Consider the following 143,151-nt stretch of genomic DNA (forward strand, 5'->3'; position numbering starts at 1 on the left):
AAGTTGACCATTCCCTTCCCCTTAAGTTTCACCCACAGCCTGCACTCAAAGCAGTAACTTCACTCCTTTCCTCCCAAAACAGCTACAGCATTGCACGTGGTTGTGGTACTGAGCCTTTAGAGTTTCAGGGAACAACAAGGTTGCCGTTTCCTTTAGTTCTTGCAAGAAACAAGAGCACAGCACTGTCCTACGGACACTAGGACCTGCTGCAGCAAGAGCTAGGATTTAAAGCTGGAAGTAACTCTTTTTCAAGAGACAAATCTAATTAATCTGGATTTCAGCGTTTTATTACTGGGTCTTGAGAATAACTGGATTATTTGTTCCAATTTTCTAACTGCAATTTCACTTCACTTGAAATTCATCCTGTTCATCATGCCCACAATGCTTATTTCCAGAGGGTTTCCAACCTTCACGCCCCCCATCCCAGTCTTACAGCTTCCCCTACCCTCTAGCCCTGGAGTAAGGCTCTCCCACAGCCCCACTGCCCTAGAGCCTCCAGGGATCAGCCTCCCACATTAGAAGGAAAGGAGCAGAACTACCAAGTCAGCCCCATCTCCCTGCAGAGGCAGGACAAAACAGCACCCACAACACAGCACGCCTCCAGCCCAGCACCCCTGTCTGGTGGGGAGAGATCTCCATCTTCCCCACCTCAGACAGCCCTCCACTGCCCCCCAGAAATTAAGGACTAGAATTCCCCCTCTGCTCCAGGCTCAGGGCACAGACAGCTCTGGCACCTCATGTTTCGGTTCAGAGCATGAATGTCCTGAGCCTGGGCAGAGGAACCAGCTGGGCCAGGACACAACAGCTAACACCACCTAGAAAAGCAATGAAGAAATACGCCCAGGGCTGGGGCAGAAATTCCTGACATGTCGCAGAAACCCAGACGTAGCAGAGCAGGGTGCCAAGCTGAAGATCACCAAGGACATCCAAGCTTCAGCCTCCTCCCCAAGGCTCCCCTTACTCCAGTATCTACAGCTCAGCTAAAGTCTCTACCACCCCTGCAAGCTACACAGCAATTTTACAAGGCATTAAAAGCCCTTCTACCTCCCCAGACCTGCTCTTAGACCAGGTACATAGTTAAATCCTGCCGAGTATCACAGAGCTGCTGCCTCTCGGCTCTTGGCCCTCCTGCCAAAAAAACTGCCTCCATCTTGCCCAGTGGCCACACACCACCTCAGGACACGTAATTCGTGCTTCTCTGGGAGGAGCCACTACACAATGTGTAGCGCCCAGCATTGCTTCCTGAACCCCCAGGGGCTATTTGGTGGCTGTGAACAGCCAGGAGGGACAGGAGCAGGCCAGGGAACTACGGGTGTGACCGTGCACCCACCAGTGCAGCAATAACTGTCACTGGGCTGGCAGCCGGGGAAGAAGCTGATACGAGCACTTGGATATGGCCCTAAAGCGTCCCAACCCCTTTGTGCACATGTCCAACAGCTTCCTTCTCTAAAATACAACTGAGCAGCTCTCTGAGGACACTGGGCTGAAAAAGACAGGAAATTAAGAATATACAGCAAATTTCTTAACAGACATTAATTAAAAAAGGGAATTCCATGTAAAGGCACAGCTTTGTGTCTACACAGATCCTGTGGCTGGCACTATGCCACGTGCCAGTGCCCTCATTTCAAGGGATCCCACGTCTCTTGGGCTCAAGCAGCAGCACCAGCCTTAGAGCTACTCTGATACCAACCGACTGCCCTCCGAACTTAAAGGCTGGGCGTGTATCGGCACACTCTGCACCACAGTACACTCTACTCAGCTTTTCTGTAGGAGCACAGACTGGTGGCTGAATCTTGCCTCAGTGTACACCATAAACCCTCTTTCTTCTTCCTTCTGCAAAGACAAACCATCTCTCTCTGGAGTAATTGGTTAATTTGCCTTTCTAGTACACTTTGCTGGAAGACTAAGACAGGAGATCTGTTAAACCTGAGAACCAGGGTGCTATTTGAACAATTTTCTTCAGGTAAATCATTTTGCCCTGTTCAGGGTTAAGTAGCAAGATCACATTTCTTGCCTAGAAATCACCTCCTTAGCTACAATCATCATAGAAAGAGCATCTCAAGGAAGCCAGGAATGGAAAAGCAGAATTTCCAGGACTAATCTCTTGCCCCTCCAGCCCACTGCTAAGTGGCTGAGGGCTTTCTAAATCAACTCTTGCTACCCAGGAAGTCCCACCTGCCATCTTACCTTTATATTCCAGTCCTTCTGTATTTTATCACTTAGGTACTGTCATCCTGCACTGTAATACAAAAGCTCTACCATAGCTGAGAAAATTAATAGGAGCCTGGTGTTACACCTTCCTGATATTTCTTTTCATGAACATCAGCTGTCAGCTGACAGCGAGATGGACCAAGCTCCCCTCCCAAGGGTCTGATGGAGCTTCCCCACTTCTACACACTGTAATTTACAACTGTGGCTCCCGCCTTAAGCATTTACAGTTTACTATTACTACTTTCCCTTTCCCAGCTGCCTCCCCCAGCATCTGCTCTCTGCTATCCTGGCTTTGCAACTTTGCAACTCCTTTTTTATTTACTCTGGGTCTCCCCAGTGCCCCCCTCCTTTCCCAGTCCGCCCGGGCACACTCACACTGGGCCCTGCAGCCAGCCAGGCCGCTGCCCCCGTTCCCACGGCAACAGGGCCGGCCCAAACACTGCCATGGCGACGGGGGACAGGGCTGCTCCGGCCCGCAGAGGAGCGGGGGCTGCCGGCGGAGCCCAGGCTGCCCAACGGCCCCCGACAGCCTCAGCAGGGAGCTCCTGCCCCCTCGGGGCTGCCCCGGGCCCCCCAACCAGCTGCCCCCCCCGGCTGTCGGGGCACGGGCACTGCGGACGCCCGCCCAGCAGGGCCTCCCCTCCCAGCACTCCCAGCAGCGCGGGGGAAGCGCCCAGCGAGGACACTGCCTCCAACACACCCTGCGGCTGCAGCCCAGCCACAGCCCTGCCCGGGGCAGCCCGACACCGAGCAGCGGCGGAGAAACTCCCGGCAGAACCCGCAGGGGGTCTCCCAGCTCCCAGAAAGCGAGCCAGCACCCTGGACTGGTCAGGAAAGACCCGCACACCGCCGGGAAACACCCACTATGTCCACGGAACCTAAAAATCGAGTCACACACAACCCACAGGTGCCAGCGCTGCCCTCAAACGGACTGTCTGCTTTCCTCTCCTGCACACTTTGCCATAACCTGGAGCCCCGTTCAACCAGCTCACCTGCTTTGCTGGCACCCCCCACCTCCCAGCCTGCCCCTGGCAGGGCTCCCAGCACAGGCTCACACCGATGCACAAACCAGCACAACCGACCTTGTCATTCTCAGGGAAGCACTGCAATAAATAAACCCTGATCAGCACAGCCCAGCAGACACAGCTCTAACCTCTTCCCTGAGCCCAGACTCCCCCTCCTGCCCTCACTGAGGAGCTCCCGATGGCCTCTCAGCTCCAGCCACCTCTGCTCTGCTCACCCAGATGGATTCCACCGGACTGCCTCTGCCCAGGGCTCTTGTGCAGGGTCTGACACTAAAGAGAAGTCAGTGCTTGCTGAGGTTTGCTCAGATCCCTCATGTTCATTTCAAGGCCAGAGATGCTGCTGCAAGGAGGAAAACAGCCAGCAGTTTCCACCACAGGGGAAAAATGAAGTTGCCTAAGATGGCAAACAAGAGCACTTCCAAATGAGATTATCTGGAGATTAATTCCTGCTTCGCAGTGAGCATCACCAGCATTTCACTAAGAATCAGTCCAGGACACCTCCAACCCTTGGGCAAATGCCATGGGACTGCAAAATGTGACCTAATGATCTAAAAGAACATGTCCTCTGTTCATCTTCCCCACAAGTCCTCTCCAACAAAAAGGCTCCTGCCTAAACAACCAGACCTGAGAAGACCCACAGTCACTAACGCACTTCACTTGGGAGGGCGGCATTGTGTTCCCGGGCAAGAGCAAGCCTTCGGGCAAGGCTCACCCTGTTCAGGACACCCTGCAGGATGCAGAGGACTGCAGCCGCCACTTTCTGACCCAGTGCTGGGCTTCACCCTGCTTGGAGATGGAAAAGTCCTAAGACAGACCGTCCCTCTCACAGACCTTGCTGCCCAGCTACACAGGTGTAGCTGAGACAGGGAAGTGGAGAGAAGACCAAGCCTCTTCCAGGCTTCTTCCTCGGGACAGGGCTGATCAGTCCCAAGGCAGCTTGCAAGCCAGCCACAAAAGGAAGCGTCAGCCACCGCCCCAGGGGAGACCCACACTTTCCAAAAGCGAGCCCAGAAGCTGAATTTCACACCGTCACACATGCTCAGGACCATGGGCTCAGGGGAGGTACAGGGTTCACATCACTGCCCCCTCTCCATTCCTGGGGCTGTGCATACCCACCCCCGCACCCTCCTCAGGGACCAACAAGTTCCCTCGCCAACACCCTCTCTGCCCCAAGAGCCCCCCTCTGGTTTCCTTCACCACATCCAACGGTCACCATCAAGCCCAGCTCGGAGCCATCACGCCCCATCACACCCGCTCTCACCTGGCTGCCTGCACTTCTGACTCCAAGGACACATTCCAAGCAGCACAGCCTGCGGCCAGGCCCCGGGAAGCGCAGAGGGGACCACACTTGCACACAGCCCAGGCAGAAGCCAGCCAGCCACCGCAGCACTTCAGACAAGCCACCCTTCTCCACCCGAGCAGGGTCTGACCAACCCAGGCTGTTGGCCCTGCTCTCTTCAGAGGCACAGGTACTGCTAGTTCATGCAGGGAGCTGCTCTTCGGGGCTGAAAATCCCTCCCCCTTCCCCTGGGAAAGGCAGTTTACCCAGCTCCCATCCCCCTGCAGACCCCAAGGAGCATACAGCCCAGGGCAGCAGGCAGGCACGTTGCATTATTAACCCCTCCTTTGCTGCAGTGCTAGAAGGACACAGAGCACTATCAGCCAGCGTCCTCAGAAGCCCTGCTGCAGGCTCTGAGGTGAGACCTGACAGCACAGGCACTGTCTCCTTCTGAACACCAGAACCAGAGCCCCCGGGGGCATTGAAACAAGCCCATCACAAACATCTTTCCTGTCATCATTGCTGCACTCACCAGATCAAACCCACACAGTAACTGGACTCACTGGGTCTTGCACAGGACACGGAGCTGCAGCAAAGGCAGAGACAAGGGCTGCAGTCAGGATCCAGGGAGAGGAGGGAAGCGCTGGCACAGGCAGCTTACACGAGCAGATGGGAGCATTCACTACTCCCAGGTTAACCCAGCGCTCGGTTAAAGAAGGGACTGACAGCAACACTCCAATCACTTGAGCTGCTATCAGAACATTTCCTACCGAGCGACTGCGGCGAGATCACTCACCCAGCTGCAACTTCATGAAGTCACAATCATGACGTCACAATAGGCAGCCCATAGTCCTCTTTAATCCAAGCAGGGTTCGTATTGGTTTTCATCTGAGAAAGAAGGAAAATAAAGTTGGCTCATTAAACCATGTTTCCCCTGCCTTCCTCTGAGCAATGCAATCCCATATTGCAGGGGGGAACACTGACAGTTTTGGATACCATAGACCTCAATAAACAGCCCTGCGTTTGCTTTCTCCCTTTTTATTCCCATGTCAGGAACCAATTTTATTTCCTCACTTTTTGCTTATTTTATAGCTCACTTCCAAATCCTGAACTGCTTCGCTACTCCTTTTCTAAATCAAGACAATATTTCAAATGCCCACATTCTGGAGACCCTGACATTAACTGTGCAGCCATGAAATCCAAAAAGCGTAAACTGGGGTTTCCCCACTGCCTTTTAAAACAAAGCAAAGTCCTTGGCCCCAGCAAGTGTAACACCTCCTAGGTTTTCTTTTTCCTTAATACTATGAAACCATTTAATCCAGCTGTCTTTGTGTAACTACAGAAGAAAATTTATAAGCCTCCAGAAGTTAATCACAGTTCTAGGGGAATCTCTGACATGGAGGTTAGCAAGGCAGTAACTGAGGCTGTGATTGCCAGGAGACAATGCCACAGGAAGACAGGTAGATTTTGGATGGAGGTTCAGCTCTCATCCCCTCTCCTGCAGGGGACTTCCAAACACCAACATCTGGGTCTGTCATTTGAAGCCTGGCAGAGGAAGATTAGAAAAAACAATGGTTGTCAGTGGGACACAGGGAAGGGACAAACCCAGCCCATGACACGGGTTCCAACACAAGCCCACAGGAGCCCCTGTCACAATCCCAGCAGCTACGAAGCACCGCAGGGTGTTCAGCAGCAGTGCTGGGAAAGGAGTAGCTGGTTTTATTTATCACTTGGGAAGCACCAAAGGGACAAGCTGGTCTCCTTGCCACTGCCAGGCCAGCTGGGGCAGCTCCCTGCAGCATACAGGGCTGTGCTGAGAGGTGCTGGGACAGCCTGCAGGCACCAGCCCTGCTGTGCAAGAAGTGACAACCCGAAGCAGGCACTAAGACAAAAAATGTCAAAGCTGAACGTGGCTTTACCTGCTCTGGGCAGTTGCCTTCACAGGCCAAATCCAACCATGCAACAGCCACAGTGGCTGAGTTTGAACTCAAGCAAAATCCTGAAGCGATTCCCGAGTTGCTCAAGGAGAGACTGCTGGATCCCCTTTTGCTTAGGCAAGTATTGGGCTGCATTTGTGTCCAAGTCTTTTGCCAAAAAGACTGGGAGTTTTGTCAAAGAGTAGCTACGCAGAGGCTGTCCTGGGCTGGAACCTGAGCCAGGGCTTTCTGGTTTTTAAACAGGGCACCTACTGCATCCCTTAAAAGAGCCTCTGCTCTCTGCCATGCAGGTACCACCAGACTCTACAGCTTTTACGCGATCCAGGCCTCCATGCCGACCCCCAGCACATCACATTTTGGCAGTGAGGTGAGAGGGGCAGGTTTTCATTTTCCACATCGAGATTGTCCAAGCTGAACTGTTAAATGAGTTCCTCGGGTTCTGCCTTTGAACTGATTCCCATCCTTCACATGTCCCAAGAACTACCAGGAATCAAAGAGCCAGCAACAAAACCAGCCCCAAGCATCTCCTGAAGATTGTCCTTGAGAGAAACCGTCACACTCACGAAAGCCCAGCTTTGGAATAAATATATGGACTCAAAAGCAGAGGGGAAAATCCTTCCAAACACAAAGCAGGAGTGGAGCCACTCAGGAAATTAAGCATGGTGGATCAGAAAAGCCAACAGGTCTGTGCAGAGAGCACCAAAGGCCGAAAAAATGAACCTGTCAAGTCGCTGATGTCATTTAAAACAGCTGGGATTGCAGAAGACAAGACAGTAGCCACATGGAAAAAACAAAGATGAGGATAAGAACATTAAAAGACGGGCACCCCAGTGGGCCCAGGAACAGCCAGATTTGCATCTCTGTGACCATCAGCACAAGCACCTCTGAGTTTCAAGGCTCGGACTTGCAGGACAGACCCACCCGATGCAGAGCTGCCAGCCTCACTGCAGAGTTCTTGTTTCCCCTTACCAGGTCTGTTACAGGAGCAGCTCCAGCGGGTGCAGGTTAGATCTGAGCAAGCTCTCTCTGCCAAGGATGAAAGCAAGAGCCCGAGTAACCCATTTGTGACTTCCTCTCACATTAAAAAATCTTCCTAGTGCACTCTGGCACCCGATCCCATTAAAAGGGAAGAGAGGGAACCGATGGAAACATGAAAAGAAGCTGACAGCTGCCAACCACTGACCCCATCTGACTCCATCCCTCTCCCCGCTGCAGCAGGAGCACGACTGGCTGCTCTTGGAAGGACAACAAGGCCAGCAGGAGACAAGGAAGATTTCAGGCAGGCAACAAACAGCAGGAGCAGATGAAATCTCGGTGAGTAAGAGCTCCTTTTATCAGGAAGAAATTCACCTGCAATCAGGAAAGACAACACATGAGGACTGTGTCATGTCTGGGAACCCTCCTGTCCCTGCAAACAGTGAGGAGCGCGGTGCTGGCTGGAACCGCCGTGGTCCCTGAGGCCATTCCAGCATGCCTCTGCTCCAGGCACCAGCAAAGCCAGCATCAGAGTCCCAGCACACAACCTGGGATCCCCAGCAGGGCCTGCAGGAATCTCACACTCCTGTCTCTCAGCCTGTAGTTCAGGCAATCACGCGTGCTAGGAAGCCTCAGCAGACCCAGCTGAGGTCCTGTACCCAAGACCATAAGAGAAGGTACTTCTATCCACCACCCTTCCTTTCAAGGGGTTTGCTTCATTCCTGTCCCCAGAGCATCCCCCTTGGGCTCCTCCAGAGACAGCCCTGCAACTTTCCCTTACCAAGCAGCACAGGGACTCCCAGGGCACCCAGGCCACAGAGAAGCCTTCCCCATTTCCTTACCCAACCCAAAACCTTTCTCTCTTTCCCATAGGCAGGAAAAATCCCCCCTCTCATGCCAGAGGTAGCACATAACATAAACTAAGGAGAACACTGAAGGTCACCAATTTGCACTCATCTAGTACAGCTCTGCCAGGGACCAGGCAACACGTTTGATCTCACAGGGACTCAACTTTCCTACCTGCGAGGCAAGTCCAGCAATACCGATTGGGAAAACGCAAAGTCACAGGGACTAGCAAAGAGCTCACATTCACCACCGTGCTGTGAATATATGGAGAGGCTGATCTGTCCTCCCTCTCTGTAATCAGCCTCTCTCTAATGCCTGAGCAGCCCAACATTTTTAGCAACATAGAATAAGCTTGCTTGGTAGAAAATAGTATCTTTTACCAGACTGACTTGATGGGAACAAAAAGCATTCCTGACAAACCTTACCTTACCCATCTCCTGACAGCACCCTGGCTAGAGCGACAGAGCTAAAACACGCGCCTGCAGCAGCTCTGAAAGACGGGGGGAAAAGCAGCTCAGCTTTGTGGCTGGAACTGCAATGACACTGCACAGGAAAATTAAGGTCTAAGTTTATTATACATCAGCTTTTCTCCAGCATCTGCCTACAAGCAGGGTCCTGTCCCACAGAAGACGCAAGGTGTCACACTCCACATGTGCTGTGGGCGTAGATGCCCACCACATCTGCAGTCAGGTTACAGCTGCCTGCCTCCTGCCTTGGTCACCCACCTCAAAACCTCGAAGCGGGAAACTGAAGGGCACCGAGCATCCACCTGGTGCCTTCAGCACTCAGCATCCTCTCTCTCTCTAAAGAAAAACAGAACAGGGCAAGTCAAATTATGCCCAGGCACCAGGACCTTCCAGAGGCATCCATCAGCTGAATGTCTGACCAAGAGACAAAGATCTACAATTCCTCTGTAACACAGCCTCAAAGCAGATACCTTCTTCTAACCCTCCCCGGCTGCTGCTCCCACCTTTTTAACTAGGAGCCTGTTTGTCTCCCACAAAAGCCACGAGAGAGCACAACTCTCCCACACACCCTCTCTCCCTGGGAACTAAGCCTGTGCTTGTCCTCCTTGCCTTAACTGTCCATTTGAGCCCACAGCAAAATTTCAAGGCCTAGAAACACCCAGCATGGAACGAAAACAAAGGTCAGACACCAAGCGCAACCTCTCCTGGGGATGTATGCCCAGCACAAACCCCTCTCTCGTTATGGGGGTAATCCAGGTGAGCCTGAAACAGCTGCTCTGCAAGGGAGAAGCAACACAAGGAACTCCTCAGCACATCCCTCCCAAAGCCCTGCTCAGTCCCCTGGCAGAGCAGGGGCTGCTGCCAGCAGGGGCTCCCTGCCTTCCCAAATTCCCCCCTTGACATTCCCCCTTGCCCCAAGCCTACACACAGGCCCATCTGGCAACTTCACACCAACAGCAGCTGTCTTTCCAGGAAAATAACTTCATCTAAGAGAGAAAAAGGCAGCTAGCATCCGCTCCCTGCCAGAGCTTGCAGCAGACAGGAATATTGCTACGTTTCTACGTGGTTTAGAACGCTTTTTTCTCTTCCTCTCACTCCTCATAAAGCAGACCACACAGGTCATCAGTGGGAGCAAGCACAGACCCATGGAAAAATTTAGGCGGAAAAGACTTTGGATAACTCTGGTCCAACCCCTCCACACAAAATGGATAATTTCAAAGTTAAAGCAGATTGTGCAGGGATGCATCCAGCACCGTTAAATATCTCCCAGGGTGGAGATTCCCCACCTCTGGGTCACATAAGCCTTTACCTGCCTTTAAACTTACCAGACACACACGTTTGTCCTCAGCTACAGCACAGGCTCCAAGAGATAGTGTGTGTTGTGATCATCCTGCAGCCCTTGTTCCGGAAGCTGACCTCAGCACACGCCTTCGAAGTCCTCGGCTCCTTCAAAAGAAGAAAGTCTCCTGTTTTGCATGGGTTTTGTTTTTAAGCAGCCATCTGCTGAACTGCCATCTGAGCCCAAAAGGCCAGCTGCTTTGTCCCAAAGGGGAAAGCCACTGTACAGCAGAAAGGCACTGAGGTTTTCCGCCTCGCACACACAAGTGCCAGAGACGTGCGATGGACCAATAACCCCACGGAAATAAAAGCCACCTTTTTTAGCAGCCTTTATCTTTGGTCCTGCAAACGTACTAAGGTACCTACCGCTTCTTCGTGGTCTCCTGCAATCCAACAGCGCCAAGAGGGCCGGTCATCACGGCCAGGGCAAACACTAGCCCACTGCTCTGTACAGGGGTGCCGCCAGAGAAGCCCCTGGTCCCACACCTGTCAGAAGAGCTGAGCGCTAAGGGGGAAGAACCACCAGGGCTCTCAAAACTAAGACAACGCAGAGTTGGTAACAGACTAGGAAGTGCCACTGCCAGATCTTTAACTGGCAGCAGGAGCCATAGTCCAGGCTGGGTTATCCAACAGACTCCCAGGATGAGCCTTCGCACCTTGCTCTGAAAAAGCTGGTTGCACCCAGCCCATGGGGACCCTTGCGTGTCCGGGGACCTTTGCAGTAAGAAGCACAGGCAGACACAGGCCTCCAGACTCGTGCCAGAGAGAAGGGGAAGGGTCAGCATGTCGGTGATTCCTGCTGAGCTGGCTCTGGTAACCAGTTAGGAGGAAGAGTTTGATTGTTTGGTATGTTGTGCTGCATCTCTTTGTGCTGCCTTCCTGGCAAAACTGAAGGTGATCGTTGGAGCGGTAACGCAGAAAGGGCACATCCCAGCCTCAGTCCTGGTGACAGGAATGGTAAGGGCTGGTCTCCCAAAGCCACCCGGAGCTCCCTGCAGCGGCAGTGCTAACTGTGAAGCACTGCTGTCTGTTCTACTTCCTGCTCTGTCAGCTGAACACACACATAGCAAGGCAGAGATACGCAGAAATCACCAAATTTAGGATGTTACAAGTGTGTGTGTGTGTTTTGAGGCTCATAACCACAGAAACCTCACCAGGTGGTTACAGTTTAAAAACTAGAGAAACTGGAAACCTGCCATGCACCAGTGATACTGCCTGGAAATCCCCTCACTTTTCCCATCTTGATTTGAATATCAAGAATTCTAATCAGTGGATATCAGTAGGAGAAACTAATGATTATTTCGGGAAAATAAGTCTCAAATGGAATAAATGATCAAATATAAACTAAAATCTGTATTGCCAAGGGTGCTAGCATATCCCTGCAAAGTCCCAGACCTAAGGTATTTATTAACCAATAATCTATTAGAGGTTAAAAACAAGGATAATGTGTTATTGTCCAAGATGTCTGCTGGACAGGATTTATTATGGCGCCCATTGTGTATAATCTTTGAATTGTGACCAAAGCAGGTATGAGCCAAGCGCCTGCGAGCCAAGGACATGTTCCTTGACCACACACGGTCCATTCGAGGAGTGGTCGAGACCTCCGACTCACGGACCACCTACCCAAATTATACCCCCTACTCACAAGGGAACAATGGAAGACTACGACAGAGGCTGCACGCTCATTTGCATCAGAAGCGAGAGAAGAAGAACCAATCAAGAGGACGATGCTGAATGTGCATTGTATAGACTGAATATGGATGAATTTAATGTATAAATCTCTGTTGACTGCAATGTGCAGGCAGACATCTTGGGGAAGGATCCCACATCCCCGGGGCGCATCGTTAATAAAGGACGTCTCTGCTGATCTCACTGTGTGCAGAGGAGTTTTCCTTACCAGTGCAGACTGGCAACAGGGACGGGCCACAGGGCAGAGAGGGAGGATTTAAGAAAGGGCCCAGTAAGGGGGGCAGAGAGAGACTCAGAAAGATCAGAAAGCCTCGATGAGCTCAAGGGGGGAGACAGAGCAATTAAAGACCAGGGACAGGGAGCCAGGCAGAGACCAGCGAAGGCAAGAACGGGCTGTGGGACAGAGGGGGAAGAATGAAAACACAGGGACAGGAACCCGGAACGAGAGAACGTCAGGGGCTTCTGGAGACACTGTCCACGTCCCTCTTGCCGCCGGCAAAACGGGGCCGGGGGCGGCCTGGGGCTACGGGACAGGCTGCGGGGGAGGTGCCGGCGCTGGGGGCAGCTGCTCGGGGCGAGCGGGGCCGGGGAGGCTCAGGGGCGGCTCTGGCGCCCGGGGGCTGCGCCCGCCTCCTTCCCCTCCTCCCCGCTCTCGGCAGCTCCCCGGGGCTGCCCTGGCCCGGCTCGCCTCCCGCGGACCGGCAGCCCGCCGCACCGGGGGGTCGGCGCTTCCCGTGCCGCCAGCGCCGGGCGCCCCGCGGGCAGCACACACCCCCGCGCCCGCCGAAGGGGTTCGCTCGCCTCACCGCTGGCCTCGGCCCTCACCTGCCGCCGCCGCCGCCGCCGGGACCCGCGCCCGCCGCTTCGCCCACGCTGCCTCTGCGCACCGCGCATGCGCCGGTCCCGACGGCGCGCCGCAGGGGCCAGAGCCGGCGCGCGACCGCCGGGCTGCAGGACCGCGCTTCGGCCACGCGGCAGCGGCGCGGCCCGAGCGGGAGGGGGCGGTGAGCGCGAGGGACCGCCCCGCGGCACAGCGCTGCCACGGCGCATGCGCGGCGGCCGCGCTGCAGCCGCGGCCGTCGGCGCTTTGGTGTCCGGGCGGCAGCGTCGCCTTAATGACTCTTTCTCCTTAATGACTCTTTCTCCGTGATGAATGACCCCATCCGAGCGCCCGGCCGGGCGGGAACGGCCGCTGCCTCAGCCCCGCCGGAGCCGCCGAGTCCCGGTCCCGCTCGCAGCCCGGGCAGCGGCGGTCCTGGCCCTGCCCCGCACGGCCCCGCGGGGCCGGAGCGCTCCGGCCCTTCGCCTTCGGCCGCTGGGAGACCTGAGGCTCGCTCCTGCCCATGCCCCCGCCCCGCTCCCTGGGGAGGAGCAGCCGCGCAGGGAACCCCTCACACGGGTTTGTTCCCCCCGGAGCGAGCCCCAGGGGTCGCTGTGTCGGTCTGCAGGCGGCATCGGGGCTGGGGGAGGGAGAGCAGCGGCTCAGCACACGCTGGGGGGGGAAGGCAGCCCCGGCGGCGTGCTGAAGGCGGGAGAGGAGGGGCTGCTTTCTGGGAGGGGGGCCGCGGTGTTGAGCAGGAACCAGCGCCCCCAGGCCGGCCAGACGCGAGGGGCTGACCCGCCGCGGGGCGAGACGCCGGTGACTCTCGGGCTCTGTGGGGGCGGCTGCGCCTTCCCTCGCCTCTGCGCCGCCTGTGCTCTGCTCTGCCGCCCTGCGCGCACACGAGGCTGCACTCGCACAGGGGACACTGCGCCACGGCACTCACCCCACCGGGGGGCAAAGGGATGAGCCGTGAAGCAGGGAAGGGAAAGAGGCGGCTGGTAGATGAGGTGTCCTCAGCTGGTGCCCGCAGAGCCCTGGAGGCTTCATGTCAGCTCTGTGCCCCTGCTCTCCTTGCCCCTCCTGCCAGCAAGCGTCGCAGTTGCACTTTGCTGCCTGCAACACGCAATACTTGGTGGGCTGGACGGGCTGCCCTGCCCATGTGTCGGGTGAGCAGCTCGCTTCCCTTGGCTGCCTGATGCACCTCCTTAAAACAATCGCTTCAACGCTCAGTTTCTTTATTTCAGACCCCTCTGAGTATCCCCTGGCCTGCAAGCCGTTTTCAGCAAGCAACACAGCTGAAACACAGCGCCGGTGTGCGGAAAAATCCTTGCACCAGCGGTCAGTGTTCACAAAGGAGACAGAGGAGTCCTGTAAAATAAACTTTATTCGAATAAAGGGAGAGTCCACTGGGCAGATCCCGTGGGCTCTCTCAAAGTTGCTGGGGTCGAAGCCCCCTTTCTATCCTAATTTCCCGGCCACATAGGACCCTCTCCCGTTCCCCATTGGCTAAGGTACTAGGAAGGCACAGACTTCCCGACCCGCCTACTACATATACTACATTTTTACCCCTTAACGTGTACCCCCCCTTTGCATCATGCATCGTATGTTTCATTATCATGTCATTATGCATCTCCTGGGTGGAGAAGATAATATTAATAAGTCTATTAAGCCTGCGCACTGTTTCCTAAAGTTGAAAAGTTCCAACTTCCCTTGAAATTTTTGAGGAAATTTTTTTTTTTTTAATGATTTTTCTCTTGCAAGTTGTTTTATCTAACAGAGCTTTGTAGTCTGGTGAGTTCTCCTGATTGTCTCTTGCAAGTTGTCTTATCTAACAGAGCTTTGTAGTCTGGTTCTTGGTTTCCGTTGAGATTCACTAATTGCTGAGATATATGGCACCTTTTGTTTTAGGAGGCCTGCTGATTACTTCATAAACACATGGCTCCTCTGGATAAACAGTGCCATGTACTTGCAAAAACACTCTCCTCCTTATCTATTCATTGTTTAGGTCTGTGGTATCTTGTACCAGCCCGGGTAAATGGTACTATATTTTTGTAAAGACACTCTCATAATCCTACCACTGGTAAAAATCTGTCATCTTGCTCTGATGTCAAAAGACTTTTCTAAGTTGAACCCCTAACCGTTTCAGCATCAAGACTACGAGGCGAGAAATACGCTTCTTCTCGAAGCAGCAGGACACCTGCCAAGTCGCTGGGCACAGTGACACGTGGCTGCTGGTGACAGACACCTTCTTCTCGTGCAGAGCCCTGGGCAGTGCAGAACGGACCTCAGCGTCCCCTGCACCAGGTGCCCAGGGACCAGCGTCTCGGTCTGACGTCTCTGCAGCAGCCTGTGCTCCCAGCCCCTTGCCCTGGAGAAGGCGGCTGCCTGTAGCAGCAGCAGAACCGCTGCTGCCCAAAGGGGAAGGGAATGGCTTGGGGTAAAGCTCCCCAGGCTGTCTGGCCCCCGGGCAGTCGATGGCCTCGGCAGCCCGTACGCAGGGCAAAGCTACAGCCTGAGAAGGAGTCACAGGGTGTAGCAGTTTCTGCAACAGCCACACTGCCCTGCCCAGCTGGGCAGAGCCAGAGGCGAGAGAAAGAGGCTGCCGGGTGCCTCGAGGGGCAGAATTGCAGCAGACTGTGCCGTGGCTGTTCTGCTCTTTGTCTTTGGCAGAGTTACCTTCCCAGAGGCTGGCAGACAGGTATGCTTGCACGGCACGAGTACTGCTCTTAGGGCACAGAAGGCACGATAAAGCAGCGATGAAGAACAAGGCTGGGCTGTCGGGATGGTGGGAATAACATGGAGAGCCTAAAGCGTGAACCAGGCAGGGCTTGCGAGTAACCTGGTGTTGGGGTTTAACCCCAGCCGGCAACTAAGCACCACACAACCGCTCACTCACTGCCCCTCACCCAGGTAGGGTGGAGGCAGGAATCAGAAGGGCAAAAGTGAGAAAACTCATGGGTTAAGATAAAAACAGTTTAATAATTAAAAAGAAATAATGACAGCAACAATAATAACTCGTAAGGAAAAGAAGAAAAAAAAAACAGAGAAAAATAAAGCCCAAGACAGACAAGCGATACAGATGGAAACAACTGCTCAGCACCAACTGACCGATGCCCGGCCAGTCCCCAAGCAGCAGCCCCCTGCCAACCTCCCCCCTAGTTTTACCACCAAACGGCCTGGAACCCCTTGGGTCATGCGGGGTCAGCTGTCCCCACCTTCGGTGCACCCCCAGCGGTGATCCCCGTGGCTCTCTCCAAGCACCGTCTGGCAGGAGCAGGGATGGAGCCCGCAGCCCACTGCGCCCCAACCCCGACAGAGCCCAGCACCGCCCAGGGGTGCCCACAGAGCCCCGCACGGGACACCCTCGCACACACAAGGCAACGTGGAAAGACACATCGAGCAGCTCCAGGCAGAGACTCACAGTTCAACAGCCCGTTGACCCCTGATGAGCACCAAAGCAGCAGCGATCAGCGCTTTGGGGAAGGAAGCTCTGGTCATTTTTAACCCATACATGATGACAAGATTCAGCTCCCTGCTGGGCTGCAGGTATTCCCTGGTTGCAGAACAGCACCTCTAACTGCACCTCGAGCTAAAAGGGCAGCAGCTCTGCTGAAATAAGGTTATAGCCCACGTGGCACTTGCCGATGGTGTGATTCCCTCCCCAGCAGTTTCTAAAGACAAACCATTTGGGGACCAACGTGGCAAATGATTCAAGCAAAGCAGTCCAAACCCAGCTCTGTTCCTTCCTAAAACAAGCTGTTCATAGTCTGACCAACATCTGTCAGTAAAAAGTAAATGGTTTCACATTTTCAAACATTCCCAGGTGACTCAGGTTACATTCCCTGGTGTAAATCACAGCAGGCACTCACAGTAACTCTGTTTGTATTCCTCAAGCACATGGATGGACACACTCCAACCGTGCCTGCCTGGCACCGTGCCTATTTGCAAGTGTTCCCCCCACAGTCAAACAAGGCAGATGTTTTACAGCAACCTGGCTGCTTCATTCCCAGCTGGGAAGTTGGTGCCTTCAATGACGTGCTCCCAAATCAATATTTCTCTTTAGCTTTGGAGCTAATTATTTAAGGCTGGTTTTCCTATCTGGATTAGAGGCCCTGCTCTTCCTAACCTGAGAAGTCCCACCTGAGTTGTCCTTCCTGCAGCTGCACACAAGAACAAGGCTTGGCCCCGGTGAGGGACCGGGAGTACATTACTGCTTAATTAACAGGCAGAGCAGAAGAGGGAGCTCTCGTAACATGCACAGCGCTAACGAGCCAGCAAAGGGGCTCTGCCAAACCCTCTGGAGCAGAGGCTCCTCTCCTGCCAGGTGCTCAGGACCCTCAACTGCTACTCTCTGCAGCAGAGTCAGGTGACTCAGCCTCCGCTGGAAGAACGAGCACCTGCAGGCTCAGGTCCAGCAAAGCCAATTTAGGTGGAGCTGGGTAATTAAAAACTGAAAACTGATTCGGCATTCACGGTTCCAAAAACCTGAATTGGTTCCAAACAAAGAAATAAGAGTAAAGTAAACAGGCAGCTGGAAAACAAGTGGAATTTTCCCCAGAGGAAATGAATTCCACACAGGCTTCGCTGTAATGTCCTTGTTTCTCTGTTATTACAATTATATGCATTGTTAGATTTTCCCTTTAGTTTGGAATTAAACCCTCATCTAATTTACCAGGAGATGACAGCAGCCTCCAAACAGAGCTTACAGCCCTGCTCCTCCTTCCCTGCCCATCTCCCTCCACCTGCTTTTGCAGACCTTCCTCTGCATTTCAGGGGCTGTTCTTGAAGGTGCCATGCATCAAGGGCCACACTAAAGCCTGCTTGTTACTTGGTAAGACCCAGCTGTGCATGGGCTACCCCAGGTCTTCTCCCCCAAGCCCTCCTCGTAGCCACAGCTAATCTCCAGCTCCCAACAGGTCGTCTCCTCTGAGCCAAATCCCAATTCCCTAAACAAAACTCTTTATTGATGATCTCTGTTATTTGTAATAGCAGCACCTCAATGCACAATAGTTAACTTTGCTGGGTTTCCTGGGGCATTATGGAAAAACCATTTGCTACTGTAATTAAAACTGCCCAGACTAGACTTTCGTACTATGGAGAGAGGCCACAGTGGGAGGAACTGCTAGAAATGTGTTTATAGATGTGCCCCAGCACGACTGCCAGATTGCTCTTGGGCTTGGAAACCACAGAGCAGCTCTGGATGGCCCTGGGGATTCCCAGGAATGTTCAGACAAGTGCTCCCACCAACATCTACAGCTGTACCTACAGCCGCAGCAGAACCTGCCCTTTCGCTGTCAAACACTAAGTAGCAGCTTTGTGAACGTGGTGTGCAGTTCGACAGACAAAAACTCACTTCACCGAGGTGGTGTTTGCCTCAGGCCACAAAGGTCTGAGAAAGCAGCTTTCCACACCAGCTTTCCTTCCCAGGGAACCAGCACAGAGGCTACAGCAAAGCAGCAGCACGAGACTGGGACAGCAGCACATCATTCTGGTGGCAGTGCCTGTGTAGGCTCTTAGCATGAGGTGACAACACACAGGGTTGGTAGGGAAGGACACGAGGTCATGTTCTACATCTGCATGTCCAAGTGCCTAAGCACAGCTTTGTAGCTCCAGAGACTGAGCAGGACTCTGGGTTATGGGCTACGTGAGAAGTGTTGGCAGTGTTTCACAGTCCCAGCTTGGCTGGAGAACGTTGTCTCCTTCTGAGAGTCACACCCGTGGAGATCACCTCTCCCCCGAGCACCTAGCCTGACCACAGCCCGTAGGTATTATTTCCTCAAGGGAGAGCTGAAGGTGATGTGTCACACCGCAGGCAAACAGCCTTGGGCTTTGCAAGTTACAAACACGAGATCGGGAAGGAGAAGAGCTTCAAGGAGAGGGCAAAGGTGCACGTACCTCATCTGGCTCACGTGGCCGTCTGTCAGGAACAACCAGCGGTACCGGACGAGAAGCGGGCTGCAGTTGGTCATCTCGACGTAACGCACATCTTCAGTGTCATTCAAGATGCAGCCAAAGTCCAGGGCCGTGGTCTGGATACGGAGATTCGGGAAGCAGACTTCTCCCCGAACGGTGACCAGCTCCTCATGAGGATGCTCAAGGAACTTGATCTTCAGAACCTTCTCTACTACCCGGCTACTCAAGTCTTCTTCATAAGCAGGGTTAAACCTGATAGAGAGATGAAGTTCCTCCCCTATCTCCAGCTTGATGGGCTGCAAGGAGATGAAGAGTATTAATCACCAGGGTGATGAAGTCTCAGGGTCTGATAGCACAAAACATGCCAATGTTCAAAGGGTGACCCCCAGCTCAGGTTTCTCAGTTCATCCCTCATTTTCTTCCCAGAGTGCGCCTGACTGCAAGCACCACGAGACTCTGGTCTGAGACTCTCTCAGGCTCACGTCACTGTGCTCTGCACCAATACAAGAGGGAAATAAATATTGTTCTCCTGAATTCTGGACCCACAGAAGCTACACACTAAATACACAACCAGATCAGCGCTCTGGCACGCCAGGGCCTTTTGCCCGGCCTCTAGAGGAACTCCTTCACCTCACAGCACAAATGACACAGCGTCGCTGCCTCGCCCTTGCAGAGGCTACTCACTGGCACGGCACAGAAGTGGCGGCCATGCCTACAACAACCCGTGTTTAGCAGAGTCCATGTCCAACAGCTTCTACCAACCACGGGGCAGGTGCCAGGCAGCAGCTGGAGAAGCGTCCTCAGCCTCCTGGAAAGCAGGGCTGCCCTTGGAGAGCAAGCTGCTCTGGAGGTTATCTGAGACGGCTGCTGCAGAGCTGGGATGGTTTCCAGCAGACACCTTTACTACATGCCTTGCCCAGACCTCGCTGTCTCTTCCCTTCTCCTCGTGTCTCAGAGCCAGGACGTCTCTTCCCAAGTCAGGTATATTCTGTTTCCTTCGCTGGCTCATTTCAAACCTGATTTAGTTCAGGCCAGTCTACTGCTGACTCTAAGGAATAAATTTGTCTGCTAGAGGACCTCCCCACACAAACGCACCACCACCTTCCTCCCTCTGCAACCCGCCCCCAGCAGGAAGGTCTGTGGCTGCTCACCTGAACGTCTGCAGGGAGGGGCTGCTGGTCCACATCGCAGATTAAGAAGGGTTGCCCTAAGGCCAGGACAATGCTGACTGGCAGGGAGCAGACGTTTTTTAAAGAGAGAGGCTTGTACTGAAGAGTCAGGACATCACTGGGTTGCTACAGAAACAGAAGACAAGGAAAAAATAACCTGAAGTGCCCACGGATCTCCTTCCCCTTCCAATGCATTTCAAATTTTTCAACCCCCAAAGTGCATACATCTCTATTTACTATTTTTATTAGTTTCTACCCTTCAAGAAAGTTCTTCTCTAAGTATATCGGATGTTTTTCATATTCAGAAACCACAGCATCCCCCAGGGGACAGGGAAACAGTCTTGGGTACGGATGAGGGAACAGGACCCTGAGAGGCGGCAGCTGCCTGAACAAGATCAAAACCAGAAAGTGAACCCAGACCCTTTGTCTCCAGTTTTGTATGCTCTCTTGGGCAGAAAGGCACAAGATGATCTTCACTCACAGACAGTCATTTCTTACAACCTTATCGGTTCCAGTAGCCTCATAAAAGCAGTGATGCCAGTCAGAGGAGAAAAGCAAGCAGGATTTGGCCCGTAGCAGAGAGCCTGCAGTAGCCCAAGGTTGGCTTTGAACACTTCAAGGCACATACAGCCAGCTAGAAACCTCAACAGTCCGCTTGCAACGTGTCTCCTGCTGCCCCTGCTACAGCGACAAGGTGTCTGTAGCCTCAAAGCTACCTCAGCCTAAGCTATTTCTTCCTGTTTATGCATTGCTCTGGGCTTCCTGCACGGTTTATATAAACTAAACTGTGTTTGGGAAACCAGTTCTGGATGTCCTGATATCAAACAGCTGCAGTGTCATAGCACTTGAAAAATCGGAGCGTGTGGCATCAAGCAGACCACAGGCAGACATTAGGGGGTGCTGAAAAGCTTCTAACTAAAATCTGAACTGCCTGCTCACAGGAATTTGTGCTTCTCTGGAAGCCTGGGAACCAGAGGACAGACCTGAAAACACAGAAACTAAATAATGAAATATCTTCTCTTTTTTGACACCTCATGGGAGAGGAAAAGATGATGCAGGAGTCAGGATCAGAAGAACAAAGGGCATCTGCTTTGCATTGGTGTCATCATCACTGCAGCTGAAGGACATCTGCAGGTCCTTTGAAGAAAGTAAGGCTTGGGGAAACGCAGAGCCAGCATCCATACCAACAGCAGAGAAGGCAAAGAGGGACAAGAGATGACAGTTTTTCCTCATCAGACTGAGGCGTTGACAGGAATCTCAGTCTGTCTCAGCTTCCCTACAGGATCGGTGTTAAGACATCACCGTGCCTCCGAGGATCCTCAAAAACCTCCCTTTTATACTGAGTACAGAAACTGGTGGCTCTCTAGAAGTGGCCCTGATCCCCCCCATGATCCCTGAGCAGCTGTCATCTCAGTTTTACTTTGGTGAAGTCAAAAAAAACAGTCCCATCTCTGAAAACAACCTCACTTACTTTACAAAGCACCTCAGAAAGGGCAGGAGGGGGTTGAGCATCGCGCAGCTGCAGCGATCTGCTCTCCCACCTGCAGCCCCAGCATTCGAGGTAGCTGTGCAAAGCCCACGCTGTTCTCCTGGGTCCCCACACCTCACCTGGGTCCCTCACCCCGTGCCCTTGGCTCAGCAGCTCAATTCTGTTTCCACATCAAGAAGGGCAGAATAGAGCTACTGAGACTGTCCCTGACCCCAGAGGAGCAAAAGGATGATCTCAGACCAACAGCCAAAGCCCCGCGGACTTGGAGAAGCTGCTTAACTCCCTCCTTTGAACACCAGCACACACGCCCCACCGGCTTCCAGTCCTCAGCCACGCTACTGAATGCCAGGATGCAACCCAGAGACTTACCTTCTCCATCCGGAAAGTGATTTCTCTGGAGGACAGTTGCAGAACGGGAGCAACAAACTCACACGTGACATCCACTTGCATTATCTGTGCCTTCCCTGCCTCGCTCCCCACGACGGTGTGACACAGCAGCCGCTCCTTCACCACCTGCATGCAAGAGTCACACGTCACCCAGAGGGTCCAGAAAACACCCTGCATTTGCTGGCCACCCAACCACGGGCCGTGCTCCTGCCACACAGTTACAGTCCCTGGTCTCCTCAATCGCCCCCTTTTCTCTCCGTGCCGCGTCCTGTTTATTCTGACCCCAAAGGCCCGCAATGCTACACCCCAACAGCCACAAACGGCACTCGCGAGTCACGTGCTGCCTACAGCTGTAATAACCCCTGCCCCAAAGGATTATTGGTTTGGTTTGTCCTGTTGCCAAGCATAAGGCTTACAGAAAGCTGTAGGAACTAGTTAGAAAAAAGTATGGAACTATATTAAGAGAAAGAAGTGATAGAAGGGCCAACGGCAGCAAACGCTCCTTGGAAGCCAAGTGGAAAGCATCCTTGGGAAAAAAAAATAAATCAAATAGCCAGCCAGCCTTTAGGTAAAGGGATCGCTCATTCCTAGGATGAGCTGTGCCCTCCTAGAGCTGGTTTTAAAAGAAATCTCCCCAGGAAAGACATGCCTTGCACTTCACGTGAAAACCCTCTGCTTAAGTGGCATGCTTCAAGACTTTTTCCTGAGTTCGCATGGTTTCACTGCCTCAAAATTCCTCCCTTCATTTCTCACTCTTCCCTCTGGTACAACACCACAACCCAACTCCTCCTCAGAGCCTACAGACTTGAAAATCATCACGTGCAATGCAGGGGGCTGGGCTTCTGGCCAACCTGAAGAGTATTAAGTTCTCAAGACCTCAGGAAGGTGGAAAGCCTGCTCCCATGGTCTTGGCTTTGACTGCAGGAGCCAGGTAGCCACAGCTGAGCTCACAGATCCCCTTTTGGCCTTCCAGGCAAGACACCCTCACCAGTGCCCTCATCACTAGTTTCTTTCTGGAACCTTTTTCCCCTCTTCAGCAAAACCTCTGGGCTCAGAACTGCACAGGGACAGTCCCGCTGCAGGCACCCAGGGGAGTAATCAAGTCTGCCTCAAGCTACTGCTGAGGGAACCCTTTAAGACACCTTTCAAAACACCAGAATCAGCAGGAGCTTAACGCAGATTTATTCTGCATTTGCTTAAAACACCTGTGCCCAGCGGTCCTGAAGCCAGGGAACGCACACCAGGGTCAGCTGGCAGCTTCTGCGCAGAGCTGGGTTTCCCCTGGGAAGAAGGGCATCCAGGGACCCTGCTGAAATGTTCCCCCCTGAGCTGCCACCCGAGGGTGCTGCAAGACCCGACTGCCCTTGGGACACTGGGGCAGGCTCTTACGGAAATATTGACCAAAGTCAAACTCTCAGTTATAATGATCCCTGGGAACAGTTTCCCACGTGGACGAACGTCACTCCGATCACGAGAGCTGACACCCTGTGTTCGTTTTTCTCCTCCAGGACTCAGCGCTAGACAAGCCCTCTGCCCATGTTTGTCTACAGAGGAAAAATGATGCTGCTCCCAGACACTCCCTCCCTTCGCAGGTGCTTTTACTCACTGCTCCCCCAGTCACATTACTTGGCAGTTTTTCATTTACTTTCTGCCTGTATTCATCATCTCAGTGAACTTATTTTCTCTGCCCTCCCTTCCTGCCTCAGCACACGACACCTTGTAACCCCCCATTTGCCCCTGAAGCAGCAACACTTCCTTCGGCCTATATTTTGGTATCAGCAAATTTGGTTTATGGTAGCTATGGCAACACGAAAAAGCCTTAGCAACTGACAGTGGCCAGCAAGGAAAGCCACTGGGGCTGCCACGGTAACTTGTGGCCTTAAAACAGTTTCTTGAAAGCACCTGCTCATTTTCGCAGGCAAATGTCAAGGTGCTGCAGAAGAAGTCCCAGGGGAGGTGATCTGACGGGGAAGGGACAGCCCTCGTGGGGGACCTCACCTGGGGAGTGCTGGAGGAGCCTTCCAGCATCATCTCCACACTCTTGCCCAGCCTCAGCTCTGCCCTCAGTGGTCGAAGCTTAAACACAGGGCAGGCAGGCTGGGGCCTCTGGGAGGAGCTGCTGCCCTTGGCCTTACTGCTGGCAGGGGGGCGATCACGCTGCCGAAACGGGGCAAAACCTTCCGTTGTCCAGTAGAGCAGGTGGGTGCGTCGCCCTTTGTTCGTTACCTTGAAGCGGTAACGGCAGGGATCCAGGCTAGGAGAGAAGCAGAGATGGAAAACGTCACAGGAGCTGCTGTCTCCCAGCGGTCGCCCCGCTGCAGCGCCCCGACAGCGTTCTCTGACGGCACACTCAGCAATAAAACCACCTCCGAAAAGGCTGACCCAGATCAAAGCTTCAGCAAACGTCAGACCTTGGCTGCCCCTAAGTTTATCACCATCCAGCAGCTGGTGTCTCTGCATACAGCAAGAAAAAGCTTCCTCAAGATCACCACCTCAGTTGCTGTGGACAGAGCATCACCAGCCTTTGCTGCTCAATTATCAGAGCATTTCTCCAAGGTGCTTCCTGCAGCTCTCACTGCATCGGATGCTCAGCTGGCCTTGTCCTGGCTGCAAGGAGATGGAGCAACAGCTTCACTGCCATCTCACCTTCCCCTGGGGAGCTGCTGCCTCAGGTGGCTTCCTCTGAAGATGCTATTGGGAAGCTGCAGGGTGTATGGACTCATCTGGTGACCTGGGCACCACTGGCCTCGCTGGTGAGGCCCCTGCCCTGGCACCCATGTTAGCCCCCTCATCCCCCCACCCCTTAGGGAGCACCCAGCTCTCATCGCCCCCAACACAGCACCCTTTGCCTGAACGGTGCAGCTGTTTTTGTGTTTTAGGAAGACAAACGCACTGTGAGAACACACGATCAACAGAAGCTTCCCCAACACGAACACAGCAGCAGGACCGGGTCTAGCTGCTGAGGGGGAATGGAGTGACAACAAGGGATGAATAACTGGAGCCGATGTAAGCCAAAATGGATATTCAATGGAAATTGATTCCTTAAGGTAGAGAAACACTAACTGCAGGCTAGTCTGGAGCAATTCTTTTACCTTCCATAAATCTGAGCATGGCCAGGAAATGTTCCTGCAACAGTGACTGTTTTTTTTCGAAAGGTACGGAATATGTGGCTGACAAAACGCATGTCTGCCACAAGCAGCTAAATACAAACACAGAAGTGACAGCATAGAACAAACTTATCCTTGAAACAGACTGGTGAAAATGATGTGCACCAGCTCAGTATGAAATGGTTTATGTTGCGGGCAGCAACAGCTAAAAGCTTGGAGAAGCTTTGGGTAGATGCAGAATTGGTGGCTCTGGGAAAGCCCAACTCGTCCGAGGTGTTACCTGGGTCCCATCTCAGCTCACCCAGTGGCAGCTCCACAGCCAACAGCGATGGCAACAGCTCCAAACCAAGTATGCAGGCGAAGACATGAAGGGTGGCAGAAGACAATGGCACCGATCCCATTGACATTGTCCCCTCTGTTGTGTAGCCAATTTGTGGCTGCACAGAGCACAAGCACCACCCTCCCTGCAACGTCCCTGCTTATGTGGATGGCTTGTGGGTGCACATTTATCCCCCCCGCCCCAAATCTATCCTAAATGCTTAAGGTAGGATTAACCTCCCCTTTCTACCCCAAAATTTCAGTATCAGAGCACTGTGGACCCTCTTTGCAGCCAGGGAAAGGAACAGACACTGACAAGACCATTCTTCTCATCCCAACAGGTCTCCAACACAAGGCAAACAGCACTTTGAAAAGCCTTATTTTTCTCTCATTTATAAGAACGTGCCCACCTTCAGACACAGGCATTAAGAGCAGGGAATCCCCTCCTTCGAGCTAAGCTCTTTCAATTAACACTCCCAATTTATCCCACCCAACCTCAGCGGGCTTCTCCCCCTCTCCCTTTCAGAGCTGCTCCTGCAGCCGCCTCGCCTGCCCGTGCCTCGGGCTGCTGCTGCGGAGCAGACGGCCAGGAAAGCCAGCAGGAGAAAGGAGGGAAGAGCGACTACGTCTGATAAAGAGCAGCCTGGCAGGGGAGCTGGGAAAGAGGAGTGAACTGAAGCATAATGCAGGGCAAAGAAATTCTGCTGCTCCTCCAGGACTGCTGGGCAGAAGGGAAACAAAACAGCACCATTCATTTAGCTGAGGGGTTGCTAACAAGCTACCGCCAAGGTTTGCTGTTGTGGCGAGACGATACTGCATAGCGAACGGAAAAGCAAGCAATGCTATTGCAAAGGGAAAGAGGTTTATACTTGTAATGTAGCATTTTCCAGCCGGAGGCTTCTGGGACCTGCTGTTTTCCTCCAAATTTTTGTTTGGTAGAGTGAGAAAATAAATGGTTTATAACTGAAAACAATTCAGTGACAATTGAGCAACTGCTTTCCATTTGGATGGCTTTTGAGGGTATCTAAGAACTTTCAAGTGGCCATAAAATGTCTCTAAAGGAATCCCTGGGGCTTCAGTGAAACAGAGCCAGGACCTTGAGCACTAAAGAACCAGCCTGAAGGACCACAGCCAAACTCCTCCTTGCTGAGCCCACGGGAGGAGTGGGAGCTGAGAGATACCCTACCTGAAGTGAGGTCCCAAGTTGAGCTCCGGAGCAAATCGTTCGTCGGTGACGATCGTGGTGCCGATGCCAACAGCCCGGACAGGGATGACGTAGGTACAGCTGTTCTCGATGTACACGTTCACCTCGTCCTCGAACTTCTCAGTGTTGCCCAAGTTTCCTATGACAGCCACAGACACCTCGGCCTCGGGGGGGGATCACTCCTTTACTGGGCTCAATCCTCCAGCACGAGTATTTGCCAGACTGTAAGACAGGGCAAACACTAACTTAGGATGGAACCCAGGAAGCCTGGGGGAGGGCAGGAAAAGGAAAGACTAAAGATTCGAAGGTAAAAACCACAACGGCTTAATTTCCCTAAATCTAAGCTACGGTGTCTGGAAACAGCAGCTATGCAGGAGCTTATACAACCTCTACTTTACCCTCCTTTAACAGACTCACTTCGCTGACCCAGTTTTGCCCAAGCCAAGGGATGCTCATCCTCCAAGAAAGTTATTCCCCCTCCAGTCTCTCTTTTGGAGAGTGGGCCAAGAGAAGCTGCTTTCTCTCTCCTGGCTTCCCGACAACAGTGGCCGCATTTGGAAAATTCAGCTCTAAGTGGTTACAGCAGGGCAGTAAAGCCATAAGCACAAAGAAAACTGCAAGACATGTTCTGTGGACATGACCCCAGCTTCCCAAGCCCTCTCCTCCTCTGGTTTCTCTTGCACCTCCCTCTGTAAATGGGGCAATAAGGGTGCTGGACCCCCAGACCATCTAAAACCACAGTCACAGGGAGCAAGCTTGCTCGCAGAAGAGAAGCTGCATGTAACGCTCCTTGTCCAGCACGAAACACACTGGGGTGTAGATGTACGCCTTCCAAGTGTCCATCACTGTGTTGGTGGTACCTGCACCCCACAGTTCAGTGCTGGGTTTGGGACGACAGGCACTACTCACCCACAACTCTGCAGTATTGTAACAGAAGGGGTTTTTCCTTTTTTTTTTTTTTTTTTACTAGAAACCAACGCTGTGCTTGGAGGCCTGACACAAGCCAAGCAAGGCTAGATCCAGGTGAAGTCCGCTCGAGTTTCCATCTGTCAGGCTGGCAGCACTGAGCTTTAACAGGCCACCAGCCAGCCCGGGGGAGAGAAGCATCAGAAAACCAAGCAGCACTCCAACGTCACGGGAAGCATTTTAAATAACCCCCTCAGAACGACCTCTGCTAACAAGGGTAAGACGAGCTGGAGGCCAGGGAAGCAACAACCTGGTGAGCACTCAGGGTCCCCGCAGTGTGTGTAGGTGCCTGAGCTACGGCATCTCCTTAGGCTGGCTGTGCCCAGCACGGAGAGCAGGTCAGGCCTGCACGCCTGCATCCCAGGATGGAGCACGCCAAAGGCATCAAAAGGATTCAGGCGCTGGCCAAACTAATAAACTCAGCTCCGTTTAATTTGTCCTCTAGAGCTGCAAAAGAAAGTCTTAGGTAAGAATGGGATGGAGGAAGGCAGTTGGCACAGGGTGAACACTCACTGACCACACAGGATCCCACCAACCCTCTTCTGCTGTCGCTGCATCCCGCCCGTAGCTGATCGCCAGGCCTCGGAGGCAGCCACTGCGCTGCCATCGGCCCAGGGCCACCCAGCCAACACGTTCCTACCGAGCCGCTGGGCGGGAGGTTCTCACTGACATCAATGTACAACTCTTCCTCTGATTCAGGCGGGCACAGGGTAGCTCGCTTGAAAAGGAGACCTGGCAGCTCTGCTCCAGAGGTGAAGCGGCAAGTCTGCTCTCTGACAAAGCTCATTTATCAAAGCTTGGCCACAAGCTGGGCAGTAAGTTGTACCCAAGAAGCTATTACTGAGGAATAATGACAGGCTGTCTCGATGGAGCCAGACTCTGAACCTCCCAGAGTGGCCCAGCGCAGACCCAGCAGGCCCTGCCAGGCCAACAGCCCGCTCCGGAGGAGCACCATTTGCATCATGTCCTCATTCTTTCAGGTAGCATTTGGTGTGGGTCCAAGGGGCAGCACAGGGCATCGCTGAACAGGAGACCTGACAGGACAAAAGGCTCTGCCGGGCTAGATTCACTCGGGTTTCTAGGTCAGCTTCTGCCTACACCCATCCAGGCTGTGTCCCAGAGACAAGAAATCTCTCAGGGTCACACTAAAAAAATTCCTCCACTTTGAAGACCACGCTCTAACTTCTGATAACATCCCTGCTACTTGCTTAGCCTTGAATGCTCTGGAAAATGATGCAATAGCTGTAGGCACTGGATAGACAAAGACGGTGGCTATTTTTGCCCCTGTAGGGGCTTGCACTACTGGACATCAGAGTCCCTGAGTTCTAGGCAAGCGTTGGGATCAATCACTCAATCAAGAAGTTCAATGCTGAGATCATTAGCTTCTCCCAGGCCAGATTTCCAGTGTGAAGAAGAGCTGCCAACATTTGGTTATAACCAGCGTGCATCTGAGAGATGGCTGGATGGCTGCCCTGAGGGATGACTGAGGAGCCACCGCACTCCGTTCTCCTGACGATACTGCAGCCCAGTTCATTAAAGGGATCCGGTCATTCTGGCCTTGCGCAAGTGAACGAGGAAGCAGAACTCAATATCAAAAATGCAGCTGTGCTGTACCAAGGCCCAGCTCTAGCAAGACAGCATTCACACCTCGTCAGGCTGACCCATCGCTCCTCGCAGAGGTTGCACACGAAGGGGAAATAAAGCCCTCTCCTACCTCAGCTGTGCACAGAGCCTTGTCCCAGCTGTCCCAGCAGGCCCAAGGTGGGGGACCTCGTGTTCTTCCTTTCAAAGCTACTCTTTACCACACAGGCTGCCAGTGACAGAAGACAGCCCAAAAGTACCCTAAGCCCCAGGAGGAGGTGGAGATCAGAGCCTGAGGCTGGCTAGATGCTCCCACCAACAACCAGCCTCCTCCTGGCACCTCAGCACCAGCATCTCCCTGGCAAAAGCACAGGCACCACTTTGGTTTAGCCTCTGCCCCAGAGCACCAGCAAGGGGATGTTCTACTGAAATCAAGAGACATGGCCTCTAAAGCCAGCAGAAAAGACAAAAATTGAAGTGTGGCACTCGCTGCCACTGACAGTGGAGCCTAATTTGTCACGCTTGGTTCAGCTAAGAGACCGCCGAGTGAGGGGACGAGGCTTGTCTCCATTTGCGTCCCCTGTCCATAGCTCCAGATCCCACCTGCTCTCCCCATTGGGCTGGGGAGACCAGTGCCACCGCTCTGCACATCGGGGTTCTCCAGCCAGGACACAGCTTGGCCGGCTGTGGCCAAGCACAACAGTTAATAACCAAACTCCTCCTGCTTTTCCCCCGGGAAAAGCACTTAGCGGAGTCACTCTTGCTTGCAGGAGCCTAATTGCCTTCAAGACTTCCACCCTTCTTCAGTTCAGCTGGCCAGTGGGTGCAGCACAGTACGACAAGTTCAGTTGCCCTAGACAAGCAGAATAACAATTTCTTTGATTACTGAAATACAGCAATTTTGAAAGGGCATGAACAGCTCCTTCGTGTTGACCTACTCCTCCAGACTTTTCTACCCAAGAAAAAACCAAATCCTCCCCTTGCTGGATCCAGACGATTCTCTAATGGGGCTGCCTGGCAGCTGGGAAAGCAACCTGACAAGCACATCAGACACAGGATTCAGAGGATGACATGGGATGACACACTGGTCCCAAGGGTCGCAGACCCGCAGACACCCTGGCAAGCAGGGATAAGCCAACACAGGCCTCAGGTATCAAGTCCTTCAAACTCCTCTTCAAACCCAAAAAGCCCCATCTCAGCACACAGCTTTGGAGGTTCCTTACTTATTTCCTTCTGGTGGCAGAGATGCTCAGTGCTGCTCCCTGCAACTCGTCCAACGGAGAGGACAGGGGGATGGGAAAGCCTGTGCACGAGGGGTACTCCAGGTAATCCCATGTCGCTATCCCAAACTGAAGTTATCCACCAAAACCATCTCTGCTTGCTCAGATAATGCTCTTTTCTCCCATAAAGCAAGAAGAAAGCTTGACTTGACAGGAACAGCAATTTGCACACGACAGTTAAGGATATCACCGAGGTGGCAGCGTGGCCATCTGCATTCCAGCATTTGCCTTTGGACAAGACACCAGCCCTTTACTTGCCCTGTTGCTGCCCCTTCATTTAATCTCACTCAGTTTGTCAAGCTGCCAGTCAGTGTGCTGTAACATTGCTGATCCAACACCACTGTGAAAATTTCAGTCAACAGCTCTATCTTTCAAGTGGGGACCGTGATCTCTAAGCCTGACTGCAAACAGTCACAGTTTCCAGATGAGCCATCAAACGGGAGCTGGGGAAATCCCACCTCACCATCCTGCAGGGATCTCCAAGCAGGAAATCAAAGCAGAGGCTTTGGCATCTTAGAGAGCACAAGACTTGGGTTCAGGGGCACAAGTGAATGAAGGATGCCCAAGCCACCCACCAGCTAGGCTAAGGGGCAGCCGGAGCCAGTTCTGCTCTCGGATGTACGTGTGCAAGTCACCCTGACACCCCACTGCATCTCAAATTTGAGTTCTAAAATTATCCAGTCCTCTCTTCTTTCCATCAATAATCTGCCAGGCAGCCTAAGGCAGCAGCAAAAGGGCAAAACTTCAACTGAGGCACCAAAACAGCACCAAAGCAGGCAGCTGCTGAGGGCAGGGGAGCAGCTGGAGCACACTTCACCTCCACAGTGCTGCTCCCGCCCGGCAGGCTCAGCGTCACCGTGTTGAGGCGTCTGAAGAGCCCTCGTTGAAACAACTGATCGAGCAGCTTCTTGGGACCTGCCTGCTTGAACATCTCCATGACAGCAGCAGCTGTCCTGAGAAGCGGAGATGCTCACCAGGAGGTAACTCAACCCTGGGGAGTCAGCAGCAGGGACTATGGAGCAGCAGAGCCCATCTTACTGCAGGGAGAGAAACCATCCCCGAACCACTCATATTATTGTTCTGCTTGTCGATTAGGCACAATATTGGCGGAGCTTGCAGTGAAGTAGGACAGGATTTATTGCTCAATCCCATACAATAGGGCCCTGAGGCAATGGAGAGGCACACCTACTCCTGCCAGCCCCCCCGGGTACACTGCAAGCTGCCCAGGGGAGGGAGGGAAGGCATCACCCCAGGACAGCAGTACCTCAACAGCTCTGCCTGTCAGTGCCTGGTACAAGCATGCAAAACTCAGCATTTATACACCAGCACCACCCATCCGAGGTGGCCTGCTCTCTGCAGAGATGGAAAGTGCATTTTCATTGTGGAGTCAAAGAAAGCTGCCCTGGGAATCCCCCACTTGGAGGTTACATTTATCCCCCAAACAGCTGGAAAAGCAGCAAGAGGGAAATTCAGCCCCTTCCTCCTTGGCCCAGGAGGCTGAGCCCGGACTCTCACACACTGCCTGATGCTTTATCCACAGACACAGCCAAGCCTGCCGTGCCAGGGCTGGGTTTACCAGCTCCACAAGTCCAACCCACCTAGCACGGAGAACAAATCTCTCCCGAGCCCTGTTTGCAAGCCCCTCACAGCAGGGAGCACATCCCACCCAGCCTCAGCACACGAGCCGTTCCTGGCTGCAGCAGCCTTGCTCTCCCTGCCAGGGGAGCAACCCAAGCTCTTTCTGCTAGGCAGCTTGGCACACGAGGCAGCCTCCAGGAATTAAACAGCCTTTTTCTGCAGCCGGTCTCCAGAGAGGCTCTGCCACACGACGGAGTCCGCAGGCTGAAAGTACACAACCTTGAAAGTGTATTTTTCTGCAACAACCCAGCTGGTTTGACCCCCAGTAGGTGTGAAACTCGCCTCGCCAGGAGCAGTTTGAGGACAGACCTCACACCCTCGTTTCTACCATTAACAGCAGTTTGACACAAAGTGAATGCAGATGCAAGAGGCAAACCGTAGGGAAATCCGTGCTCTTTCAGGAGCAAAGGGGCACAGGGTTCTCCTGAGCTCAGAGCTCCAAACCCCACGACTCTCACAGCTAAATACCTTCCACAAAATAAAGGGAGAACTTGTAAAAATGATCCGGACTCTTTTCTGCTCAAAAATCTACGCAAACTCTACTTAACTGAGGGGTGCCCCAGCTAAAACTGCCCCAGAGCCAGGCTCCTCGTGCCGCATTGCGACGGAATAGCTTGCCTTCTCTCTCAGACAGCAATATGGAAATGTTGCATGTAAAAATCAAGTCACAGGCTGCTACAGACCAGTCATTTTCATCGGAAAACAGCCCCACAGCTACTTACCATCTCTGCCCGGAAGGACGCAGGGATGACAGTCTGATTGGAGAGGCGGAGAGTTCGAGAAGCATCTTGTAGAACTTGGATACTGCCGAAATTTATCTTACTCGGATGCATGTAGACAACCGGTCCTTCTCCAATGCTCACTAGATGGATTTTCTGCTCCAAGAAGCAGGTAGCAAAGATAAAAAAAAACAACAGCAAACGTTTAAAAAGACTAGACAGCTCTAAGGGTACTCCTAGGCTGGGGATAACTACATCTGTTTGGAGTTTTCAGTGTTGTAAGACTGAAACAGAAGGCCTGGAGCAAGTGTGGAAACTGGAGTGATCCCATCCGAAAGTCACAAGCTCCCGTTCCCAGAGGATAAAGAAACCCTGTTCCCCACGCTGCCTTCTTCACACCTCTCCCACACTGTTACCTTCAGGAAAGCTCAAATCCAGCCTTGCACAAAACATCCCCTCAGCATGGTTTCTTACACAGCGCTTGCTTTAGCGGCGTTCAGGGAGGTCCCTGGGTGCTCCTGAACAAAAGCCCCAACGAAGCAGCAGTCGCTCTTCATCTAATGACACAGCAGAGTACGAGACCCAGGGACTGTGCTGGGTTTCACACTGGGCTTCTTATGGCATCTCCCATATCCACCATTACATGCTGTGTCGGACACTTAGATCACCACCGAAGAGGACACCATCCTTCCTCTTCTCTAGGCATTAGCTGTTGCTTACGCCATGAATCCCTCCTCCTCTCACTCACACCAGCCATATCAAGTTCTTGTTTTCCCTGGAGGAAGCCCTCTACACTTCATGCCCCACCAAGATGAGTCACACAAAGGCACACTTTTCCCCTCGCACTCACCAGTGGGGATCCTTCACTCCCAAACACCGCGATACGAGCGATGGTGTTCTGCTTCCCCCTCACCTGGGCTTCCAGTGTGAACGGGACCTCCACCAAGCTGTGAGGCTGGATGATCCCACACGGCACAGGGCTGCAGTACCGCACAGCAGCGTCCTCCTTGCGTTTCTGCAAGGGACAGAAGCAAATGCAACTTCAGAGGGACTTCTGAGGAAACTTTAGACTCCTTAACATCTACCACATTGGCAACTCACACACATTTTTAAAAATCCCTAGGAGAAACGCAGAAAGGCACAGCCCAACACAACATGCAAGACTTGCATGGGCTTAGCACCCTCAGGGCGTTCAAAAGCTGCTGCATCCACAACCACCCACTCCTGTGCTGGCAGCCTCCTTGCAGCAGCTTTTCACAACCCTCTAAGTTCTCCTGCATGAAAGCATCCCAAAGACCAGAATATCAACTGCTTCCTGAAGTTTATATTCAGGTAGGCTCCTATTTAACTGCTTCCTAAAGATTATACTCAGGTAGGTTCCTGTTCTCAGCAAACCTTTAGGTTTGAATATAAACTAGCAAGGTCTTATCCAAACCACTTTTTTTCCTTAATAAACCCCTCGATAACCTTTGAGGGCAGGAGGCGGACGCGATGCCAAACCTGAGGAAGAACCCTGTAGCAGCCTGGAAGATCGCTGTCGTTCACAAGGGTCAGCGTCTGCTGGCAAGGGACTTTCAGTAGGCACTGTTCAAACGTCACGACGGGGATGAGCGCTCGCAGCAGAGGCACCATGCATCTAGGCAAAGAGATGGCCGAAAGGGAATTGGGCACACTGAGAGAATGTAGAATGTTCACTCCCCAGATAGCGTGAAACGGAGCCTAACACATTTGTCACTGTCAAATAGACCTTTAATACCCCTACAGTGATAAATCACCTTTGACTTCGTTTTACTCAACAACCTCTTGTAAAGGAGGGGCAAACCCTGAGACTCAGCATCACAGAGGCTGCCAAGGGCCCAGGCAGAGCACGGTGCCCTGTCCCACAGCTGTCCGACCAGCTCTGCCCCTCCTCTGCCCTAGGAGGCTTGCAAGGACCCTCCCAAGGGTCCCAGCAAGGCACGACCTCTGGAGAAGCCTTCCCACCGAGGACCAGGGCTCGCCAAGACTCAAGGACACAAGACTCCAGTAAAAAGACTCCCTCCTCTCCCACACCACTGTTGCCCTGCCTGAAAACTCAGCCATTTGCCCCAGCGATGGAGGGCACAGGCCACCACCTGCCTCATGCAGCGGGTGATCATCCTCTCCCAGCTCCTACAGCTACCTTGGCCCTTCACCCCCATGGGTCCGTGCGCTGTCTGTGCCCACTTGCTCTTCTTCTACAAAACTGCAGCCCAGGCGCTGACTGGATGACTCTGCCTGGGCGAGGGAACAGCACCAGGGAACTGCACCCCTCTTGTCATTAAACTGACACCCACTGCAGCCCAACAGGACTGAGTCTGGCTGCAGCAAGAACAACTTCTGGCTGAAGTCTGAGAACATTGATGCTCAAAAGAAACTTGAGCTCACTCACCTTCCACATCAAGGACTGCTTTCCCCTTCATAAGATCTTGCCTTTGTTTTTCCCTCACCAGTCCTGCCATAAGCCCCTTTCCCATTTGCATGTGTCTTCACCAACCGAACCAGACACCAACTTTCAGCAGGCTGCTCGCTGCGTCCCAAACAAATGTTGTATTTCGGTCGCAGCCCAGCACAAGCCCACCACTTGCAGAGAGGAGAGGTGGCCCTTTGGAAATTTGTTACACCTCAAGCACCAAAACCAAGGCCAATAATGAGTATAATTACTGTTCCCTCTCAAAAAAGGCTCAGGGCCGTGCCTGTCCGCTGAGCACGGGTGCTTCTCCACACGGGCTGCTTTCAAAGCCCTGCTGTTCTCGTACCCAGCTGGGCAGAACTCGCTCATTGAGCAACACTTCTCATTTGGAGCTGGAGCCAACAAACCAGGTGCGAGGCAACGTGCTGGTGATGGATGCACAAGGAGAGACGAGGAGCTGCAAGGAAAGCGCTGATACCTGGCTGTGAGGAGCAGCGCCGACACCTCCTTGCCCACACCATCCACGTCCACCACCAGTGCCAGCTCGTAGCTCCTCACGGTGTTGGAACACAGGGTGACCTGGTGGAAGAGAAGAGCATCAAACACTTCATGACTCCCAAAAGCCATTATCCAAGGGTGGTGCCCTCCGGTTCTCGTTCCATGGTAAGGAAAGGGACAATTTTGCCTTAATTCTGCTGCTGGCCCACGGGTAGAACACTGCCTCTGGGAGGAACAAAAGGCTTCTGACAACATCTTCTGTGTTAAATACACCTTGCAGTTAGCAGGACACATGCAAGCCAAATTAAAGCACAGTTAGACTAATGCTCTACCCACCACCGTATTAAAATCAAGGGATGAGTTTTTAATCTCAACTCCAACAGCAAAAAACCAGAGGAAATCTGTTGACTTCAACAGAATGAGTTCAGCTTTACAGTGGGAAGCAGAGGGCAAAATGGGGCCCAGCAAAAGTCCACAAACAGCAGGAAAACACAGAAGATGTGCCACTCATGGCTGCCAGAGCTTTTGTAGTCCCCGTTGGAGATCGCCACAGTGAACACAACTCATTCTGCACAACAGGAGAGGAGAAATAAGACCGGGAAGAAAAGCAAACTGCTTTATACAATGACATCTCTTTTTTTTAACAGCCACCTTCTGTCCTCATCCTTCCTCTGCCCACTCTAAATCAAAGAAATTGCTCCAAGCAGCTCTCAAACACATGAATGGCTTCTGTACTCGATCACAGGGTGCACGGTCTTCAGCTTATGATTTTGGAAACAAAACGTTTCTCCTTCAGAAAAGCCCCACAGTAACCCAGCTAACAAAAGCCCAACGCTACTGCAGGGATCTCACGCGTGTTATGCTCCAAGCCAGCATCACCAAAGCCCTCCCATACATCCATGAAGCTTCAGCTCCACCTGCTGAAGCACGTACGGCCGGACTCTTCCCCTACCTGGATATCCAGGTGTCCCTGGGAGCGGAGGGTCCCTCTGCAGGACGTTATGGTAAATTCCGTCGGCTTGACGTGACTTTGGGCTCCTCTTCTCCAGGATGACCGAGTGTTGTCCACCACTTGAACAAAACTGCTGACACTGGGCTCTCCTGAGCCATCCCCAGGAATGCGAAGGTTGAAGGTCACGGGTACCGAGGACGTGTTAGTGAGGCGACATGACAAGGTACAAGGAAAACCTGGGAAAATAACACAAATATGAATTTATCCGCCAGTTATCCCATGATTCCTGGTGTCAATATTCTGTTATGATCAAACTGCAGTTGGAGTTCAGCTCTTTTGGATCTGAATTACAGCTGATGGAGAAGCTAAGCGAGGAACTGGTCGTCACTTAAGTTCCCTTTTACGCTGATCACGGATTGCTTCCTTGGAAATGCCCTCTCTTAGCGACGTTGAACACCAGTTTTTCTCTCTCTGACTGTGAGGAGCACTCTCACCAAAACTAGCACTAGTTATTTCTCATGTAGGAGTCTGCACCCAGACAGACTATTTCTTCTGAAAATTCAACCCATAACATTCCCTATTAACTCCACAAACACTCCTCCCACAGTTTTCAACGTATAAAAGGAGTGTATTGTCATCGAGGAGAAGCTACAGTAAGAGAAAGGAAAGATGAAATTGGGAACTACAGCATGATGCAAAGCAATCTGAGGCAGCTTCTCTAGGCAGGATCCTTAAGGCACCTCCTGGTGTAATAAGTAACATATTGTGCTTTGTTCATTAAACCTGTATGGGAAGGTATGGATGGAAGATTTCTGTGCCCACAAGGCTTGATAGCCCAACCGAAGGACATTCTTGCATAAGTCAACAGGACCCATAGCTGAGGGGGTTGAGTAGTCACATTCTTGCATAAGTCCACCCACAGGGCAACGAGGAAGACCTTCAGCCTTCATCCTTACGACCACCAGGAGGCAGAGAAAGACCCCCCAGCAACAGAAGGAACATGCGCAGAGTATCGACCTGATTGCGACATCGCGAATGCAGGAAATGAGACTGTATATAATGTGCTTACACGAGGCGGGAAGGCGCGAGCCGTTGGCGGAGCGCAGACTCCCCGGCCGCCCAGCGCTGCCTTTGCTCTTGTTCGCTTGCTAATATAATAAAATTCGCATTGGATTTTGACACTTTAAATTGTCCGTGTCTCTACCTATCACAATTTGGTGCCGTGACTCGGATCGCGACTAGATTGTGGCCTGCAGCTGCACTGGGGAGGCGCCCCGCCAGCCGGCGGCCCCTGCAGCCCTCAGGTCGCTTCTGTCTCGACCGACGAACCTAAATTGAACACTGAGCAAAGGAGAACCGGTAACCCTGTAATCTTTGTGCACGAAGCTCCGAACGAAGACGCAGGACGCATGAGTATAGGCCGGGAATCCGTTCGGTTTGGGTTGGGTATCCTGGGGCACGGTGTATGAGACGTCCTGCCAGGGCGAAGTGAGTGCGGACCCTCTAGTAGTGCGTTTCTCGTAGCCCGCGAGGGAGCGAGCCCCAAACGAGGGGAGCGGTTGGTGTGTGTGTGTGAGTGCCTCAGAAGATGGGACAAAGGAAAAGCAAGCCCTTTGAGCCCATGGGAGAGGGGCCCCATGTGAAATTGCCCCAAATACCGCCCGATAGTCCCCTAGGGCTGATGTTGAAACACTGGGATAACTTTCCCTCTAGGCAGGGAAAGGATAAGGTAAAAATGATCCATTATTGCATAGAGGTCTGGGGCGGAAAACAGATTCGAGGAGACCATCTGTATTGGCCTGGTTTTGGATCATTTGAGGATTGGATATGTCAGGCGCTAAACACTTATGTTAACTCAAAGGAACCATTTAATTTGGAAGAAAGTGAATATGCCAGTCTGTGGATGGTGGCCGACACTAGGGTAAATTTATACCCTTTAAAAGAAAAGGGGGGTGGCTACCGAGGGAGGAAGAATAGAGAGGAAGAATTAATAAAGCTTTCAAGGAATATCAAGAAGCAGATGAGTCGCCCACTAAATGGTTAGAGAGACTACGAAAGAGTCTCCAAATGTATTCCAGTCTGAATGTAGACACTCAGGAGGGGCAGGCCCTGCTGAAAATGCAATTTGTAGCAAACGCATGGGAAGATAGTAAAAGAAAAATTGAGAAGATAGATGATTGGCAGAACAGAGGTTTGGACAGGCTGTTGAGGGAGGCACAGAAGGTGTTTGTCAGAAGGAAAGACGAGAGGTTTAAGAAGCAGGCAAAGGTGATGGTAGCAGTGGCTCGGGAAGGACAACGTGGAGGTGGGATTAGATCGACTCACAAAACGGACCCAAGACCCGGGGTGGAAGGAACAAGGAGAAAGGACGTAGGGTGTTATTATTGTGGGAGGAAGGGTCATATGAGAAGGGAATGCAGAAAACGGCTGCAGGATGAGAAAATATTCAAGGAGGATTAGGGGTGTCAGGGGCTCTATTTGCTGGGGGCTAGACGTAAGACCGAGCCCTTGATAAAAATTAAAGTAAGTCCCCAGCAACAGGAAATCGAGTTCCTTGTGGACTCCGGGGCCGAAAGGTCCACAGTACAAGAATTACCCCGGGGATGTCACTTGTCCCCGGAGACAATGCAAGTAATTGGAGCAAAAGGAGAGCCTTTCGGGGTTCCAGTAATAAAAGACGTTCTTTTTGAAATGGAATCTAAATTTGGGGTGGGATCCCTATTGTTGGTCCCAGAAGCAGATTATAACCTATTGGGACGAGATATGATCATCACACTGGGCATTAATTTGGAAGTTAAAAATAATGAGATGCAAGTAAAATTACGTCCCCTTAGGAGTGAGGATGAAGTAAAAATTAACCCCGAGGTTTGGTACACTCCGGAGACAGTGGGCAAATTAGATATCCCACCCTTCACTGTAACTATCAAGGATCCGGAAATTCCAATAAAAATAAAACAATACCCAATCTCAATACCCTCAGAAGGCAGGATGGGGTTGAAACCAGAGATTGAAAGATTAATTAAACCAAGGCTACTGGAACCATGCATGTCTCCCTTCAATACACCCATCTTACCCGTAAAGAAAACTGATGGGTCCTATAGATTAGTCCATGACCTATGGGAAATTAACAAAAGAACACTTGCAAGGTTCCCAGTTGTGGCAAATCCGTATATTTTACTCAGCCAGCTGGGACCTGAAAGTAAAGAGACCTTACTAACCCCATAGTGGGAAGGGCCTTATCCTGTTTTACTTACTACAGAAACCTCCATACGAACAGCTGAAAGAGGGTGGACTCACGCCAGCCGAATCAAAGGACCCGTAAAGAATCAACAGTGGCAAGTGACCACTGTACCCGGGGACCTAAAAATAAAATTTCAAAGGACCTGAATGAACACCTTTAAAATTGAATATAGTGAGAATCCAATTCTGACTGAAGATGGGCATGTAGATGCTGAAATCAAGTGTGGTATATTAACTGTTACCCATTCGTGTGCTTTGTGTGTAAGGTGTGTCGGGAACGGTGGTGGGCCCATTGCCGAAACGGAAGACCCCAAAGAGTGTCTGCCGGATCTGCTGGGAGTGGGAAAGGGAACTCACAGAATTGGCATTAAAATTAAAAGAATCACAGGGAGAGATTATTCTTGAATCAGAGGAATGGTGGGAGATATTTGCTAAAGGAATTCGGCCCGAAAATTATTGTTACCATTCGAATGAACCGATTCCTTTTGTCGCTGAAATAGTAAGAGGGCAGTGCCGGAAGTTCCTGAAAGGGGTGAAGTGCAACGCACCCCAAGTTAAAGATACCAACTGGAGTTCATACATCCTGAGGCAAATGGCTAAAGTAAGCACGAGTCCTCCTGAAGAATACCCCTGCTGCCGAGAAGATGGTACCCCTCGTGGCTCGAAGCAACCGAGTCGACGAGCGAGGCAGAGGAGTAAAAAACTGTGGAGGAATGAACCCAACGATTGGGACCGTAAAGCAGTGCTTGAGATCCTGCCTCAAGGATGGTAGCGAAAAGGCGAAGCCCTGGAGTGCAAACGACAAAAATCGGGGACGGGTATCAAATCGGGGTAGGAATAAGCAATTGGTATATTACAAAAACCACCACTTTTCCCGATACGTATTTATAGGGGCAATCTGGGTAGTATTATGCATCCCTGTTTGTGAGCCGTACGCGCGTGAACCTTTTAAATGGACCCTGTTTAGATGGGAAGACCAAGCTGTAGTACAGACAAAAATAGTCTCTGGACCTCGCAGTTTTACTCCCACATTGTGCCAACTCGTGCCAATACAACCATGCTTAAACCTAAAAGGGTTTTATTTTTGCCCTAGTTCAAATCCAGGAAGGACCTATTGTAATTCACCAGGACATTATTATTGCACATACTGGGGTTGTGAAGCCATAGCATCGGACTGGGCTCCCGGGGGAGGGAATGACAAGTTTATTACAGTAACATGGGGACCAGTGGGATGTGCACCCCCTCAGCGTGATAGTTCTGGTGGTATACTATAGTCTGGAAATTGCCAGTTTGTATACATGAATATTTCTCAAGACCAGAACCCTACATGGTTTGTGGGAAAAACTTGGGGAATGCGTTATTGGGAACCGGGAACTGATAGAGGAGGACTGATACTAATAAAAAAAGAGACCATTCCAAATGATCCGGAACCAATTGGACCAAATCCCGTGCTAACACATGAACAAACTCTGGGACCCGCGAATGATACTGAAACTAGCAATGATACCCAGTTTACTGGTAATAATACTCACTCTGGTATAAGCAATGATACTTAGTTTACTGGTAATAATACTCACTCTGGTATAACTATCTCAGAAGAAGAAAACTTAGAAGGAAATACCCTATGGAAAGTGATGCAAGCTAGCTACCGAATACTAAATAAGACTAACCCGCAAATAACCAGCTCCTGCTGGCTATGCTATAGCATTAAACCGCCCTTTTACGAGGCTGTAGGAATTACATCCAAGGCTAGGCAGGTAAATGGGACAAACCCTGCACAATGTTTATGGAGAAAAAGGAAAGGATCAGGTCCAAGGTCTCACCTTGGAACAAGTAACGGGAAAAGGACGGTGCGTTGGGACAATTCCACCCACAAAACAACATTTGTGTAATGTAAGTATTTCACTCACCAAGGAAGCTCCTGCGGATTGGTTAATACCAGCGGCAAACACAAAATGGGTGTGCTCAAGCATCGGAGTAACACCTTGCTTGAGCCTCCAAAATGTTAATAAAAGCAAAGATTATTGCATACAAGTAGCAATAATTCCAAAAATTGTATATCACTCAAATGAGTTTGTCTACAATTATCAAACCACCCCCGAGCACCATCTTGCTAGGAGGGAACCGTTTACAGCTCTGACCATAGCCGCCCTCCTTACAATTGGAGGAACCGGAGCGACCACAGGGATGACCTCTCTATTAATCAACAAGCTGAATTTAAGTCACTTAGAGTAGCAGTGGATGAGGATTTGAGCAGAATAGAAAAATCGATAGACGCATTGGAAAAATCACTAAGATCACTATCAGAAGTGGTGCTTCAGAATAGACGCGGCTTGGATTTATTATTCTTGCAGCAAGGGGGATTGTGTGCAGCTTTAAAGGAAGAGTGCTGTGTGTATGCAGATCATACCGGAATAGTACGGGACACAATGGCAGAGCTAAGAAAGGGGTTGGAACAACGAAGGAGAGAGCGAGAATCCCAACAAAGTTGGTACGAATCATGGTTTAACCATTCTCCTTGGCCTACTACTTTATTGTCAACATTGGCGGGACCATTAATACTGCTCACTTTAACGCTTGCATTTGGACCTTGTATTTTTAATAAAGTTATCGCCATAGTTAAGAACCGTTTAGAAGCCGCTCACCTGATGCTTGTTTGAGCGAAGTACGAATTGGTATCCGATGAGCCTGATTTGGCAGAAACCCTTATTTTGAGTGCTCAAGAGCTACAACGGTTCAATGAACAAAATAATGGACAAAAGAAAAAGGGGGGATTGTAATAAGTAACATATTGTGCTTTGTTCATTAAACCTGTATGGGAAGGTATGGATGGAAGATTTATGTGCCCGCAAGGCTTGATAGCCCAACCGAAGGACATTCTTGCATAAGTCAACAGGACCCGTAGCTGAGGGGGTTGAGTAGTCACATTCTTGCATAAGTTCACCCACAGGGCAACAAGGAAGACCTTCAGCCTTCATCCTTACGACCACCAGGAGGCAGAGAAAGACCCCCCAGCAACAGAAGGAACATGCGCAGAGTATCGCCCTGATTGCGACATCGTGAATGCAGGAAATGAGACTGTATATAATGTGCTTACACGAGACGGGAAGGCGCGAGCCGTTGGCGGAGCGCAGACTCCCCGGCCGCCCAGCGCTGCCTTTGCTCTTGTTCGCTTGCTAATATAATAAAATTCGCACTGGATTTTGACACTTTAAATTGTCCGTGTCTCTACTTATCACAAACAGAATGAGTTAAAAAATTTCAACAAAACAAGGAACAAAGTCTGAAATACAAATTACTGGGATAAACCTATGTTAAGGCAGGTTTATTAAATGCAGTTATTCTGTCACAGAACAGATTGACAGAACAGTCGAGGTTGGAAGGAACTTCTGGAGACCATCTAGTCCAACCTCCCTGCTCAAAGCCTATGACCTCGTCTAGTCTTTCAGTTGGCTTTGGATTTTTTTATTTGACTTCAGTTTCTACACAAAGGTATTCTGACAAGTGTTCAAGCCATCCAATCACAGTTAACCTTAAGCCCAACAACAAAGAAGCAAAAGAAAAGGTAAGTGAAGGTAGTTTTTCTTCAAGGCAATAAATATTATTAAACATCACCAATTAACATGTGTACGCCCTGCAACTGAAGCATCCTGAATTGACAATAATTATAGCAGTGAGTCTAAAGTTTTACAATACTTACTTCAGAAAAAGCAATTCCAAACCTAAGACTTTGCAGCTGTTTAGTTTAATATCCACCTACACCTGTTCTTTTACTCATTTTATTGACTCTATCAGCCTGTCAGGGCTCTACATTTTTCAGAATGCAAGATGTATATAGATATGGTCCTACTTTCTATCTCAATGAACAGTGACACAGTAAAGTACTCGGACATTTCCGATCATCACTCCAAGCTGGGCTAAAAACTGGCTGGATGGCCAAGCACAGAGAGTGGTGGTGAAGGGAGTTCAATCCAGCTGGCGGCCGGTCACGAGGGGTGTCCCCCAGGGCTCAGCATTGGGACCGCTCTGGTGTCACATCTTGATGGATGAGCTGGATGAGGGGATCGAGTGCTCCCGCAGGGAGCTTGCAGATGACACCACGTTGGGTGGGAGCGTCGATCTGCTCGAGGGCAGGGAAGCTCTACAGAGGGATCTGGACAGGCTGGATCGCTGGGCCAAGGCCAGTTCCACGAGTTGCAACAAGGTCAAGTGCCGGGTCCTGCACTTCGGCCACAACAACCCCCAGCAGCGCTACAGGCTGGGGAGGAGTGGCTGGGAAGCTGCCCGGCAGAGAGGGACCTGGGGGTGCTGGTCGACAGGCGGCTGAACGTGAGCCGGCAGTGTGCCCAGGTGGGCAAGGCGGCCAACAGCATCCTGGCCTGTGTCAGCCATGGGGTGGCCAGCAGGAGCAGGGAGGTGATCGTGCCCCTGTACTGGGCACTGGTGAGGCCGCCCCTCGAATGCTGGGTGCGGTTTTGGGCCCCTCAGGACAAGACAGACACGGAGGTGCTGGAGCGTGTCCAGAGAAGGGCAGCGAAGCTGGTGAGGGCTCTGGAGAGCAGGTCTGATGGGGAGCAGCTGAGGGAGCTGGGGTGGTTTAGTCTGGAGAAGAGGAGGCTGAGGGGAGACCTTACTGCTCTCTGCAACTGCCTGAAAGGAGGGTGGAGTGAGGTGAGGTCGGTCTCTTGTCCCAAGTGACAAGCCATAGGACAAGAGGAAATGTCCTCAAGTTGTGCCAGGGGAGGTTTAGATTGGACATGAGGAAAATTTTCTTTACTGAAAGAGTGGTCAGACATTGGAACAGGCTGCCCAGGGAGGTGGCGGAGTCACCATCCCTGGAGGTGTTCAAAGACGCACCCATGTGGTGCTCAGGGTCCTGGTTTAGTGGTGGGCTTGGTAGTGTTAGGATAACGGTTGGACCTGATGATCTTAAAGGTCTTTTCCAACCAAAATGATTCTTCTATGTTGCGCCAGGGAGGTTTAGATTGGACATCAGGATAAATTTCTTTACCGAAAGGGTTATCCAGCATTGGGACAGGCTGTCGAGGGAAGTGGTGGAGTCACCAGCCTTGGAGGTGTTCAAAAAACGTGTTGATGTAGTGCTTCTAGACATGGTTTCGTGCGCATGGTGGTGTTAGGTCAACGGTTGGACTTGATGATCTTAGAGGTCTACTCCAGCCTAATGATTCCATCATTCTATGATCACTACTGGCACAGTTTTAAGAATGGGTCAGTTCATACCTCAGAGCTATTGTTTTAAGCTCTCTGACAGCTCAAGCAGACAGTGTGTTACTGGATTGACTTGGTTTTGGTGTTGAATGTTTCCTGGCAACTACAACTACAGAACTGGTTCTCATTTGAAAACAAAATCAAAAACACAGGTCTACCTCTGTTCCCAAGATACTTTCTTTTATGTCCCCTGGGATTGCTGCTATTATTCTAAGAAGTTTGGCTTTACACAAAATCCTGCTTAAATTGAAGATGGCAAGGAACAGCATGTATTACACAAATCTGCACACAAAGTTCCACCAACAGAACTTCATTGATTCAAGTTATGAAAATTTATGGCTACTGATCACCATGTTCAGAAAAAGGAATCAAATAGCTACACAAGTTCACTACAAATATTTCAAATCTTACTGTATTAAGCCTTTGAGTGGAATGGATCATCAAAAGCAACAGGACTGCTTAAAGAATGGAAGAGAACTTGCATTTCCAATGCACTGAGAAAAAAAATAATAACCACCATCATCATCATTTAGTCGGATCAAAGTAAGTCCTCGCTTTTTATCTGTTATCTGTTTAAAGGCTCCATATTTAATAACAGAGCTTTAATAAAGAACAGAAGACTTCCCACATTTAAGATACCCAGAGGACTTCCTTAAGCTCCTCAGTACAACCTGACACCTGAAATAACAACATCCAAACAAAACATAGACATCTCACTGTGTTACTCAAAGGTCCATGGGGACTAAGGGTTTCTGTACAAAAGCCGGGGTAGTACAGATCTGGAAAAAACCAAAACCCATAAAGCACACTGGAGACTTTCTGGACTAAACAGTCGCCAAAAGAAGGTGCAATGGAGAGGGGATAAAACTAAACAAAATACAATCCGTTTAACTCCCAGGACACTCTACACTTTGTAAGTGAACAGGACAAAGTCTCCTTATCACAGTAACAGGTAAAACTTGGGGATAACACTATAGATTAGCCATGAGAGGTAGTTTTATGCATTTTATGCATATGAATATAACTTTTGATGAAGCTATTACAAAGTAAACATTTGAAGCCAGTTTATTCCCTACTAGTTGGTTTTCTGTAGTGGTTTTATTGCTTTTTACCCAAGGGCTTACAGAAATAATCATTAATTAGGTCTTTTTTTTCCGCTGATGGCAGAATACACACATGGTAATCTGCCCAAACCATTGTTTTCCCATGCTACAGCTACTGGCATAGTAGAAGCTAGCCCTAAAAGAAAAAAAGAGAGGACTAGAAGCTACTGAATATATTTTCCTGTTCATTGTCAGAGAAGCGATTGTCTCGATCTCTTTCAAAACAGACTTTGCTTTATATCCATGTGTTTAGATACCCTTGCAGCTGGTTACCCTATGGAGAACTCCAAAGATTAACAACCAAATCTGAAGACCCAGGTGAACCTTGTAAAACACCATTCAGTGATTCTGCACCTTCCATACTGGTTTTGTTCAGCCATGTGCCTCTAGTGGTATATTCTACTTTTTGTAGTGAGATGCTCTAAGAGCTTTTACCGGCACATTATGTCAGCTTACGTGCCCCGTCATGACAAGCTTGAGTAAGGAATGCACTTGAACGCCAAGCTATGACTTTTCCTAAAGTCACTGGACATGACCAGATCCGAAAGCACGCAGGGTGTTAACGTCAATGGTGTGATACACTTTGCAACAGCCCTACTGCTCATTGCTTAGTGAAGACACACCTCAAAAGAGCACTTAAGTCTTCCTCAGAAACTATCACTGACATTTCCAAGAACTGAAAAGACAGGCTGTCTTTCTGAAGCCGTGCAACAACTTCATGCTAATCATCCAGTGTCAGGAGACAGATCAAGAAGTTGTACAAGTTCAGAAGTACACTGACAAATCATACCTCCAAGTTTTTTGTCCCCGAGGTCGGTTGGAGAGTTATCGCTGCAGTGAACTCACAGTCCACAAAGATCACTAACTAGTAAAATGTTTTGGGGCTGTTGAACTATAAAGTTGCAACTGTCTCTCACTCAAAATAAAAAGGTTGTCAGGACGCACTCAGTTTTGTAAAGCAGTCAGAGTACTACTTAACTAGAGGCTCTAGTTTGAGACTGGAAAACTCTCTGTGAACACCAGTATCACAGAACACAACTATTCCCGTTCTCGTGTTTCAGATTTGGAAGTATTTGCATTTTATTTCCAGTACTAATGGCATCACTTTTGTTCTAGACAATTTTATTATTTTGCTGTCCTGGCTCCCGGTCCTTTTGAGAGAAAGGTTTCATTCAATCCTTTGAACAATAACGATGAGGTTACTAACAATGAGTTTAAGAAAGAACTGACACACACAAACTTGTTCAGGCATCCAGAACAAAAGAACCTGGAAGTGTTGAGAGTAAAGTTCAGGACGATGAAGAAAAGGATCTATTTTTCATTTGTAATTAGACCAAGAAGGGAAAATGCTATAAAGTAGATTCAAATCATTCAGATCAGATCACCAGTGCAGCACTGTGCCAAATTATAAATTAGGACTTTACTTCATTTGACATTTTTATCGATATTAGAAGCATTTTCCAAAGCCTCAGTAGAAATTGATGGAAAAACCAAAATCTGAACTCTCACACCCTAACCATCAGACTGCTCTTCAGTCAACACTTACTCTTCCAGTGGTCATTCCAACACTTGGGACAACTGAAATAAACAGACTGTAACCAGGAATAAAAATCTGTGCTTTAAAAGTATTTTGCATAGTTAAGGCCAACACTTGACTGATTATTGCAAGTCCTGGCCAATTAACTTGAGTATATCAAAAGTAAAATAAACACAAAGTGCATTGAGAGCAAAGCACAAACCAACGGGAACTTCTCACACAGGTGACCGCCACAGCATAGTATTAATAGCGATGGCTGGGGCTGGGACAACCACCTGAAAACCTCCTATTGACAGAAAGTAAGACTAAGGCTTGTGCAACTCTACAGAGAAGCTGGCCATTCAAATCCCTGGGGCTCTAGCCCTTTAAGAGACAAAGAATTCCTTTATTTCTAGGAAAAGCAGAAAAGAATTGCCATCGAAACCACCAGAAGACCTTGAGATCTAAAATCACAGGTCAGGCTATTTATTTTGTCGTGGCTTTGGTCAGAAACTCATTCATCAGTGTCACCGGGGTGTTTCTGCACTGTCCTGTTCTAAAATGAATGCTCCAGCAAACTTCATATTCATTTCTTCAGAAAAAAAAACCAAACCAAAACAAAAACCAACCTTTAAGAGAAAAACCCACTATATTTCTAGCTCTTTGATGACAAAGGCAGACTTCCAAATAAGAATCATTTCAACCCTGTGCCTGTAGAAAAATTGTTCCTCTGCCTCCTCTGTTGCTATTCAGAGATTTCTAAGCAGCTACGAGTCCCGACCAGACAAACGTAACAACTTCAAACACTCCTGGCAGAGGCCTGTTTATTGTTTTCCAGTATGACTGTCTGCCAAGTTTCCCTGTCCAGGGTTTGGCTTGGCTTTGTTTGGCTCTTTTTTTTTAAAAAAAAAAAAAAGAAAGGAACTGTGTGAGCTAAGCTGTGTCAGGGACCCTCCTTCCAACAGTTCTTGCAGAAAGTGGAAGTGCACCAGCACGTATGCAGACTTGTATCTGAATACGGTTCAAAACCATTACAAGACACAGCACAGTCAAAACTTTAGTCTTCAAAAACCAAAATGCTATGCTGTGAGTCTTGGAAATCATTTACCAGTACAGAATACTCAAAGTTGTTCTTAACACATGATGAAAAAAGCATCAACTTTAATGAAATCAAGCTGAAATTGATGAACACAGACATCTTTGGCTCCCCTCAAAATACAACCTTTTAATAACACCTTTGGTTTGATGACTTTTCAATGCAATTCTACAGCGCCTGTTTCCAGTCTATTGCCCATCAGTTTAGCTGTACAAATCTGCACACAGCGTTACAGCACAAAGGCACAGATCTGGTGAGGGTTTCTTAGAAGCACTGCTGCACACTGTTATCTTAAATGATGGTCTTGTGATTAAGGCACCTAAAGGCAAGAAAAGGAGGACGAACCCCCCTTCAAATCCCTCGCGACCCTGTACAGGTCATCCAATCCCTCGCTCTATATTCCACATCTAAAATACCAAATTAAGAATTGCTCAAATATTTTAAATTTTTAAAAATCATTTGCTAACTGCATACGTGGCACTCAGACACAAAGGCAGTCAGGCAGTCTGTATGTGCGATAAACACTGAAAACAATTTCTTTGCAGGAGTAGAATTAAAAGCAAGAAAAAAATCAAGAGCCTTTGCAAAGGTTCTGCACACAATCCTCAGCTTTCAATCTGAACACAGTCTGGAAAGGCCAACGTGAAGGAATCATCCTCTGGTGAGAGTTTAATCCAATTTCAAATAACTCCAGTAAAAGCACCCAACAACAGAGATATTGCTTAAAAGGGCAGTGGTTTGACACGGCAAGCCTTTTGATTACTCTTGCTATTAGGAGGTTTTCAGGTCTTGAGGTACAAAACTCTGTTCAGGACATGAACTGGGGAGTTGTGGGGGAGACAAAACCCTGAAGTTATGACTGCATGAACAACAGCAATCACTTCAAAGTTACCATCCTGAAGAACTAAAAACTTAAGCCCATACACGACTCACAAATGAGACCGTGGGTTCTGCTGCTTCTCTCCTACAAATAAGTAACTCTCCTTGACAATTATGCATTAGAAAAATGCAGGGCTCCAATTATTGTTTCTAACTAAAAACATTTGTAGCGTATTTCTAGGAAAAAAGGATTAAGGGTGGAACTCCTGGAGGCAGCCAGACATACACTGATTTTATAGGAATTGTGATCATTCTATACTTTTGAAAAACCACGTTCTCGATGTTATGGAGCCAGACCAGGCAGATCATCTCCTGACAAACTTCCTTGCACCCAACGGAAGGATTGCCCCTTGAAATTTTAATCACGTCTCAACTATTAAGAAACTGTCTTAAAACAAAAAGATAGATCTAATACATGATTTCCCACAACAACGGCAAGCTAACAAAAATATTTAAATGTGACATTTTTGACACATTCATCCTGTTATTGTGGCTGCTACTGGTCAATAGCCAGGGATCAAGGTCTCTGTTAACACAGACAACTCCAGAACATAATCCTCACATGAATACACTACCTCTAGTGCTAGCAGTACCCTGGTTTGAGGAGCTGAAACAGCAGAATTCCTCTGCAGAGCTTCAGTGTGTGCAGCATTTCAGGACACACAACTGGTAGAAAATCCCCTGCCCTTCTTTAGTTACTCATCGCAGCATCCACAGGCAGCTCACAAAATGCTCTGAAACAGTAAACTACTTTCAGCTCCAGAACAGCTCAAACCTCCATTAGTGCTAACAAAGAACTCAGTCATTTGAGGACAACAGACTGAGTCGACCTCCAGAAGAAAAAACCCGAACCAAAACACCCCCCAGCCCTCCTCAGCTCAGCAAATAAATCGCATCAGGCTTTCCCCTCTGCTTCCCCCTGCCCCACAATTCTAAGTGACTTTCTAGTCTAAAGGCACTCACAAATAGCCACACCGTGCCTTTGTCCAAACAAGCCCAATGAAATCAGACGGCTTCAGAAAGCAACATTTACGCCGTGTGACGGCTGCTGCATCAAACCCTCGCACTAGGAAACTCCTGTTCACTATTGCACACCACGAAACATCTAGGATTATTAACGAAACATAAAAGAAAAATAATGCAAGCTACTGGATTTGAAAACTCAGCCATCCACCTTCGAGGAAGGTGCAGATTCAACTGTATGACCAAGCTTCCAGTTTCAACTGATGGCTGCTGCAAAGCAGCTGTAAAAACGGCCAAAGTTTTGTACTACTCAGTTTGAAGCATTACTTGTGCTTCTCCTGACCCTTCTACACCAAATTATCTATCTTCAGATAAATAAAAGCATTACGCTGCAATCTTAGTCGCCAAGGTTTCTCCTAAACCAACTTCTTACTAAAGGGTCTTTGGCCAACGCCACTCTGATCTACTGTTACTTTTCCATCACCATTTTATCTCCACAACTTCATTGTCAAATGTATAAGCTTCAGCCCCTCGCCGTCAATGTTCTGCTATCAAAATACCAAGTCCCTGGTCATGAGGGTACTACAAGTAAAAAAATGGAACCGCTCAACCTTTAAAAACTACAGAATTCAAACATCCAGTGAAATTAAATGGTTTACTACGAGACAGATGACTATTGACAGAAACCAGATTATTAATAAAATTAAAATATCGCATTGCTAGTGGTTTCCACAAGAGAATGACATTCTGAAAAAGCCAAAGACTATCTTGGAAAGAATCAGATGTTGCTAAGGTTTTCTTTCAACAACTCAAGCTCCCACAAAACAAGTAAGGTATTTATGGAAGCAACTGAAGAACATTACAAACAAACAGGCTACAGAAAGCCTCCTGAGCCTAAAGAAGAGATGATCAGTTGAAGTGACCTGTTTCTCACTGTGTTTGTGTTTTGTTCTGTTTTTTAAATCTGCCACATAGGCACCTAGATTAGGCAGCTCCACCAAGCTTTCTCCGCCAGCAAAAGTATTTTCTTGTGCACGCATCACCCTGCAGTCAGGCTTGAAGTCTGGCTGGTTTTAGTTTATTTCTGCTGATAGACGGGCAAGATGAACACTAGATATCTGGAATCCATTTTATTTACATTTTCACATCCCTTAACCTAAATATAACCACCCAAATTTTCACGAAAGCAGGCAACACAAAACGTGCTCACAAACTGCACAGTGCTCACGAGAACACTGTAGTTCTCCACTATGTTCAACACCTCTTGGACACTTCTCAGCCAGGGGGACTTTGTTCTCCTTCTCTCCCACTGCACAGAGCAATCAACCTCACCTAACACTTCACCTACTTCCAGCCACAAGTCTGGAGATAAGAAATTCCAGGGGATGAGTCAGCCCCGTGAACCAAAGCAAGCGAAACCAAAAGGGAGCACCTTGGATCACTGGTCCCTGTTGTTGCAACTCCCACGTCAGCATTTTCTGCAGCCCTGGCTCTCAGCACTCTCTTCCTCCAGCCACCCCCACCCTCCCCCCCACCTCACCTCACATGCTCTGCATCTCCCTTTCCGCTCCCAGCCTTCCTTTCAACACATCCTCCCCTCCTCCTGTTTGTCCACTCGGGCAATCCCTCCTACAAAACCCCACTTCAAAACGACGACTAACAATATTGCCATGCCATCTGTTTTCGTAACATATCACTCTTCCTACACCTTTTAATTCCTCCTTTTATAGAGAACAGAATTCTTTTGGAGTGAGGACTATCCACCATTACACTGTCTAAACCAACTCGTTTCTGTTCTTAAGTCTTTCATCTTTAATATAGCTGTGGTTAAAAACGACTATTTATTTCCTTGATTAGGTTTCCAACTGCTGGCATAAGAACACAAGCTCACCAAAACCTGACATGCTGGCACAACCTCTAAATCCTTAGCAGAGCTTTAGTCTGTTCTTCCCACCTATCCTATGGTGGGCGGTTTTGTTGGTGGGTTTTGGGGATGTTTCAAGCACCAGACTGAAACCAGAAATCTAGACTGTAAAGGTACTAAATCCATCTCTGCACGGGCATTGCAGGTTCACAAACATACATGTGAATGCACAAATTCCTTAAGAAGCATCCATTAAAAAAAAACATAATAAAGAATGACCTGAATTACCATGGCAAGTTAAATTACTTTATGCACAACATATGCCACTCTTCTGAAGTAAAGAAAACATGGGACAATTTAAAACTGTATTTCTGGTACAGAACACCTTCTTAGTCAAATAACGACTTATATTCAGTTATTTTAGGTCACTCCTGTGTTTTCTGTTCAGGTAATACATACCATCAAAAATCAGAAAATACAGACTCAGGATTTGTCACTATTACTTTAGTCATACCATACCCAAGATATCTACATAAAAGTTTTCTAAAAGCTACAAAACAAGCCTTGCTGTAATCAGAAATGAAATGCAGCGCATACACGTTCACCCCAGGGGACAGCATGTTAAAAAAAGGAAGAGGTAACAACAAAACACACCCTGGAGAGCTCTAAAACAGATTTGGCTGTTATGCAGCGGAGAGAGAAATGAAACTGAAGTGAGGAGAAGCAGCCTTGCGGTAATGCAACACAGAGGCCAGTCACTAGTGGTGCTCCAGAGGTCAACACTGAGGCCAGTATTGCTGAACACCTTCATTAACGGCCTGGACAGCGAACAGGTGTACCCTCAGCAGGTCTGCAGATGATAACATTTGGAGGAGTGCCTTACACACCAGAGGGTGGTGCTGACATTCAGCAGGACCTCGGCAGGCCGGAGAAACGGGCAGAGAGGAATCTCCTGAAGCCCTACAAGGGGAAATGCAAAGTCCTCACGCGGGGAGGAATAACCCCGTCCCTCACTGCGGGCTGGAGGCAGACTGTCTGGAAAGCAGCTCTGCAGAACAGGACCCGGGGTCCTGGGTGAAGCAGCCAGCAACGCGCCTCGGCCACAAAGGCGGCCAACAGTGTCCCGGGCTGCATTAGGAAGAGCACCAGCAGGTCGAGGGACGTGACCCTTTCCCCCTGCTCAGCACTGGTGAGACACATCTGGAGTGCTGGGCCCAGGTCTAGGCTCCCCAGTACAAGGCAAACACGGACATACTGGAGCCCGATGAAGGGCTTGGAGCATCGGGCATACAAGGGAAGGCTGTGTGAGCCAGGATTTTGTAGCCTCAAGAAGGACGGGGGGTGGCGGGAAAGAATCTTATCGATGCGTATAAAAACCCGATGGGAAGCAGTAAAAAAGAGTGGGACTGACTCACCCAAGTGGTGCCCAGTGAACGGACAAGAGGCAACAGGCACAACTGGAAACACAAGAAACTTAAAAAGGAAGTTTTGGGTGGGTTTGGTTTCTTTCTTGCCCCCCGCTCCTTGCTGTTTGTTTTGTTTTTCTATGAGGGTGGTCAAACACTGGAACTTACCCAGACAGGTTGTGGCGTTTCCATCCCTGGAGCTGGTCTAGGTGACCCTGATGGGAGCAGGGCGCCTGGACCAACTAAACGATCTCTAGAGGTCCCTTCCAACCTGAACATTAATCTGAGGGTAAAAAACCCACTTCTGTGGTAGGAAACAGAGGAACAGATAATACTCGCAGCAGAACTGGGTTAGTTTTCCTGCTGCTGTTTACACCTAACAGTAAAGATGATTAAGCCTCAGTACTACAAAGCTAATTCAAACAGCTCAAAAATCCAAATATTTGATACCAAGTATTTATAAAACCAGCTTCATTTTACCTCAATGTAAGAAACTGCCTGTAATCTCTCTCAGTTTCCCACAGACAGCACACCAGGTTTCACTGCTTACAAATGTGAATGCCACAAAACCGTTTGCTTAACGGTCGATGGATAAAACCACACAAGAACATGAAGGAAGATTCACCTGTGATGAAAGTCTTTTGTAACATTTTAGCTAGGTTAAACATACAGCTTTTTAAAAGGAAATACAAAAGCTGCTGTATCGAGAACTCCAGAAAACAACCTCCTCCACTGGATGACAAATATAATAGGGGTGGCAGCAATAAAAACGTGTTCATTACTGATCTGAAGGCAGGACCCGCAGAAGTGAGGCCCGAATCAGTTTCCAGTTCCCACTGCTTAACCAGAACTGTGCTACACAGAAACCCACCTCGGCAGTTTCAAAGACAAAAGGAAAGACTCATTGTACATCTCATCATACACAACTCAGAAAACTTGTATTGCAAACCTCCCCTGAGGAGCAATGCCAAGCATTATGGATTAGCTGCAACATCCCACAGCCCTTTCAACATTCCCACTGGGTACCACGTACTGATATTGCACCTGAAACAGGACATACAGCCTTGCTGTAGCACACACTGGTTTAGGCAGCAAACAGCACAGAGGCACAACTGGGATGGAAATAAGCAGGGTCTGCTCCTACTTTCTCTGCAAGTTTCAGGAAAAGAACCTGTCACTGAGGAACAAACACAAGCTGACATGGGCTCTGGAGTTAATCTCTTTCTTTTCTTCTGCTTTTCAAATCTAAATCAGTTTTCACTAACAGCGCCAAAACCTGCCAGTAACTTTTACAGCTGCAGGGTCATCAACTTCAAGACAGCTACTTGGCAACCTTTCCACACCATTTGGATGCGACTGTGTTCACCCGGACACACAAACAGGCTGTACAGAGAGAGACAACATAAGACAGACAACTGTTTTCAGGCCAGCATGTTATTTTGAGGAGGTTCACTTTACACCCTGAAAAAGAAGATGTTTCAACAAGCAGCCAAAGAGCACCCTTAAGAAGTATGTGACAGAACTGGAAGTTGTAGCTGAGAGACATAAGCTGTTAGCCTGCTTCTAGGGGCACTGATCATAAACATCAGTCCCAAGTTATATGTTAGACCCAGTATAGATGCAGCTACTTTGTGAAACGCTTTGAAGTCTGCAGCTGATGGAGTTCTAAGCATGCAGTGTCAGTTATACATGTGTTTTTTTGGTTCAATTACAAAAGCACAACTATATTCAGTGACTTGATCAAGAGGTGACCCACAGTGGCAAACCGAAGAACGGTTATGAAAGCAATATCTGCATTCTAGAACATCGATTTTCTCACAGTATTTTAAGGTTTATTCAAGAAACAGAACTAAAGCAAGCTGTATATACGGTACCACAGATGGGTACTAAATTTGCTACTGAACGAGTTTCATGCCAGCAGAGCTGAATCTCGCAGTCTATTCAGGCAGCCTCTCATTGCTCAAACAACTCAGCAGGCAATCTATACAAAGTATGGAACAAACGCCTCAAAAAAGGAGAAGGTTCTCCAAAAAACACCCCCACGACACACCAGACAACACATCCTTTTAAGAACCAGGGAAGGTAGAGGCTAATGACCTCCCATCTCATCACTGACAAAATTCCAACACTGAAAACAATCTCAGAATAACTACACGGTCTCCAATTCCTCAGTCCTACTCCAGCCCTATTCACAGCTCACAGAAGCTATAAACCTCTGGAGGAAAAAAAAAGAAACAAAAGGACAGGAGGCTATTTTCCAAAGAGCTCTTCAGAAGCACGAGAAGCCTGCCCGTGCGAGGCGCAGAAATGGTGTGCTGGAAGCGGAGCTACACTGCACGATGCCGACAATCTGCGAGGCCACGCTGCAGCCCGCAGAATAACCCCCGGTCAGGAGCTGGACGCTGGGGTAGTTTGGGAGAGGGTGTGAGAAAGGAAGGCAGAGGCATAAGCCGCACCACAATGCCTGTATCCGCTTTGCAGCCTCAGCCCCTCCCTATGAAACCGCAGAAGGGACTGGAAGGCTGTGGACAAGAAGTGCCCACTTCTGAAAAACGGAACACGGGAAGTGACAGCAACTGGAACGATGCTGGGCCGTGAGCACTGGGACAGTGAACCAAGGAGGCTACGGGGCAGGAGCACTGTGGGAAACGAAAAGTTACTCCCGCGCTGAGTGTAAAAAGCAGCGAGTTCCTGCCATGAGCTCATTCCTTCTCAAGTGAGCAGCAGTAGAGGAGAGACAGACACTTGGATGGCATCAGATACACAGCCCAGGGGAGGGAAGGGAAGAACAGAGGAAAGAAGAGAAGCAGGCCCCCTCACTGAACCAGACCAGAGCTACTGCTGCTAGAAGGGAGCCAGATTAGAGCTGGAGCACTTGCCTCTGCTTTTTTCCCCTCTCAGAAAACCAAGGAGAAGCCACCAAACTTAGACCCCTACCTGAAATGCATTCAGATTTTGCTGACTGCAAACCCCTACTCTGAATCACACCTAGCCTCAGAAAAACTCGCCATCAAAAGCACGCAAGAGTGACTTCAGAACATCCTCCTCTTTGGCTGAGTGTTTGTGCTGCCCTGAAGTAAGATTCATTCTTGGATCAGTGATTTCATAATGTAAAATACAAAACCCTTCAAAAAGAGACAAATACATAAGGTGGCAGTTAAGGACAGCAGTTATAATATTCCTCAAATTACACGTTGCTTTGTTTTAGGTAACTTCCTAATCTGCCTTCTCCAAAGGCCCTCCTGTCAACTGAACACACATTTCTCAGGCTAACACCCTTCAAATGCAATTTTAAAATGTGTACCTATTTCTGTAAAGTTTGTCATGTAGCAGCCTCAAATCAGAATTCTGATTTTTAAAAACACTTCACCTATCTGTTTTACAACACTCATCACACCCCAACAGGTATCTTGTATGCTGTTTACTCTCAGTGTCCTCAGCTGCTTTGCACTCAGGCTTGTTAAGCAAAGCAGTAATTTAGCAACGTCGGCTCGTTTGTTAATGTCTCCCCTAACATGACATCTAGTCTCCCCCTGATTTCTTTACGGCTGGATTTACAGCTTGGTTCTGTCTTCCTGCAGCTGAATAAGCACCTGACAGAAACGCCCAACTGAACAGTCACATACTCATTTTGAAGCAGTCACGGAAATCTTGAGGAAAGACTCAAGAGCTTGAAATGGCCAAGAGCTGGCAGGAAATAAATCAAAACTTTGATACCTCCATACACCCCAAGTTAGCAACAAGAACAATTCAAGAATCACTAATTAAACAAAAGGCCGTATGTAAACAGAAAACCCCATTTTCATTATGATTTTACTCTAATAAACAGGCCTTGCAATTTCTCAAAGGGTTTTTTTTGTGTGTTGAAAGGAAATACTGCCTTAGAAGGTAACGAAATTTTGTTTCATACTTCAGCATTGTCTAGTGAATTACAAGCTATTGTTTCTATATATAAGCAGCAACATTGTGAGACTCCTTTAGAGATACAAAGACTACCGCATCAAATAATACCGACAACCTTACACCTCAAAGCATGAATTTAACTCTGCTTTCATTGTATTACCACCACGGCAGCGTTACAGCATTTCTGAAATTACACTTTTGTCCAAGTCACTGTGTCAACAGACAAGCCAGTCTGCTCCAAGCACCGAAGGGCTAAAATGGAATAAAAGGGCTCAACCAGCTAAGATGCATTCAAACATGAATTCTAGTGGTGCTTCACTTCACTTTGCTACTGTAGTCAAAATTTTACTCTCTGTATTTTACAGAACAACAGAAAATCGTAGGCGGATTTTTGGGTTCAAACAAAAGTTTGATGCCTTGCCTTTCAAGCTCTTACTACGTAAAGATGCAGGACATCAAGAGATGACGCCCATAGTCTTGCCAAATGCAACGAGATTTCTCCTTCAGAAGACCTACAGAAGTTGTCAAACCTTAGTGCCAGCACAGTCCATTCGAGGAGCTGATCCTTCCACCATTTTCAATTAAAAGTCAGGGTTTCACTTCCCCCAACCACCACAGCACAAACCACTTTAACTTCCTAGATTGTACCAGCAAACCTTTACAAACCGATGGCTGAGCACAGGAGCACACAAAAGCCCTCAGAGAGAAGAACACTGGCAGGCCTTGTTCATACACCTCGCTGAGCACAACCCCTCCAGAAGAAGAGGCAGAAAGACTAGGTAGGCAGCTTCAGAGCCAGCGCCCACAGCTGGCACTAGCCACGAGCTGCAGCGCTGCTGGACGTTCGGCTTCTGAACATCCGCATCAGCCGCTTCCACGTGCCCATCCGCCCCTTCACTGCGCAGGTGGAACGAGGAGCCTGGGCTGACCCTGACTCCCCAGCAGCTGCCCAGCCTGGACACCCAGCCTGACACAGACGGAGGCTGGTGCAGAGCTCCCCACGCCACAGGAGCAGCAGCCTGTACAGGCAGGGTGGGTGGCTGGCAGGCAGGCAGCCCGGCAGCTGAGCGCCTTCCTGCAGGCAAGACACGCACGTCAGACCCCGTGAGAAAGGGTCGTTCTGATCCCTACCAACTCCAGGGAAGACAAGCATCGCGCTGCCTGCGAGCCAAACAGGAAGGACACTCCGCTCTCTTGTACAGCAGGTTAGAAGTTGTTTCTGCTATTTCTTTCTCCTCAAAGAAAATGTCAGTGTGGACACAGGCGATTACACTTGATTTCATTCTGTATTTCAACTCTCAAGCAAATAATTGGATAGGTGCCTCTCTGAAGTCACCTACAGGACTTCTGACAATGACTGCGTGGGTCCAACACCTCTGAAAAGAGACAGAATTACATTTATCTCCTTTTTTTTTTAAAAAAAAAAAAAAAAACAAACCACAGATGTAATAAGAAGTTCTTGAAGCTTATTAGCAATCATCACTAAAGGTATAGAAAGCAAAAAAAGCCATTAAAAAGTTTCACATGGAAACAGATAGAAAATGGCCAAATCACACTTCCTTTGCAGACTATAGTGAAGTGTCTTCTCTAACCAAGACAAATTAGAAACGCCTGTATTATGCAAACTCATATCACAGTTTACGGCTTGAGAAGCCAGGGATTTCCTACTGTGTTTCTAACAGCTGGACAACTAAACTACTTCACTGTTTACTTCGTGATGCCGCATTCGTGATATGGCAGAGCCTAAACATTTTCTTAAAAGAAAATGAGCCTGAAGGAGTTAACCTCACACACAGAAAGCCTGATACCTGCCAGACAACCTCAGGCTCTACAGTTTTTAATAATGAATAGTTACTCATGCATTGCATAAATATTATTACATCATATCTCGTATGTATGCAAAATCAGAACTACAATAAAATAGGTTCCTCTGTTTCAATATTGTATCAATTAACCCACTCATCCACTTAATTTGGAGCTGTAGATGCATCAGGTCACAACAGCTTTAACATCTCACATGCCTCTGTGTCTAAACAGGAACAGACAGACCATTCTAAATACAAAAAACCCCAACCCACCAACAACAAAAGCCCCAACAAAAAAAACTTGCTCTACCATAATAACTGGGTGAGAGGAAAGATACCATTACTGTGCTTTTTTATTATGTTTTTGTCTTGCCTAACATCTAACGTACATATCAACACCTCACTTTCAAGATGTAAGGCAATAAAACACGCAGAAATACCTTCATCCCCAAGGTCAGCATTACACAACGTGAGTATAAAATGGATCACAACAAGGACGCTGAACATGGCTCACATCTCAAAGAACACAGCTTTTTTTCCAACTCGGTAATTAATGCATGAGTAAACTACAATAAGTATTACATTCATTTTCCTAAATATTAAACTCGTTAGAAATTTGTTCTGACGGTCAGAAACACACTTGAGACACGGGAAGACTGTAACCCTGAGCCCATGGAGAAGGGGCAACGAAGAAGTGGGATGTGACATGAGGAAGTCTCGGGGGCAACACGGGCCAGGGGTTAGGACGTTCCCTTCTGCAGCGCAGCACCAGTGCCCGCCGTTGTAGGCAGTTTGTACCACGCTAGCGTAGGACCACCATAAAACCCCCACTTTGCAAGTCCTGCACAAGTCTCCCTTGTGACTACGCCCAGAGGTTTCCCCTCGCACGCTCACCCTTTCGCCACCCGCCCCGCAGGAACACACCTCCTGCTGTGCCGCCTCCACCCCCGCGCCCACAGACTGACCCCCCAGGTGACAACCCAGGAATCATTTACAGCCACATGAAACATCTGAATTCGAATTACTTCACATCTCCAGCTTCTGACTAGCAGCATGAAATTCAGTGGCTTTAATTGTGAAACAACCTTTCCTAATTCTAAGCTGCTGAAATAGGCTGCTGAGTCAGCACCGTATAAAAACTTAAGTCTTACGCTAAAGGGGGAGATGAAAACACAGGAATTTGTGCCCCCCTGTGCTGCACAGTAATCCCACCCCGAAATTCCACTCCCCGTGGCTGAGCCCAGGCTGTATCTAACAGACCCCAGCCTGGCACGAGCAAACCTGTCCCCACGGCATTCCAGAAGTCTGGGCAGAGACCGACTGCTGCTCCTGGCCCTGGCAACTCGGACCCGGGGGTCTCCCTCTTCACCACCTGACGTTGCCCTTGGCAAGCGAGCCCTGGTTTGAACACCTCCCCAGCAACCCACCAGCACAACTGGTCTTGTACCAGACAGCTGCCCTTGTTCCTGACAGAAGCAAGGGGCTCGAGGAACTGGAAGACCAGCAGCCAATTATCTTTCCTAATCACAAAACAACCCCGCAGACCCTTACTTCAGCTGATGGCAAACTCCTTCCGTTCACAGCTCAGTCCTTGCACAGTCCTCACCATCCTCCAGGAAACTGGGTGGGCCTGGAAATAACTGGGTTCTCTGGACATGCACACACTCTTCACCTTGAAGGTGTACTGATAGCTACACCCACAAGGTACCGCAGGGGTCACAGCATACAGGCCTGTTCTTCTGCCAGAATAAAACACACAGCGCACACCTAGAAACCTGTACCGTGAACTCTGATCTGAGAATCAGAGCTTTTAAAATCCCCAGTTGCTGACACTGCTGAACTGGTAAAGCACGGTAGAGGTGTAAAGCTTTTCCAAGAAACTTCTCTGCCTACGTTGTATTTACGTGCACAGGCTACAGGTATTTAGAGGTTCTTATTCGTGAGTGCCTAAATTTTAAACAAACCTTCTGAAGCACAGCAAGTTCTCCACTACTTCAGGGTTCTTTGTTTTCGAGGAGACTTTCACACTTGGAATCAGCCTGTCTCTAGCTAGATGAAGCTAGCCATTTCTATACCCCTTCATTGCCAAAAAAGCTTGTTTCATGTCCCCCCGAGATGAAGGTGTTTGTTAACTGACCTGCTCCCGTCTCTCCAATCCCACACGTGGGACCAGTCCGTAAGCATCGCCTCGGGGTTGCTCAGCCACAGCTCTCCAGGCTCAGCTTCTCCTCGTCCACCAAGCACCTCGTAAAAAAAGACGTAATTACAAAAGTTACTGTCATTGCAAAGTTGTGGGATTCTAACTGGGCAGAAGAGTCCCCCAAGTCATCATACTACCCAGTGTTACAGCACCCTCAAACACAGGGCTCAACTGGCGGTTCACAGGAAGGCCGAACACTCCTGCCTCGAGCACAGCCACACTCAGAAGCACCAGGAACACCTTTGGGGGCTGTAGCAGTTTGGGCTGTCTAATTGCAGTCCACGGGCCTCAGTCCGTTAGAGTTTGCATCCAGCAGCGTGCCTGGCTACGTCACCCCTGAGCCATGACTCTTCCCAGTCCTTCTCCCTCCACCTCTACCAGGAGAGTTGTTTCAAGGGACACAGGAAAAGTTGTGTTTAAAAAAATCCAAACAAAACCACAAAACAAAATAAAACAAGAGATAATTCTAAAGCCTCACTGATTTACGTGAGCGAGCTTAAAGCTTTGCAGAAACTTCAGGCAAAGCACCTAGAAACTGAAATGACTATTTTTATCTTCTTTGCTGGAGGCATCTACACAAAACTGTTTAGAAACTCCACCCAAAAGGGAGCGATTCCTAGGTACTGCCTTTTGATTTGGGTTGAGGTTTGGGAAACTGTAGAACAGTAGGTACACCAGAGACATCAGAGAGGACTTCTCTGAAGGAAGGTGAGGCTAAGAACGCTTCTGAACACACTGCGAATGGTCAACAGAGCATCAAATTGGGACTGCAGACAGTAAAACAGTGTCGAGTCCTTCATACCAAGTAAAATACCATCTCCCCTCAAAACCCACGCCGACAAGCAGCAAGGGTTACTGACACTGGCATTACTGAAGCTACAGAGAACTGTGCCTGCTGCAGCTCAACAGCTGAAATTTTTAACTCACCTACAAAGCCAAAAGCTAGAACATTATCTTCCCATGGAACATATTTATTTGCCACTTAAGAGGCCACCTGAATGCAAAACTATCGGCTCCGTTCCCACAGCTTTCAACAGCGAGGGTTCTCCTAAGGAAAACCCACTGTGTGCTGTAAGAAAGCACAACCAGGGGCATTGATTGTCATTTTGCTTCAGTTAAACACAACCGCATCTCCGAGTCCAACGATTCAGCTCTGCCCTCCCTCGCTTCCCGGCGAGGTGACCTCGAGTACGGCGTCACGGCCAAGGTGACAAGTCCCGAAAGCTGCGGCTTCCCAGTTCAGCTCCCAGCCCCCACGGTCTGCAGTTACAGCAAGGGCCGTCAAGCACTTCCCTCCCTCCCTCCCTCCCTCCCTCCCTCCCTGCCTCCCCCCCCGGCAGCGCCGAGATGAAACCCTCTCACCTCCACCCCGCCGCGGCCGTCCCCGGCAGGCGGCTCTCCGAAGGCACGGGGCGGCCAGGGAAGGGGAGCGGGCCCGGCGGCAGGGACGCAGAGAGCGGGACCGGAGGCCCCGCGGGCGGACGCCGCGTTACCTCGCTCCCCTCCGGGGCCCCGCAGCGGCGCTCCCGCCGGGAGAGGCCTCCCGGCCGCGGGGCTGCAGCTCCCTCGGCCCGGGCCGGGGCTGGTGTCGCGGCAGCCGCAGCGCCGGCCCCGCCGCCGGACGGCGAGGCGGCCCCGGCAGCGCCTCTTCCCCCGGGCTCTCACCGCAAGTGCGAGCGGCGCAAGAGCGCAGGCGCCGGCGCGGCGCGGGGAGGGCGGCCCGGGGCGGGGGGGGTCGGGGGGCGGGGCCGGGGCGGCCCCTCCGCTGCCCGGGGGAGGGCGGGCGCGTCCGGGCCGCGTCTCCCGCCGTGCCGGCGCCTGCGGGACAACGGTCCCGGGGCTGCGAGCGTCCCGCCGGTTGCTTCCGCCTTCGGTCCCCGCTGCGGCGATGAACGCGCTCGCGGGGCGGCGGGCGGGAGGCACGCGCGGCTCCGAGACAAAGCCGCGATCGGGCACAGGGTCATCGGCCACCGCCGGGGCTTGGGGCCTGACCCCCCCCTCTGACGAGGCTGCAGAGCTGGCAGGTAGGAGGTGCCCTTGGGCCAGCGCCTTGGAGCTCCTTTTTAGCTGTTTTTCATCTCAAAACGGAGCGCGCGAGCTGGGGAGGCTCGTGGGGCGCCGTGGGGGATGTGGCTGGGGAGCTGACGTAGGCAGGATCTCCCTGCGGTTCCTTCCCTCGGGCAGAAATCAATCTGAAACTCGACTTTCCCGGGTGAGTTCGCCTTCCCGGTGGCAGCGTGGGATCCAGGAGCAGCGTCGTGAGTGATAAACCTCCTGTTCGCCTCCGTGGTCAGAGCTGAGGCTTCTGCTTACCCGCTTCAAACACCCCCCCCGCCCCCCGTTCTTTTTTACCTTCCAATCTAGAATTTATTTTCCTCTGTGAGAGAAGGGGAAAGTACTGTTTCTGGGAGGTACATAGTGGTAAGGGGATGGCACGACTTGCAACTGAGGAAACGGTTTCAACCGTTGAGTCTTGACGGTGCTGTAAGCCTTTGTGTTCTGTCTTGATGGTCACTGCTTTTTAAACAAGATCGAGCTCGTTTTATACTTTAGATATAGGGAGGAAAGGATTGCAGAAGAGTTGGATTTGTGGGACAACAAGAGGAGGCAACTCATCCTACTTCTACTTATGGGAGAGGGAGTGGGGAGAGGGAGTGGTTTGCGGGGTTTTTTTTGTACTTGGTATTGATGTCCTCAACTTGATTGTAATTTAAAAATCCAGCCAACAAATGAACCAAACCCAAAATCCACAACCAAAACCAACCAACCAACCAAAAGAACCCCATAAAAAAACCCAAACTGGTTTGGATTTTGCGTTTCAGTGGGGTTTTTTTCACTATGGTAAAAATTCTTGTTTTAAGACAGCTTGTAGTAGCTTCTCAGTACCTCCCTACTTCTGGCAAATTTGGAAAATTCAAGCCTTGTTCTACACCTATTATGTTCTTAAGTTTAGGCTGTAGAAGTTGTAGGCATTTGAGCATCTGAAACTTGGGCCATTTTTTGGTTTAAGTGTATGTTTTAAGAAAGTTTTAGTCCTGTGTTTAGTGCCATTTGTGTTCAGAAAAATCACAGAATCACACGCTCTGCTGACTTGTGCGTCTGTGTATCTCTTTAAATGTGTGTTTTGAAGCTTAATTTGCCTCTGCATAGTTAAAATCTTGATGTTTACCCAAACTGAGTTTTTCGTGAGGCCACTTCACCTCCAGAGCCTGGGAAGCATTTGCTGAAGCAGTGCTGTAACTGACTCAAAGAAAACTCACTGACAACTCAGTGTTATTAAGCAGGGATTCTGTATTACGGTGCCGGGCAGCAGGGGGGATGGCTCCTTCCACCCGTGCTCCAACGGGTTAGCAAAACACATCAGTTCCTATACACAAAAATCGTACGTTTGTGAAAACGAATTTATGAAACATACCTTTGTGTAGAAACTGGAGTCAAATTAAAAAAATCCAAAGCCAACTGAAAGACTAGACGAGGTCATAGGCTTTGAGCAGGGAGGTTGGACTGGATGGTCTCCAGAAGCTCCTTCCAACCTCGACTGTTCTGTCAATCTGTTCTGTGACAGAAGAACTGCATTTAATAAACCTGCATTAAAAGAGGTTTATCCAACTAGTTTGTATTTCAGATTTTGTTCCTTGTTTTGTTGAAATTTTTTAACTCATTCTGTTGTCTTCAATGACAAGAAGGAATAGCTGAGTCATTTCCACGTAGTAGAAATTAATGGAATCAAAACTAAAAACAAGTTTTCAGCTCTTCCTCAGTGTTGAAAGTTTTACAAGACCTTTTTTAAAGGTGTTTTTTCTTTTATTTTATTAAGCTATCTTGAATATTCCATAGTAGACTAAACAAATCTAAGAGGGAGATGGTCATAGACCTAGGGATTATTAGTCAGATGACTGAAGAACTTGCTGAACACTAGAAAAAAGAAAACAAAACCAACCCAAACCCCTCGCTCTTGCCAGATCCAGTCCCTGAGCACCTCATCACACACCTGAGCTCAGCACTGGACACAACTTAGTGCAAGGCAGCAGCAGCAGCTCATGCTGCTGCAGAGCTACACTTTCAAACCCCAACCTGTTTGTGAGGTAGCAGGGTCTGGTTAAAGCTGCTGGTTCTCTGAGTTCATTGATAACGTCAGAGTTAAAGAAATTAGACCGAAGCCATTCAGTACAATACTTGAATGTGTAGTGCGTCAGGCAGAGGGCTTTTGAGCCGTGATTGAGTTGCTTACAAAGAACAGAATCAGGATTGCCTGGGGCTGTTCTTTGATATTTTGGGATTTTCAGTCCTTTGCCACCCATGTGTGTAATTTTCAGCTACTTTGTTTTTTCTTGTGAATGGACACAGTGAATACCTGGCTATCAGTGCTTTTAAAGCCCTACTAAAGCATTGAGTAATAAATAAATAGGGCTGGCTTTTTCTCATGTTGCTACCTCCACATGCAACATTTTGTGATGTCTCGAACAAGGTGACAGTTCTTAAACTTTTGGGGTTTTATGCTTCCTGTACTACTTGTGGCATCCTCAGGCAGAAAGCACGATACCCAGAGCAAAGCAGCAGACTTTTGAACTGGGCTAACTTGGATTCTTCCCTTAGTTCTCTTGCTGCAAAGCACGTTCTAGTTACTCCTCATGGTTAAAAGCTTGGAGGCACAATTACCAGTTGACACAGCTCCCGTGTCATTTCTCTGTTTTCCCAGATGTTGAAATAATAGTGCAGTGCCTCTTTCCTGGAATGATGACTGGGAAAATGCTCACCAGCTGCATGTTATACTGTGTTTTCTTCAGTGTTCTGCAAGTCCAACAAAACTACAGTTTAGTAAACGCTTGTTCCCTGACTGCAGCATGGCCATCCGCACATGTTGTTGCAGCCTGTTGGGTGTTTATTTTTCCATAGGTAAAAATTAGAAGTACTTGATTTTCAGTTATTAGGGCTAAATGATGAGGAAACACATGGAAAAATTCCACTGTATGTGATAGAAAATGTACCTTAAAAGTGAGAGCGTGGCTGTTTTTTTTGGAAAACTGGTTGTCCGTACTTTAAATTCAGGAAATGTGAGTGTGTACTCGCACAGTTGGATACAGCCGTGTTTACTCTGCATTTCTGAAATTACAGTGACTGTATCCAACCTGTTGTGCAGTATCGTGTGGAGTCCCTGGTGCTGCGTATTGCAAAGCCAACGAATTGTGTTCCTGGGACACCCAGCATCCAGCAGCGAGCTCAAGGGAAAGCCCTGCAACGTGCTCCCTCAGTACCGGAGCCAGAATCCCGCTCCTGCGGCAGTGCTGTTCTCGTGTGAGCCTTCCAGCCGTTAGAGCCTTCCGCTGGGATAGCGCACAGCTACTGGTTTTCAGCCTGCCTGGGACAGGTTGAAAGCTTAGGGAAGTAAGTGGTTCATCTTTTCTCACAAACTTGAATTCCCTGCAGACTTTAGCATCTTTTCAGAGGTACTGAGAACCCTTGGGTGTCATTGGAAACCAGGGGCAGGTGTGAATAGCACCATTTTCTGCTACACAATAGAGATGATAAAAATCTGCCCTGTGGGTGTGTGCATGCACACACATATACCTATGCACATCAATAGGTATTTTTAATTAAACACAGAATTAGACTCTGTTCTGTTAAAAAAAAAAATCAGCTCTGTATGTCCATGTGTGTACAGCTGTCCCATTCTTGTGGTGAGGCCGGTTTTCCCTGTTGCTTCAGAATAACTTAGAATGTCACATAAATGTACTCCCTGTTTTCCAAACTGGACTGGTATTATTCGGCTGTATGTTAATAAATGATTGTTGTTCTCTTTTAACAGTTGTAGTTCATTCTGGTCTTAACTATGCAAAATGGAAAGATACAATGAGTTACTCTGTGTGGCCTCTCTGATGGAGCTTAACAGCGATTCTGTTGATTGGAAATCTCATGGGTCATTATAACGTGTTATTTGTAATTGTACGTAGCTAAGAAATTTTGAATGAGAGTATGTTTGTTTATGGCTGAGATTATAATTGTGACTGTATCCTTGGTAGTGTTACCAGCATTTAATGTGAGTTGGTGGGTTTCCTTGCTCGGGCTGTAAATGAATGAGTTGTCTTCATATTTCATTTTCCTCTCTATCAGACAGGATGCATTCCAATCTGGCCGTGCATCTCTCAGAGCCCTTCCTGACTGACTGTACCAGATTAGAGATGATACCCCAGTGTCACCCAGTGGAGTAGCTTTTGTCAAGGCGACGCTATCAGGGCTCTGTGACAGACACTTTCCCTTCCTGTTGGCCGAGCAGCTGAACTTCAACTTGATCTTGTGGTTTCTCTTTTGCTGCATTACGAGCAGACAGAAGGGGGGGGGGGTTCAGTCTCCCATTTCCCCATGTTTTTTGGTATTTCTCAGACAGCTGAACTTCTGGCAGTTCAGGCAATATTTACGCTTTATGCTTTCATGTACCCTGAAGGCTCATTTCATCAATAATTCAACTGTGTTTTACTTGTGCAGTTTGGGGATCAAACAGTAATTATCTGTGTGTAACACTTCATTCTTCGTCTGCCTGTAGAGCAGAATGTCTTCCCAGACAAAGAGTCCTGGTTCGGGAGATGAAACTCCCTGACCTGCTTTCTGTTGTTCTCGTTTTATAGGAGGTGTCTGCTGGCTGCTTGGTAAGGAAGCAATAAATATGGCCTGGAGCTCTTTCAAATAATTAGCCAGTCACCAGCATACTTTATTGTTTGCCCATAAAGTAGTGTGCGATAGGGAAAGAGGGTGAAAGGAAAGGAGAAAGTAAAGTGAAAAGAGGACAGAGATGGATAGCTACCACCACGGGTCCAAGGCGTCCCTTTGGTCCCAGGTCCAGGCAGCATCCTGCCGGTCCTAACGATCGTCATGACCCTTGGTGGGGGGAGCTTCCAAAGTTCGGGTGCTGAGGAGCCCTTTTTTATGCCCAGCAGCAGCCCTTGCTCCTCCTCTGTATCTCCACCTCTTCTTGGCTCCATCGATGCTGATCGATCCTTCTTGATTACGGTTCTCAGGCTCGTCCCTGGCACCGGAGAACAGCACAGCACTCGTGAGACAAACAGAGCCCTCTTGCCTCTGGCAAGGCTCCCTCCTTTGGCTGTTATCTCCCCCCACAAGGTTTCTAGAAGGGAGAAGCAGATACCAGCATCTCTTATCCTTTTGCTGTTTTCTGCCAGATGAACAAGTTGCTCAGCTCTCGTCCTTGCTCTGTCCGGGGCACAATGACCTCACAGGCCTGGCATTCCCTTCCCAGGATCAGCAACTGCTGCTCAGGCAGCAGACAAAAATGTCAAATGTGTTTGACAATGTTTCTCTGGGCAGTCTGGGGTGCAGCCACGAGTGCTTGGCTTTGGAACACGGAGCTGGTGGTACGTTTTGCCGCTGTTGAGAAAGGTGCAGGCCTAAAGATGCTTGGGAGTTAGCCTGGTTCTCAGCTACTGCTGGACTTTCCCCTTTCCGCGTGAGCTCAGTACCCAGTTTCCCGGTTTCCAGAGGGTCGTCTGGACGTGTGTTTGGTGGTGGTTCATGGTGTTCTGCTGCTGTCTCTGGCAATCTGTTGCATTGCTCATGGAGAGGCTCTTGTACTAGTGCTGTCAAGGTGTTGATTGCAAAATTTACAGACTCTCCTTCTCTGAGATGAGAGTCCAGAAATACTAATGGCTTCCCAATTGGAAATGCAGTTTGCTTTTTGTTTTGAGCAGTAGCGTGTTTGCATATGCTGGACGTCGAACATACAGATTGTATCAGTGTTGGAAAATATTCTTTGGAGCAGCACGTGTGGTTTCTGTTTATACAGGTCTTCACCTGAATCTGCTGGGGTTTGGTGACTGAAATCATTTGCACTACTATGTTATAGACTGTTTTAAATTGATTTTTTTTATTCCTCCCCCCACCCCCAGAAACGGCACTAAACCAATTGATGACTGACATACAAAGTAACTTCCAGTGCCTTGGTCTTCTGCAACCCTACTGCTGGGCAAAGGGAGAAGCTTGTGTTGTAAGAGGACCAGATGCCATGTGGTATCGAGGTAGAGTTGTAGGACTCAGCAGTGCCTGTCTCCAGGTAAGTTTGATTATATGGGGGGAGGGGGCATGTGCGTATGAACAGGTGCACGTGTATGTTAAAAAAAAAAAAAAAAGGCAAATAATCCAGTCGTCTACCGTCAGTTTATGATCACACCTTTTTTTCATTCAGCTGACCTGACTTTCCAGATGCTCATTCTGCTTAAAAGTGTGGTAACTGTCCGGATGTTAACGTTTCTGTTAAAGATGAATTCTACGTACCTATCTCAGTTGTCACAATCTTTCCCGTAGTTTTCCTGGTGATGATAAATGTTCTTAAGTAAAAAGCTCCCCTTGATCCCCTGTAAGTAATCCCTTGCAGGTTTTTTCTTCTTTTGCTGTTGGTGTTACCATGTGTGGAACGCTTTGAAAATACTTGGGTTTAGCTTCCCCCCACCCAGAGAGTCGGGGCTGGCTGTGTGTTTTGAATGCTTTCTGCTGCACAGGTACAGAGCTCCTTTTTCGAATGAGCAGTTAATCCTACCTAAACTCTTGAGTCTGCTTGCGCTCTTTCAACGTAGATTTGCAAGTCTGACTCCAGCCTGGTTCACGCATTCTTCATGTCTTTCACTTCTAAACTGCTGTGGGTTATTGCACAACACGTGGGGTCTCTTGCAAGACAAGTTTGGAAAGTGAACTTCTGACCTGCCATAGCGGTTTTTTAATCCTTTCCTTCATTTCCACCTCATCACATCACCTGCTCTCAGCAGACTGTTGTTTTTTCCCCCAGAGAAGTGAATGCTGTCAATGAACGCGTTCTCTGAGTAAACTTGACTGAATTATTTCAGGAAAGCTTTTCTTTTCCTATAGGTACAGTACATAGACCATGGTTACATGGAGAGGGTTATTCTGTGTCTTCTGTATCCAGCCGCGCTGTATGCTGGTGTTCCTGCGTTTTGCATACCCTGTGAGCTCCACAAGACAGTACCGGTGAGCAACGGTGACTTGGAAGAGGTTTTAGCTGGTAGTTACTCCAACTGGTACGCTGTTGAGTCCCACCAAGGTTGAGGCTAGTTGCTGGCGTGTTTTCTTGCCTGCGAGGATGGGGAGAACAGCTGGAGGATGGTTTCAGCAAGGCAGGCTTTTACCAGGAGCTGCTGGATTACTTTATGAAGTGACCGTGCTTCAGAAGCAGCTGTCCTTGGAATGAAATCTTTGTGAGAGGGGACGCTGCGGTAGTTGGCAGGATGATACTCAGGAGTGGTAGTTTGTTTTGCAGTAGCAGCGAGAAGAAGGGGGGCCTGGATTTCTTATTGCAGAATAGCCAGAAAATTGTCAGTCTTCAAGTCCTGCAAAAGCGTTTCTGTCATTCTGCAGGTAGCTGTGAGGGAAACCCTCTGTTACCGCTGCTCAGCTCATGGGAGTGAGTGGTTTAGGGGTTTTGTTAGTCGGTAATTGGTATGTGAACAACGTTCTCGGGTGTCATCACACCTTAGTCCCATTTGAATGGTGCATTTAGTAAAGTGAATTACTGAAACGACTGGGTCACTTTTGAACTTGTTCTTAAAGAAAACCTTTTTATTGCTGGGAGCAGTTCAACGGATAGATTCAGACAGACAGGCTTATCGGCCTGCGGGTTGGGACGCAGACAGATATTGCAGGGAAACACAGAAGTCTTTAAAGTGTCCTGTGTTTCCTGTTGTCTGTTATCTCCGAGTGTAATTCTGTGTCTTTGGGTTCTGCTTTGGGTGATTGTGCGCCCAGACCTTGTTATGCCTGGGGTAAAGGTCAGCCTTGGCAAGCAGCGTCTCTTTCTAAGCCACTTCAGCGTCTGAACTGGCTGGTGGGCTTTGTCACACGGAAAGTTTTAGTGTCCCAAAGAGCAGGTAACGTTTAAACTGTTGTAGACAACTCAAACCAGTGATGGGTGTTTTCAACCAAGTTTTTCAATGATAGTCGCCTATTTTCATGCCCCTGTGTTGAGGATGGTGTGGGGCTTAGTGTCAGCGTCTTAACGTGTGGCGATTTTCTTGCTTTCACCCAACAGATCGGCAGTTTTTGTCAGCAAGGTGCAGTGGATTGCCTTCAAGAACTACTTACACAGGAGGAGGTTGAAATCCATGTTCAGGTAGCTTAATGTATTCACGGGTGTGGAATGAGGCTTACTTTCTGTTATCTTGCTTTAATTTCCTTTTAACTTGCATCAGGAATAATAGGTGAAGGAGTACAGCAGTAAATGTGTTGCGTAGAAAGATCAAAATCCCAAACTAAAGTTTTCTCCCGTGACTTTACCTTTGTTATAATTTTCAGGCCCGAAACGCGTCCTTTAGAGGTCAAAAATGCTTTTTGGTGCTGTTTGTATTCTGTGTTGTCGTTCTGACAAGCAACCTACCTACCAACAGCATAAATTCTTGTCAATTCAATTTTAAGTTATTAAAATTGGGCGTAATCGAGTATGGACATGCTTAAATTAATGTATGACACTACAGGGAAACAGATAATCTGTATTGTCTGAAAACCTGCAATTTCAGATAATTTAATTTCTAATGGTATATTGTGGAAGAGAAGGGTTTATCGCTGAGTGAGCGAACGTGGGATGGTGTTTCGGTGTTGGACCGAGTGGTAGGGGCTGCCGTTCCAGGGACGGGCACGTTCCCATTTGTGTCGTTACCTGACGTTAACGACCATCCTTGGGGGTTTCGTCCTGTTGGCGAATGAGTGGGGCGCGCGTAGGACTGACAGGTTGGAACTTCCGGGTCGCTGTTTCTAAAACCTCAGTCACACTGTGCCTGTTCTAATCTTATTTTGTCCTGTGTAAGTAGGAATTACCAGATAACCCGTGGGGCAAATTGTCCGTCAGCCTGTGTTTTGGTGGAACGTCGCTTTCTTCCTTCATGGCACGTCAGAAGTTCTGTGTTGCTGAAGAGGGTCAGGACATAACAAAGCTGGTGAGCTTTTTTGTGTGTGTAGGTGTGTCTCTTGCTGCTGTCCCTCTGACATTAAAAAGACTGCTCAGTTGCTCGTCTCTGCTTCAGAGGATCGTTTTCCCCTTCAGAGGACGCTGCTGTCACTGCTGATGTAATCGTGGCGTGCATGGCAGTGATGCAGTTAGAAGAATCTCTCAGCGTGCGTTAGAACTGAGTAACGGTGAAACCCCAATGGTGAATCAGTCTCTTGTTGCGTTTTGGTAAAGTCAGCACGTGACACGCGACTTTCTGCAAACTGTCTTGAAATGGGATTGTACCCTTAGAACAAAAATGAAATTTGGAAAACAGCCACCAAGCTGCGTAAGGCGGTTGTAAGCAAGGAGCGTTCGGAAAGCCCGGAATGCTCTCCGCAAGGCATGTAGCATTAAGCAGACCCGATCCAGAAATAAGCGGTTCAGAAGACTGTGTAAGAAAATGAGTGTTGGAGGTGTTCATTTGTGGACCAGAAAAGGGCAAGGCGTCCAGAGCTCGAGCTGGTTCCGGGAGCCGAGCCTCGGGAACAGCAGAAGGGGGAAGCCTGCAGCTCTGAGAATGTTCAGCCGCGATCAGCTCTGGGTTTAGCTGCAGAGAGGCTCAGCAGCCCTCCATCCTCACAAGCCAGCTGCTACGCTGCGTTGGCTGAAGGATACCGTTACTATGTAAAGTACAGCCATTACCCATGTTATTATTTTATAGTAACTTTACTTCCTTGCTTCACATGCGTGTTTTCGGGTAGGTAACCTGGTAAGGACTGTGGTCTGTTCTGGGAGTGTTGTCGTGCTGTTAACAGTGGTAATGAGCTGCTTATGCAGAGCCCGCTACACCGGTGTCTTGCTTCAGAGTGTGTTCCTGTCTGCGAGATGCGCTTCTGCTGAGCTGACAGGCGAGTTCAGGAGCTGGTCTTTGTTACCGTAGCACCATCCCAGCTTAGTCATTAGCCAGGAGATTCCCTGGCAGGCAGTAGGGTGTTGGAGAGCACCCCAGAACCCCGGGCGTGGTGAGCTCACGGCAGTGAGTCTCGTCTCGTTCTGGGTGAACGTGTGCACGTGAACGTGTCTTCGTGTGCATACGCGTAGGTACAGGTGCTGCCTTGTGCTCCTAGATTCAGGCCTGGGGGACTGTGACCTTGCTTCATTTGACAGACGAGTTTTTAATCTCTTTGTTCTGAGCTGAGGTTTAACTAACCGTCATTTCTAGAATTACTTTTTCTACAGCAGTTGACGACAAACCCTTTCCAAGCATCTGAGCCAAAATAAGTCCCCAGTTCCTCCTACGGCCTGTTTTTGTATTTAACCGCGCTGCCTGTCAGCCCCTCCGTAGGGAGGTACTTGAGGTCTGCAGGTTTTAAGCTCATGATCTGAGCGAGCCCTTGGCCAGCCTGGTCCCTTGTAATCTGCCCCTGGAAATGGCAATGCTGGCTTTTGGAACAGTCCGTCAGCTCGGGTCGGAGGAGAGCTGCGCTTCAAACTGCTGTTGACACCCTGGGCACGTTCATTCAGTGAGCCCCTGCCTTCTGAATGACAGCCAAGGCCGTGCTGAACAGACTTGACGCACAGCCGTTTGTGATGGGACTGACTTGTAGTCGTCTGAGCGCTTCCAGCCTCACCAGGAGCTGTTCAGCCACCAGCCGTTCTAGGAGGGACCAGCGTCTCCTCAGGCAGAGGGAGAACCCTTTAGGCAGAAGCAGCAGCGTGCGAAGGGCTGGTTCCTTCTCCTCTGATTCCACATGGGCTTCCATGGTAGGAGAGCAGATGCTGCAGTTGGTGTTGCAGCACTGCCGGCAGCGTTGCAGATCCCAGCCCTGGGACTGTGAGGTGGTTGGGCCCTGCGGCTTGCAGGAAGGCTTATTCCTCCTGTCCCTGTTCCCCACTTTTACACAGGCAGTTAATTCCCTCTGGAACCGGTGATCTGTACGACTGAAAGACCTGCCCGATCCCCTGAGCTGTTGTTTCCTTGTTAGAAATTTATCAGGCCAGGCCTGGATGAAGGATGGGGCTGTCACGTGACTGTGGCCGTATGCTGAAGGCCAGCTGTGTGGGTCGTGGGTCCCGCCATCTGTGACACCAAGAAGACCTGTTCTGTGGCTGATGTTCGCAACAAGTCCAGTGGAAAGGCGTTCTGCAAACACCTGGGTAGAAAGCCCTTTCTGCTTCCCTTTTGTCAACAGGAGAGGGAAGTCTACGGTACCCTGTCCGTGTCGGGGAAGTACAGAATCTGAGACTTGCCGGACTGTCACTTCGATCTTCCTCACCCTAAAGACGTCCTTAATGCCTCAGCCTACTGGCTGGGCTCATGTAGGCTGCTCAAGGCCAAAGCTTTGCGTGTGGTGAAGGAGGTACGAGGTGACACGCTGCCCTGCAGCCTGCCCTTTGCTTTCTTTGGATTGAATTCCTCGTGCTGAAAAGCGCTCCTGTGTTGCCTTATTAAGTGTGCAGTGTTAGGTGATGTGTGAATTATCTATTAAACATTCAGGGGTTTGGCTGTGGCTTCAAAGATGCATTAAGGAATGTGAGGCCTTTTCAGGTGTTTCAAGAACAGGCACAAAGGCGGAAAGGCAGAGGGACAGCCGTTTGAAACGGGTAGCTCCTTGAGCGGTCTTGGCAGGACACCTTTTTAGGGTCAGTGTTTGCAACTGGGCTGTCCACGCCCCGGTGTGGCAGATCTGGCAGTAAGCACCCTGCTGGCAGCGAGGAAGGGCTGGTAACACAACAGCAGAGCTGCGAGGGCAGTTTTTCTTTCAAAGACGCGCACGAGAGGTGACCAAGGTGCCCGGCTGGGCGATGTGCAGTGCTCTGTTGGGAACAAGCAGGAATTTCAGAGGAATCTTCAGAGCCAGGTGCAGTCAGGTGGCCCGTCACAATATTCCTGGTGGTTTGGCAGAAATCTGGCACTTTGTGTGTGTCTGTGATCTAGTTAGATGTCCTTTCTTTACCGGTATTTATCAAGATGGGTTTGTTGGGTTTTTTAAGCTGTTTTATTTTGCAGTTATCGGTATCTGATTGCTTCCACTTTTTGTTTTGGGCAGAATGAAAACTGTTCAAGTAGATGTGTAAAAAATAAAATTATTTCAGAGAAATTGTGCCTTTTGTTACGTATGACATTAAAGTACGAGAGAGGACAGGAGCTGTACCCCGGAGCTATGGTCCAGCTGAGCTATGTGCTATCCATCCTTACTTTAAAGGCATAATGGAATGTGCCAAGGTTGATTTTGTCCTGAGCCAAGTGAGCGCACGGCACGTAGAGCTGAACCTGTACAATATGAGGGTCTAGAAGACGACAGACCGGAGCGTGCTGTGCTGCCCAGACAATGGGTATCTGTACCCTGCAAAGTCTGTGATCTGTTTTGAACGTGGGATGATGCTGGCGGCTAAGGAGTCAAATTATCCTTTGCCTTTCTCGTAAGGGATAGCTTGCTCTGGCAAACTGCAGTAGCCTTGGGCACGGCATTCGGGTTAATCCGTGCCAATAAATTGCTGTTATCTTCGTTTTTCTTTCTAAATATTTTCTCTCTTTAAAGGGAATGCCATATTCAGTGCACTTTTGAATTAACAGCAGCCAAGTTAGCAAGTCAGTGTGTTAGGACCATTTCAAAGATAGATGCTTTCTATTTTAAAAGTGTTAATTAACTAGTTCTCTTCTGTTATCTTTTAGCTTAAGTTTTTGTTGGAAATGTTGATTAATATCTTTTTCATCAAGGACATGCTGGTTACATTCTCAGATAACTCCTTTGTGCCAGGAATCATCCCAAAGCTAGTTTCCATTTTGTTACTAAACATGATGCCTGACCAAAACCTCTCTTGGTCTAGGAGCTACTCGAAGAAGACGTTCCTGGTTTGCCTTCGTACCTGTTGCCACCGCTACCTGGTCCAGGAGATCCCTTTCCTGTCAGAGTCACCCATGTGGTGTCCCCTGAGGAGGTACGTTTTGTGAACATCTTGGATCTGTTGCAGTCAGGAAATGTTGCAGTCCCGCCCTGCTGGTGAAAAGGGCGGGACAGCTAAGAGTTTTAGGTGATAGAAAACAGTGGGTAAGGTGGCAAAAGGCTGCTGAGTTGTTGATGCAGATGGTTGTGCACTGCAGCTGTCTGCATGAACTCTTGCTTGAAATACCCTCTTCAGTGAGGGCGGAGAAATACTGACCATTTCCCTGAAAAGATAACTTTAAGAATTACAGTACTGCAGTCTGGTGCTTACCTTGTATCATCAGAAAATAGGTCATTGGATTTTCACTTGGTGGAACAATGGTGATTTATCTCTTCCTTGTCCTTCAAAGGTTAAATTACTGGAACATTGTAGAGTGAGGTGAACATTTTCTGCATGTTACAGTTGTATTTTACGTCTAAGTGATTGCTTTAAATTCAGCACCATGGCCTAACAGAAATTCACCCCACCAATTCGTGTGACTATTAAGTATTTTGGGGGGGGGATGGCATAGGGTGTGCCTATCCGTTAGTACCCTGTACATTATCCGGGATTGATTTTCCAGGTAGGCAGCGATGAAGTTGTAACCAGAAGTCGAAGGGCAATCAAGAGAGACTTCAGGGTCTTGGGAGGAGTGGTGAAGGGATCAGGAACACAAGTAGTGTTCTCCTTTCCTTCCAGTTGCAGGGAGTGACGAGGGAAGAGACAGGAACAGCCATCAGATGAATACCTGGCTCCGAGCCCTGTGTCACTGGCAGAATTTTGGGGGTTTTGATCACAGGACCCCAGGCAAGTTGTTGTTGTTTTCTTACCGGAGAGGAATATAAAATGTTTTTGAAAACAAACCAACCCAACAAAACCCCGGGGTGGTGTTTGAGCTGTGGTTGCTCCTGAGCATTAGTCTGGGAAGTACATAGCCACGTGATGTCACATCGAAAAGGGATTGTTCGTGTAACGTTACAGGCCTTTGCTTGCAAAATTAAAATAAAGAAGAAAAAAAAAGAGAATGGAAAAAATAATTGATTTTACTTTAAGATCTTAGAGTCAGGTCTCAAAATAAGTCTGTTGGGGTTTGGTTTGGTTTGGCTCTTTGTATACTGCCAAAAGAAAAAAGAAAAAAAAAAAAAAGATGAAAAATTTTACTTCACAAATTCCTCACGAAGTCTTGTTTAATGTGGTTGCTGTTTCTGATGGTCGTTGTCTGGGCTTTGATTCTTCTGCATAGGCATAGGGGGAAAATCACACATCTGAGGGTTTTTAATTCTTGTAATGCCCAATTTAGAGGTTTCTATGAACTTGTCCTCTGGCCTTAACAGTAGTGGGGAGCTGTCAAGCCTGAAGGGCCCTGCTTTTGTAGCTGTAAGAATGGTAACACCTGCCTTGTCCAAATACTGCTGCTGTAACAGAAATAACCCATCCGTTCTTGTGAAATCGGTTTTGTCTTGATTCTCAAGGGAAAGAGGCTCCAAGTTAGACATCCTAATCGTATGTCTTGCATGTGTGGTTTTGTGATCTGGTTTTACAGTGCTATTAAATTAATAATTTGCTTTCAGTGCTGAGACTTGTTTTCGGAGTTTATGTTTTCTTCCGGGAAAAACAGAATAATCTTTCTTTTGCATGGTTAGACTTCTGTGGTACAGAAAGCTGTTTAATGATCTTTTCTCACTGAAGTGTGCACCTGTCAGCAAGGAAGTTGATTAAAAATAAATACACCTTGTGCATGGTCTAAGTAGAGCCTGTCCCTCAGCACTGCCCCAGCAAAGACCTTCGGACGAGAGGGGTGTCGTGGGCGCTGGCAGTTCCCGCTGGCCCTCGGCCCTCACTCCAGCTGCACTTCCATGGCCGGGGAAACACCAGGTTTGGGCACACGGCCCCGCTGCTGGGGCAGGTGCTGCTGGCGGCAGCGGGGTGACCCGCCTCGTCCCGAGGAGCCAGCAGGGATCGGGGCTTGCGCTGGCAGGAGCGGGCCAGCCTGCAAGGAACGGCGCGCCGGTGGAGACGCCTGGGGTTGGTGCAGCTGGGCGGTCCCGGGGGTTTTTAGGGCACAACCCAGTGCGGCTTCGGTTCAGGGAAGTGTTTCAGCGAGCCTGACCTTTAAATGATGCAAGTGCCCACACTGAGCTGAGCGTGGTTGCTCACACGCTCCCCATGAACTGGGAGTCCAGCATCATCCTGGTCAGCGCTCCTGACTGCCGAGCTGCACCGACTCCTCCCCGTTGTATCAACGTCCAAAATGATTTTACTCTCCTGTGGCAAATCACTGCGCCTGGAGCAGCCCCCCACACGGCGGCATGACCGGAGCTTTGGTCGGAAGGGAAGAGCGATCGAGTGGGGGGTTTCACCGATCCCCCGCTGTGGCTCGTGGCCCTGCCCTGAAAAGCCCCGGCAGCGGCCAGGGGTTGCCAAAGTGTGGCGGAGATCAGGTCATCCCAGCGCGGCCAACCCCCCACCAACCGGCCTCGGCTGCAAAAGCCTGATCGCAGGGCTCAGTAGCCCGTTTGGCACTTGCCCCCCGCTCGTGAGGGAGGAGAAACCGCGCCCGGGGGGGCGACCACCAGCCCCCCCGCCCCCCCCCGGTCCCGCCGGTGCCCTCCGGCGGCGCCTGGCACGCGCGGAGGTGGCCGCGGGCCGTCGCGGGGCGAAGAAGCCGCCCCCGAGCGCCCGGTGCGGGCCCTGCCCCGCCCTGCCCAGACCCTCTGCCGCGACCACCGCCCCCGCCGCCGGCACCGCCCCTTCTGCGGCCCCCGCCCCGCTTCTCCGCTCGCCTCCGCGGCCCGAACCTGCCCCCGCCCAACGCGGCCGGGCCGGGGGTGTTCGGGGGGCGGGCGGGGGCGTTACGGCGAGCGGCAGCCGCCGGCCCGGCCCTCCGCGGCGAGGGTTCACCCCCACCCGAGCCCCAAAACCAGCCGGGGCTGGGGGGAGCACTCCAAGGCGCGACTGGGAGAAGTGGGGCTGCTGGAGTTGTTGGGGGAGGGGGCGGGGAGGTGAGGGGGAGGTGGATCCGTGACTTGGTTTCCCCTGCTGAGCCGGGCTGGGGTTTTGGGGGGGGAGCACCAGTGGGTCCGTGCCTCAGTTTCTCCAGTTGGGAGCTGGTTTGGGGCACCTTGGAGAGGTGGAGGATGAGTCCGTGCCTCAGTTTCCCCTGCTGACAGCAAAGTAGGATCCCATTTGCAGGGATGAGGGACTGACTTTTCCTCCCACCCCGTGCCTCAGTTTCCCCTTGACCGTGGGGCAGACCCCACCCCAAGGGCTAGTTCTGAGGAGGTCCAGCCAGCAGCCTCCGGTCTTCCCAGTTTAACACTAAACAGGCTTTCAGGGAAGGTGTGGTACCGCATCCCTTGGGGTGCTGGCCGTGACACCGCCGCGTGCCTCAGTTTCCCCTGCAAGGCTCCTGGGAGCCCCGGCCTTGGTCCCCACTGAGCTCTGGGGCTTCTCACCCTTTTATTTCCCTTAAAATCTCCCTTTTTTTTTTTTTTCTTTGTTTGGGCTTGTTTTGGTTTGGTTGGTTGTTTTTTAAGCTATTTAACCCGAGGGGGCAGTGGCCCTGCCTGCTGAGGCACGGGTGCATCCCCCGGGCTGGGGTGGCAGGGGGTGGGACACAGGTCTGTCCGCGTCCCCGTGCCTCAGTTTCCCCTGCCAACAATAAACGCTGCGTCCTGCGAGGCCGTGGCCTCCGCGTCATCTTTTGTGTCTCACCCTGCCTGGGTGGTCCCCCAGCACCAAGGCACCCATGGATGTGGGGGTGCAGGATGAGAGATACACCCTGGTTTGGGGTGCAAGTTGTGGAGTTAACCATATTTAGGGGTGCAGGGTGGGGGATTTAACTGGACTTGGGGGTGCAGGTGGGAATATAACCAGATTTTGGGGGTGCAGGGATGGGAGAAACAAAGATGCCACAGCATCCACCCCGGCAGCCTGGCTCAGCGGCACCTGTGGGGGGGGGTGTGTGTGTGCTGAGTGCCCTCTAGTGCCCCTTGAAACAGCCCCGAACTCCCCATTTCTTCTCTGTCCTTTCTGCTCTGTCTGGGTTTTCCTGCCTCTCTTCCCCTTTGGACCGGGGTCACACGGGGGAGGGGAAGAAGGGACTCGCAACTGCCCATCCTCTTGTTCGTCACCCCCCAACATCCAGGCAGATGTTTCTTTTCCTTTTTCTCCTTTTCCTCCGCACATGGCATTAACATCTCTCCTTTTAATCTACATTTTTTCTCAGCATTGGGGTTTCGGGAGCTGGGGGTGGATCAGGCCCCTGCAGCTCGCTCCTGCACTGCCGCAATCGAACGTGCCCGGCAGGGCTCAGGGCCCGCTGCCAGCCGCAGCCAAGCAGGGCATCACCGAAGGGACTGGCGACCTGGAGAAGAGACAGACCATAAGCTGCACCCATTCACCCCGTAACGCTCCAGTCTGGCCAGTCCGTAAGCCTGATGGATGGTGGTGTTAAATTAACGGTTATAGCAAACTGACCGGTAATAGCCCGTCCCTGACAGCTCCATCCCGAGGGTACCCTCAGTGGTAACAGCAATACAGGCGGCCGCCTGTTGGTGGGTGGCCGCTTTGGGTGGTAAGGACCTGGTTTTTATGATTTCCGTAAGAGAAGAGGTGGTTGTACTGGTCCTTTGCAGCCATCGCATGGAAAGGGATCTCTCTTGGTAGCAGTGGAGGTGGTATGTGGACTGACCGTGGCTACAGCTGTTAGAACTGCCTCTGGAGACCAGGCAGGGCAAGCACAGAGAAAGTGGTTTAGTATTTTACCCACTCCTGAGTGCATCCGAAGTGACAATGGGCCACACTTTATGGCCACAGCGGTGCAGCACTGGGCTCGAGGGGAGGGCATCAGGTGGGTGTTCATCCACGGTCTCATACTCAGGCTGACCATGCAGTCGAATGAACCCGTGGTTTGATTGAAAGATGTGCCGATGTCTGACACCGTAACTGGGATGTACAGCCACCACAGGCGGTCTTTATTGACAAGAACCGCTGGGGGCGTCATGGAAACCCCAAAATTTGAGCGTTTTGTCCTATGGGACCATTAATGGGCATCGCCCCTGTACCAGATGATAAAAGGGACACTGTGGACATACGTGGGCCAACCTGTAATGGTGAGGCTGCCCTCCCTCGGCATTGTGCCCATGACCCTGGCGAAACCCAGAGGCATATTTGCCTGGGAAGCCCTGGATGGGAGTGGGAAATCCACCGTATTGGTGCCGGTAGATAATCCCTGACTTCTAACCCTGAAGCCCAGTTTCCAAGCTGAGGTCAGCCGTGTTGTCTTACAGGGACAGCGGATCGCCCTGGTGTCCCTGCTGGCCATGGTGACAACCAGGACCTGGATGACCATGTGGTGGCAAAAATGCCAGTGGGTTTCACCTGAGCGATGAACTTATTCCTTCCTACCTGCTCATGACACTGTGGAGTGGGGACTGGAATGGCACTACCCTGCGTTTCAACATTCCCAGGGCAACAGCCGAGTGTGGTGCTCAGTGGAACACAATGCTGTGTGACCAAAGGAGAAGGAGTGTGTGGAATAGGGCTGCATCCACATCCGAGATGTATTGATGCCACCTCGGGATCAGGCCAACGAAATGAAGAAAGTGGTAAAAGTCTGGGAGGCAGTTGTTGCTGTACCAGGGACTAATGGGTCGGGGAAAGTTTTGGAATGTTTGGATTTTACTAGGTGACTGCAGTTATGATTATTGTAATTTGTATTGTAATAAGCCAGAGTAGGCGTGCAGTACTGAAACCTGTTAATGGTAGAGTGCACCCCCTTGAAACCTGTTCTGTCCGTGTTGGACAGAAGGATAATTGAGGAATGACGATCCACAGCGAGCACGAAAGCTCCCCGAGGTCACGCTCGCCTTTAACGCTGGAGGCAAGAGGTGGCTGCACGACCGCTCCCAGGAAACCAGTTGAGTAACGGCTGTGGTCATGGGTGGGTTGTGGCAGATGCACCCGCCCTGGCAAAGAGCCAACATTGACAGGGACTTGCCAAAGACAACGATCGGAGTTCAGCCGGTAAGATCTCATCATGGCGTTTACCTCACGGTTTTGGCACTTGGCCCCAGCTCATGAGAGCTGACCCTAGCCCGAGCCGAGGGGGCGCAGCCGGAGCCCAACCAAGAGGTGCTGGGAGCCACTCCGGGCCTCCGGGGAGCAGCGGGGCTGCGGCTAGGGACTCTCCCGGGGGCTGGGACGTGCCCGAGGACGCTGCCCGGGGCTGAGGGCCCTCACCCCCCGGGGGCCTTAGGTGAGTGGAGACCCCGCAGATTCTGTCCGTGAGCGAGCCCTCACCCGTCGGTGAGTGGTTGCAGGGTCGGGGCACCGGGCGTGGGCCGGTTCCCCCTCTGTGAGTGGGGTCATCGTGCCGAAAGGATCGATGGTGAAACTTGGGCATTCTTGGGCCAAACCGCGGAGTGTGATATTCCCAGCTGACCCCGAGCTGTACTGCACTCTGGTGGAGTGCTGGCTGCGTGGGGTGGGAATAAATCCCCATTCTGAGCGGCTGCTCCGTCCAGTTTGTAGGTACCTCCAGGACATGGGGATGCTGGGTCCCCCTTGTGCTCCCCAAACTCCTGACCCCCCCCCCCCAAGCAAGCGCTCGGCTGGGGCTGTCGCTGCCTCAGGCACAAGCACCTTGTAAAGAGCTGAATTAGTTCTGTGATTCCTTGCTGTAGGCAGCATTCAGGCTTTGTGAACCTTCATCCATTGCCTCACACCTTGGCATGGGTGACTCAAGGCAGTCGAGCACCGCGCTACAACACAGTGTTAATCGATCGGAGCCTTTTCTAATCTTTTTCCCATTTCCACTTTCAAGCAGCAGTTTATTAGTTCAGTGCTCTGTAGTTTAGAGGGGGGTTTCAAATCCTCAGCTGTCAGTGAAAAATCCATCAAACAGCTGAGGTAGATTACCTTATTTTAGTCATCTAAGAAAAAAGAATCTTCAAGGTAAAAGGTTGTGCTGTTGGAATCCCTGCCGTGGTGAAACACAGCAGAGGGCTGGCTTTAAGAGTGCGGCTGTCGGTTTACTTGGTGCTTGACTTCCTCTGCAGTTCGCCTCAGGCCATTCTTCTTCCCTCCTCATCTGATTTTCTCTCCCCCTCGGAGTTCAGAGGCAGCAGCATTAGCAGCCCCCAAAGTCTGCTCTGCCAACCGCTCTTCTATGTTCATGAGCCAGGACAGGAGAGACGGGAGGACAGGTTCATGCTCCGAGCTTCTCAGCAACGGGGGAGGAAGCACAGCACATCTCAGCTCAGACCCTTCTTCCACCTCACAGGCACTTTGAAGCTGACCTGTCTTCTGAACTCCTGCAGTACCTACAAGCTCAGTGCTGCTGCCAGTGTCTGCTCCAGCTCTCCAGTGCAGTGGGTGCTGGGAAATGCCACCCTCTCGCCCGGCAGAAGGCACTGGCTTCCTTCCCCTTGTCCCCCTGCTCCTCCTCAGGGCAAGCGAGCTCTGCCCTCACTGGGCCCGTGCATTGTTACCCCAGGGGCACCCCAGCTTGCAGCAGTGAGACCTGCGCTCACTCACAGCTGGGAGGGGCTTGGGGGGGCAGTTCCTGGCAGTCCTGAACGTCAGCTCGTAGCCAGTGCCGGGCTAAGTCCCTTTCATGATCATCAATAAGCAAGTCCTGTTTGGGTTTGGTTTTTTTTAAATGATAATAAGGAAAGTGACACATGACGTGCGGAAAAGACTCTACAACCTGCAAGGTTACACAGTAGGTGTGTTTATTGCGCGCAGATGCACGGGGGATCGCTCCACCACACACGGGCATACCCACCGTGGCCGCTTGTCCAGGATTTATACAGTTAAAACATCACCTATTTCGAAATGCCTGTACATATTCATGACCTGTCCCCAAAAAGGCCATTCCTTCCTGTCACTCCATTTCCATAATCTCCGCCTCGGGCTCCTCCTCGGGGCGCTTGCACAGTTCCTCCTGGTGGTTCTGGGCAGGGGTCTTCAGGGATGAAGGCCATAGGTCTTCCTCGCTGTGTACTCCTCGCCTCTCCCCTGGAATCTCTAATTTGGCTGAGCTTGCAGTCCCAGACCGGTTTCAGCCTGGTCTGTCCTTGTGTGCACAGCTGGCTATCTCCTCTTTGTTCTTGTTTAGAGATGGATGTTAGCGAGCCCTCCTTAGCCCTTAGCTCCTCCTGCCTTTGACGCCTTTGAGCCATGAATTATGTCCTTGTTTCTGTCCTTTCTGTTTCCCTTATCAGCTTCTTTCTCAAGCATTCCGGCCTCCTCCTCAGGTGGCTTGCAGGCGTTACTGATTAATTGTTTACTTACATGCGTGTTAGTTCTAGAGAAAGCAAGTTTCAATAGTTTTAGCATTTTCTATATAGCTCCCTATTAATATATGTTCAGGTATAAAGTATATTTTCTATCTGGCCCCCTATCAGACAGAGGCTGCTAGGAATAAAAACAGCCAGCACCATGCCTTTCCAAAAACCCAAGCAACCCCTCCTCCACAAGGATAAACACAGTCAACTTGAACTCCCATCCAGAAATCCAGGAAACTCAGCCATCAGATCTGAAAATACCAGATTTCACCACATCCAGTTCACAGGCACTGAGTCCAAGTATTTAGACCTCCAGAAACACACCCGTGCAGAAGCTACAAGAATCAAAATAAACTCAAGAAATTTTATAAATCAATTAATGAATCAACAATATTAGGTAAGCATCTTCTCCCATGTGTAGACAGGCAGTAGCCTCGTCCCTCATCCTCCTGGCTATGAGTGACGAGTGGACAGCACATTCAAACATTAGCCCCCATACCCCCCTCTGCATGTCCCCTGTATCCCCTCAGCGGGTCATGCAGCTTGTTTTGCAGAGTTGGCACAAACTGAACTTGGAGCAGGTCCTGTTCTCACTCCAGGTGTGATGGTCCTGAGAGTGCCCTGCAGGAGAGCACAGCTGATGGTGCTGCAGAAATCCCCAGATTTAGGATGTTAGAAGTGTGTGTTTTGAGCCTCGTAACCATAGAAACCTCACCAGGTGGTTACAGTTTAAAAACCAGAGAAACTTGAAACCTGCCGTGCACCAGTGATACTGCTTGGAAATCCCCTTACTTTTCCCGTCTTGATTTGAATATCAAGAATCCGAATTAGTGGATATTAGTAGGAGAGACTAATGATTATTTTGGGAAAATAAGTCTCAAATGGAATAAATGATCAAATGTAAAATAAAATTTGTATTGCCAATGCTGCTAGCATAAAGTCCCTGACCTAAGGTGTTTATTAACCAATGATCTGTTAGTGGTTAGAAACAAGGATAACGTGTTGCAGTCCAAGGTGTCTGCTAGACAGGATTTATGATGGTTCCCGCTGCCCAGGGGTGGTGGGTGGGAGCTCCAATCTTTGAATCGTGACCAAAGGAGGTACAAGCCAAGAGCCTACGAGCCAAGGACATGTTCCTTGACCAAACACGGTCAATTTGAGGAGTGGTTGAGACCTCCGACTCACGGACCACCTACCCAAATTATACCCCCTACTCACAAGGGAACAACAGAAGACTACGACAGAGGCTGCGTGCTAATTTGCATCAGAAGCGAGAGAAGAAGAACCAATCATTGAGAGGATGAAATTGAATATGCATTGTATAGACTGAATCTGTATGAATTTAATGTATAAATATTTGTTGACTGCAACGTGCAGGCGGACATCTTGGGGAAGGATCCCATGTCCCCGGTGCGCATCGTTAATAAAGGACGTCTCTACTGATCTCACTGTGTGTAGAGGAGTTTTTCTTACCCACTGCCGATTGGCAACACGTGTGCCAGAAGATTGTTTTTCACAGTTTCTTTTAGGAATTGAAAAAAAAATCTCGGAAAGGTTACAGTCACAAATGAGCTCTGCAGCTGAACATGTTTTTCACCCCATAAAGATGGCTGCCTGCGCAACTTGGTTTCATGAGGAAAAGGGGATGTGACAGCCCCAGCAGCCAGGGGCTGCCTTTACAGTTGGGAAGCGTCGCCATTTGCCTCACCGTGCTTTGGGCACGGACCCCGGTGTTCTGGGCCTGAAAAGGAGCAACATCTCCACCACCCCAGGGTAACCCCCGCTCCCTCCTTTTCCAAAGCCTCTGCTGTTTCCATGGCGCTCCGTTGGCACCGTCCAGCCCAGCCTCTGGCTCCGGTTCCACTCGGGCTGCGGCTGCCGAAACCAGCCTCGCTGCGCCTCTGGGCAAGGGTTTGTCTACCCCAGATCAAGTCCCCCGTCCTCCCCACTGCACGGCCTCATGGCCGCTGGCTCTGGCGCAGAGAGGGCACGGCGGGTAGGGGGGTCACTGGGCCCACACGGTGGGTTTCTGCCCCGGCCGGAGAGAAGAGCAGCAGCACTGGCTTTGTCCCTGGGAGCCGAGGGGCAGAGGAGGCGTCGGGGCCGCCCAGCAGCTGTGCCCAGCGCATGGCCACCAAGGGCAGGGAGAGCCCCCTGGGCCTCCTGGGCACACGGGGCTGCCTTGGGGCCAGCCCCCCCAAAGGCCTTCCTCCGAAGGATGCTGGGCAGAGGGGCAGCGGGCAGGGCTGCGGCAGGCGGGGCTGCGCAGGGGGGCCCCATGTCACAGTGCCCACACCCGGCAACGCAGCAGTCACAATGCTGCGGGGCAGGATAAAAGGAGCGTCCCCCCCGTGTCCTGCTGCCAGACTGCCCAGCTTCGCCCTCGGGACAGAGCTGGCTCGGGGCAGCCCCAAGACATCTCAGAGGAAGCCCAGGAGGAGCCCCTGGAATTGCTTGGAGGGAGGAAGCCTGGAGGCTGGAGGAGGCGCCTGGAGTTTCTCAGCTGCAGGGCCAGCTCCAGGGAAGCCCGTGCACCTGCCCCAGCAGTGGCCATCCGCCTTCTCCATGGCCTTTCCTGAGCAGGCAGAGGACACCACCGACAACCAAATGCTGGCCTGGCTTGACACTGCCTCCGACATCTCTGACAGCCCTGGCTGGACCGCCTTCCTCCAGGAGCTCCCCGACCTCTCTGAGTACGTGGTGGAGGGCAGCTGCTGCAAGGAGAGCCTGGCGGAGGTGATGCTGGGGGACACCGACCCCTTCTCCCTGCGCTTCCCGCTGCTGACCAGCCCCACAGCAGCCCCCCAGCGTGATCCGCTCTGCACGGCCCAGCAGCTGGAGAAGGTGCCGCAGCGGCAGCCCCAGGAGGTTGTGAGCCGCTTGCCGCTGATGCCGGCTGTCGTCTCCGGCCAGGCACTGCCCAGAGCGGGAGAGGCAGGCAGCAAGCAGGCCAAGCGCCCTGCACCGGCCGACGCGTCCGAGACGCAAGAGAGCTCCCCGCAGGACGACGACCCACCCAAGAAGAAGAAGAAGAAGGCGGCGACGTGCCAGGTGGACAAAGAGTCCAAAGCCCTGTGCGAGGGGCAGCCAGGCAGGGGCGGCGCGGCGGTGGGCAGCAGCAAGCAGCAGGCGGGCAGCAGCAGGCGACAAGCGGGTGGCATCAAGCACAGGGCATCTGAGGACACCACTGTGCCCACCTTGGGGCCCAAGCGACCCAAAAGCCCTGGGGACACCTGGGGACAAAGCGCCCCATGCCCTTCTCACCCACCGCTGATCAAGAAGGAGAAAGCGCCGGGGGAGCCGAGGACGCCCCGCACTGAGCTGAAGGCGCGCTTGATGGATGCCATCCGGATTTTCCGCCCACTGGGGCAAAGAGTGAAACCGGTGGGGGTGGAGCGTCAACTGCGCCGTCTGGAGCCCCAGACCAGCCCCCAGGTGCCCCCCCGGGTCCCCCAGCCCCTTCTGGTGGCCCCAAGATGCCCCAGCATGCGGCCAGCTGCCTCCAAGCCCCCAGCTGATGGCAAGAAGGAGACGGCACCAGTGGTGGCATCGAGTGGCAAGGAGCGCACCCGGGAGGCTGCCAAACACATGCAGCCCAGCCGGCCGCGCCTGTCACCCGTGGAGGGGCAAAACCCACGGAAGCCGCCACAGCTGCTGCGCCCTCCCGCAGCTCCATACTGTCCCTGGGGGGACCCTTGTGGCTACGCCTACCCCGCTGGAGGAGCAGGAGGCGTCGGTGCCCCTCACACCTGAGCAGCAGCCCGAGCGGGAGCTGGCCCAGGAGGAGCGGGAGCGGGCGGCCCTGCAGATGGCACAGGGCCGGGCGCAGTTCTTTCTGCAGAGGCGCATCGTCATGGAGATATCCGACGAGTACGGCTACTCACGCCACACGGGTCCTGCACCAATCTGCCCCCCACCCACGTGCAGAGACGATCTGGAATAGGAGACCTGACCCCACCTGCCCCATCCCCAGCCCTCTCCCAGATCCCTCGTTCTTTCCCAATCCATTAAAGAGTTGGATGTTTGCTTGGCAGCGCCTCTCTCCGCCTGCAGTCATTTGGGCAGCGGGCGGGGGAGTGGCACCCTCACAGGAATGAGATACTGACAACGTCAACCACCCTCTCTTGATAAAGGCCCTGTGCTGTTGCAGTCATTGCCTTCTGCTGCGGGGGGATGGCCTGCCTCACTGTGGTCTTCACCAAGGGCTGCGGGGGAATCTCTGCTCGGGCACCTGGAGCACCCCAGCACCTCCTCCCCCTCCTGCTTCACTGACCTTGGTGGATGCAGAAAAGTTTCTCTCACATCTTCTCACACCTCCCTCTCGCTGCAATTGCTGCTGCCCAGCAACTTTTTCTCCTCTTAAAGACATTCTCCCCGAGGCGCTACCGCTGTCATTTAGGGGTTCAGCCTTGGCCACGGGGGAAGCTTCTAGCAGCTTCTCACGGAAGTCACCCCTGCAGCCCCCCACTACCAAAACCTTGCCCCGCAAACCCATCACAGCTCTGCTCAGCAGCCGTAACTAAAAGATCCCTGTATTATTATTGACACACTTTCCAGCGCAAATCCAAAACATAGCCCCACACCAGTCCAGTCTGAACCCGGTCAGTCGGCAGCAGGAGCTCCCCAGACCCTTCTACAACAACCCCGCACATGCTGGGAGAGGAAGTTCTTCACCCCGTGGCACACTGCGAGCTGGAGCCCCTGCCCGGCAGCTCTGCTCCCTGGGAACCATCACCCTCCGGGAGTACCAAGACGACAGCTCCTGGTCACAGGCCCTGAGAGCAGCTTCCTCCGACCGTTCCCCGCTACACACGGACGGAACAGCCCTGGCTTCTCCCATGCCCATCTCCGTGCTCGGGAGGAGCTGTTCACCCACCCTGCCAGCCAGCCTTGCTGCCTGAAAAACCTGTGCTGTGCTGCTCACGGCCACCACAACTGTCACACTGCGGCTGTCCCCACACCGCTCTTCCTCATTCTGAGTGACGCTGCCTATTTCTGTGTACTCCCACCTGTGTGCAGCCAGCGGTTGCCTTCCATCTCATAACAATTTTGGAAAATCACACATTTTTTTTCCTGAATTTCTGTTCTGAGCTCACTACAGGACAGGCCCAGAGTCCATGAGTATGGCTGGTAAAGTCTGAAGCAATACAGAATTGCGCAAGGATGATAAATACCCAATGGTTCAGCTCGTTTCAATCGTTTAAGGCAAGGCTTTTAACTAGAACGAGAAAATTCAAAACTAGTGCTAACCTACACACCCTCCTTAATCGGCACCTCTGGCTTTATCAGTTCTGCGCATTTTGTTCTGACCTTGGCAGTACATATCAAGGTTTTCATGTCTAAAAGAAACAAGATCAGTTACAAATATGCAGAAAACCAGACATCCACATACATGGTGCCCACACAGTAACATTACTGTTTTCCTACACCCAAAGCTACTAAGGATTAACTGAACACAACCATCTCTTGTCACCTGTTGTCACAAGAGGCACGTGCTGCTTCGGTGTCGATTTTTCAGGCTGTTACCAATGAGAAAATGGAAGCGTGTTTTATTGTAGGAGGAAACCCTGAAGCGGAAACTTAGTTCAGGGCCTCATTTGCCTCTCTAGGCACCCACACGGTGAACAGCCCAGGAAACAGCACAGAAGTGAGCAGCAAAGCAAACCCAGGACACCCCAAGAGACCCCGTGACTACACGAGTCCCTCTCTCCTTTTCACCCCCGAGGTCCCAAAGCAGCAGGGCAGAAGCAAGGAGAGTACTCATGCGCTCAGGTTGTAGCAGGGAGGAGAGGGCAGAAACAGCCTGGCAGCCAGATGAGTAACAAGGATCCTGCTCTGAACTGGAGTTGTTCGTGCCCAAGTCCAGCACTGATCCAGACACGAAACTGAGGGGGTCAGTGAACCCCAGGTGCCACACCCACTACACCTTCTTCCCTCGCCTCATTGATGAATTGTTTTCCAGGCTCCTCCACCTCACCCCGGCTCAGACACCTGCAGGCTGGCTCAGGGCTGGCAGGGGGCTGGTGACCCTGGGGGCAGCAGCAGGAGCCGCTCTGACCCTGGTTGTGGGGCTGTCCCTGGGGCTGAGCACACGGGCCCAAAGCTGGTAAACTGGGCCCTGGTGGGGCCTGTGGGCCCTGCAGTCTCCGGGTCCCTCCCCCCAGGCCCATCCACGCTGGGATTTACCTGCTCCTGCAGCACCCCTAGTCCTGGTCCTGTCCCTGTCCCTGTCCCCAGCTGCCCCCGGCCTGTCTCTCCTCCATTTCTCTTCAGGCCCCTCGGCCTCTGCCCCTTCTCGCCCCCAGGCCTCTCCTCACCTCAGCAGCTCCTCAGCCAGCCAGGACGTGGGGCCTGCGGAGGCAGCCTTCAGGAAGGGCCATTTCCCTGGAGCGGAGCCCGCGGCAGCGCAGGGAAGGGGCACAGCTCTGCCCGCCCTCGGTCCGCTCGGGGGCCTGGGCCTGCTCAGGGAGGGAGGGGGACAGGAGCGGAGCTGCCCTGGGCTTGCTCTGGGTTGTCGAGTCTTTCCCAAAAGGCGGCTCTGTCTGTGCTCCAGCCACAGCCCCAGGCAGCAGGAGCTGTGTGACGGCAGCCGCTGGCATCGGCCAGGCCCTGCCCCGTCACACTGCCCGTGCTGAGCCCAGCGCCCGGGGCCTTCCTCAGGCCTCGCCTTCCCCCGGGCCATGGGGAGGAGGGACGCCCTGTCCTGGCATGGCCTAGGGCAGCCTCCCGTGGCCAGAAGAAAGGACGGAGCCCCCCTCACTCTCCCCACAGGGCTGGCCACCGTCCTTGGCTCCTGTCCCTGGGGCTCCCCGGCACTGGCAGGCCCCACAGGGTTTCAGAGCCAAGGAAAGGCCGGGGTGCCAGGGGCTGCTGGGGCGCTGGGCAGCTTTGGGCTTCTCCGAAGCTGAGGGGTGGCTGCTCCTTTCCTTCTGCAGGCGCAGTTATTTGCTGCCTCCTTCATGGTCAAAACCTGTTTCTCCTCATAGCACATGAACTGGACAGAGGCCACATCCCTGTAAGTCTGGGAGGACTTCAGGCAAATGTAGAAGTCAAAGATGCATGCAGATAGGAAGAAAGTGAAAAGCAGCCGTGTCCAGGTTTTTCTGCTGTTTCATGTCTGAACTCAGGCATTTGTGTGCATCCCAGCACCAAAGTGTGCTTTTTTCCTTCCAAGCTGCACAGCTTTTCACCAGCAAAAGTGAGTTGGGCTGAGCTGGCCTTCAGGATACCTCGGCTCCTTCCTCTTTTAATTGTGTGCCTATACTTCCGTTTTCTTCCCAGCAAATTTTTTTTCTTCCCCCTTCCCCTCCCAGTTCCCTCCTCTTTCAAAGGTAATTACGATTTGACTTTGTGGACAGGTCATCGAGTAGGTAGACTCAGGATCTAAGTCTAGGCTGGTCTATACCTCCAGAGCTGTAGGCTGAGCTCTTCTACATATAAAGCTAGGTAGGTATGAGTTCCTGTTTGCCACTTGTGGGTTTTTTTGGTCCTATGACAGTGAATGTAAGGTCATCAGCCTGCAGCTCTGCAGCAGCTAAAACTACGACTGAAAGTGTTTTGCTGGTGGATGCTATTCTGTGTGCTGTATTTTCAATAATGATTTAATTAAGCCGGAAGTATTTCTATGCGATTAGGTGATGGGGATCTTCTAGCACTGGTCTTCCGTTTCTGGAGTGCGTCCTGACAGCTTTTGTCATCTAGACCTTTCCTCTCTGTTCCCGAGACGAGCAATGGCCGCGACATGGAACAACCCCTGTGAGTAATGGCTTCACCAGTAGGCTTGGATTTAGTGAATCCCCATGGGTGAACGTACGTAGCAGGTGCTCCATCCAAGAATTTTGAGGTACTGCCACTCTAGAGTGAACCTGGAGGTTGGTCAGGTCCGGCCTAGGGATGAGTTCAGTCTCACCGCCGTGCTCATGAGACGGTGGGAAGAGGGTGGGAGCATGTCCCCAAGCCCTGGCAGGAGTTGGGGGAGCCTGCATCTCTGCTGCCAGCTGCTCCCCCCAGGATTTGCTCTCTGCTGAGGCAGATGGCTGGAGAGGGGCTGCATATTGTGGGGCAGACACTGGCGTCAGCACTGTCACATCAGCAAAAACCTCACCGCCAGACTCCCGCTGTGCTGTGGCCTTGGCAGACCGTGTTCTGCAAAACCAGGAGAGTTCGAGGGCTTATCCTAAGTCAAGGATTTTTCTGTTTCCCCTGCTCTTTGAGCAAGCAGGCGCAGAAGAAGCTGGGAGGGAACACGGCCAGGACAGCTGACCCAAACTGGTGAAAGGGTCATAGAACGTCACAGTCAGCAGAGAAACTGGGGGGATTTGGCCAAGAGGGGGGATCACTGCTCTGGAATTGGTCAGCAGGTGGTGGGCAACTGCACTGTGCATCACTTGTCTTTTCTTGAGTTTTGTTTCTCTCTCTCTTTGCTATATTCCATTTAATTACAGTTACTATTATTAATGTGAGTAACTTTTTCATTATTATCGTCATGATTTTATTTTATTTTACTTATTTATTAAACTGTTCTTACCTCAATGACAAGTTTTACTTTTTTTTCGATTCTCCTCCCCATCCCAGGGGGACGGGGGAGGAGTGAGCGAGTGTCTGCGTCCATTTCAGCTGTTGGCTGGGGTTTAGCCACGACACAGAGAGCGCCAGCTTCTTCGCCGGTGGCGGTGACATGGTGCTGGCCAACAGGCGGGATTTCTGTTTTGCCGGCTTGGTGTTTTTGAGAGCAGTGGGATTGCCGCCAGGGCCAGCAGGGAGGTCTGTGCCTCAGCCTGTTTCCCGAGAGCTGCAGGAGCTGCCAGGTCTGCTCTTGGCCTTCTGGGACACCTTGGCCAGCTTCCCCACTGCGCCCTGCGCTGGCCTGGGAGCACCGCTGTCGCGAGAGACCCTCTTGAGGGTCCCGGTGTTGTCCCCACTGCCCCCCGGCTCCTGGCAGCGGCCGGGCTCCAGCAGCACCTTGGGTGACACAGGTGGCTGCTTGCGCTCGCAGGAGCTCTGCCGGGGCAGCTCCGCTTTGGCCGCACTTGCCCTGCTGGTGCTGCAGAAGCCTTGAGCTGCTCTGGGCACAGGAGGCAGCTGCGGGAAGGAGAGCGGCTGCTTGGGCCTCCATGCTGCACCATCGGGCAGAGCTGTGGCCATGGGGGTGGCTGTGAGGGGCAGTCTGGGTGATGGGGACACAGCGGGTGGCTTTGGCGGAGCGGTTCTGTTGGGCAGCTCCAGCCCTGCCCCGGATGTACTGCGGGCCACAGGGACTCTGACCTCCTTCGGCCCCGGCAGCTTCCGGGGGCCTCATTTTTAGGACCAAAAGGGTCAGGTTTACTTTGCAGTCTCACTTTCAGGCTCCAAAGCCTCATTTTGAGGATCCTGCCAGGCATCTTTAGCGTCACCTGGAGAGTCCAAACCCCCTGGTTCAGTGCCCAAAGCCTCATTTTTAGTCTCCAAAGCCTCATTTCTAGGGGTAAAAGCCTCCTTTTTAGAGTCTAAACCTTCCCTTTCAGGGCTCATAGCTGCATTTAGGCTCCAGTGACTCAGCTTTAGGGTTTTAATCCCTCTTTCGAGTAGAAAGCCTCATCTTTAGTTTCCAAACCTGCATCTTTAGGGTCCAACTTCTAATTTCTAGGGTCCAAAGTCTCAAATTTAAGGTCCAAAACTGATGACAGAGCCCAAATGCTGTTATTCAGGGCCCAAAGCCTCATTTTTAGGATCCAACCCCTTGTTTGATGGTCCAAATGCTCATTTTAAGGCCCAAAGCCTCATTTTTAAGGTCTGAAGCTGACAAATAAAAACCGGTCCCTAATGTTTACACTGGTTTTTTGGCCTTTAGAAGTTAATGTGAACCGCACGTGAAATAGGGAAAGAAGGGAAACTGCAGTTACCGCTTTTCTTAAATCAACGTCAGTCTGACTTGTCAGTCGGAGCACTCAAGGTCTGTAAAAACAGACAGAACCCTGGGAAGGGCGCATGTGACAAGGTCGGCTGCTGGCACACACACAGAACGACACCAAGTCACTTCTTGGCCTGATAGGTTAATGTTTGGTACGTTTTGATTTTGAGACATTTGGATTTGTTCAGCTGGGAGTGAGGTGACAAAACTCCCCACGCTGAGGCTGGCGTCACCTCTTGTGCCGCACACCAGAGGGTCTGGAAGCGTCTCCCAAAGAAGGCAGGACGCGCTGTGGCGATGAGGCGCAGGGCTCAGCAAACAAGCGAACCGACCCGCAGTCTGCTTGGGCGGGACTGGCTCCTCCATCCCCCCTTCCCTCCATTCTCCAGGCTTATACATCCCCCTCATCTCCCTTGACCCCCCCGCCCTTGCTCCACCCTTGTCTCCTCCCAAACAGGGCCCCTACCCCCCCGGTTATTTTTCCCCCTTGCTCCCAGGTTTGCCCCATCCCTGAACAGGTTTGGTGTTTCAGGAGCTGTTGGCTCCGTCCCCTTGGACTTCCACGGCATCACTGTTACAGTCTCCTGGTTACTGCTGGCCCTGCCAGACTCCTCTCCCCAAAACGACCCCAACCCTTCCGTCAGTCGTCTGTGCAGTGTGGCCGCCTCACCCATCCATCCCCTGAATTACCCGGGAAATCCAGCTCTTCCTCATGGCACTGTAACTCCGTCAGCTTCTCACCCGCTTTGCTACGGGCACCCAGTTCTCTCGCCACGCTCAGGAGTTTCCCACGGTCTGTTCCGTGAGCTAAGGCTTACGCCAGTGTCCTGGGTTTGCGGGGCAAGGTTTTGGTAGTGAGGGGGTTACAGGGGTGGCTTCTGTGAGAAGCTGCTGGAAGCTTCCCCTGTGTCCGATACAGCCAGTGCCACTGGCTCCAAGACGGACCCACTGCTGGCCAAGGCCGAGCCCATCAGCGACGGTGGCAGCGCCTCAGGGAGAGTGTGTTTAAGAGAGGAAAAAGTTACTGGGCAGCAGCAATCGCAGCGAGAGAGAGGAGTGAGAATATGGGAGAGGAAAAGCCCTGCAGGCACCAAGGTCAGTGCAGAAAGAGGGGGAGGAGATGCTGCAGGCGCCGGAGCAGCGATTCCCCTGCGGCCTGTGGTGAAGACCACGGTGAGGCAGGCTGTCCCCCTGCAGCCCATGGGCGGTGGAGCAGAGGACTGCCTACACCCCGTGGAGGGCCCCCACGCCGGAGTAGGCGGGTGCCTGAAGGAGGCTGTGACCCGTGGGAAGCCTGCACCAGAGCAGGCTCCTGGCAGGACCTGTAGCCCGTGGAGAGAGAGAAGCCCACGCTGGAGCAGGTTTGCTGCTGGTGACCCCGTGAGGGGGCTCACGCTGGAGCAGTCGGTTCCTGAAGGACTGCACCCCATGGAGGAGACCCACGTTGGAGCAGTTCATGGAGAACTGTAGCCCCTGGGAAGGACTCACGCTGGAGAAGTCATGGAGGACTGTCTGCCATGAGAGAAGACCCCACACTGGAGCAGGGGAAGTGTGTAAGGAGTCCTCCCTCTGAGGAGGAAGGAGCAGCAGGAACAACAGTGATGAACTGACCACAACCCCCATTCCCTGTTCCCTCCTGCCCCGTGCCGCTGGGGGGGAGGAGGGAGAGAAATCGGGATCAAAGTTAAGCCCCGGAAAGAAGAGAGGGGTCGGGGGAAGGTGTTTTAAGATTTGGTTTTATTTCTCAGTGCTTCTCTCTGAGTTAATTGGTAATAAATGACATTTGTTCTCCCATGTCAAGTCTGTTTTGCCCATGAGGGTAAATGCCGAGTGATCTCCCTGTCCTGATCTCAACCCACAAACCTGTGGTTCTATTTTTCTCTCCCCTGCCCAGCTGAGGAGGGGGAGAGTGATAGTGGCTTTGGTGGGCACCTGCCATCTAACCAAGGTCATACCACCCCAGCCAGGCCCTAAGCATGGGCTTGTGTGCCTTAACGCGTGCCCCCACAGCTGTCTGCGTGGCACGTCTTTGTCTCTTGTCCTCTTGCGAGCCTCGGTGACCCGTCTTCTCCATCCCATGGGGGCTCCCAGCACCCTCTCCTCTGCCCAGGCACCGTTTCAGCCCTTCGGTGTGATGCTTCCCCTTTGTGCCCAACTTGTCTGCCCGCAGCCTCCTGCCGCAAGGGCCTGCCGTGGAAGTCCTTGCCTTGCACAGGAGACTGAACTGGACTGAAGCGTGGTCAGCTGTGACAACTGGTGACTTTATTTCAAGAACTAAGTCGAGCGCAGCAAGTGTGTGCCTGGAGAGGAGCGTGGGCAGGACAGAGCAGGCCTCTGGCACTGCGGCTGCCTTTGGATCTCAGCAGGCTTTGCCCCAGGAGGAACGGGTGGTGCTACCCTGCAGCCTGCACTGGCTCCTGTTCCTCCTGCTGCTCAAGCCTTTATCCCCCTTAGGACCTGCAGGAGCTCCTGCAGCAGGTTAAAGAATTCCAGCAGCTTCTGCCGTGGAAACTGACAGGGCCTAAACCTGCCCGACTGGGTTGGGATCGGCCTTGGCCTCTGCACGGGGGTTGAGGTGAAGACTGGCTGTGGCGTTGGAGCAGCCGTTCCTGCTGGGCGCAGTCCCATCTGTACCAGAATCCAGTCGTAGAAGTGCTGCGTGGAGGTGTAGACTCCGGGCCGCTTGGCTCTGGCGCAGCCTTTCCCCCAGCTGGTCACCCCCACGAGCCAGAAGTAGGCAGCGTGCTTGTCTTGGCAGACGAGAGGACCACCGCTGTCCCCCTGCAGCGGAGCGGAGGAGAGAGAGAGGGTTCTGGTGTTGTTGGGTGGCCCCGGCAGCACTGTGGCTGGCCCCTTCTCTCTCCCAGCACCTGCCAGAGCTGTACCCACTGCCCAGAAAGGCTCTGCTCAGGTGCTGGAGCCTGCAGGACCTTGTCCGGGAGGGGCTGGCAGGCCTGCAAGGTCGGGCACTCTCCTCTCTGCCCCAGTGGATCCTGGAGGTGTGGAAGGGGGATGTGCCAGGACTGGGATGCGGAGCTCTGGGCTGGGGCAAGAGCACTGGGTGGCCTTTCTGGGCAGAGTGATGGGGCTCTGGGACAAGAGAGGTGCTGGGCAAGGGCCTGCAGACGGGGAAGGGGAGGCGAGCCCCGACAGCGGTGGGGACCCAGCGGCAGGAGGGCGACTCGCCAGGCGCAACACGCGCCGGCGGACGTTTGGGCGCTGGCGACAGGGCTGCCTGTGCTGCTGGGGGCTGGCGCGGAGCACGCTCCTACCTGGCAGGTGTCGATGCCGCCCTGCGGATAGCCGGCACACACGTTGTGGGGGTGGATGGCCCCTCTGTACCAGCGGCTGCTGTTGCAGACCTTGACATCGATGAGGGGGACCTGGGCCTCCTGCAGGACAGCGGTCGATCCTCCAGCTGTGAGCACAGGAAGGAGTTAGCAGCCAGCAGCCCTTCTGTTCCCAGTTCTCCTCCCCTGTGTGGGCGAAGTCCTTCCCTAGGGCCCGCCTTTGCCCCTGCAGAGGCCTTGTGCCGGGCTTGCCCTTCCGTCTCGCCTTGGCTAACGGCTCGGGCCCCCCTCTCCGTGGCCGTACGTCCCCACAGCCCGACTCTGGCTTTCGCCGCCACTGCTGCCATAAGCCCAGCCCGCCTCCCCAGCGTGCCGAGCTTGCCCTCGGGACACGAGCACTGTTTGGGAACTCACATCTTGCCGTGGTGGCACCCCACCCGCTGACGTAGCAGTTTGTCAGCTCTGACACTCTCAGCGAGGCGTCGGGCACGCAGGCCAGCTGTACGTAGTAGCCGCACTGGACAGGCTGGTCCAGTTCCAGCAAGGCGATGTCGTTCCTCTCCGTGCCGTTACGGTAGTGTTCGTGAACCACCAGCCGCTGAATGTTGCGCACTTGGGTCTCAGGGCCCGGCTGAGCCAAGTGGGTGGCCCCGATCACCACGCGCCACATGGTGACGTGCCTGGAAGGCAGATGGAGAGGTGAGAGGGAGCAGAGCCACGTGCTGCAGCAGCCCCGCGGTTCCCTGCCTTCTGCTTCCCAAGGCAGGGAGGAAAGCAGCGCTGCGGAGGGTGCCACTGCCCTAGCACGCCTTGGGCACCAGGAACGTGGAGCTGGAGGCTGCTAGGAAGCGGTGGCGCGAGCCCAGCCTTCTGCGGAGCAGTCTCTCAGCTGGGCTCACCAGTGCCCTGGCACTGGGCGTACTGCAAGGCACCGGGATGGCAGGAGCTCGTGGGGCTGCGGACACGGCGCCTGCTGGTGCTGTGGGGATAGCCCCCTTCCCTGGTCCTCCTTACCTGGCCCCGACGAAGCAGTGGGCTGCTGTGAGGACCCACTGCGGGCTGATGAGGGACCCTCCGCACACGTGGCCCGTGCCCACTTTCCAGGGGTTCTGGATGCTGACGATCCAGGGCCAGGCCCCTGGCTGGGCACCCGTGCCACCCACCACGCGCGACGTGCCGGAGGGAGCTGCCATGGGCCGGAGCCCGCAGGTCCCGCTGTAAGAAGAAACTCATGAGTGTGCTGCTGGACGGCTGTGCTGCTGTTGAGGCTGAAGGTCAGCCGTCTTCCCTCCCCCCGAGGGGCTGCACGGATGGCAGGGCCAGGGAACCCCGTGGCTGTGCCTCCAGCCCTCTGTCCGCTTCAGCCCCATGGACGGGTTGTGCCAGCAGCCTGGGTGCTGGCAAGGAGCTGAGGCTCCCACAGGGGTTTGGGAAGCGGGGTGGCCACAGGGCACACGCGGGCCCCCTCCAGTGAAGCCCGTCAAGGGCTGCCCGAGCTCCCTCCCAGAGCCTCGGCCCACTTACCCACAGCTGTCCCACATGCCGTGCACAGGCCGGCACACGGCCAGCAGGACGAGGAGGGCGAGCAATTTCATCGCTGTTGGCGGCACGTGTCAGCTGCAAGAACGAGGTCTTGTTGCCTCCAGCGCAGCCGCTGACGTACTGCCCGCAGCAGTCTCGCTGCCTCTGATGGCCTTGGCCCTGGGGTTGATGTCACAGAGCCGCCGTTTCTGGGCGTGGGGCACGGTGGCCTCTCAAGGGGGGGTGGAGGTGGGGGTGTCAGCAATACGGGGGGTTTCCAAGCAGGAGGGGAGGCAGAAGCTGGGATCGGATCCCCTGACGGACCCCTGCTGAACACTCTGCCTGCAGGATGAGGGCATGCAGGCCCCGTGGCAGGCAGTAGCGCCTGCCTCCGAGCGCTGCCTGCTCACAGCCAGCAGGAAAAGAGCAAGCGTGGCAGCACGGCCTCTTTGGGAAGTTCACTGCCACCCTGCTCTCCACAGCTGTTTGCCTCCAGGTCCTTCCCAAAAACCACACACCAGAGAACATAACTGCTCTGGGCAGGACGCACTTGTTGGGTGTTGAAGAGCCAGTCCGGTCATCGCCGCAGCAGGCAAGCAGCGATGTGCAGCCAAACAAGTCAAGCATCCCCCACACCAAGCAGGGCCAACTTCCCTGCACAAAGCCCAGTGAAACACAGATGCAGCACAGTCCACGCTGGCTAGGGCATCCACAGCAACACCCTCTGGCAGGCTTCCTGTCCTCGCTGTCTAGGAGGTCTGTCGCCCTTCCGAGCCAACCCTGGCAAGGGCGATGGGGCGCCCGGTTCGTGCGGCCCAGGACGTGCAAGCTGAAGCTCCAGACAGAGAAGAATGCTCCTGCTCTCAGCCGCACATGTCGTTCTCCACGGCTTTGGGAAGCCCTGCACCAGCCTCATCTCACCAGTCCGCCTTCTGCAGCTGTATGGCGGAGCCTTGCCTTGCTCACGTGCTGGAGCGCAGGGCAGTCACGGGAGCACAGCAGCAGCCAGCCACCGTGCGTGGCATTTGCTGAGCAGGGCCGGGTCCCTGGAGGGGAGACAGCAGCGGCTTGAAGAACGGCAGCCTCCAAGCTCGTGAAAGGTGCGGGAGCTTCCTGCCGTCATCCTGGCTTGGGTGGACAGACAGAAGGCACTGTAACGGGTCTGCGTGGCAAGGTTTTGGTAGCTGAGGGGCTACAGGGGTGGCTTCTGTACGAAGCTGCTGGAAGTTTCCCCTATGTCAGATAGAGCCAATAACTAAGAGATGGGATTTAGGCAAGAACAAATCAGTCAGTAAAAACATGGTTTTGAGGGAAAGATCCTTGTAAATCTCTAAGCTAAGGGATTTAGTTTCTATTTTTTGTTTTAGAAAGCATAACACTTTTTTCTTTGTTGGTTTTTTTTTTTCCTTTGTTTTGTTTGGTTTGGTTTTTTTTAGGATAATCATGATTTCACCCAACACACTTGAAGCAAAGTATTTTCCTTTTACCTTTTCACATTTCAGTTCAACAGGTTTGGGGCTTGTTGCTGTTTCTGGACCGGTCTTAAAAGACTGCTCCTTCGTGGCTCCTGTCAAGAGTACGAACGTGCTGCGGGAAATCAGACCCAGGAAACAAGCACAAATCTGTTCCACGTAGTTCCTGAAACTTATAAGCTATAGTTTCCTGGTGGCAAGGCAGGGATGTTGTTAGTAATTCTATTCCCTTCCTTCAGCTGGAAAAGCCCAAAACCTCAGAAACTTCCGTTCAGCATGAGATCAGGAGTGCCAGAGGCACAACAAATGCTGTGATTCTCTGGGGAGGCAGAGACATGACTGCTCCCAGGCACTGCAAAACCTGAGTGCCCAGGAGACAACAACTAGAAAGAGCTCTTTTTTTCCACTACAGGCAGCAACAGGATCTTACTTCCTTTCTCCAACAATTTTTTTTTGGTTGTTGAAGCTACTATGAATTTAGTATATTTGAAATTTCAAGTCTTTCAGGAAATCTGGCTGAACTCACTCACTGGATTCACAGGTTATTAAGGAAGGACAGCCAGACAGGCCTTGTTTCCCATGGCTGGAAACTTACCCAAGTCCAACACCAGAGATGGCCATGCCCAGAGTGTATCCTAGACTGAGAGATGGGAGATACTTATATGGATGTCTTTCAGGCCGCCTGATCATCTCGTTGTATGCTCTGGTGGTCGCTTCTGAATTGTGTCCACTTTTGAGGCTTAAAAACAGTGCCTTGCTCTGAGTATCAACATGCAACGCCTACTGGATCATAAATACTCTATTTTCCAAAATAAGAAAATCTCATCAGAAGCTGGCACAAAAATATTAATTCAATAAATAAAACTTACATTAATTCACACCCGAAAAAAAAATCCCCCCCTTTCTCTTCCACATAATTTTCAAAGGAAAGGAAACCCTCAAAGTTCTTTCTAAGAGTCCCAAAAGAAACTCCAAGGAAATAAATATTATTTACTTTGCATATCCTGCAAGACAGTAAGCAACCTCCCAAAGAGGGTCCACAGACTCTTTTCAGTATCAAAAATTTCCCTTGCTGAGACAAAAGAAAAATAGATCTATGAAGAACTACTACCGTTTAAAACGCTGTGAGAGGCAGACCATTAATGCCTGTCCCTATCACCATACACAAGTGAGCATCCCGGGTTTTGTGTCCTTCACCAGTTTTATCGCGCGCTCCAGCGTTTCTCTGGCTTTGTGGACAGGGTTATCCCCAACCTACAAAGTTAAAAATAGACTGAAAATCTTTACTGCTAAACCCAGTACTAGCTCTTGGTAAACACAGTCCAACCTTGCTTATGAAAATTACTATATTGAGACAATATATTTTATTTAAGGGTTTAAATGCATATAATAAATAAAAAGGTTGCTTACATTACCCCAAAATAGCACAAATTAAAGGAAGAGTGATCACAAATTCTTAAGAATTAAAATAAAGGAAAATTTGGTTTAAACGTCTTCAGGCATGGTAGCAGTGTAAGGAGCATGACAAGATTGCTTAGGATCATTTTATCTGGTTTTTGGATTCTTCTGATTCTTCCTTTTATGAAAACTATGAAACAGCCACAGTGTTTTATTTTATTTCCGCTCTTACAACTGTAATCTACTTTTGGAGAAAGTTCTACAGAAATGCCAACTCCAAATGCTCTTTTGATGGGAAGAATAAAAAATAACAGACTTTTTTTGTTTTAAGGAAAGGATCGCAAATAAATCCCAAGTTGCTGATTTTCAGTACTACAAATAAAACCAGCTTTTGTGAAGGTATTTACATTAAACATGTTTCAAATAATACTACTGTGTTATCTGACTATGCTTTATTAACAGTGTCTTTTCCACAGTTTTTCTGCATTTTTACCTGCAAGGCTCACCTCAGTGCAGGGCACTCTTCCAGAACGATTAGCAGCGGTGTCACGACATGTAACACCAGCTGTAAATTCCAGACCCGACTGCCGAGCTGCAGGCATTCCAGTCACAGCCTTGTCAGGCTCATAAGCCTTCACGGGCTGTTGCACCGCCGTCCTCGGCTCCAAGATCCCTCCCAGCACTCCCGCCAGCACACCCTTTCTTCTTGAAGGCTACCACAAAGGGAACCAAGGAAAAAATCACGTTCAAAAGCCCAACCTAAAGAGTGAGCAGTAAAAGCAAAACCCAGAACTGTTAAGATAATCGCTGTTCAGAGGACAAATTAATGTGCAAGGTGCCTCGGGCACCAACGGTTTGGCTCTTCCCACAACTACCAGGAGCAACTCCGAGTGCAGGCAGAGCTCTCAAGGGCAGGGTAAACAGCTTGTTGTTCTTTGTTCTCCTCAGCCCCACTCACCCACTGGTTAGATACCCTTGTTAACTGAAACGGGACTTCAAGAGTTAACTGTTCATTCTCCTAATGGTAAATGCTAAAGGAACATTGTCATTTAAAAATCTTGCAAATATTCTTTACTTGAAGTTTGTGGTTTACATTAAATAGGTGTATGCTGGTGACTGGCTAATTATTTGAAAGAGCTCCAGGCCATATTTATTACTTCCTTACAAAGCAGCCAGCAGACACCTCCTATAAAACGAGAACAACAGAAAGCAGGTCAGGGAGTTTCATCTCCCGAACCAGGACTCTTTGTCTAGGAAAACATTCTGCTCTACAGGCAGAAGAAGAATGAAGTGTTACACACAGATAATTACTGTTTGATCCCCAAACTGCACAAGTAAAACACAGTTGAATTATTGATGAAATGAGCCTTCAGGGTACATGAAAGCATAAAGCGTAAATATTTCCTGAACTGCCAGAAGTTCAGCCGTCTGACAAATACCAAAAAACATGGGGAAATGGGAGACTGAACCTCCCCCCCTTCTGTCTGCTCGTAATGCAGCAAAATAGAAACCACAAGATCAAGTTGATCTTCAGCTGCTCGGCCAACAGGAAGGGAAAGTGCCTGTCACAGAGCCCTGATAGCGTCACCTTGACAAAAGCTCCTCCACTGGGTGACACTGGGGTATCATCTCTAATCTGGTAAAGTCAATCAAGAAGGGCTCTGAGAGATGCACGGCCAGATTGGAATGCATCCTATCTGATAGAGAGGAAAATGAAATATGAAGACAATTCATTCATTTACAGCCCGAGCAAGGAAACCCACCAACTCACATTAAATGCTGGTAACACTACCAAGGATACAGTCACAATTATAATCTCAGCTATAAACAAACATACTGTCATTCAAAATTTCTTAGCGACATACAATTACAAATAACATGTTATAATGACCCATGAGATTTCCAATCAACAGAATCGCTGTTAAGCTCCATCAGAGAGGCCACACAGAGTAACTCATTGTATCTTTCCATTTTGCATAGTTAAGACCAGAATGAACTACAACTGTTAAAAGAGAACAACAATCATTTATTAACATACAGCCGAATAATACCAGTCCAGTTTGGAAAACAGGGAGTACATTCATGTGACATTCTAACTTATTCTGAAGCAACAGGAAAAACCGGCCTCACCACAAGAATGGGACAGCCCTACACACATGGACATACAGAGCTGATTTTTTTTTTTTAACAGAACAGAGTCTAATTCTCTGTTTTTAATTAAAAATACCTATTGATGTGCATAGGTATGTGCGTGTGCATGCACACACCCACAGGGTAGACTTTTATCATCTCTATTGTGTAGCAGAAAATGGTGCTATTCACACCTGCCCCTGGTTTCCAATGACACCCAAAGGTTCTCAGTAGCTTCGAAAAGACGCTAAAGTCTCCAGGGAATTCAAGTTTGTGAGAAAAGATGAACCACTCACTTCCCTAAGCTTTCAACCTGTCCCAGGCAGGCTGAAAACCAGTAGCTCTGCGCTATGCCAGCGGAAGGCTCTAACGGCTGGAAGGCTCACACGAGAACAGCACTGCCGCAGGAGCGGGATTCTGGCTCCGGTACTGAGGGAGCACGTTGCAGGGCTTTCCCTTGAGCTCGCTGCTGGATGCTGGGTGTCCCAGGAACACAATTTGTTGGCTTTGCAATACGCAGCACCAGGGACTCCACACGATACTGCACAACAGGTTGGATACAGTCACTGTAATTTCAGAAATGCAGAGTAAACACGGCTGTATCCAACTGTGCGAGTACACACTCACATTTCCTGAATTTAAAGTACGGACAACCAGTTTTCCAAAATAAACAGCCACGCTCTCACTTTTAAGGTACATTTTCTGTCACATACAGTGGAACTTTTCCATGTGTTTCCTCATCATTTAGCCCTAATAACTGAAAATCTAGTACTTCTAATTTTTACCTATGGAAAAATAAACACCCAACAGGCTGCAACAACATGTGCGGATGGCCATGCTGCAGTCAGGGAACAAGCGTTTACTGAACTGTATTTTTGTTGGACTTGCAGAACACTGAAGAAAACACAGTATAACATGCAGCTGGTGAGCATTTTCCCGGTCATCATTCCAGGAATCAGGCACTGCATTATTATTTCAACATCTGGGAAAACAGAGAAATGACACGGGAGCTGTGTCAGCTGGTAATTGTGCCTCCAAGCTTTTAACCGTGAGGAGTAACTAGAACGTGCTTTGCAGCAAGAGAACTAAGGGGAGAATCCAAGTTAGCCCAGTTCAAAAGTCTGCTGCTTTGCTCTGGGTATCGTGCTTTCTGCCTGAGGATGCCACAAGTAGTACAGGAAGCATAAAACCCCCAAAAGTTTAAGAACTGTCACCTTGTTTGAGACATCACAAAATGTTGCATGTGGAGGCAGCAACACGAGAAAAAGCCAGTCCTATTTATTTATTACTCAATGCTTTAGTAAGGCTTTAAAAGCACTGATAGCCAGGTATACACTGTGTCCATTCACAAGAAAAACCAAAGTAGCTGAAAATTACACACATGGGTGGCAAAGGACTGAAAATCCCAAAATATCAAAGAACAGCCCCAGGTAATCCTGATTCTGTTCTTTGTAAGCAACTCAATCACGGCTCAAAAGCCCTCTGCCTGACGCACTACACATTCAAGTATTGTACTGAATGGCTTCGGTCTAATTTCTTTAACTCTGACGTTATCAATGAACTCAGAGAACCAACAGCTTTAACCAGACCCTGCTACCTCACAAACAGGTTGGGGTTTGAAAGTGTAGCTCTGCAGCAGCATGAGCTGCTGCTGCTGCCTTGCACTAAGTTGTGTCCAGTGCTGAGCTCAGGTGTGTGATGAGGTGCTCAGGGACTGGATCTGGCAAGAGCGAGGGGTTTGGGTTGGTTTTGTTTTCTTTTTTCTAGTGTTCAGCAAGTTCTTCAGTCATCTGACTAACAATCCCTAGGTCTATGACCATCTCCCTCTTAGATTTGTTTAGTCTACTATGGAATATTCAAGATAGCTTAATAAAATAAAAGAAAAAAACACCTTTAAAAAAGGTCTTGTAAAACTTTCAACACTGAGGAAGAGCTGAAAACTTGTTTTTAGTTTTGATTCCATTAATTTCTACTACGTGGAAATGACTCAGGTATTCCTTCTTGTCATTGAAGACAACAGAACGAGTTAAAAAATTTCAACAAAACAAGGAACAAAATCTGAAATAGAAACTAGTTGGACAAACCTATTTTAATTCAGGTTTACTAAATGCAATTCTTCTGTCACAGAACAGATTGACAGAACAGTCGAGGTTGGAAGGAGCTTCTGGAGACCATCTAGTCCAACCTCCCTGCTCAAAGCCTATGACCTCGTCTAGTCTTTCAGTTGGCTTTGGATTTTTTTATTTGACTCCAGTTTCTACACAAAGGTATGTTTCACAAATTCATTTTCACAAACGTATGATTTTTGTGTATAGGAACTGATGTGTTTTGCTAACCCGTTGGAGCACGGGTGGAAGGAGCCATCCCCCGTGCTGCCCGGCACCGTAATACAGAATCCCTGCTTAATAACACTGAGTTGTCAGTGAGTTTTCTTTGAGTCAGTTACAGCACTGCTTCAGCAAATGCTTCCCAGGCTCTGGAGGTGAAGTGGCCTCACGAAAAACTCAGTTTGGGTAAACATCAAGATTTTAACTATGCAGAGGCAAATTAAGCCTCAAAACACACATTTAAAGAGATATACAGACGCACAAGTCAGCAGAGCATGTGATTCTGTGATTTTTCTGAACACAAATGGCACTAAACACATGACTAAAACTTTCTTAAAACATACACTTAAACCAAAAAATGGCCCAAGTTTCAGATGCTCAAATGCCTACAACTTCTACAGCCTAAACTTAAGAACATAATAGGTGTAGAACAAGGCTTGAATTTTCCAAATTTGCCAGAAGTAGGGAGGTACTGAGAAGCTACTATAAGCTGTCTTAAAACAAGAATTTTTACCATAGTGAAAAAAACCCCACTGAAACGCAAAATCCAAACCAGTTTGGGTTTTTGGGTTTGGTGGTTTTTTTTGTTGTTGGTTGTTTTTGGTTGTGGATTTTGGGTTTGGTTCATTTGTTGGCTGCATTTTTAAATTACAATCAAGTTGAGGACATCAATACCAAGTACAAAAAAACCCCCGCAAACCACTCCCTCTCCCGTAAGTAGAAGCAGGATGAGTTGCCTCCTCTTGTTGTCCCACAAATCCAACTCTTCTACAATCCTTTCCTCCCTATATCTAAAGTATAAAACGAGCTCGATCTTGTTTAAAAAGCAGTGACCATCAAGACAGAACACAAAGGCTTACAGCACCGTCAAGACTCAATGGTTGAAACCGTTTCCTCAGTCGCAAGTCGTGCCATCCCCTTACCACTATGTACCTCCCAGAAACAGTACTTTCCCCTTCTCTCACAGAGGAAAATAAATTCTAGATTGGAAGGTAAAAAAGAACGGGGGGCGGGGGGGGTGTTTGAAGCGGGTAAGCAGAAGCCTCAGCTCTGACCACGGAGGCGAACAGGAGGTTTATCACTCACGACGCTGCTCCTGGATCCCACGCTGCCACCGGGAAGGCGAACTCACCCGGGAAAGTCGAGTTTCAGATTGATTTCTGCCCGAGGGAAGGAACCGCAGGGAGATCCTGCCTACGTCAGCTCCCCAGCCACATCCCCCACGGCGCCCCACGAGCCTCCCCAGCTCGCGCGCTCCGTTTTGAGATGAAAAACAGCTAAAAAGGAGCTCCAAGGCGCTGGCCCAAGGGCACCTCCTACCTGCCAGCTCTGCAGCCTCGTCAGAGGGGGGGGTCAGGCCCCAAGCCCCGGCGGTGGCCGATGACCCTGTGCCCGATCGCGGCTTTGTCTCGGAGCCGCGCGTGCCTCCCGCCCGCCGCCCCGCGAGCGCGTTCATCGCCGCAGCGGGGACCGAAGGCGGAAGCAACCGGCGGGACGCTCGCAGCCCCGGGACCGTTGTCCCGCAGGCGCCGGCACGGCGGGAGACGCGGCCCGGACGCGCCCGCCCTCCCCCGGGCAGCGGAGGGGCCGCCCCGGCCCCGCCCCCCGACCCCCCCCGCCCCGGGCCGCCCTCCCCGCGCCGCGCCGGCGCCTGCGCTCTTGCGCCGCTCGCACTTGCGGTGAGAGCCCGGGGGAAGAGGCGCTGCCGGGGCCGCCTCGCCGTCCGGCGGCGGGGCCGGCGCTGCGGCTGCCGCGACACCAGCCCCGGCCCGGGCCGAGGGAGCTGCAGCCCCGCGGCCGGGAGGCCTCTCCCGGCGGGAGCGCCGCTGCGGGGCCCCGGAGGGGAGCGAGGTAACGCGGCGTCCGCCCGCGGGGCCTCCGGTCCCGCTCTCTGCGTCCCTGCCGCCGGGCCCGCTCCCCTTCCCTGGCCGCCCCGTGCCTTCGGAGAGCCGCCTGCCGGGGACGGCCGCGGCGGGGTGGAGGTGAGAGGGTTTCATCTCGGCGCTGCCGGGGGGGGAGGCAGGGAGGGAGGGAGGGAGGGAGGGAGGGAGGGAGGGAGGGAAGTGCTTGACGGCCCTTGCCGTAACTGCAGACCGTGGGGGCTGGGAGCTGAACTGGGAAGCCGCAGCTTTCGGGACTTGTCACCTTGGCCGTGACGCCGTACTCGAGGTCACCTCGCCGGGAAGCGAGGGAGGGCAGAGCTGAATCGTTGGACTCGGAGATGCGGTTGTGTTTAACTGGAGCAAAATGACAATCAATGCCCCTGGTTGTGCTTTCTTACAGCACACAGTGGGTTTTCCTTAGGAGAACCCTCGCTGTTGAAAGCTGCGGGAACGGAGCCGATAGTTTTGCATTCAGGTGGCCTCTTAAGTGGCAAATAAATATGTTCCATGGGAAGATAATGTTCTAGCTTTTGGCTTTGTAGGTGAGTTAAAAATTTCAGCTGTTGAGCTGCAGCAGGCACAGTTCTCTGTAGCTTCAGTAATGCCAGTGTCAGTAACCCTTGCTGCTTGTCGGTGTGGGTTTTGAGGGGAGATGGTATTTTACTTGGTATGAAGGACTCGACACTGTTTTACTGTCTGCAGTCCCAATTTGATGCTGTGTTGACCATTCGCAGTGTGTTCAGAAGCGTTCTTAGCCTCACCTTCCTTCAGAGAAGTCCTCTCTGATGTCTCTGGTGTACCTACTGTTCTACAGTTTCCCAAACCTCAACCCAAATCAAAAGGCAGTACCTAGGAATCGCTCCCTTTTGGGTGGAGTTTCTAAACAGTTTTGTGTAGATGCCTCCAGCAAAGAAGATAAAAATAGTCATTTCAGTTTCTAGGTGCTTTGCCTGAAGTTTCTGCAAAGCTTTAAGCTCGCTCACATCAATCAGTGAGGCTTTAGAATTATCTCTTGTTTTATTTTGTTTTGTGGTTTTGTTTGGATTTTTTTAAACACAACTTTTCCTGTGTCCCTTGAAACAACTCTCCTGGTAGAGGTGGAGGGAGAAGGACTGGGAAGAGTCATGGCTCAAGGGTGACGTAGCCAGGCACGCTGCTGGATGCAAACTCTAACGGACTGGGGCCCGTGGACTGCAATTAGACAGCCCAAACTGCTACAGCCCCCCAAGGTGTTCCTGGTCCTTCTGAGTGTGGCTGTGCTCGAGGCAGGAGTGTTCGGCCTTCCTGTGAACCGCCAGTTGAGCCCTGTGTTTGAGGGTGCTGTAACACTGGGTAGTATGATGACTTGGGGAACTTTTCTGCCCAGTTAGAATCCCACAACTTTGCAAAGGCAGTAACTTTTGTAATTACGTCTTTTTTTACGAGGTGCTTGGTGGACGAGGAGAAGCTGAGCCTGGAGAGCTGTGGCTGAGCAACCCCGAGGCAATACTTACGGACTGGTCCCACGTGTGGGATTGGAGAGACGGGAGCAGGTCAGTTAACAAACACCTCCATCTCGGGGGGACATGAAACAAGCTTTTTTGGCAATGAAGGGGGAGAGAAATGGCTAGCTTCATCTAGCTAGAGACAGGCTGATTCCAAGTGTGAAAGTCTCCTCGAAAACAAAGAACCCTGAAGTAGTGGAGAACTTGCTGTGCTTCAGAAGTTTTGGTTAAAATTTAGGCACTCACGAATAAGAACCTCTAAATACCTGTAGCCTGTGCACGTAAATACAACGTAGGCAGAGAAGTTTCTTGGAAAAGCTTTACACCTCTACCGTGCTTTACCAGTTCAGCAGTGTCAGCAACTGGGGATTTTAAAAGCTCTGATTCTCAGATCAGAGTTCACGGTACAGGTTTCTGGGTGTGCGCTGTGTGTTTTATTCTGGCAGAAGAACAGGCCTGTATGCTGTGACCCCTGGGGTACCTTGTGGGTGTAGCTATCAGTACACCTTCAAGGTGAAGAGTGTGTGTATGTCCAGAGAACCCAGTTATTTCCAGGCCCACCCAGTTTCCTGGAGGATGGTGAGGACTGTGCAAGGACTGAGCTGTGAACGGAAGGAGTTTGCCATCAGCTGAAGTAAAGGTCTGCGGGGTTGTTTTGTGATTAGGAAAGATAATTGGCTGCTGGTCTTCCAGTTCCTCGAGCCCCTTGCTTCCTTCAGGAAAAAGGGCAGCTGTCTGGTACAAGACCAGTTGTGCTGGTGGGTTGCTGGGGAGGTGTTCAAACCAGGGCTCGCTTGCCAAGGGCAGCGTCAGGTGGTGAAGAGGGAGACCCCCGGGTCCGTGTTGCCGGGGCCAGGAGCAGCAGTCGGTCTCTGCCCAGACTTCTGGAATGCCATGGGGACAGGTTTGCTCGTGCCAGGCTGGGGTCTGTTAGATACAGCCTACGCTCAGCCACGGGGAGTGGAATTTCGGGGTGGGATTACTGTGCAGCACAGGGGGGCACAAATTCCTCTGTTTTCATCTCCCCCTTTAGCGTAAGACTTAAGTTTTTATACGGTGCTGACTCAGCAGCCTATTTCAGCAGCTTAGAATTAGGAAAGGTTGTTTCACAATTAAAGCCACTGAATTTCGTGCTGCTAGTCAGAAGCTGGAGATGTGAAGTAATTCGAATTCAGATGTTTCATGTGGCTGTAAATGATTCCTGGGTTGTCACCTGGGGGGTCAGTCTGTGGGCGCGGGGGTGGAGGCGGCACAGCAGGAGGTGTGTTCCTGCGGGGCGGGTGGCGAAAGGGTGAGCGTGCGAGGGGAAACCTCTGGGCGTAGTCACAAGGGAGACTTGTGCAGGACTTGCAAAGTGGGGGTTTTATGGTGGTCCTACGCTAGCGTGGTACAAACTGCCTACAACGGCGGGCACTGGTGCTGCGCTGCAGAAGGGAACGTCCTAACCCCTGGCCCGTGTTGCCCCCGAGACTTCCTCATGTCACATCCCACTTCTTCGTTGCCCCTTCTCCATGGGCTCAGGGTTACAGTCTTCCCATGTCTGAAGTGTGTTTCTGACCGTCAGAACAAATTTCTAATGGGTTTAATATTTAGGAAAATGAATGTAATACTTATTGTAGTTTACTCATGCATTAATTACTGAGTTGGAAAAAAAGCTGTGTTCTTTGAGATGTGAGCCATGTTCAGCGTCCTTGTTCTGATCCATTTTATACTCACATTGTGTAATGCTGACCTTGGGGATGAAGGTATTTCTGCGTGTTTTATTGACTTACATCTTGAAAGTGAGGTGTTGATATGTACGTTAGATGTTAGGCAGGACAAAAACATAATAAAAAAGTGCAGTAATGGTATCTTTCCTCTCACCCAGTTATTATGGTAGAGCAGGTTTTTTTTGTTGGGGTTTTTGTTGTTGGTGGGTTGGGTTTTTTTGTATTTAGAATGGTCTGTCTGTTCCCTGTTTAGACACAGAGGCATGTGAGATGTTAAAGCTGTTGTGACCTGATGCATCTACAGCTCCAAATTAAGTGGATGAGTGGGTTAATTGATACAATATTGAAACAGAGGAGCCTATTTTATTGTAGTTCTGATTTTGCATACATACGAGATATGATGTAATAATATTTATGCAATGCATGCGTAACTATTCATTATTAAAAACTGTAGAGCCTGAGGTGGTCTGGCAGGTATCAGGCTTTCTGTGTGTGTGGTTAACTCCTTCAGGCTCATTTTCTTTTAAGAAAATGTTTAGGGTCTGCCATATCACGAATGCGGCATCACAAAGTAAACAGTGAAGTAGTTTAGTTGTCCAGCTGTTAGAAACACAGTAGGAAATCCCTGGCTTCTCAAGCCGTAAACTGTGATATGAGTTTGCATAATACAGGCGTTTCTAATTTGTCTTGGTTAGAGAAGACACTTCACTATAGTCTGCAAAGGAAGTGTGATTTGGCCATCTTCTATCTGTTTCCATGTGAAACTTTTTAATGGCTTTTTTTGCTTTCTATACCTTTAGTGATGATTGCTAATAAGCTTCAAGAACTTCTTATTACATCTGTGGTTTGGTTTTTTTTTTTTTAAAAAAAAAAAAAGGAGATAAATGTAATTCTGTCTCTTTTCAGAGGTGTTGGACCCACGCAGTCATTGTCAGAAGTCCTGTAGGTGACTTCAGAGAGGCACCTATCCAATTATTTGCTTGAGAGTTGAAATACGGAAGGAAATCAAGTGTAATCTCTTGTGTCCATGCTGACATTTTCTTTGAGGAGAAAGAAATAGCAGAAACAACTTCTAACCTGCTGTACAAGAGAGCGGAGTGTCCTTCCTGTTTGGCTCGCAGGCAGCGCGATGCTTGTCTTCCCTGGAGTTGGTAGGGATCAGAACGACCCTTTCTCACGGGGTCTGACGTGCGTGTCTTGCCTGCAGGAAGGCGTTCAGCTGCCGGGCTGCCTGCCTGCCAGCCACCCACCCTGCCTGTACAGGCTGCTGCTCCTGTGGCGTGGGGAGCTCTGCACCAGCCTCCGTCTGTGTCAGGCTGGGTGTCCAGGCTGGGCAGCTGCTGGGGAGTCAGGGTCAGCCCAGGCTCCTCGTTCCACCTGCGCAGTGAAGGGGCGGATGGGCACGTGGAAGCGGCTGATGCGGATGTTCAGAAGCCGAACGTCCAGCAGCGCTGCAGCTCGTGGCTAGTGCCAGCTGTGGGCGCTGGCTCTGAAGCTGCCTACCTAGTCTTTCTGCCTCTTCTTCTGGAGGGGTTGTGCTCAGCGAGGTGTATGAACAAGGCCTGCCAGTGTTCTTCTCTCTGAGGGCTTTTGTGTGCTCCTGTGCTCAGCCATCGGTTTGTAAAGGTTTGCTGGTACAATCTAGGAAGTTAAAGTGGTTTGTGCTGTGGTGGTTGGGGGAAGTGAAACCCTGACTTTTAATTGAAAATGGTGGAAGGATCAGCTCCTCGAATGGACTGTGCTGGCACTAAGGTTTGACAACTTCTGTAGGTCTTCTGAAGGAGAAATCTCGTTGCATTTGGCAAGACTATGGGCGTCATCTCTTGATGTCCTGCATCTTTATGTAGTAAGAGCTTGAAAGGCAAGGCGTCAAACTTTTGTTTGAACCCAAAAATCCGCCTATGATTTTCTGTTGTTCTGTAAAATACAGAGAGTAGAATTTTGACTACAGTAGCGAAGTGAAGTGAAGCACCACTAGAATTCATGTTTGAATGCATCTTAGCTGGTTGAGCCGTTTTATTCCATTTTAGCCCTTCGGTGCTTGGAGCAGACTGGCTTGTCTGTTGACACAGCGTCTTGGACAAAAGTGTAATTTCAGAAATGCTGTAACGCTGCCGTGGTGGTAATACAATGAAAGCAGAGTTAAATTCATGCTTTGAGGTGTAAGGTTGTCGGTATTATTTGATGCGGTAGTCTTTGTATCTCTAAAGGAGTCTCACAATGTTGCTGCTTATATATAGAAACAATAGCTTGTAATTCACTAGACAATGCTGAACTATGAAACAAAATTTCGTTACCTTCTAAGGCAGTATTTCCTTTCAACACACAAAAAAAAACCCTTTGAGAAATTGCAAGGCCTGTTTATTAGAGTAAAATCATAATGAAAATGGGGTTTTCCGTTTACATACGGCCTTTTGTTTAGTTGGTGATTCTTGAATTGTTCTTGTTGCTAACTTGGGGTGTATGGAGGTATCAAAGTTTTGATTTATTTCCTGCCAGCTCTTGGCCATTTCAAGCTCTTGAGTCTTTCCTCAAGATTTCCGTGACTGCTTCAAAATGAGTATGTGACTGTTCAGTTGGGCGTTTCTGTCAGGTGCTTATTCAGCTGCAGGAAGACAGAACCAAGCTGTAAATCCAGCTGTAAAGAAATCAGGGGGAGACTAGATGTCATGTTAGGGGAGACATTAACAAACGAGCCGACGTTGCTAAATTACTGCTTTGCTTAACAAGCCTGAGTGCAAAGCAGCTGAGGACACTGAGAGTAAACAGCATACAAGATACCTGTTGGGGTGTGATGAGTGTTGTAAAACAGATAGGTGAAGTGTTTTTAAAAATCAGAATTCTGATTTGAGGCTGCTACGTGACAAATTTTACAGAAATAGGTACACATTTTAAAATTGCATTTGAAGGGTGTTAGCCTGAGAAATGTGTGTTCAGTTGACAGGAGGGCCTTTGGAGAAGGCAGATTAGGAAGTTACCTAAGAGAAAGCAACATGTAATTTGAGGAATATTATAACTGCTGTCCTCAACTGCCACCTTATGTATTTGTCTCTTTTTGAAGGGTTTTGTATTTTACATTACGAAATCACTGATCCAAGAATGAATCTTACTTCAGGGCAGCACAAACACTCAGCCAAAGAGGAGGATGTTCTGAAGTCACTCTTGCGTGCTTTTGATGGCGAGTTTTTCTGAGGCTAGGTGTAATTCAGAGTAGGGGTTTGCAGTCAGCAAAATCTGAATGCATTTCAGGTAGGTGTCTAAGTTTGGTGGCTTCTCTTTGGTTTTCTGAGAGGGGAAAAAAGCAGAGGCAAGTGCTCCAGCTCTAATCCGGCTCCCTTCTAGCAGCAGTAGCTCTGGTCTGGCTCAGTGAGGGGGCCTGCTTCTCTTCTTTCCTCTGTTCTTCCCTTCCCTCCCCTGGCTGGGCTGTGTATCTGATGCCATCCAAGTGTCTGTCTCTCCTCCACTGCTGCTCACTTGAGAAGGAATGAGCTCATGGCAGGAACTCGCTGCTTTCTACACTCAGCGCGGGAGTAACTTTTTGTTTCCCACAGTGCTCCTGCCCCGTAGCCTCCTTGGTTCACTGTCCCAGTGCTCACGGCCCGGCATCGTTCCAGTTGCCGTCACTTCCCGTGTTCCGTTTTTCAGAAGCGGGCACTTCTTGTCCACAGCCTTCCAGTCCCTTCTGCGGTTTCATAGGGAGGGGCTGAGGCTGCAAAGCGGATACAGGCATTGTGGTGCGGCTTATGCCTCTGCTTTCCTTTCTCACACCCTCTCCCAAACTACCCCAGCGTCCAGCTCCGGACAGGGGGTTATTCTGCGGGCTGCAGCGTGGCCTCGCAGATTGTCGGCATCGTACAGTGTAGCTCCGCTTCCAGCACACCATTTCTGCGCCTCGCACGGGCAGGCTTCTCGTGCTTCTGAAGAGCTCTTTGGAAAATAGTCTCCTGTCCTTTTGTTTCTTTTTTTTCTCCAGAGGTTTATAGCTTCTGTGAGCTGTGAATAGGGCTGGAGTAGGACTGAGGAACTGGAGACCGTGTAGTTATTCTGAGATTGTTTTCAGTGTTGGAATTTTGTCAGTGATGAGATGGGAGGTCATTAGCCTCTACCTTCCCTGGTTCTTAAAAGGATGTGTTGTCTGGTGTGTCGTGGGGGTGTTTTTTGGAGAACCTTCTCCTTTTTTGAGGCGTTTGTTCCATACTTTGTATAGATTGCCTGCTGAGTTGTTTGAGCAATGAGAGGCTGCCTGAATAGACTGCGAGATTCAGCTCTGCTGGCATGAAACTCATTCAGTAGCAAATTTAGTACCCATCTGTGGTACCGTATATACAGCTTGCTTTAGTTCTGTTTCTTGAATAAACCTTAAAATACTGTGACAAAATCGGTGTTCTAGAATGCAGATATTGCTTTCATAACCGTTCTTCGGTTTGCTACTGTAGATCACCTCTTGATCAAGTCACTGAATATATTCGTGCTTTTGTAATTCGATCAAACAAATACACGTATAGCTGACACCGCATGCTTACAACTCCATCAGCTGGAGGCATCAAAGTGTTTCACAAAGTAGCTGCATCTATACTGGGTCTAATATATAACTTGGGACTGATGTTTCTGATCAGTGCCCCTGGAAGTAGGCTAACAGCTTATCTCTCTCAGCTACAACTTCCAGTTCTGTCACATACTTCTTAAGGGTGCTCTTTGGCTGCTTGTTGAAACATCTTCTTTTTCAGGGTGTAAAGTGAACCTCCTCAAAATAACATGCTGGCCTGAAAACAGTTGTCTGTCTTATGTCTCTCTCTGTACAGCCTGTTTGTGTGTCCGGGTGAACACAGTCGCATCCAAATGGTGTGGAAAGGTTGCCAAGTAGCTGTCTTGAAGTTGATGACCCTGCAGCTGTAAAAGTTACTGGCAGGTTTTGGCGCTGTTAGTGAAAACTGATTTAGATTTGAAAAGCAGAAGAAAAGAAAGAGATTAACTCCAGAGACCATGTCAGCTTGGGTTTGTTCCTCAGTGACAGGATCTTTTCCTGAAACTTGCAGAGAAAGTAGGAGCAGACCCTGCTTATTTCCATCCCAGTTGTGCCTCTGTGCTGTTTGCTGCCTAAACCAGTGTGTGCTACAGCAAGGCTGTATGTCCTGTTTCAGGTGCAATATCAGTACGCGGTACCCAGTGGGAATGTTGAAAGGGCTGTGGGATGTTGCAGCTAATCCATAATGCTTGGCATTGCTCCTCAGGGGAGGTTTGCAATACAAGTTTTCTGAGTTGTGTATGATGAGATGTACAATGAGTCTTTCCTTTTGTGTTTGAAACTGCCGAGGTGGGTTTCTGTGTAGCACAGTTCTGGTTAAGCAGTGGGAACTGGAAACTGATTGGGGCCTCACTTCTGCGGGTCCTGCCTTCAGATCAGTAGTGAACACGTTTTTATTGCTGCCACCCCTATTATATTTGTCATCCAGTTGAGGAGGTTGTTTTCTGGAGTTCTCGATACAGCAGCTTTTGTATTTCCTTTTAAAAAGCTGTATATTTAACCTAGCTAAAATGTTACAAAAGACTTTCATCACAGGTGAATCTTCCTTCATGTTCTTGTGTGGTTTTATCTGTTGACTGTTAAGCAAACGGTTTTGTGGCATTCACATTTGTAAGCAGTGAAACCTGGTGTGCTGTCTGTGGGAAACTGAGAGAGATTACAGGCAGTTTCTTACATTGAGGTAAAATGAAGCTGGTTTTATAAATACTTGGTATCAAATATTTGGATTTTTGAGCTGTTTGAATTAGCTTTGTAGTACTGAGGCTTAATCATCTTTACTGTTAGGTGTAAATAGCAGCAGGAAAACCAACCCAGTTCTGCTGCGAGTATTATCTGTTCCTCTGTTTCCTACCACAGAAGTGGGTTTTTTACCCTCAGATTAATGTTCAGGTTGGAAGGGACCTCTAGAGATCATTTAGTTAGTCCAAGCGCCCTGCTCCCATCAGGGTCACCTAGACCAGCTCCAGGGATGGAAACGCCACAGCCTGTCTGGGTGAGTTCCAGTGTTTGACCACCCTCACAGAAAAACAAAACAAACAGCAAGAGGGGGGAAAAAAAAAGAAAGAAAGATACCAAACCCACCCAAAACTTCCTTTTTAAGTTTCTTGTGTTTCCAGTTGTGCCTGTTGCCTCTTGTCCGTTCACTGGGCACTACTTGGGTGAGTCAGACCCACTCTTTTTTACTGCTTCCCATCAGGTTTTTATACGCATCGATAAGATTCTTTCCCGCCGCCCCCAGTCCTTCTTGAGGCTACAAAATCCTGGCTCACACAGCCTTCCCTTGTATGTCCGATGCTCCAAGCCCTTAATTAAGGGCTCCAGTATGTCCGTGTTTGCCTTGTACTGGGGAGCCTAGACCTGGGCCCAGCACTCCAGATGTGTCTCACCAGTGCTGAGCAGAGGGAAAGGGTCATGTCCCTCGACCTGCTGGTGCTCTTCCTAATGCAGCCCGGGACACTGTTGGCCGCCTTTGTGGCCAAGGCGCGTTGCTGGCTGCTTCACCCAGGACCCCGGGTCCTGTTCTGCAGAGCTGCTTTCCAGACAGTCTGCCTCCAGCCCGCAGTGAGGGACGGGGTTATTCCTCCCCGCGTGAGGACTTTGCATTTCCCCTTGTGGGGCTTCAGGAGATTCCTCTCTGCCTGTTTCTCTGGCCTGCCGAGGTCCTGCTGAATGTCAGCACAACCCTCTGGTGTGTAAGGCACTCCTCCAAATGTTATCATCTGCAGACCTGCTGAGGGTACACCTGTTCGCTGTCCAGGCCGTTAATGAAGGTGTTCAGCAATATTGGCCTCAGTGTTGACCTCTGGAGCACCACTAGTGACTGGCCTCTGTGCTGCATTACCACAAGGCTGCTTCTCCTCACTTCAGTTTCATTTCTCTCTCCGCTGCATAACAGCCAAATCTGGTTTAGAGCTCTCCAGGGTGTGTTTTGTTGTTACCTCTTCCTTTTTTTAACATGCCGTCCTCTGGGGTGAACGTGTACGCGCTGCATTTCATTTCTGATTACAGCAAGGCTTGTTCTGTAGCTTTTAGAAAACTTTTATGTAGATATCTTGGGTATGGTATGACTAAAGTAAAAGTGATAAATCCCGGGGCTGTATTTTCTGATTTTTGATGGTATGTATTACCTGAACAGAAAACACAGGAATGATCTAAAATAACTGAATATAAGTCGTCATTTGACTAAGAAGGTGTTCTGTACCAGAAATACAGTTTTAAATTGTCCCATGTTTTCTTTACTTCAGAAGAGTGGCATATGTTGTGCATAAAGTAATTTAACTTGCCATGGTAATTCAGGTCATTCTTTATTATGTTCTTTTTTAATGGATGGTTCTTAAGGAATTTGTGCATTCACATGTATGTTTGTGAACCTGCAATGCCCATGCAGAGATGGATTTAGTACCTTTACAGTCTAGATTTCTGGTTTGAGTCTGATGCCTGAAACACCCCCAAAACCCACCAACAAAACCGCCCACCATAGGATAGGTGGGAAGAACAGACTAAAGCTCTGCTAAGCATTTAGAGGTTGTGCCAGCATGTCAGGTTTTGGTGAGCTTGTGTTCTTATGCCAGCAGTTGGAAACCTAATCAAGGAAATACATAGTCGTTTTTAACCACGGCTATATTAAAGATGAAAGACTTAAGAACAGAAACCAGTTGTTTTAGACAGTGTAATGGTGGATAGTCCTCACTCCAAAAGAATTCTGTTCTCTATAAAAGGAGGAGTTAAAAGGTGTAGGAAGAGTGATATGTTACGAAAACAGATGGCATGGCAATATTGTTAGTCGTCGTTTTGAAGTGGGATTTTGTAGGAGGGATTGCCCGAGTGGACAAACAGGAGGAGGGGAGGATGTGTTGAAAGGAAGGCTGGGAGCGGAAAGGGAGATGCAGAGCATGTGAGGTGAGGTGGGGGGGAGGGTGGGGGTGGCTGGAGGAAGAGAGTGCTGAGAGCCAGGACTGCAGAAAATGCTGACGTGGGAGTTGCAACAACAGGGACCAGTGATCCAAGGTGCTCCCTTTTGGTTTCGCTTGCTTTGGTTCACGGGGCTGACTCATCCCCTGGAATTTCTTATCTCCAGACTTGTGGAAGTAGGTGAAGTGTTAGGTGAGGTTGATTGCTCTGTGCAGTGGGAGAGAAGGAGAACAAAGTCCCCCTGGCTGAGAAGTGTCCAAGAGGTGTTGAACATAGTGGAGAACTACAGTGTTCTCCTGAGCACTGTGCACTTTGTGAGCACGTTTTGTGTTGCCTGCTTTCGTGAAAATTTGGGTGGTTATATTTAGGTTAAGCGATGTGAAAATGTGAATAAAATGAATTCCAAATATCTAGTGTTCATCTTGCCCGTCTATCAGCAGAAATAAACTAAAACCAGCCAGACTTCAAGCCTGACTGCAGGGTGATGCGTGCACAAGAAAATACTTTTGCTGGCGGAGAAAGCTTGGTGGAGCTGCCTAATCTAGGTGCCTATGTGGCAGATTTAAAAAACAGAACAAAACACAAACACAGTGAGAAACAGGTCACTTCTTCAACTGATCATCTCTTCTTTAGGCTCAGGAGGCTTTCTGTAGCCTGTTTGTTTGTCATGTTCTTCAGTTGCTTCCATAAATACCTTACTTGTTTTGTGGGAGCTTGAGTTGTTGAAAGAAAACCTTAGCAACATCTGATTCTTTCCAAGATAGTCTTCGGCTTTTTCAGAATGTCATTCTCTTGTGGAAACCACTAGCAATGCGATATTTTAATTTTATTAATAATCTGGTTTCTGTCAATAGTCATCTGTCTCATAGTAAACCATTTAATTTCACTGGATGTTTGAATTCTGTAGTTTCTAAAGGTTGAGCGGTTCCATTTTTTTACTTGTAGTACCCTCATGACCAGGGACTTGGTATTTTGATAGCAGAACATTGACGGCGAGAGGCCGAAGCTTATACATTTGACAATAAAGTTGTGGAGATAAAATGGTGATGGAAAAGTAACAGTAGATCAGAGTGGCGTTGGCCAAAGACCCTTTAGTAAGAAGTTGGTTTAGGAGAAACCTTGGCGACTAAGATTGCAGCGTAATGCTTTTATTTATCTGAAGATAGATAATTTGGTGTAGAAGGGTCAGGAGAAGCACAAGTAATGCTTCAAACTGAGTAGTACAAAACTTTGGCCGTTTTTACAGCTGCTTTGCAGCAGCCATCAGTTGAAACTGGAAGCTTGGTCATGCAGTTGAATCTGCACCTTCCTCGAAGGTGGATGGCTGAGTTTTCAAATCCAGTAGCTTGCATTATTTTTCTTTTATGTTTCGTTAATAATCCTAGATGTTTCGTGGTGTGCAATAGTGAACAGGAGTTTCCTAGTGCGAGGGTTTGATGCAGCAGCCGTCACACGGCGTAAATGTTGCTTTCTGAAGCCGTCTGATTTCATTGGGCTTGTTTGGACAAAGGCACGGTGTGGCTATTTGTGAGTGCCTTTAGACTAGAAAGTCACTTAGAATTGTGGGGCAGGGGGAAGCAGAGGGGAAAGCCTGATGCAATTTATTTGCTGAGCTGAGGAGGGCTGGGGGGTGTTTTGGTTCGGGTTTTTTCTTCTGGAGGTCGACTCAGTCTGTTGTCCTCAAATGACTGAGTTCTTTGTTAGCACTAATGGAGGTTTGAGCTGTTCTGGAGCTGAAAGTAGTTTACTGTTTCAGAGTATTTTGTGAGCTGCCTGTGGATGCTGCGATGAGTAACTAAAGAAGGGCAGGGGATTTTCTACCAGTTGTGTGTCCTGAAATACTGCACACACTGAAGCTCTGCAGAAGAATTCTGCTGTTTCAGCTCCTCAAACCAGGGTACTGCTAGCACTAGAGGTAGTGTATTCATGTGAGGATTATGTTCTGGAGTTGTCTGTGTTAACAGAGACCTTGATCCCTGGCTATTGACCAGTAGCAGCCACAATAACAGGATGAATGTGTCCAAAATGTCACATTTAAATATTTTTGTTAGCTTGCCGTTGTTGTAGGAAATCATGTATTAGATCTATCTTTTTGTTTTAAGACAGTTTCTTAATAGTTGAGACATGATTAAAATTTCAAGGGGCAATCCTTCCGTTGGGTGCAAGGAAGTTTGTCAGGAGATGATCTGCCTGGTCTGGCTCCGTAACATCGAGAACGTGGTTTTTCAAAAGTATAGAATGATCACAATTCCTATAAAATCAGTGTATGTCTGGCTGCCTCCAGGAGTTCCACCCTTAATCCTTTTTTCCTAGAAATATGCTACAAATGTTTTTAGTTAGAAACAATAATTGGAGCCCTGCATTTTTCTAATGCATAATTGTCAAGGAGAGTTACTTATTTGTAAGAGAGAAGCAGCAGAACCCACGGTCTCATTTGTGAGTTGTGTATGGGCTTAAGTTTTTAGTTCTTCAGATGGTAACTTTTAAGTGATTGCTGTTGTTCATGGAGTCATAACTTCAGGGTTTTGTCTCCCCCACAACTCCCCAGTTCATGTCCTGAACAGAGTTTTGTACCTCAAGACCTGAAAACCTCCTAATAGCAAGAGTAATCAAAAGGCTTGCCATGTCAAACCACTGCCCTTTTAAGCAATATCTCTGTTGTTGGGTGCTTTTACTGGAGTTATTTGAGATTGGATTAAACTCTCGCCAGAGGATGATTCCTTCACGTTGGCCTTTCCAGACTGTGTTCAGATTGAAAGCTGAGAATTGTGTGCAGAACCTTTGCAAAGGCTCTTGATGTTTTTCTTGCTTTTAATTCTACTCCTGCAAAGAAATTGTTTTCAGTGTTTATTGCCCATACAGACTGCCTGACTGCATTTGTGTCTGAGTGCCACGTATGCAGTTAGCAAATGATTTTAAAAAATTTAAAATATTTGAGCAATTCTTAATTTGGTATTTTAGATGTGGAATATAGAGCGAGGGATTGGATGACCTGTACAGGGTCGCGAGGGATTTGAAGGGGGGTTCGTCCTCCTTTTCTTGCCTTTAGGTGCCTTAATCACAAGACCATCATTTAAGATAACAGTGTGCAGCAGTGCTTCTAAGAAACCCTCACCAGATCTGTGCCTTTGTGCTGTAACGCTGTGTGCAGATTTGTACAGCTAAACTGATGGGCAATAGACTGGAAACAGGCGCTGTAGAATTGCATTGAAAAGTCATCAAACCAAAGGTGTTATTAAAAGGTTGTATTTTGAGGGGAGCCAAAGATGTCTGTGTTCATCAATTTCAGCTTGATTTCGTTAAAGTTTATGCTTTTTTCATCATGTGTTAAGAACAACTTTGAGTATTCTGTACTGGTAAATGATTTCCAAGACTCACAGCATAGCATTTTGGTTTTTGAAGACTAAAGTTTTGACTGTGCTGTGTCTTGTAATGGTTTTGAACCGTATTCAGATACAAGTCTGCATACGTGCTGGTGCACTTCCACTTTCTGCAAGAACTGTTGGAAGGAGAGTCCCTGACACAGCTTAGCTCACACAGTTCCTTTCTTTTTTTTAAAAAAAAAAAGCGCCAAACAAAGCCAAGCCAAACCCTGGACAGGGAAACTTGGCAGACAGTCATACTGGAAAATAATAAACAGGCCTCTGCCAGGAGTGTTTGAAGTTGTTACGTTTGTCTGGTCGGGACTCGTAGCTGCTTAGAAATCTCTGAATAGCAACAGAGGAGGCAGAGGAACAATTTTTCTACAGGCACAGGGTTGAAATGATTCTTATTTGGAAGTCTGCCTTTGTCATCAAAGAGCTAGAAATATAGTGGGTTTTTCTCTTAAAGGTGGTTTTTGTTTTGTTTTGTTTTCTGAAGAAATGAATATGAAGTTTGCTGGAGCATTCATTTTAGAACAGGACAGTGCAGAAACACCCCGGTGACACTGCTGAATGAGTTTCTGACCAAAGCCATGACAAAATAAATAGCCTGACCTGTGGATTTAGATCTCAAGGTCTTCTGGTGGTTTCAATGGCAATTCTTTTCTGCTTTTCCTAGAAATAAAGGAATTCTTTGTCTCTTAAAGGGCTAGAGCCCCAGGGATTTGAATGGCCAGCATCTCTGTAGAGTTGCACAAGCCTTAGTCTTACTTTCCATCAATAGGAGGTTTTCAGGTGGTTGTCCCAGCCCCAGCCATCGCTATTCATACTATGCTGTGGCGGTCACCTGTGTGAGAAGTTCCTGTTGGTTTGTGCTTTGCTCTCAATGCACTTTGTGTTTATTTTACTTTTGATATACTCAAGTTAATTGGCCAGGACTTGCAATAATCAGTCAAGTGTTGGCCTTAACTATGCAAAATACTTTTAAAGCACAGATTTTTATTCCTGGTTACAGTCTGTTTATTTCAGTTGTCCCAAGTGTTGGAATGACCACTGGAAGAGTAAGTGTTGACTGAAGAGCAGTCTGATGGTTAGGGTGTGAGAGTTCAGAGTTTGGTTTTTCCATCAATTTCTACTGAGGCTTTGGAAAATGCTTCTAATATCGATACAAATGTCAAATGAAGTAAAGTCCTAATTTATAATTTGGCACAGTGCTGCACTGGTAATCTGATCTAAATGATTTGAATCTACTTTATAGCATTTTCCCTTCTTGGTCTAATTACAAATGAAAAATAGATCCTTTTCTTCATCGTCCTGAACTTTGCTCTCAATACTTCCAGGTTCTTTTGTTCTGGATGCCTGAACAAGTTTGTGTGTGTCAGTTCTTTCTTAAACTCATTGTTAGTAACCTCATCGTTATTGTTCAAAGGATTGAATGAAACCTTTCTCTCAAAAGGACCAGGAGCCAGGACAGCAAAGTAATAAAATTGTCTAGAACAAAAGTGATGCCATTAGTACTGGAAATAAAATGCAAATACTTCCAAATCTGAAACACGAGAACGGGAATAGTCGTGTTCTGTGGTACTGGTGTTCACAGAGAGTTTTCCAGTCTCAAACTAGAGCCTCTAGTTAAGTAGTACTCTGACTGCTTTACAAAACTGAGTGCGTCCTGACAGTCTTTTTTTTTTTTTTTTTGAGTGAGAGACAGTTGCAACTTTATAGTTCAACAACCCCAAAACATTTTACTAGTTAGTGATCTTTGTGGACTGTGAGTTCACTGCAGCGATAACTCTCCAACCGACCTCAGGGACAAAAAACTTGGAGGTATGATTTGTCAGTGTACTTCTGAACTTGTACAACTTCTTGATCTGTCTCCTGACACTGGATGATTAGCATGAAGTTGTTGCACGGCTTCAGAAAGACAGCCTGTCTTTTCAGTTCTTGGAAATGTCAGTGATAGTTTCTGAGGAAGACTTAAGTGCTCTTTTGAGGTGTGTCTTCACTAAGCAATGAGCAGTAGGGCTGTTGCAAAGTGTATCACACCGTTGACGTTAACACCCTGCGTGCTTTCGGATCTGGTCACGTCCAGTGACTTTAGGAAAAGTCATAGCTTGGCGTTCAAGTGCATTCCTTAGTCAAGCTTGTCATGACGGGGCACGTAAGCTGACATAATGTGCCGGTAAAAGCTCTTAGAGCATCTCACTACAAAAAGTAGAATATACTACTAGAGGCACATGGCTGAACAAAACCAGTATGGAAGGTGCAGAATCACTGAATGGTGTTTTACAAGGTTCACCTGGGTCTTCAGATTTGGTTGTTAATCTTTGGAGTTCTCCGTAGGGTAACCAGCTGCAAGGGTATCTAAACACACGGGTATAAAGCAAAGTCTGTTTTGAAAGAGATCGAGACAATCACTTCTCTGACAATGAACAGGAAAATATATTCAGTAGCTTCTAGTCCTCTCTTTTTTTCTTTTAGGGCTAGCTTCTACTATGCCAGTAGCTGTAGCATGGGAAAACAATGGTTTGGGCAGATTACCATGTGTGTATTCTGCCATCAGCGGAAAAAAAAAGACCTAATTAATGCTTATTTCTGTAAGCCCTTGGGTAAAAAGCAATAAAACCACTACAGAAAACCAACTAGTAGGGAATAAACTGGCTTCAAATGTTTACTTTGTAATAGCTTCATCAAAAGTTATATTCATATGCATAAAATGCATAAAACTACCTCTCATGGCTAATCTATAGTGTTATCCCCAAGTTTTACCTGTTACTGTGATAAGGAGACTTTGTCCTGTTCACTTACAAAGTGTAGAGTGTCCTGGGAGTTAAACGGATTGTATTTTGTTTAGTTTTATCCCCTCTCCATTGCACCTTCCTTTGGCAACTATTTAGTCCAAAAAGTCTCCAGTGTGCTTTATGGGTTTTGGTTTTTTCCAGATCTGTACTACCCCGGCTTTTGTACAGAAACCCTTATTCCCCATGGACCTTTGAGTAACGCAGTGAGATGTCTGTGTTTTGTTTGGATGTTGTTATTTCAGGTGTCAGGTTGTACTGAGGAGCTTAAGGAAGTCCTCTGGGTATCTTAAATGTGGGAAGTCTTCTGTTCTTTATTAAAGCTCTGTTATTAAATATGGAGCCTTTAAACAGATAACAGATAAAAAGCGAGGACTTACTTTGATCCGACTAAATGATGATGATGGTGGTTATTATTTTTTTTCTCAGTGCATTGGAAATGCAAGTTCTCTTCCATTCTTTAAGCAGTCCTGTTGCTTTTGATGATCCATTCCACTCAAAGGCTTAATACAGTAAGATTTGAAATATTTGTAGTGAACTTGTGTAGCTATTTGATTCCTTTTTCTGAACATGGTGATCAGTAGCCATAAATTTTCACAACCTGAATCAATGAAGTTCTGTTGGTGGAACTTTGTGTGCAGATTTGTGTAATATATGCTGTTCCTTGCCATCTTCAATTTAAGCAGGATTTTGTGTAAAGCCCAACTTCTTAGAATAATAGCAGCAATCCCAGGGGACATAAAAGAAAGTGTCTTGGGAACAGAGATAGACCTGTGGTTTTGATTTTGTTTTCAAATGAGAACCAGTTCTGTAGTTGTAGTTGCCAGGAAACATTCAACACCAAAACCAAGTCAATCCAGTAACACACTGTCTGCTTGAGCTGTCAGAGAGCTTAAAACAATAGCTCTGAGGTATGAACTGACCCATTCTTAAAACTGTGCCAGTAGTCATCATAGAATGATGGAATCATTAGGCTGGAGTAGACCTCTAAGATCATCAAGTCCAACCGTTGACCTAACACCACCATGCGCACTAAACCATGTCTAGAAGCACTACATCAACACGTTTTTTGAACACCTCCAAGGCTGGTGACTCCACCACTTCCCTCGGCAGCCTGTCCCAATGCTTGATAACCCTTTCGGTAAAGAAATTTATCCTGATGTCCAATCTAAACCTCCCCTGGCGCAACATAGAAGAATCATTTTGGTTGGAAAAGACCTTTAAGATCATCAGGTCCAACCGTTATCCTAACACTACCAAGCCGACCACACCTCCAGGGATGGTGACTCCACCACCTCCCTGGGCAGCCTGTTCCAATGTCTGACCACTCTTTCAATAAAGAAAATTTTCCTCATGTCCAATCTAAACCTCCCCTGGCACAACTTGAGGACATTTCCTCTTGTCCTATGGCTTGTCACTTGGGACAAGAGACCGACCCCACCTCACTCCAGCCTCCTTTCAGGCAGTTGCAGAGAGCAGTAAGGTCTCCCCTCAGCCTCCTCTTCTCCAGACTAAACCACCCCAGCTCCCTCAGCTGCTCCCCATCAGACCTGTTCTCCAGAGCCCTCACCAGCTTCGCTGCCCTTCTCTGGACACGCTCCAGCACCTCCGTGTCTGTCTTGTCCTGAGGGGCCCAAAACCGCACCCAGCATTCGAGGGGCGGCCTCACCAGTGCCCAGTACAGGGGCACGATCACCTCCCTGCTCCTGCTGGCCACCCCATGGCTGACACAGGCCAGGATGCTGTAGGCCGCCTTGCCCACCTGGGCACACTGCCGGCTCACGTTCAGCCGCCTGTCGACCAGCACCCCCAGGTCCCTCTCTGCCGGGCAGCTTCCCAGCCACTCCTCCCCAGCCTGTAGCGCTGCTGGGGGTTGTTGTGGCCGAAGTGCAGGACCCGGCAGTTGACCTTGTTGCAACTCGTGGAACTGGCCTTGGCCCAGCGATCCAGCCTGTCCAGCTCCCTCTGTAGAGCTTCCCTGCCCTCCAGCAGATCGACACTCCCACCCAGTGTGGTGTCATCTGCAAGCTCCCTGCAGGAGCACTCGATCCCCTCATCCAGCTCATCCATCAAGATGTGACACCAGAGCGGTCCCAATGCTGAGCCCTGGGGGACACCCCTTGTGACCGGCCGCCAGCTGGATTGAACTCCCTTCACCACCACTCTCTGTGCTTGGCCATCCAGCCAGTTTTTAGCCCAGCTTGGAGTGATGATCGGAAATGTCCGAGTACTTTACTGTGTCACTGTTCATTGAGATAGAAAGTAGGACCATATCTATATACATCTTGCATTCTGAAAAATGTAGAGCCCTGACAGGCTGATAGAGTCAATAACATGAGTAAAAGAACAGGTGTAGGTGGATATTAAACTAAACAGCTGCAAAGTCTTAGATTTGGAATTGCTTTTTGTGCAGTAAGTATTGTAAAACTTTAGACTTACTGCTATAATTATTGTCAATTCAGGATGCTTCAGTTGCAGGGCGTACACATGTTAATTGGTGATGTTTAATAGTATTTATTGCCTTGAAGAAAAACTACCTTCACTTACCTTTTCTTTTGCTTCTTTGTTGTTGGGCTTAAGGTTAACTGTGATTGGATGGCTTGAACACTTGTCAGAATACCTTTGTGTAGAAACTGGAGTCAAATAAAAAAATCCAAAGCCAACTGAAAGACTAGACGAGGTCATAGGCTTTGAGCAGGGAGGTTGGACTAGATGGTCTCCAGAAGCTCCTTCCAACCTCGACTGTTCTGTCAATCTGTTCTGTGACAGAAGAATTGCATTTAGTAAACCTGAATTAAAATAGGTTTGTCCAACTAGTTTCTATTTCAGATTTTGTTCCTTGTTTTGTTGAAATTTTTTAACTCGTTCTGTTGTCTTCAATGACAAGAAGGAATACCTGAGTCATTTCCACGTAGTAGAAATTAATGGAATCAAAACTAAACCCAAGTTTTCAGCTCTTCCTCAGTGTTGAATGAATATCATTGATCTGTTTGAGAAAACCAAAGTGAAGTTACTTGTTCTGCACCTGCTTGGGAGAGATGGTCTCTGTCACAAGCTGGATTTAGAAAAACTCTGTAATTCTAGGCTGCTTGCTTTTCCATTTCCACGGTTTGATTTTCTTTATGAAGGTTTGTGTTAGACATGGTTTCCTTAACATTTAAAAGCATTTAATTGGAATGATGTTAATGGCTTACAGCAAACATAAACCTCAGTGTAAGTTGTTACACGTTCAAATTGGATCATTAAGAGGTTTACTTTAAAAGGAAAGGGTTTGTTTGCAAGTTGCTGAAGTGGAAACAGTTTAGGTTTATGGCTGTCTCCTAATATGACCCTATCAAAAAGTTTTACTCGTTTTGTGGTGTTCAGTTGCTGAGGGTTTTTTGGTATCCGTTTTCCAAGAGGGAAATGGTGACAGTTAAGTGTTTGGATAAAGGACCGGGATTTTACCTGGGTGAAATTCAAGGATAAATTCAGTACAGCTGACAGAGCTGCACTCGGGTTGCTCCTGCTGATGGACTGCAGCTGCTGCCCTCCGGCATTACAACCTGCTAAGAACTGTCTGAGTGTGAGGAGAGACATACTATTAAGTCAGTAAGTGATGAATTAATCTTCAGCCATAGAAGAAAGGGAAACAGGCAACGCTTAGTTGCATAGTTCAGGTTGAGTTACATTTTATTACGGGCGTTTCACAGCTCACTTAGCATGCAGAGTATCCCTGCAGCAGGGTTACGTTTGTCAGGTCTGGTGATTGCAGTGAGCACCAAAGAATTCTAAACTAGGAATACTTCAACACAAGCGAAAATTTAAAAATAAATAAATAAATAAAAATCTGAGTTTGACAGTGCTCTTTTATTCCTGCAGGTGAAACTTTTTAGAATGCAGACGTTTCAACTGGAGTGCTCCTTGTTTGAACGCACACCCCCACGGGCTGTAACCAACACACATCTGGATAAAATGTACGTAGTTACAGATGTTATCGGTTTTAATATACAATGTGTCTTGTGTCCAATGTGAGGGGTTTTGAGCTCTGTGATACAAATTAATGCTTGCATGCTTTTGCACATGTGTTTTTGGTATTGTTATTGATGCATTTCTATGTTTGTATTCTTCTACTGTTTGTTTTATAGCAGCTTTATTGTTCTTTAGCCATGTGCCATGAAGTATAAGCATACTGGCTCTTTCTGGCTTGGTGAACAACAGTATTCGTTCTAGCTGTAATAAAATTAATGAAAGTAATTTATTGAGAGTAGGGGACACAGAAGAGCTGCTTGGTGATTTTTTTTTTTTTTTTTTTTTTTTTTTTTAAATCCTGAGGGCAATGTACAGAATTCAAAGTAGAAGTTTTCTGATAACTCGGAGCATGTCTTTCACTTATGTGCTTTCACTTGTTTTGAGTTATGTGGCTGCAGAGTAAGAGCTGGAGTTTGATTTTTAGAAAAGTTTAATGACTTTTGGTTTTTCATCCCTTTAAAGAACATAAATATTTCACATGAGAAGCTACGGGTTATAATATTTCTTTATAATTGACGGTGAAATTAGTTTGTATCGGTAATGTATGATGTTGATAGAATTCACCATTATAGCAAGGCAGAGAGCTGCAGAAAGTCAAACAGTGCAGCAGTCATCCATAGGTATGTAAATCACTTGACAGAGTTTGGGTATTCGAACAAAGGGGGATGTTCTTTGTGAGAACAAAGAATGTAAGCGGTGTCCCTGGGACAGAAAACAGTGACTGTGAAAAGAATTTGGGGACGTTGCAGACAAGCAGCTCAATGAATATCAGAGTGATGCTGAAAGAGCTGGTGTGGTTTCTGGTTACATTAATAACAGGCGAATGCTGAGGAGGTTGAAGGTAGCGTTTGTGAAACAGATGGGATCAGCACTGTGTCTGACTCCTGCTCCAACGTATTTTAAATTATTTTGAAAAAATAGAGAAGGCTCAGAAGAGAGCCCAAAGATGCACTTTGCTCCTCTGGAGGATAATAAGATATATTTTTGTTAGGTTGTGTTAGGAGCTTGTGAAGAAGTGATGAGAAGTTGTAGCCTACTGAAGAAAACCGTGGAAAGAACAAACAACAGCTCAAACAAATATTTAAGCAAAGAAGAGTTTTGGAGAGGGGATCTGAAGTGGTTTTGAACTGCCTGTTAAAGTGGTAGCCTCCTCCTACAGCCAGCCATGGATCTTTCTAGAATGACTGCTTTGGTCATGTGAGCTGCTGGACGACCAGGTTGACTTCCAGGCCTGTAACATCCTGGAGGGCAGGTAAATTGATCAGATCTTCCCCCATAACCTAAAAAAAAGTACGTTAAATATCAACCGACGGCATCAATCTGATTCAGTTCTGTATCGGTGCGGGGTGATGTCTGGGTGGCAAGTACTGCTTCTAGCTCAGTCTCAGCAGCGCGGAGTGCTGACCCTACTTGTGAAGCAGAAAGATTTGAGTACCAGTTCCCTGTTAGGCTCCTTGTGTCACCTCAGAGCTTACTGACTTGTGCTGATCTGCGCTGTATACAAATAGCTGACCCTGTTATAGTCAAACTAAGAGTCAATCAATACAGGAATAACTTATTCATTTCCGATTGATTAAGGTAGGAAAGCAAAGCAGCGCTGGTTGGCCGAGGGAAGTCGCAGCTTCACCTACGGCTCACAAATTCAGGCGAGCTGAGGGGCGCCTTTTATCTTTGTGGCGGCTGATTCTCCAGGCTTATTGAAACCTCCAGCTTCTTCTGTCTACGTGACCCCTCCAGGCTTGTTCAAACTTGCAGTTAGCTGTACTCTTGCAATAACATAGGAACATAACAGTGAGGTTTAACGTTTCACAATATCTTCCTCTACATACAAAGAGCTTGTTCTTCTCGCTCAACTGCCTTTGATCAACAAACTATCAGTAGTTACCCATTACAACCCCAAGTACTGTGGATTTAGGTAAAATCTGTGGGGAGGATTGTGCTTTCTGTCTCTTGGAGCTCTTAGGAGAGCTCACTGGCTTTGCAGCACCACTCTAATGGTGTTACCCTGGAATAAAGTGAAAAAAATCAATGCCTAGTATTTCTACAGAAGGACCTCTTCTCTGTTGTTGTTGCTGTTGTGTTGTTGTAGGTACAATCACACACACACAGAGAAAATTTTGAAATACCAATGAGATTCTGGTTTTGCGTGTTTTCTGCATTCTTAAATTCCTTATGTATGCCGCTGCTGTGTGTGTCCTGTATCCATGAACCGAGACTGATTTTCGGAAGTCATGTGTGTTAGGTTTTGTGTGTTGGAGGTGCTTCTGCTACCAAACCTTCTCTTGCTTCTCCTTGGGTTCAGCCATATGTAGATGTCGTTCAGGCTGCCTGCTATAAACATTACTCGTGGTTTCTCTGTCTGGGATACGAGGACATGAAGATGCTGCTGAGCAGCCCTCGTCCTGGTCAGCAGCTTTGCAATAAAATCCTTACTTTCAATAGCCACGCTTGTACTGTGGGCAAATTTTACTGGCCCAAGTGCCGATGCGTTCCTCCAGCATTCAGAAAAAGCTCTGTTTGGATTTTTTCTTGAAAATATGGGGAAAGCGATCTAGGAGAGTGCTAAGCCTAGTGTCTGTACTTAGCCAATCAACAGAAGCTCTCACTCTGAAGAACGTAGTTAGTGAACAGCTAGATAAATGTGTTGCACCCGAGAAGATTCAAGATGACTTTGTAAAATTAAAAACTGTCACAAAAATTTTTTTGTAGCTTTTTTCAGTCATGAAGATGATGGTGATGAGGGAGATAGGATTTTAAAAATCAAAACAACTGAAAAAGCTGCTTTTGTCAGGGCTCTTGCCAAAGATCTGTACAGAAACTAAGCAGCCATGAAATAAGAAGTGCTTTCCTGTGATCCTGCGAAAAACTTGATCCTGTTACTCTGTAATGGTTGAGAAAGAAAATTAAATGTTAGGAATTACGGAGCAAGGAAAATATAAGCCAATAAATGTAAATGTAAAAATCTGTAGTGTACTTGCACCTCAAAGAACTGCAGTTGTAGCCTCTTCATAACCTTTTCCCCATCAAAACGGATATAGGAGAACTGGTAAAGGTGACACGGGTAATCCAAATGTGTCTAGCAAGTTAGGATTCCAGAGCAGACAAAACTGGGTAAGGAAGGTAAAAGCCTGGGAAATCTTGAGGGATTTAAAGGGAAATATGCATTGGCTGTTCCAATGCAAGCGCCAGAACTCATCAAATGAAGGCAGCAAATGGCAGCTACCGAATAGGAGCTGATTTTTCACCCACGGGTTGTTGAACTGCGGAGTTCCTTGCCACAAGACAGTACAAATGCTTAAAGTCTGTGCTGCTTTAAGAGGAGTTAAAGTCTTTGAAGAAAAATCCATTGGGAACTATTAAATTTGTCAGAATCATGCCTGGCCCAGGAAGCTGCAAGTGCTTAGAAGCTGGGAGAGTTCTAGAGAGATTATCAATGGCTGCTTACCCTGTTGTTGAAGCATCGGCTTTTGGGTACTCGATGGAACCCGATACGGGGGTAGTTGCATCTTTGGGCTTCCCCAGCAGAGCAACAGCATCTCTTCTGTTGGCATCCTGCGTGCCTGGCCAGGAGAACACGGTGTTTCAGAAGAGCTGTGTTCACACACTCCTTCCTTGAGGTTTGAACATCTGTGCACTCTTTTGATGCCTTCAGAATTTTTTGGTGCTTTTGACACCTGTGACCTGTTCAGAAAAGGTCTGACTTGTAGACATCTCCCAAGGACAGAAAACCATGAGAACGGATTTGCATCTTCAGTTGAAAGTTGTTGTCAACTGGACTTTGGTGAATTTTTAAATGTTTAATATATGAAAACAGGAACACATGGCAGTTTAAATACGAATTGGCATCAAAGGTCACAAATTTCCTCCAGCACAAAGGTCTCCAATTTGTTCTTCAGGAATAATAACTGACTGCATGAACCTTGTTATTACCTTCCCCTGATGGCTCAAATGGAGATGATGCACTGATTGCAATAGTAGTGCCTCTGGTACAGTCTTCAGAGGTATTGAAGGCTGTTCGGAAAAAGTTGTGACCCCTCTGTCCTGGTTTGGATTAAATCAGAACTAATTCTGTTTTAGTGCTTTTAACTTTTCAGTTAAGTCTCCTCTATCTAACAGCATTTTCTGAAACAGCAGCCTGTTTTTCCAGACAGTGACTGCTTCTAGCAGTGATAAGGCCTGGTGTTTATAGTTCGTACCAAGGAATGGGATGCAGAGAGGCCCTTGCTTATACTTGTTCTTATGGCGACCAAGGTCACTGCTAAATCTTGTACTGCGTGTTGGGGTGCCAGGAGTGAAAAGGGTCGCACCTACAGGGAGGAGCGAACTGGACAGGTGACCCAAACCTGACCAACAGAGTATTCCATCCCATAGGTGTCATATTCAGTATAAAGCTGAGAGATCACGAGGGTCTCGTGCTCTTCGTCTCTTCCTCTCTTCTTCGATGGCCGACATCTGAGGAGGACTGATCCGTGCATCCCTGAATCCAGTGCCTGAGTCCAGCTCCTGTATCCCATCCCTGTCTGCTGCTGAGTCCAGCCTGGGACTGCCCCAGTGCCAGCCCTGCAGTGTGGTGGTGACGTATTGTCATCAGGGTGGGGGGAGTTGGGTTCGGTATTGGTTTTGTATATATTTGTACATATTGTATATATTTCATTTTTCCTTATTCTTATTATTATCTTTTCTTTTATTGTTATTGTTCCATTAAAGCTGTTTTAGTTTTCTTTGCCAAACTGTAAAGTCTCTCTCCCTTGTTCTCTCTCCTTTTCCCTTTTGGGAGGGGAGAGGGGTTAGTAGAGAGCGTCTGTCATTCGTTAGTGGCCGGCCCAGCCTCAAGCCGTGACACCCCTCACACTTCAAGATTTGCCTTTTCTTTGGTAAGAGAAATGGTAAGTGTTGCAGTCAAAAGTTTCTTAGCCCTCCAGTGACCACCAAGGTTTCCTGCTCTGCTGTAGAAGTACGGCTGAGCAATCTCTTCCGTTTGGGACAGGTAACTAATGTGTCTCTGCTTTGGTTCTCAAAGGCTGAGTCGCAGCTCGTGCCTTGCAGGACAGCTGTGTCTGCACTGCAGTTGATGCGTTTAGTTCCATCAGCAAAGCTCTCCATAGTACCCGCCTTTGTGACAGAAGCCGTTGTTCAAGATGCTGGAATTGGGGTGCAGATGAAGAGTTCCTCAAAGAAGAAAGGTCACTTCTCTGGGAGCTGCCCGGTTCTTAACGGCGATGTCCCTGTGTGTTTCACAGCTGGGCTTCCTTCCCTGCAGTTGTGAAGTCCCACACAACGTGGGTTCAGTTCTAGCGAAGGGAACCAGGGTTGTAGCCCTTAACATCTTGGGACATAAAATTGGAGTGGTCCTGCAGGACGTAGGTGTGATCTCCACAGCCCTGGTATTCATAGGACCGGTGTTCTTGTGACAGGAGGTAGATGCACACCCAGAAGTGGAATGTGTAACACTTAAAATGTTTCTAAGAACTCGTGTTCTTGTAAGGTCAGTATTCTTTTCTGCCTGAGCTGCAGGAGGAAGATAAGGAAATGTTGACACTGAGGAGCTCCTCTCAAAAATGTCATGCGCTAAGTGTGAGCTTGCTTTCCGTCTGGGCTATCCAGAACTCACTTTACAAGTAAAGCCTTGAGTTAGAAATCCTTCAGGGCAGAAATAACTTTTTTTTTATGTTGTGCACTCATGTGCATGCAGGTAGCTTTCAAGTAACATTGGGCATTGCTTAACCAATATATTTGCTATGGAAAATATATTGCCATGGACACCATTTCAATGAAAACGAAGGAAGCGTTATCTTGGGTGTGCAAGAGCAGGAAAACCTGGGGGAGTGTTATTTGGAGATCGTGTGGAAGACTGGTAAATACACAATCTTGTGCAATCGGTGACAGTCTTTATGAATTCTTATTTTTCTAGAGAGCTCAAATTGGAAGAGGGATAGCTTGGTCTGGTCTTGACTGTCCTGTAACTTGCCTAAATCTGTTCTCTTTTAACGTCTTTAGATGAAGAGAACCAATTTGCGGCTGAGCTGGATGAATTTGGGTCAGATACAATGAGTGAAATCAATATTGTTGGGCGAATTATCTTAAATGTTTGGAGAACAATGAGAAATGAGGTAAAGTTTCAAAAGGTTAATGTATTTGACTTACTGGGGGTTTTTAAATTATTGTAGATTTTTTTGAACATTTCATGTAACTTGTGTAACTGCCTGTTCTCTGTTTGTACACCTTTTCAAACAGAGCATTCTACCGCTGGGTGAGACTGGGTTTTGCGTGTCACTGGAATGTAAAATACTGAAGCCCTTACCTTTCAGTCATGTTACGTGATGATGTTCCTTTTCACTCCTTTCTGGGTTTTGAGAACAACTTACCCGATTTCACAACTTGTCAAGTGTAGTGCTTTTACGAAATTAACTACTTGAACTTCCTTTAAGCTGTCAGACTTACTCATTGCTTTGCTGTTTAAGACCTTACATTTAATACTCAGATGGTTCAGTCCTTAGAAGTCCTGTTCTGACCAAATTCAGACCTGACCTTTGTGATTTACTTAATTCAGCGTATTCTTTTCAACTGATGAGGGATATTCTTTCCTGACTTGTAAATAGTTCAGGACTTATAAGTGTGTATGTTTACCTTTTTTAGCAAAGAATCCTAATACAAAGTTAATAAATTGAGTTGTCACAGTTTTTAAAAAGTAGGGATTTCTCTGACGATGAAAGACATGACGCAGGTTAACGCAGCCTCTGTGTTTTTCTAGGTGCATCTAATGAATTACCCTTTTGAAAACGTGGGCTTTCATGTTCTTCATCACCGTTTTCCTTTATTTACTCTCCGAGTGCTGTCTGATTCGTTTGATCAGGCAGATGTCTACGGGTGGATTTCTTGCTCCAGTTTGTTTGTTCTTTTTAAGGCCAGATCCTTAACATGGGAATAGGTGTGAGCTAAAGTCAGCGTAAGGAGAAATAATCAGTTTAGCTCAGGTACTGGAACAGTCTGTATGCAGCAACATGAGCTTATTTACTCTGCTGTTGTGCTGTGCTCTGTTGTGTAGTTGTACCCTCAATATTTCATCTCTCTGTATGTTTCTGTTTAAAGCACACACACAAAACCAAAGCAAATGCTCAGTCCCAGTTCCAACGTATCTGAATAGATGGACCATGTTGAAGTTCTGGAAGGTTTCTATTTTGTATGTACTATTCCTCAGAAAGACTTTTAATGAACTGCCAGGTTTCTGTTTTACTTCACGGTGCACGCCAACAAAGCTAGGCTCCAAAGGAGAACAAAACAGTGTGCGAGATGTTAAGGCAGTAACTACAGCGGCTTAAAAACAGCCTTTATATGACACGTATCGCACTGGGCTTCACTCTTCGCTGGAGTGATTTGGTGTTGTGTGGTGTGAACAGCTCATAAAGCTGAGTGCTGATCTGAGCGTCATTCATGACATACAGATGATTTCTGTTCAAGTTAAATACTTTGCAACTAGGTGGAAACTTGGTTTAGTGCTGAAATTATAAATCTAAGTGCAGCTGAGATAGGTGTTGTTAATACAGAAGGTTTTATATTAACAGTTGTTTGGATTGTTAATATTGAAGGGGTTTGTTCCACCAAAGTCCACTCAGTTAAAAAACCCTGTAAACAGGGGAAGAGCAACTGGAGTTTCTGTTTCAGTAGTCCTTTGGGGGAGTGGGGAAAACAGTACAAAGTGTGTCATTGAGATAGGCCTTAACAGCAGTTTGCTGTAGCACAGTCTGTGTCTATCTTTAGAATACATAAGTGTTTGTTTGTGTGTGCCACGTTTTTGAAAGAGCCGTGTGAGAATGTCCTGGGGGGAATTTTGTTTGCTGGTTTGTAACAAGCTGTCATAAAAACTCGTTGTTATTAGTAGAAAGAGCAACACTGTCCTGATGGTTTATAACGAGGCGTTGCCTTTCACACATGGAAAACGGTCGATCATTCTGTTGGCTGGGTCCGTGGGGATCTGCAGTTGTCAGACAAACTGGATTGGATTGAGGGAACGCGTGAGATGGCGAGACTTTTTGGCATTCAGTTCTTACACGTATGACCAAGGGGCTCCCAGGTAAGATCTGGTTTTCCTCACACTTCACAAAATCAAAACAGTCTTTATACAATCATTCTCCAGTATCTTTTCAGTTAGTGTGTGTATTTTCATAAGGTCACAGAAAACTGTTTTGCATGACATGAATGTAAAGGAAGGGCATTCAAAAGCGGTACTAACGGACTGAATGGTTAGTCTCAGAGGTTAAAAATAGCTGTTTATTTTTAACAATGAGTGCCCCAGAGGTAATCACGCCAGTGAGTCTCTTCTACTGACTGAGTCTGAGAATGAATGCTTTTTAAAACAATAACCAGTAAATCGAGAACGCCTTAGAAAGATGGGATGGTTTTCTTCCAGGGCAGGCAAAGCTGCATCGACTGTGTGCTGAGTGACACGTGCTGTGAAGCAGACCTCTGGGTGAGATCTGATGGTAAGACAAGGAGGGCTCTGGCTTTATTAAGGACATGTGTCATGCAAGTCGTGTGTGGTTCTGTTATTTCGATACCAGCATCAGAGGGAGCGGGAGCAGGACAGAGTGATACTTACACTGCTCTTCCTTTGAGACCCCAGCAGTTTCCAGCAATACCAAGGGCTTTTCTTGCCCAGATTCCGAGGGACTGGACCAACTAGACTGTTTTCATGGCTTCTCACGAGCCCTGAAAAGCACCTGAAACGAGAGACAACTACTCTCACTCATGTGGTCTGCGCTGCTGTTGTCTTCTTTCCTGCCCTCCTTCTTCTTTCCTACCCTCCTTCTGCTTTCTGTCTTAACAGACTGTAGCTGAGCTGACCAGGACTGATTATTTTGCCAACTTCTGTGGACAAAAAGACAACTTGGAAACTGCTGTCCTGAGCCGACCAGCGTTGTCCTGAGCCAGCCCGAAACGGGAGTGTCTGAAGCTGCCGGTCCTTAACACTCCAACCCAACTCAAGAGCGTTGCCATCTTTTCCCTTGGACTGCAGTTGCCTGGGTCACCTCGTGCCCCAGTGCAGGTTCTTGTTGGTCTTGCTGGTGCTGGCCCTGTGCTTTGGGCGGGGGGCGTCCCTGGCCGCAGAACCCCGGTGGTGTTCAGTTGGTATTTGCCAGTTCAGCTCCCTGACCCGGTTCACCACGTTCCCCGAAAAGTGCCGCTGTTGGAGCGAGGGAGGAGAAACGCAGAGCTAGGGCCAGGGAGGGGGGGCTGGCGTGCTGCCGACGTAGGGGTGCTTGAGCGGTCACGGCTGCAGCCCGCAGAGCCTGTCCTGCCTGTCATTTTCTCAGATGGCCGTGCGTGGGGGTGAGCACAGAAACAGGCTGCATGTCCTGTCCTGACTGCTCTTTGCTCTTTCCTTCTGTGCACTCAGGTTTTGTTCCCACTGAAACTTTCCAGATCACATCAACAGCAGTTGCAGCAATTCCCAGTTACCTCAAACAATTTTTTTTCTCTCAGAAGAATCATCGCTGCCATTTATGTAGATACTCCTTTTCTCCTTAGCTGGAAAAGATGTGAAACAGAATAGCACTAAGAACAGATTTCAGATATTTTGTTTTCCATATTTTTGTATCTCATATAAAGTTTTACAAGACCTTTTTTAAAGGTGGATTTTTCTTTTATTAAGCTATCATGACTGTTCCATAGTAGACTAAACAAATCTAAGAGGGAGATGGTCATAGACCTAGGGATTATTAGTCAGATGACTGAAGAACTTGCTGAACACTAGAAAAAAGAAAACAAAACCAACCCAAACCCCTCGCTCTTGCCAGATCCAGTCCCTGAGCACCTCATCACACACCTGAGCTCAGCACTGGACACAGCTTAGTGCAAGGCAGCAGCAGCAGCTCATGCTGCTGCAGGGCTACACTTTGAGACCCCAACCTGTTTGTGAGGTAGCAGGGTCTGGTTAAAGCTGCTGGTTCTCTGAGTTCATTGATAACGTCAGAGTTAAAGAAATTAGACCGAAGCCATTCAGTACAATACTTGAATGTGTAGCGCGTCAGGCAGAGGGCTTTGGAGCCGTGATTGAGTTGCTTACAAAGAAAAGAACCAGGATTACATGGGGCTGTTCTTGGATATTTTGGGATTTTCAGTCCTTTGCCACCCATGTGTGTAATTTTCAGCTATTTTGGCTTTTATTGTGAATGGACACAGTGAATACCTGGCTATCAGTGCTTTTAAAGCCTTACTAAAGCATTGAGTAATAAATAAATAGGGCTGGTTTTTCTCATGTTGCTACCTCCACATGCAACATTTTGTGATGTCTCGAACAAGGTGACAGTTCTTAAACTTTTGGGGTTTTATGCTTCCTATACTACTTGTGGCATCCTCAGGCAGAAAGCACGATACCCAGAGCAAAGCAGCAGACTTTTGAACTGGGCTAACTTGGATTCTCCCCTTAGTTCTCTTGCTGCAAAGCACGTTCTAGTTACTCCTCACGGTTAAAAGCTTGGAGGCACAATTACCAGCTGACACAGCTCCTGTGTCATTTCTCTGTTTTCCCAGATGTTGAAATAATAATGCAGTGCCTCGTTTCTGGAATGATGACTGGGAAAATGCTCACCAGCTGCATGTTATACTGTGTTTTCTTCAGTGTTCTGCAAGTCCAACAAAACTACAGTTTAGTAAACGCTTGTTCCCTGACTGCAGCATGGCCATCCGCACATGTTGTTGCAGCCTGTTGGGTGTTTATTTTTCCGTAGGTAAAAATTAGAAGTACTTGATTTTCAGTTATTAGGGCTAAATGATGAGGAAACACATGGAAAAATTCCACTGTATGTGATAGAAAATGTACCTTAAAAGCAAGAGCGTGGCTGTTTATTTTCGAAAACTGGTTGTCTGTACTTTAAATTCAGGAAATGTGAGTGTGTACTCGCACAGTTGGATACAGCCGTGTTTACTCTGCATTTCTGAAATTACAGTGACTGTATCCAACCTGTTGTGCAGTATCGTGTGGAGTCCCTGGTGCTGCGTATTGCAAAGCCAACGAATTGTGTTCCTGGGACACCCAGCATCCAGCAGCGAGCTCAAGGGAAAGCCCTGCAACGTGCTCCCTCAGTACCGGAGCCAGAATCCCGCTCCTGCGGCAGTGCTGTTCTCGTGTGAGCCTTCCAGCCGTTAGAGCCTTCCGCTGGCATAGCGCAGAGCTACTGGTTTTCAGCCTGCCTGGGACAGGTTGAAAGCTTAGGGAAGTAAGTGGTTCATCTTTTCTCACAAACTTGAATTCCATGCTGGGGGGGGTGGGGGGTGGGGTAAGGGGGTGGTGTATGCACACACATATTCCTATGCACATCAATATGTATTTTAATTAAACAGAGAATTAGACTCTGTTCTGATAAAAAAAAAAATCAACTCTGTATGTCCATGTGTGTAGGGCTGTCCCATTCTTGTGGTGAGGCCGTTTTTTTTTCAGAAATAGTTAGAATGTCACATAAATGTACTCCCTGTTTTCAACACTGGACTGGTATTATTCGGCTGTATGTTAATAAATGATTGTTGTTCTCTTTTGACAGTTGTAGTTCATTCTGGTCTTAACTGTGCAAAATGGAAAGATACAATGAGTTGCTCTGTGTGGCCTCTCTTATGGAGCTTAACAGCGATTCTGTTGATTGGAAATCTCATGGGTCATTATAACGTGTTATTTGTAATTGTACGTTGCTAAGAAATTTTGAATGAGAGTATGTTTGTTTATGGCTGAGATTATAATTGTGACTGTATCCTTGGTAGTGTTACCAGCATTTAATGTGAGTTGGTGGGTTTCCTTGCTCGGGCTGTAAATGAAAGAATTGTCTTCATATTTCATTTTCCTCTCTGTCAGACAGGATGCATTCCAATCTGGCCGTGCATCTCTCAGAGCCCTTCTTGACTGACTGTACCAGATTAGAGATGATACCCCAGTGTCACCCAGTGGAGGAGCTTTTGTCAAGGTGACGCTATCAGGGCTCTGTGACAGGCACTTTCCCTTCCTGTTGGCCGAGCAGCTGAAGATCAACTTGATCTTGTAGTTTCTATTTTGCTGCATTACGAGCAGACAGAAGGGGGGGAGGTTCAGTCTCCCATTTCCCCATGTTTTTTGATATTTGTCAGACGGCTGAACTTCTGGCAGTTCAGGAAATATTTACACTTTATGCTTTCATGTACCCTGAAGGCTCATTTCATCAATAGTTCAACTGTGTTTTACTTGTGCAGTTTGGGGATCAAACAGTAATTATCTGTGTGTAACACGTCATCCTTCCTCTGCCTGTAGAGCAGAATGTCTTCCCAGAAAAAGAGTCCTGGTTTGGGAGATGAAACTCCCTGACGTCTTTCTGTTGTTCTCATTTTATAGGAGGTGTCTGCTGGCTGCTTGGTAAGGAAGTAATAAATATGGCCTGGAGCTCTTTCAAATAATTAGCCAGTCACCAGCATACACCTATTTAATGTAAACCACAAACTTCAAGTAAAGAATATTTGCAGAATTTTTAAACAATGTTCCTTTAGCATTTACCATTTTGAGAATGAACAGTTAACTCTTGAAGTCCCGTTTCAGTTAACAAGGGTATCTAACCAGTGGGTGAGTGGGGCTGAGGAGAACAAAGAACAACAAGCTGTTTACCCTGCCCTTGAGAGCTTTGCCTGCATTCGGAGTTGCTCGTGGTAGTTATGGGAAAAGCCAAATCATTGGTGCCCGAGGCACCTTGCACATTAATTTGTCCTCTGAACAGCGATTATCTTAACAGTTCTGGGGTTTGCTTTTACTGCTCACTCTTTAGGTTGGGCTTTTGAACGTGATTTTTTCCTTGGTTCCCTTTGTGGCAGCCTTCAAGAAGAAAGGGTGTGCTGGCGGGAGTGCTGGGAGGGATCTTGGAGCCGAGGACGGCGGTGCAACAGCCCGTGAAGGCTTATGAGCCTGACAAGGCTGTGACTGGAATGCCTGCAGCTCGGCAGTCGGGTCTGGAATTTACAGCTGACGTCACGTGCGGTGCCAGCGGTGCTGATGGCTCTGGAGGAGGGCCGGCGGGGGCGGGGCGGTGCTGCCGCGGCGGGGGCCGCCGCTGGGGAGAGCGGGGCCGGCCCGGGGCTGGGCTGGCGGCCGGGCTGGGCGGCGGGGAGCGGCGGAACCACCGGCTGCTCGCTGGGGGCTGCTGGGGAGCGGCGGCCCTGGCCCCGGCGGCGTCGCGGGGCTCCCGGCGGGCGGGCGCTGCCGGACTCCGCTGCCCGGGGTGCGGGCTGGTGCCCGCGGGGCAGGAGGAGGCGTCGGCCGAGCGGGAGCGGGGCTTAGGTGTGGAAGAGGCGCGGGCTGTGGGTTTTGCTGTTCAAAGTGCAGACAAGGAT

General features: G+C 49.4%; 1 long non-coding RNA gene and 2 pseudogenes across 1 annotated transcript; 1 reads left to right on the top strand and 2 right to left on the bottom strand.

The window, feature by feature from the left end:
* Window positions 1-18,391: 18,391 nt before the first annotated feature.
* On the bottom strand, window positions 18,392-81,641 carry LOC147413144 (axonemal central pair apparatus protein HYDIN-like; annotated as a pseudogene).
* Window positions 81,642-96,891: 15,250 nt separating this feature from the next.
* LOC147413145 (acrosin-like) lies at window positions 96,892-99,380 on the bottom strand (annotated as a pseudogene).
* A 36,648-nt stretch (window positions 99,381-136,028) lies between these two features.
* On the top strand, window positions 136,029-140,060 carry LOC147413146 (uncharacterized). Its single transcript, XR_015184105.1, has 3 exons — window positions 136,029-137,884; window positions 138,221-138,293; window positions 138,638-140,060. It is a non-coding gene; the product is annotated as an uncharacterized LOC147413146 (long non-coding RNA).
* The last annotated feature ends 3,091 nt before the right edge of the window (window positions 140,061-143,151 follow it).

The sequence above is a fragment of the Leptosomus discolor genome, unplaced genomic scaffold (genome assembly GCF_034619465.1).
Source record: "Leptosomus discolor isolate bLepDis1 unplaced genomic scaffold, bLepDis1.hap2 HAP2_SCAFFOLD_78, whole genome shotgun sequence".
In the NCBI taxonomy this organism is placed as follows: domain Eukaryota; kingdom Metazoa; phylum Chordata; class Aves; order Leptosomiformes; family Leptosomidae; genus Leptosomus; species Leptosomus discolor.